This window comes from Quercus robur, chromosome 8, assembly GCF_932294415.1.
Source record: "Quercus robur chromosome 8, dhQueRobu3.1, whole genome shotgun sequence".
Classification (NCBI taxonomy): Eukaryota; Viridiplantae; Streptophyta; class Magnoliopsida; order Fagales; family Fagaceae; genus Quercus; species Quercus robur.
The window spans coordinates 52,323,164-52,467,342 of record NC_065541.1 but is presented as its reverse complement, the minus strand read 5'-3'; the positions used below and the strand labels follow the sequence as shown (position 1 = coordinate 52,467,342).

Sequence of the window (144,179 nt, the reverse complement as noted above, 5' to 3'; positions counted from 1 at the left end):
TCCTCCAAGCAAATGATGTCATTCGGATAACATCATCCAGCTGTAACAATTGTGATTAATAGCTGTTACAGCTATAACTTCAGCTTAAGGTCTCAAACTTTCTTCTTTTGGCCAAAAAACAAAAGACCACTTACTTTGTCAAAGATTTTTCCTGATTTGCTAAGTTTCCCTTCAACTAGTTCTAATCTAATTACATAGCCTGGCTCTATATAAAGAGGACCAAGCTACACACTAAAGGGCCTCTCTTTGATCTCTCTGATCCGATCCTTCTCTCTGATCTCCCTCTCTGATCCTCTCTCTCAGATTCATCCCTTTCTCACCTTCTTATGCAGAAATTTCACTCATTTTGCTGCAAAATACACATTTTCACACTTCCCCATTTCTATTACAAAGTCCCTCTTCATAGATAACAACACAACAGACATGTTACAACATACCATTATCCATTACCCATCTTTCCCACACCTAATTATTCTGAAACTTCGTCATTTTTGCTACCCAAAACACATCTCTATCTCATTCTTTATTTCTCATACAAAATCTTCCTTCTTAGAAAGCAACATAACCAATGTTATAATACAAAAAACAATCCCAGCAACAGCCTTTACTACATTTAACCTTCATTTATCTATCTCATACTTTCATTTATTTTACAAAACACATTCCTCACAAAATACGCATACATACTTCTCATATATCTCTAAATTCCATATCTCACAAAGTATACATATACAAGATCCATGTCCAACAAAGTGTCTAAAAATAATTCTCATACATATTACAAACACCATATCTCACAATATATATTTACCATCTCCACACATCTTAAAATATATCGAACACTCTTCCAAGAACTTATTACTAAAAGCCCTTTCTTATGAAGGCAAAAACTTATAAAATCAAAAGCCCTTCTTATGGAAGGCAATATCACTCATATTTGACTAAAAACTAAAAGAGTATTACATGGGGAAAGTCATTTAAGTGTATGATAAAAGAGGATAAACTTAACCAACCTATGTACACAGCTAGACTTACTCTCTCTCTCTCCAGTTGCACCCATTTTTCCCTTTTAGACTTGAAGTTACCTTGAAAGGATTCACTTCATCATGCTGCTGAAATGTTAAGCCCACTAATGTGATACGGCTGGAGCTGCAAAACATGAAGATAAGTCATCATAATTTTGTCTTCAAATTCATATTATTAAGTATATTTTATTCATCATTATTATACCACTCGACTAATATTATTATGCTGCTGGACTCCTTTTCTCATGTTGCTGAAATGTTAAGGCCCACTGATGTTGTACGGCTGGAGTTGCAAAGTCTAAAAGTTGCTGAAATGCTAAGTCCACTAATGTTACAGCTAGAGCTGCAAAATATGAAGATAAGCCATTATATTTTTTCTTCAAATTTATATTATTAAATATATTTTATTCATTATCATTTTACCATTGGATGCAAGCTATTTTAATATCATCTCACTATTTAATGAACATGATCTCACTAATACTTCATTAATGAACATACATATTAATAAATCAATCTACTACAGTTGCACACATATCATTTGGACATGAACCACCCTTGAACATATATTATTTGGACATGGACCATTGCCGGATATACCTTATTATGTTAAATATGAACCATGAACTGCAACTAAACATGGACTATTGGACTCATCCCATTGTTGGACATTGGACATCTAATTAAACACTTTCTAATATTGAACATAACTTAATAAACATAATAATAATGTATCAACTCACCATTTAATCAAAGCTATCATGCTAAGCATATTATTTATTTATTTCAACCCTTATCACGATTCTAAGACTTTGGGTTTTATCTATTTTGTAGGCTTAAAAATACACCGGAAGCCATTGGTCTATGCAGCCCAATGTCGAGTTCCGGGTTGACCTCCCTAAAACAAATCCGGGCCTAGCAAAGTCACACCTCCAAAGGCACATGGCTACGCGCAAAAAACCACCCCCGACACCAACCAAGGTTTCTTTTGGGAATATACTCTGCTGAGATAGTATCTTACCCAAAAGAAATGGTAGATGGCTAGGACCACCTGATGCATGCCATAGAGGTAGGTGATGAAGTAGCCAAATCCTTATCCATTCGAACCCAGAGGTAGAGGTTTGTAACAAAATCAAACAAAAGGGAATTTTGTAATGAAATGAGTAGTAACAAAGTGAGAATGTACTGAGCAATGGTAGTGGCTGGGCAACCAATGGATTGTTGGACAATCCTGAAGAGATGCCCATAACAAATCAAAAACAGTTGATAAAGCTCTAGGGGTAAAAGGGAGAAATCCCATGGAATCAATTCACTATAAAAAGGAGAAGTAGCCATAGATGAGAGGAGGAGCGACCCACAATAAGACAACAGTAAAAAGCTGAGAGAGAAAGGACTGCAAAAAAAGAAAAAAAAGTGGTAAAAGAAGAGAGAAAACATGGCAAAAAAAAAAAAAGGGCATGCATCAATAGACCATCTTTTCCCTCCCTCTTAGCAAACCCACTGTTTAGAATCACAAAAGTAGTAACAAGTAATCATTTAGGCCCATTCTCCAAAGCACTCAACTTTGATGGAAAAATCTTATGACAAGGTTGTTCAAGTTGAGATTCGAGTTCCTTCTTAGTTCACTTTCTGCAGAAAGATTCAACACTCGACTTTGATTGCAAATAAATATAATTTTACTCGTTAGAACTTATATTTGTTGTATTAGTTGTTCTACTATGACATCTTTTATCATATCTGTTGTATTAGTTGTTTTGTCGTGGCATCTTTTATCATATTTGCTGTATAAGTTGTTCGGTCGTGGTATCCCTTATCATATTTGATGTATTAGTTGTTCTACTATGGCATCTTTTATCATATTTGTCGTAATTGTTGTTCTACCATGACATCCTTTATTATATTTTCTATGTTAGGTGGTCTTGCGTGGCATCCTTTATCATATTTGATGTATTGGTTGTTTTGTCGTGTCAGCTATTTTTCCATTTTACTCCCTTCTATTGTAGCTGACCCACCTGACCACACTCTATGCTTAATGTGTTTCATCGTTTGCACCCCTAAAGTGCTTGGCTTGTGCACAAACTAGCCTGTAGCATGGTCTTGCTAAGGTACTAGGCTAGTCCAAACTTCCTGACCCACGATTCAAAAGGCCTAAACATGGCAAAACGAGCCCTAACCTATTAACACAAAAAAGGGACCCACAATCACTAAAGACTGAAAAGGTTGTTTGGTACTAGATTTTTAACAACAGTTTTCAGTGTTTAAATATTGAAAACTGTTGTTCCAGAAAAAAAAAAAACATGTTTAGTAGACAAGTTTTTTTTTAAGAGTGTTTGAGTTATGTTACTCAAAATATGGTGTTCAAACACTAATTTTAGAAAGCTCCTCATACCAATTTTCAAGTTGCAAAAACAGTCGTTCAGTGTCATTTTCATAAATAATTAGAAATACATGGGTCCCACTTTGATTAGACTACACCTTTATTAACTCTCTCTCCCACACCATGTCAGCCCTACCCTTTGAGCCGTCTTTACTCTCTCTACCATCTCCATCCTTCACACTGAGTAAGTTCTGCAAACCCCAGCCCTTGTTGCTGTCCCTCTTGTACAACAGCAGCCTCACACACCATCAGCGTTTAAGGCTCCATCATTAAGGAACAAAACATGAACATGAATCTAAACTTGAACCTGAACCAAAATTTTTGATGAGATCAAGAAAGAGAGATATATTACCTAATCAAGAGATGGGTTTTCTTGATTTGCCGCTAAAATCATCTATGACCTTTAGAGAAAAAAAAAATATTTAAAAAGATGGTCTCAGGTCTGAAGTGTCCGTTTGGGAACATTTTATTTAGCTAAAATTGAAAACTTTTTACTGAAACTTTTCTTTTCTTCCTGTGGCTGTGCGTGGAAACTGCAGGTAAGGTTTCTTCTGCTCTAAATTTAGGAAGTTTGAATATTCAATGGCTAGCATTTATCCCACACTTACAAGAAAGACATGAGTTTTTTATTTTAGTAGCTGTAGGCCTCAGTCTATTAACCTAATCTATCATTATATTAATGGAAAAAGGCTACTATAATTATTATTAGATTAGATTAGGAATGATGCAACGGCTGTATGTTAGGAAAAGGGTACTCCACAGGTTTTGAGAGTTGTATATGATAGAGTAATAGGCTTGGACTTTATCAATTTAAATTTGTCACCATGTGAAAGGGAAAAGATTGCTTTATGATTGATATTTATCTTCTTTATCGTCCTTCTAGTGACGTGTATTCAACTCTAATTTATTGTAGGAGGCAGTAATGCTTTTCAAGCCTAGAATATCTTTTAGCCCCTGTAACGTAGGAATAAAAAATTATATATTATCTAAGTTAACCGCCATCCACGCACTACCATTGGTCAAAAATTTGACCAACAATATTTTTAAGCTTTGCAGCATCAAGGGAATAATGTGTTAGTCATGCGATTGATAAATTAAGATATAATATTAGCTTCAACTATAAATTAGATTGATCAGATATCTATCATTCATTCATATTGAAGTTTCATGAATATCTATGATTATATTAATGGAAAAATTTGATTAGGTAGCAATATTTTTAAACCCAAAAAGCTGATCAAAGCTAAAAGTGAATGGGATAGTTAAGTGAATAGATGGAAAATTTTGGAAATATCAGTATTGTCCAAAATTATATTGTTTAAGTATGAAAATAGATTTTAGTTGGAAATTTGTGTATTGATGGACCTAGGTTTGGTGTTGCTATGTTCTAATTCTACTGATTTATTGTGACTCAAGGGTGGTTGATTTCATTTTTGCAACTAAGAATTAAGTGGTGTTTACTAATTTGGGGATTTTCCCAAAAACAATTTTGATTATGAAACTATTCTTAAATCAAAGAAATATGTTGATATTCTATAAATATATTGATATCCTATAAATGTTTGATGTGCACATTGTATGGAAACGTTGATTATTCATTATATGAAAAACTTGTGGGATAACCTAAACTTATTTAAACTTGTATGTGTGGATAAATCTTTGTATTTTTGATGAGTATTATGACTGGATTGTTTGTTGTGGGCATCTTGAAATTTGTTTTGAATCCTATGGCAAGTCGTGATTAAAAACTCAGTATTGTATTTAGTCTTTAGCAATGGACAATCATACTGTAGCTAGTCCTTAGCAAGGGACGGTCCCAGAAAAGAGGTCAGTGCACATTTGGTAGCTCCTTAGCAAGAGAGTATACCATTGAGGATCCAAAAAGGGAGCTTCTTAGCAAGGGAATGCACATTTAGATTCCAAAGGAACTACCCTTAAAAAAAGGGATGAAAACAGAATTCCAGTCCTAAAAGGAGACAGCACAGTCCCTGTCAATGGGGCGTAAACGTTGACCATGAGAAAAGTATAGGAAATTATTTGTATAATGGTGTTGGTAAATCATAATGGCTCACAATATAATGATATTTTTATATGAAATATTTGATGTTAAAATCACATATAGTTTTGCAAATTATAACTTTGTTGTATGGAATATTCATTTAAAAGGTTTGTTCCCACACCCCAGTATTAGTGAATTCCACTTATTGAGTTATCTCACTCCCCCCCCCCTCTTTTTCTCCTTTACAGATACATTAGAGGGATCATTGGAATAGAGATTCTTGGAAGACAACAGTTACGAATTATATTGTGAAACTAAGGATTTCATTATTATTCTTATGGTATTGAATATTGTACTGGAGAATTATTTTGAGAATATTTTATCATTGGTAGAATTAGAGCTCTGACAATTGTGATGAGATTTTAGGTTGTTGGTTGCTTTTATTTAATTTTTTTTATGGATTATTTAGATTGAATAGACTTTTATTATTTATGTTTTTGGGGCGTTACAATTGAAACTCTTCATCAAATACTTTCAACCATACACAATAAAAATTTTATCATTCATACTTTTTACTTTATCATTCTACATGAGTCTAGGTGCAATATTTAGCTTACTTAGTTTTTAATGAACACCCATTTTAGGCAAGGGAAAAAAAAAATTAATAACAAAAGGCATGTGTCATTAAATTTTCCATTAGATAAATTATAAGTTTCGAAAATTTAAACCTAGAAAATCAATGTTCTCTAGGTAATGAATAAAACATCTTATATCACAATTCAAACTTTCTAAGCATTATTACCATCTAAAACTCAAAATACGTGAAAAAAATTTTTGGGATATTAAAATTTAGTGGGAGTATTTTAAACATTACACAATTGATATATTTTAAGAATCATAAGCTTTTATTAGAGTTTAACCGAAAGAATAACAATATAACATATTTGCTATTTTCCAAAATATTAATGGTAAAATTGCTTGATTTTAAAGTTTAAGAAGGAATTGTGAACTACCCCAAACATGAAGGATGCAAAGTGTTTTAATCCTAAGTTTTTTTTTTTTTTTTTTTTTTTTTTTTTTTTTTTTTTTTTTTTTTTTTTTTTTTTTCCTTTGTATAAAACTATGTGTTTTCACATAAAATGGTGCATAAAGATAAAAATACAATAAAAAAATACAAAAAGTCTATTCAAGAAAACTATATGTAAAGCAATGAATTTTGGCTTAACAAAATTAGCTAAACCAAAAAAAAAAAAAAAAAAAAAAAAAATCTAGAAACACATTAGAATGGTATAATATTTTCATAATACCTTTATAATTTTGTTATATTTTATTTTAACTTGTATAGAATTGATACTCCAACCGTTGTGAATATATTATGACGACAACAAGTGTCTTAATATTTTCAAAAGAGAAATGCTATGTCTACAACATTTTTAAAATAAATCATAAGCAGTAGGTTGTTACGAGTTGTTATTGGTTAGTAAAAAAGTAATTTCATTAGTAAATTTATATTAGAACCAATAATAATTTACCACAAATGATTTGTTATGAAAGTGTTGTGAGAAATATTGTGGACGTAGACATAACATAATGAGATGAAAAAAAAATGTTGAAACTATAAAAAAATAAAATAAAATAAAATAAAATCGTCAATCTTAAATTTACCACAAATGTTGTGTTGTGAGAAATGTTTGAAACTGTAATTTTTTATGAAAAAATAAAATAAAATAAAAAATAAGATGACATTGATATTTCTTATTTCAGGTCCCAAAGTTTTGCGTGAGTTCAGGGAAGTAAGTGAAAAAAAAAAAAAAAAAAAAAAAAAAAAAAAAAAAAAAAAAAACCCTAAGGTGGTAGCTAAATGGCGAAGGATATTAAATAAAGTAATGAAAGAAACAAGATTCCCCAGATGAGGAGATAGCATTGATATTGATATTTCAGGTCCCAAAGTTTTGCGTGAGTGCAGGGTAGTAAGTGACAAAAAAAAAAAAAAAAAAAAAAAAAACCTAAGGTGGTAGCTAAATGGCGAAGGATATTAAATAAAGTAATGAAAGAAACAAGATTCGGATACCCTGAACAGATGGAGAGATGTATGGTGGGTGACGTGTGCCCCACTCTTCTAGTAATGTTTGCTTTTCGTATGGAAATCTCCCTCCCTCTCTAGACGTAATCAATGACGACAATAAAAGAAGAAGCACCCTATTAAATTATTATACAAAAGAAAAGTGGTTTTTATCTTCGAGCTCTGTTTAAATAGAACTTATTTTACTAAAATTAAAAATTAAAAATTAAAAACACTGTAACAAAATAATTTTTAAATATGTAAATAGTATCGTAGACCCATTTTTAATAAAAAAATTGCTAAAAAGTGAAGTTTGTGGGACATATAAATAGTGTACGGGTATATTGTTCACTGTTGACTTGGTCAACAACTGCGGTTAAAGCAAAAAAAAACAAAAAACAAAAAGGGAAAACGCAGACTTAAAATGTAGACTTGGATCCAAACCCACACCCATTCGTTTAATTTTCTTCTTCTCACTCTCGGTATGTTTAATTTTCTTCTTCTTTTTTTACAATATCTTTATTTTTAGTCATAGCGTGAGTTTAGATAGAGTTAAAACCCACTTTCAATTGCATTTGCATCAAAATTAGTGGATTTTGTGCACTATTTACAAGACTTACAAGTACTTTTTTTTAGTAAAATTTTCATTAAAACTAAGTCTCACGCATTATTCACACATTTAAAATTTATTTTGTTATAATATTTTCAGTTTTCAGCAATAAGCGGTATCCAAACAGACTCGTAGTTGGTTCCAATATGATATTTTATTTTGACCTATAAAAAATTAAAATTTTAACAATTATGAAAATATTGTGACAATTTATTGTATTAATATATTACTATTATATATATATATATATATATATATATAAACAGTGTCTCATATGTATATAAAAAAAAATTAGAAAAAAAAAAAAGTTGACTTGGCAGTATTACCAAAAAAAAATAAAAATAAAAAGCCAATAAATTATACATATTGAACAAACAAAAAAGTAATGTAGTTAGTACCGTATCTATGGAAAATGTTATGGATGAAACATTTCTTTTTTCATAATATTTTTATTTTTAGTTGTGATTGATTCTAATATAATATTTTATTTTAACCTACAAAAAATTAAAATTTTAAAAATTATAAAAATATTGTGACAATTTATTAATATAAACGGGTCCCATATGTATATAAAAAAAAAATTAGAAAAGAAAAAAGACCCGGCGATATTACCCAAAAAAAAAAAAAAAGAATAAAAAGAACGCCACTAAACGGTTATCTTGACAAAACCAAAAAGTAGTGTAGCTACTACCGTAGTAGATAGAAGAATTAAGCACAGCTTTCACTATTGCAAAAGTGTCCCAAGTTTCATCATCAATGGCAGAAGCTACAAAGAAGTACTTTGCTTCTTCTTTCATGGTGTTTTCGCAATAGTGCCATGACACAGTGTTTTATTTATACTTTTCTTTTTCTTTTTTTCTCAGGTACGCAGTTGTTACAGGGGCCAATAAGGGGATTGGCTTCGAAATATGCAGGAAGCTGGCCTCAAATGGGATCGTGGTGGTTCTAACTGCTAGAGATGAGAAAAAAGGCCTTGAAGCTGTTGAAAAGCTGAGAGAGTTTGGGCTGTCTGACCACGTTGTATTTCATCAGCTTGATGTGGCGGATCCTGCTAATATAGCTTCCTTTGCAGATTTCATTAAAACCAAATATGGGAGGCTCGATATATTGGTACTTTTGAAATGTTTCTGGTGGTTTAACTAGCCATTTGAATTACTGTTTGGAAACCGAGATTCTTCTTCTTCTTATTATTATTATTTTTTATGTATGTTATTAACATGCATGCTATATTTTGAGTCAACTGGATGTAATTTACTCTTTAATCTACAAAATTTTGTCTTTTATGCATAGTTTTAATACACAAAAACATGAAATTTAAGTATTTTATGGATGATATAGTCACTGGCCTTTTGAACCTTCTGAAATTTTGCAAGCATAAAGGGAATAAGAAGAAAATATAATCCGATGGTTATCTATGCATTTATTGTATTGTGTAACATTGCTTAAAAGTTACTCTTGAATCAACTCTTTGAATATCCATGACAGAGAAGAGGAAAGAGGGGCAGAAAATATTGGAAATTTTAATACGATAAAAGTGTAGACTGTACAGACTAAACAACAAACACAACCTTGCTTTAAATTGCATAAAAATCTGCACATCAACTCCATCGATGAATTTTCAACAAGAACTAAAGCTTTGTTGTAAATTGCTCTTGTTATAATCCCATCTTATTTACAAATTTTAAAATTTGATGTGATTGGTCAATTATCAATATAATAGAGACTCTCAATAATACTTGCTTCGGGTCATCTTGTTCATGATCCTGTTTTTGGTTTAATTTACAAAATAAAATAAATGATGACAAATCTTAAAATTCTATGCAGGTCAACAACGCCGGGATTGCTGGAACTATAATAGATGGAGATGCTTTAGCTGCTTCAGGTCTTGGTAAGGTAAGTTATGAAAGTATGATATTTTTTCATTGCCAAAAAATAAGAAAAGGGTGAGTGGACTTGGATGTAACTTTGAGAAAGAGTGACTTGATTGTAACTTCAGGATTAGACATTATCTTGTTATAACTCTTGTTGATCATTGTAGTTAATTAATTCCTAACAAAGTAAGAAGGAATCTTATGCCAAATCATTATTATTCAGCCAAAGCCCTCTTGCAAATTGAAAGTAAATAACCTATTAGGTTGTGGGTTCAAATCTAGAAATCAGTCTCTCTAATAAAAATTAGGACTAAGGTTATCTACCAATCACCTTTCTCGGACTCCACAAAAAGGGATTTTGTGCATTAGGTATGACTTTTTTATGATATTGGTCATGTTCTAGAAAGAAAACCCATATAAAACCACACTTGCATCAATTAACTTTGACTAAAGCGGCTTTAGTCAAAGTTACCGTATTTTGTCTGGTAGCTGATTAGCTTTTTCTAATTCCTTGTTGCGCTCCCTATGAAATCTTGCAATGTTTGGCCACAAAATTATGGATGCTTTTACCATAAGTATAGTGTGTTCGGGTCTTCAGACTGGGGTTGGGAAGCTAACTAAGTACTGTTGTTAAGCAACCTGTCTCTGCCTACCATTTTCTTTGTACAATTGGCTTGGAAGAGAATGAATTTTCTTCTCATTGATGCAGGAAGGTGTCAATGTGGATTGGAGTAAAATAGTGACAGACACTTATGAGTTAGCTGAAGAGTGCCTCAAAACAAACTACTATGGCGCCAAAGGAATGATTGAAGCACTTCTTCCAATCCTCCAGTTGTCCAATTCACCAAGGATTGTTAATGTTTCCTCTTCCATGGGACACTTAGAGGTATGAAACTGCAGATAAAATTTCTGGAACCCTTATTAGAACTTAGAATTAATTTTTATACAAGTTTTGATTTGGTTTTGAAATTTATTACAAGAAAAAGTTCTGGAACGAGCCAACACTAAATCCCAATCAAAAGTAGATGGTTCAACTTATAACTGGCTTAAGAATAGATCCATGTATCATTATTTGTTTCGGTGCCACTTGAAACTTCACCAATTTGAGTCCCATCTAAGTGTTATGTGCTTTTTTTTTTTAATGGACTGGATAGTGGATACTTATGTAGTTAAGCCATTTGTGGTTTGAGGCAGTTTCATTTCACGATCTAAAAAGTTGAACTTTGCCCTCCTGAGGTTATCTTCGTTGTGTTTCCATAACACATTTCCATCCCAACAGTTAAAAGGTTGAAATAAATCCCATTCTCTCTCTCTCTCTCTCTCTCTCTCTCTCTCTCTCTCTCTCTCTCTCTCTCTCTCAACACACACACACATTCTGCCATCAAACTCAAATGGCTGCCACTCTGGAACCCAATGGCTGCCACTCTGTTTCTTTGTTGCTAATTAATCACTATTACTGTTTTTTAAGGAAGTTACTTCCTTTCTTTCTTACAAATTGATGGGACTATAAGAAGCACTCCTCTTATTTACTTTCTAAAAGAGGTGTAGAGTCTCTTTTCTTCTTCTTCTTCTTCTTTTTTCAAATTAAACTATAATTCATTTTCCCATGAATCAAAAATTAAAGTGTCTCCTGCTGTTTCAGAAAATACCAAATGAATGGGCTAAAGAAGTGTTAGGTAATGCTGAAAGCCTAACAGAAGAAAGAGTAGATGAGGTATTGAATGAATATCTGAAAGATTTTAAAGAGGGTTCCTTGGAAACCAAAGGCTGGCCTAGATATTCGTCTTCTTATATGATTTCAAAAGCAGCTATGAATGCCTACACAAGGATTGTGGCCAAAAAGTACCCATCTTTTCGAGTCAATTGCGTCTGCCCTGGCTATGTCAAGACAGATATAAACTACAACAATGGCTATTTGACGACTGATGAAGGTGCTGAAAGTGTTGTAAAGTTAGCGCTCCTGCCCAACGATGGTCCTTCTGGCCTCTTCTTTTATCGGAATGAAGTGACAACTTTTGATTAAGATTTTTCATTTCTACCACTTCTCAAAAGATATAAATACTAATAAGTTTGTACTTTTCCTAGAATTGTTTACTTTCTATGTTTTGAATCTCTATTTGACAGGCTATTTCAAAGCCAATGTCTAACGTTGATGTCATAAAATGTATGCAAAGAATATGTTTTTTCACTTGGGGTATGTAATATCAATTATATGCTTTTTGTAATGAAAATTTTAAGAATCTTTTGTTTGTTGGTGTGGATGAGTGTGATTCAAACACTTTTGCTCTTTGTTGCTTGTTCCAAATTGGTTAGGAGTGAGTTCACTTATGTGTTTATAAGTAATTGCCCATGTTTTTTAATTTCTTGAAATAGTGGGCTTAGGGCATATACATATAACTCATGAGTGAGTGACAGAGTGAATGGCTTGTCACAATGCATGTGTATGATCCAACAAGTTTTGTTTTGAGCCTTAATTTTTTCTCTTTTTCATCCCGTTAGTGTTCATTGACTATTTGGATTAGCGCGTTTAATGTGCATAGTGACCATTGAACTTTAGCCTATTGGAAACCCACTAGTCTATTTTTTCATTGGCTAATATAACACACTTCTGGACCTCTTTTAGCCCGTTGAACATTTAATATACATAGTGACCGTTGGGCTTTGGCCCGTTGGAAATCCACTTGTCTATTTTTTTCCTTGTCTAATATTACACACTTTCAGGATTAAATCCTTTAGAATTTATTGGGTACTTTACCGCATCATCTTGACCCTTCATTTTGAATTAAATGGTTGGTAGTATGCCATATCATTAATTTATTAATGAAATCCTTAAAATAACAGTGCCACATTAGCAATTAAAAACCACATCTCTTTTATTATATTTTAATTTAGTATTTTACCTATGTTATCTTCTTATAATTTCGGAAGATATTATAAAAACTAACCAATTAAGCATTTAATATATTTAGTATATACTTGTTTTCAATATTTAGCTTTATTTCAAGAAAAATAACTAGTAAACAAAGGAGATGGTGATGAAAAAAAAAAAAAAAAAAAAGATCAGCTTATTGTTAGCCAACTTTAAGTCGGGTTCGTCGCCATCTCTTTTGATTAATGTTGAGAGTTAAAACTTCTAAACCTCACCTATATTGCTGTGCACACCAATCAGTCAGACAATATCTACTATAAAAATGTTGACAAAATTTGTGTCCTATGCTTACCAAAAACAAAAGCCAAAGTAAAATTTTGAACCAATCACTCAGATAATATTAACTATAAAAAAAAGATTGGTCAAATTTTGTGTCCTAGGCATACCGAAAACAAAAACAAAAATTACTTTTTGCTAACCAAGTCATTGTTTTTTATTTTTTGATAGGAACTCAGTCATTAGTATGGGGCACAATTCAACCCACACGTGAACATGTCTCACAGCTGAATTTCTTCTTATTTAAGCATTTTAGCACTGCTTTCACTTGTTACAAAAGTGTCCCAAGTTTTATCATCAATGGCAGAAGCAACAAAAAAGTACTTTGCTTCTTCTCTCATGTTGTTTTCGTAACAGTGCTATGACACAGCAATTTATTTATACTTTTCTTTTTATTTGTTTTAATTTTTATACTTATTTTTTCCTTTCAGGTTTGCAGTTGTTACAGGGGCCAATAAGGGGATTGGTTTTGGAATATGAAGGAAATTGGCCTCAAATGGGATCATGGTGATGCTAACTGCTAGAGATGAGAAAAAAGGCCCTGAAGCTGTTGAAAAGCTGATAGAGTCTGGGCTATCTGACCATGTGGTATTTCATCAGCTTGATGTGGCTGACCATGCTAGTATATCTTCCTTAGCAGATTTCATTAAAACCAAATATGGGAAGCTTGATATATTGGTAAGTTTGAAAATGTTCCTGGTGCTTAAACGAGCCATTTGAATTTTGTAACTATTTGAAAGCTGTGATATGTGTTTTTTATTTATTTATTTTGAATATGAATGACATAGAATAGGAAAGAGAGGGGTAGAAGGTATTGGAAATATTGATATGAGTGTAGACTGTAGAGTCTAAACAGTTAACACTATACCTTGCTTAAAAATGCATAAAAATTTGCACATTGATTCAATCAATGAATTTTCAACTAAAACTAAAGCTATGTTGTAGACTGCTCTTGTTATAATCCCATCTTGTTTAGTTCAAATTGAAATTTTTGATATGATTGGTCAATTATCAAAAGATTAGAGATTCTCGACAATACTTGCTATGAGTTATATCTTGTTCATAAGTCAAACTTACAATATAAAATAAATGATAACAAATCTTAAATTTCTATGCAGGTCAACAACGCGGGGATTCCTGGAGCTATAATTGATGGTGATGCTTTAGCTGATTCAGGTAATGATATGGTAAGTTCTGTAAGTATGATATTTTTTCTTTGCCAAAAAAAAACAGTGATTGGACTTGGATGTAACTTTGAGGAAGAGTGACTTGATTGTAACTTCAGGATTAGACATTATCTTGTTATATAGCTCTTGGTGATCATTGTTGTTAATTCCTAACAAAGTAAGAAAGAAACATAAGCCAAACCAGTTTTGTCCAGCCAAAAGCCCTCTTGTAGCCTGTAGGTTGAAAGTAAATATTCTATTTAAAACTCCCAAAGGAAGAATGTAATAAAAGTCTTATTATATTAGTCATATTCTAGAAAGAAAAAGGAAAAAAAAAAAAAAAAAAATCCATGTCGAATCATACAAGCATCAATTAATTTGCCTTTTAGACTTATTTGGTTATATGAAGACCTTAATGTCAAGTTTCCTAAAACCTATTTAGTCAAAGTTAACGTATTGTATCTGGTAGCAATTCACTTTTTGGCCACAAAATTATGGATAATTTTACTCTAAGTATGGTGTGTTTGTGTCTTCAGACTGGGGTTGGGAAACTAACTATTGCCGTGTTTGTGCACCGTAGGGTTTTGTAACCAAGGAGCTTCTCGATCTTCATCGTGTGATGAACTGAAGAACTTTGCAGCTAACAACCTTCTCTAGTTGGTGATTGAAGTCGCGTATTGGGATCCGCACAATTGGTTAGTCACATACTGGGAGCAGTGCATTAAAATGAGAGATTGTCACTACAGAACATGTCTAATTGGGTATTAGGATAAGGGTTTAACTATAGGTTGGTATAAGGTACTGAGATTCCTTTACTTATAACCGTTTGTTGTGATAATAGTGGATTCTCGGGAGTAGTGACCTTAAAATCACCCGGTGGAGTTTTTGCCGTGTTGGTTTTCCTCATTCGTAAAAAAATCACCTTGACGATTTAATTTCCACTGCAAACTTAGTTTAATTGGTGATTTGTTTGTGCTACCACATACATTGCATGTTAATTTGATTAATCAATAAACTTGGCTAATTAATCAATTAATTTATCACAAGGGGTTAATACGTTTTTGGACTATCACTTACTATTGGATGTTAGGATGATTCCAAGGAATTCTAGAAAGAAAATGAGATATAGAGAAAGGTATGGCATTGAAAGTCCCTAAGAATTTTCTTTCTTTAGTTATTTGTACATCTTTTCTTGGCAATTTCGCTAGAATATCCACTTTCAACCTCCAATTGCCTTTGGCCGAAGAAAGATAGATATTTAAGCATCCCCCATTTTAGTGCAATGATTTTTTCTTACTTTGTTAGAAATTACATTAATTATGGCACCAATAATTTAACAAAATGTATTGCAATCGAGTAATTGTGACCTACGGCTACAAGCAAGTTATGCATCCCCTAATTTGAATATAATTGAACTCAATAGGCTGGTTTAGTAGTTCGTAAGGCCTTATATTTGAACCCAACAGGTTGGTTTAGTAGTCCATAATCCCCTTATTGGCCTTTGTAACAACTGCATACCTGGAAAAAAAAAGAAAAAGAAAAAAAAGATAGTCCAAAATTAAAACAAATAAAAAGAAAAAGTATAAAAAAATTTCCGTGTCACAGCACTGTTGCGAAAACACTATTGTTAGGTTCTAAGTACTTAGGAACTAATGTATTAGAACTCTAATTTGTATTGTTGGCAAGCCATGATTAAAATAGGTTTTTACTCTTGTTTTAGACTTGCTCAAAGTATGTGTTTTATGTAAAGTTGGAATCGAGCTATTGCAGAATTCATTGTGCAATTCGGTCTGGCTCAATCGATCGAGAATTAGACTCGACCAATCGAAAGTCGGGCAGAATTTTTTTTCTGCAGAATTTCCAACTCAACCCTAAACCCATATGATGTGTAAGGTTTGATGTTTTGCCCTAGGTATAAAAGGAAAACCCTAACCACGTTTTTGAGGTTGCTCTATTTGCTGTGTGTGTGAATCTCTTGTGAGATCTGAGAGGTGGTTGCCTTCACACATGCTTAGGATTATCAAGAAGGAGATTTCATTGAGAGCTTGCTGATCATTCAGTTGTTGCAATAAAAGCTTAAAGATATACAAGTAGAAGTGCTTAAACTTGCTGGAGAATTCAAGAAAGAAGGAGTCTGTGGTCTTGGGTTGTGTTAGTAAGTTTTCTACTAGTGGGTAACAATAGGATGTTAGTGGTCTAAGTCGCTATTGTAAAACTTCAATTCTTTCATAATGGATTCTAGTTTACCTTGGGGATAGCTCGGTTAAATCCTCCCCAGGTTTTTACCGATGTGGTTTCCTAGGTCATCATATCTTTGTGTTCTTTATATTCTGCATTTTACATTGATATGATTATATGATTGTGTTAACCTAGATCTGAAATTTGGACTAAGTAATCACTTGGCTAATTAACTAGGTTAATCAAATTGTGTTTTAAGGGGTCTAAAAATGTACAAGTGGTATCAAAGCAAGTGGCTCTCTTGATGTAAATCTTTTGATCTCTAAGCTGATCCTTGACCCCTGTTGTCATGGAACACGGACACTCTCTAGTTATTCCTCCTCACTTTGATGAGAATAATTATGCTTATTGGAAAGTAAGGATGAAAGCATTCCTGAAATCTATTGATGAGAGAGTCTGGAACTCCGTTGAATACGGATGGGAGAAGCCCACTACTCCTGTTAGTGAATGACAAACTTCTCAAAAAAAAGTAGCTGCGTTCAATAGCAAAGCTATGAATGGTTTCTTTAATGCTGTTTCTATGGAGGAATTTAAGAGAATCTCTAATGTTGAGGTTGCTCATACTATTTGGAGTATCCTCCAAACTGTGTATGAAGGCACAAAAGCTATTAAAATCAATAAGTTACAGCAATTAACAACTAGATTTGAAAGTATTAGAATGTCTGATGATGAATCTTTTGATGAATTTTATGCTAAATTTAATGATATTGTTAATTCTGCATATAATCTGAGTGAAATCTATGATCAGCCTAAAATTGTTAGGAAGATTCTTAGATCTTTAACTAAAGATTTTAGACCTAAAGTGACTGCCATCACTGAGAGCAAGGATGTGGACTCCATCCCTGTTGATGAACTTGTAGGATCATTTCAGTCTTATGAGTTGGACCTACCCAAAACTAGCAAATCCAAATCAATAGCTCTTAAGTCAGTTGATGATGTTGATGTTAGTGGATTTGATGATGAGCTCTCTACTACAGAGATTGCTTACCTTGCCAAGAACTTTAGGAATTTCCTTAGAAACAACAACAGAAGGGTAAGAGGTACGAACACTGCTGAACCTAAAAACTTTAGGAAGAATGATCCCACTAAGGTTAACAACACTAAAAAACCTAGAGAGGAAGTAGGTCAATCTTCTAATAATTCTATGGGTCCTCAATGTTTTGGATGTCAAGGGTATGGTCATATGAAATCTGAATGTCCTACACACTTGAGGTCTAAGGGTAAGGCTATGGCTGTAACCCTTAGTGATGATGAAGTTTCTAATGATGAGTCTGGTTGTGACGAGGATGGAAACTTCATTACTTTCACTGCTATTGCTGTAGTCAATGAAAGCTTGTCTGTTGAAGAGAACCCTTCTGATGGGGAACTCTTTGAGGATGCAGATCTTCAAGAAGCCTACAATAAACTTTGCAAAGTTGCTACAAAGGATGCTATGAGTGTTGAATTAGGCTTGAAGAAAATTGCATCTCTTGAGCTTGATAAGAAAAATTTGTTTGATGTTATTGAACTTTTGAATAATGTGAAGTCTAAGAACATGCTTTTACTTGAAAAAATTAAAAATTTGGAACATGATCTATTTGTTGCTAGAGAACAAACTGATAGGTCTGCAAGCTCCAAACTTGATCACATACTGAGTGTTCAAAAGTCTCCCTCTGACAAAATTGGCTTAGGTTTTGTAGAAAGCATCTCTGTGCCTGCACCCCATTCCACAAACTTTGTTCCTTCTTCTTCTTCCGAACCCTATGTAAGTGAGGTTGTTAAACCCTTTGTGAGTGAGGCTAAATCTATAGAAGTTATACCTCCTAGGAAGATTAGGGTTGATCTTCATGAGTCTAAACCTAAGGCTCCTAACCCTCTTAAGGGCAAGACACATGATAAACCTGCATGGGTTTGTCATTTTTGTGGAAAGTCTGGGCACATTCGTCCAAACTGTTACAAGCTGTAAGCTACTAAGCGAGCAAACAAATCAAAAGCACCTGTGACTCAAGCACAAGATCCTATTGTACTTATTGGTGAATTGGTAAAGGCTTTAAACCTTTATTCCAATCCTGGAGTTGGTAATCATTCTCATGTGAATAAGAACTCCAATGCTCGAGGTGTATCTAAAAAGTTTTGGATGCAAAAGGCTCAATCAAATTGAGTCTTTCTGACATGGTCCTTGTGCTTCTTTGCTCTACTTTTTGTGACCATTGTTCTTTGGTTTTTTATTTTCTTTGTTTCTAGGATTTGCATTGCATATCATTCATGCATTTCATTCTAGGTTGTTTTTGTTTTATTTTTGTAAAAAGAAAAAAGAAAAAAAAAAGGAAGCAAATTGTGTTTTGCATTTGTTTTCTTGGCATTGAAAACAAGGTTGGTCAATTTATTTTCACATAACATGTGTTTGTACCTTGTTTAGCTTGGATGAGCTTATTTATTACACTTTACTAGTTGAAACTTTGTAGTGCATGTTGTGTGGGAAAGATGTTTATAGTTTTTGATCACTTTGTCTTGATCTTGAAGTCACATGTTTTTGACTGTCGGACTTGAACCTTTGGAGAAAGGCATAAATAACCATCTCACCACTGTTCACTAGCCAATTTTGAACACCTTAGTGCATATCGTAAGATTTTGTGCTCGAGAAAGTGTAACACATGCACAAAAAGAAAATAAGGTGTAGCCTTGGGTAAATTGCTTAAAATTGGTGTGTACATTATTGGACCTAAAGTTAAATCAATCAAATAAAATTGGTTTGTACATTATCCTGGCTAATTTAATAAGTTTCTGCTAAATTAAAATTTGTGTGTACAATATGAGGCAAATCAAGAAACTTACATGATTGTAAACTTATGATCTAGGAGACGTGGGAGTTATATGATGTAACTCTTTAGGTGATAGTCTTTTTCAAACACTATGTGATGAATTTTGTAGACTTTATGTTTGATTTCTATTCATATATCACCTCACATGTATCTCAAGTTTTTGCTAGTTGAACACACTACACAAGTTACTTTTTGCTAAACTTTGTACATGTTATTGTGTGTGTTTTTGGTTTGACCAACCAAGTTTGAAAATTTCTTGAGTTTTATGCAAAACACATTTGATGGTTGAGATTTTAAGAGACTGGATTGAAAATCTTAATTTTGGGAAAACTGGGTTCAAAACATGTGTTTTTAAAAAGCATTTCATCTCATACTCATGCATATGATTCATAAAATTCAATGCTTTGAGGAGTTTCTGCATTATTTTGCTTTGTTTTTCAAAAAAACTGTTTTTCTAGAATTTTGACCGATCGAAATTGTTTTTCAACCGATCGAAATTGCGATTAAAAATGTTTATGAGTCTTTGTCTGTTTCGATCGGTGCTCGATTGGTGGTGGATCAATCGAAGCATTTTCGACCGATCGAATCTGTTTTTCGATCGATCAAAAATCGTGTAGAGAATTTTTATAAAAACTGATTTTCACGTGTTCAGACTCACTTTTTCAAAAGTTTTTCAATTTTTTTTCTCTCTATACGATGCGGTCAAGGCTCCCATCAATTTTTTTGTCGTTTTCCTCCATTCTTTTTGCAAGGTTTTTCTCTCCCAAGGCCAATAAGACCTTTATACCCTTCCTTTTGCATTTATTTTCACTTTTCATGGATTATTAGGGAATTTTCGAACATATGAAATTTTTGGATTTGTGATGAATTAAGCCTTTTCTTTCACAATTGATCAATGGGTTTTTGTTGGGGGATGTTATAAACATGATCTTTGGTGTTTAATTTGATCAATTTTTTGTATTGTGAGAAATTGAAAATTCTAGGGCTTGAAACTACCCAATTTGGGGATTTTGTTCAAATTGAATTTAATTGATGAAATTGGCTTGTTGGATTGATTAATTTGATCATTATAAACTGTTTCCTAACTTGTGTGATGATCAATTGGTCAATTTAGTACAAATAAAATAAGTGATTTTTCAAAATTTTGGGGTTTTTGTTATAAACTCAATGCTCAAGCCAATTTTGTGATTCTAAACTTAAGTTGAACTTGTTATCACTGCATTAGAGCATGCATCATGACATTTTTCTGTTCATGCATCATATAGATTGTTATTTCTATATTTTTTTGTGCTAACTTGTAGTCTGTCCTTGGTTTTTTTTTTTTTTTTTTTTTTTTTGTTCTTTCTCTTGTGTCTCTGTCCTTACCCTAGCACCATGCCTAGAAAAACTAGAGCCCATAGGACATCTTCCTCTTCTTCTACTCCTTCCTCTATGGGCACTTTGTTTCGGAGTGAGAAAAGCCAAGAGTTGTATGAGACACTAAACCTTAAGAGAAAAATTTGGGCTGAGCGTAAGGTTTTGTTAGATGAGCTAGATCCTGCCATTAGAGCAAAATTTGAGCATCATGGCTGGTTGCCACTTTTAGATATTGATTATCCTCCTCCTGCTACCTTGATTAGAGAGTTCTACTCGAACCTCTCTATCCACGTCTATGATTCCAACACTTTAGTCAAGAGTTGGATACAAAGTGTAGAGTTCACCATTACTCCTCGTGTAGTGGCTGATGCTTTTGGGGTACCTGTGGTCCCGAACCTTGTTTATCCTTATGATGAGTCTCCTCCCCTAGACGACATCATGTCTTACGTCACTGGTACTTCTATCCGGTGGGGTTCTAATCCTTGGATCACTTCTACTGAGCTCAATGAGACTACCTATCTTTTCTTTAGGATAGCGCGTCATTCCTTGTGGCCTATCTCTCATCTGCCCACCATTTCTTTGGAGTGATGTGCATTTTTGTATGCTCTTGTTACGAATGCTCCTATTAGCTTTCCTCATTTGTTTCTTCGTTCTTTGAATGAAGTTCATAGGAGTTCCTCTACCGCTCATGCTTTTTTTCATCCTGTTCATAGGATTTTGTTGTTTTTAGGTTTAGATGACTTCCCTGCTTCTGAGCCTATACACATTATTGCTCCCATAGGTGCCACTTTTCTTAGGTAGAGGGCTGCTCAGATGAGAGAGAGCTTTAAACGCCCTCGAGTTGACCCTTTTGGTACTGCACCCCCTTCTTCTTCTATAGGTACTACTTCTGGTGAGGCGTCTGTTGATCCTGTTGGTGGTGGTGCTGCTGCCATTCGTCCACCACCTACTTTAGATGACTTTGACATTTGTCGTACATTGGAGACTATCATGACCGTTCAGGCGGCTCATGGTCAGATTTTGGTGGACGTGCTTAATGAGCTCCGTGCTTTGCGAACAGATTTAACGCATCTTCGACGTTCTCCTTTGCCACCTCCTTTTGATGATGGATTCTGATTGTCCTTTGGCATTCCGTCACAAAAAAGGGGGAGTACTTTTGGACACTTGTAGAGTTTTTTTTTTTGTAGTTAGGGGAAAGTTTTTGTTTGTTGGAAGGAAAACCCTAACCACGTTTTTGAGGTTGCTCTATTTGCTGTGTATGTGAATCTCTTGTGAGATCTGAGAGGTGGTTGCCTTCACACATGCTTAGGATTATCAAAAAGGAGATTTCATTGAGAGCTTGATGATTATTCAGTTGTTGCAATAAAAGCTTAAAGATACACAAGCAGGAGTGCTTGTACTTGCTGGAGAATTCAAGAAAGAAGGAGTCCGTGGTCTTGGAGCTATCACGTGGTCGTGTCAGTAAGTTTTCTACTAGTGGGTAGCAATAGGATGTTAGTGGTCTAAGTCGCTATTGTAAAACTTCAATTCTTTCATAGTGGATTCAAATTTACCTTGAGGATAGCTAAGTTAAATCCTCCCCAGATTTTTACCGGTGTGGTTTCCTGGGTCATCATATCTTTGTATTCTTTATATTCCGCACTTTACATTGATATGATTATATGATTGTGTTAACCTACATCTGAAATTTGGACTAAGTAATTACTTGGCTAATTAACTAGGTTAATCCAATTGTGTTTTAAGGGGTCTAAAAACGTACAACCATGAAAGAAGAAGCAAAGTAAATTTTTATTGCTTCTGCCATTGATGATAAAACTTTGGACAGTTTTGTAATAAGAGAAAGCAATGCTAAACTGCTTAAATAAGAAGAAATTCAACTGTGAGACATGTTCACATGTGGGTTGAATTGTGCCTTATACTAATGACTGGGTTCCCATCAAAAAATAAAAAATAATGACTTTGTTAGCAAAAAGTAACTTTTGTTTTTGTTTTCGGTAAGCCTAGGACACAAAATTTGACCAAAATCTTTTATTTTTTATTTTTATAGTTGATATTATCTGAGTGATTGGTGCAAAATTTTACTTTGGCTTTTGTTTTTGGTAAGAGAAATTCTATATATACAATATTTTCATAACAAATCCTAAACTATAAGTTGTTACTAGTTGTTATTGATGGGGCATGAAAATAATTCAAGAAATAGGTTTAAATTAGAACCAATAACAACTAACTACTTATAATTTGTTATGAAAGTATTGTGAAAATATTATGAATATAGTATTTTTCTTTTAGTAAGTATAGGGCACAAATTTTGACAACATTTTTATAGTTGATATTATCTGACTAATTGGTGCATAGTGGCAAAGGTGAGGTTTAAAAGTTCAACTTCCAACATTAATCAAAATTGATGGCAACGAAGCTGACATAAAGTTGGCTAATAAGCACTTTTTTTTCCCCATCACATCTCCTTTGTTAACTTGTTATTTTGCTTGAAATAAAGCTAAAAATTGAAAATAGGTATATACTAAATATATTAAATGTTTAATTGTGATAGGCCAAAAACGTATTGACCCTTTGTGATAAATTAACCAATTAATTTAGCTAAGTGAATTAATTAAGTTAATTACATGCAAAGCGTGCGGTAGCACAAACAAATTACCAAATAACTAAATATGCAGCAGAAAATAAATTTGACACGGTGATTTGTTTACGAATATGAAAAACCTATACGGCAAAAACCCCACAGAGTGATTTTAAGGTCACCACTCCCGAGAATCCACTATTATCACAACAAGCGGTTACAAGTAAAGGAATCTCAGTACCTTATACCAACCTACAGTTGAACCCTTACCCCAATACCCAATTGGACTTATTTTGTAGTGACAATCTCTCCTTGTAATGCATGGCTCCCAATACGTGATTAACCAATTGCACGAATCCCAGTACGTGATTTCAATCACCAACTAGAGAAGGTTGTTACCTGCATAGTTTTTCTGTTCATCACAATATGAAGATCGAGAAGATCCATGGTCACAAAACCCCACAGTGTACAAAGACAGCTGCTTCTTCACAAGAAATATGAACTAGGACAAATTCTGTCTCTGGTTACAATTTGCTTGAACAAATTTTGCTCAACACTTATGCAACTTGTGCAACTTGTGTCACCTTTGATGGCCCTTAAAATAATCCTTTTATATGTCTAAGGTTGTGAGAAAAGAAAGCCCAAACATACAATCACGGATTGAATGAAAAACTGAATTTCATAAGCCTCGATAGATACTCTATCTGTCAAGCTGTTGTTGAGTCACAGGGTTCTACAGCTCTACAGGCCTCGATAGATAGCTAGCTGTCGAGCTTTAATGAACATCACTTTTCACACTTGAATCTTGGATAGACTTGCATGCCTTCAACACTTGAACTTGAAATAAGGTTTCTTGAAGTAATAAACACATCCTAGACCTACCCAAATACAAGTAAAGTGTGTTTTGTCAAAGGATTAGCCAATTACATAAAATAGTGACATATGTTCCTAACAAGTGAATCAAATATGTCCTAACAAATTGGTTGGTTTTTATAATATCTTCCGAAATTATATGAAGATAATATATGTAAAATACTAAATTAGAATATAATAAAAAAGATGTGGTTTTTAATTGTTAATGTCGCACTGTTATTTTAAGGATTTTATTAATGAATTAATGATATGGCATAATAGCAACCATTTAATTCAAAATGAATGGTCATGATGAAGAAAACTTTATGCAGTAAGTACCTTAGGAACTCTATTGGATTTGATCCCTGAAAGTGTATTATATTAGACAAGGAAAAAATGGACAAGTGGGCGTTCAACTGCCTAAAAGAGGTCTAAAAATATGTTATATTAAATAGACTAGTGGGTTCCTAATGGGCCAAAGTCCAACAGTCACCATGCACATTAAATGCCCAACTCACTAATCCAAACAGTCAATGAACACTAACAAGCTGAAAAAGAGAGAGAAAAATTAACGCCCAAAACAAAACTTGTTGGATCTTACACACAGGCATCATGACAAGCCGCTCATGAGTTATATGTATAAGCCCTAAGTCCAATATTTCAAGAAATTAAAAATGATACAAACACCTAAGCGAACTCAATTCTAATCAATTCTAACGATATAGACATTGGTTTTCAAATAGCCTATCAAATTGAGATTCAAAATACAAAAAGTAAACAATTCCAGGAAAAGTACAAACTTATTAGTATTTATATCTTTGAGAAGCGGTAGAAATGAATAATCTCAATCAAAAGTTGTCACTTCATTCCGAGAAAAGAAGAGGCCAGAAGGACCATCGTTGGGCAGGAGCGCTAACTTTACAACACTTTCAGCACCTTCATCAGTTGTCAAGTAGCCGGTGTTGTGGTTGAAATCTGACTTGACATAGCCAGGGCAGACGCAATTGACTCGGAAAGACGGGAACTTTTTAGCCACAATCCTTGTGTAGGCATTGAGAGTTGCTTTTGAAAGCACATAGGCAGACGAATATCTTGGCCAGCCTTTGGTTTCCAAGGAACCCTCTTTAAAATCTTTTAGATATTCATTCAATACCTCATCTACTCTTTCTTCTGTTAGGCTTTCAGCATTACCTAACACTTCTTTAGCCCATTCACTTGGTATTTCCTGAAACAAAAGAAGAAGAAAAGTAGAAAAGTCACTTTAATTTGATTATTGGGAAAATGAATCATAGTTTAATTTTTTTTTAATTAAAAAGCAGAAGAAGAAAAAGACTTTGCATCTCTTAGGGCCCGTTCGGATTGAGGGAGGAGGGAGGGGGAGTAAAGGGAAGTAGAGTAGAGTTGGCTGAAAATAAGCTAATTAATAGCTTGTTTGGATGGAGGGAGAGTAGAGGGGAATAGAGTAGAGAGAGGGAGAATAAGTTAAATTACCTTATTTGGATTTTTTTTTTTTTTTTTTTTAAGGGAGGAGGGAGAGAGATTTGGAAGAGTTCTAATTACTTTGAACTTTTCATTTTTAATTCCCCCAAATTAGAGAGATTTGGAGGGAGAGTAGGAGAAATTATTAGGTCCATTAGGAGGATTAATGACGTGGTCCTTCCAACCAATAAAATGATGTTATTTATTCAAATGTGACATCATCTAGTAATTTTTATTTTTAATTCCTTGTGCTCGTTAGGAAGTTCACACATACATTTGCATAGATGACATCACATCACTGGTCAGGGAGAATCACATCAGCAGTCCTCCCGGTGTAAATAATTTCTCAAAGAGTAGAACATAGAAATACCTGACCAAATGAATTTCTTAATTTACCCTTACCATATTAACAAAATTACAAACTATGAAAATGCTAATTATTCCCATCCCCCTTAATTAATTTTAAAAACATTCAAACAAGATGGAGAATAACTATTCCCTTTTACTCTCCTCCCCTCTACTCTCCTCTACCTCCAAACTTCCAAACATAGCATAATTTTGGACCAATTTCATTCTACTCTACTCTACTCCCCCTCATTTCCCCTGAATCTAGATGAACCAAGTAAATGAGATAGGATTGCTTCGTATAATCCCATCAATTTGTCAAGAAAGAAAGATAGTAATTTCCTTTAAAAACCATGATAATGATTAATTAGCCATTTTAAGCCAGTTATAAGTTGAACCATCTACTTTTGATTGGGATTTAGTTTTGGCTCTTCCCATGACATTTGCTTGTAATGAATTTCAAAACCAAATAAAAAACTTGTATAAAACTTAATTCAAAGTTCTAATATGGGTTCGGGAAATTTTATCTGTAGTTTCATACCTTTAAGTGCCCAAGGGAAGAGGAAACATTAACAATCCTTGGTGAATTGGACAACTGGAGGATTGGAAGAAGTGCTTCAATCATTCCTTTGGCGCCATTGTAGTTTATTTTCAGGCACTCTTCAGCTAACTCGTAAGTGTCGGTCAATATTTTTCTCCAATCAACATCTACATTGGCACCTTCCTCATCCTGCATCAATAAGAAGCAACTTCATTCTCTGCAAAGCCAATTGTACAAAGAAAATGATTGGCAGAGACAGTTTGCTTAACAACAGTACTTAGTTAGCTTCCCAACCCCAGTCTGAAGACCCAAACACACTATTCTTATGGTAAAATTTTCCATAATTTTGTGGCCAAACATTGCAAGATTTCATAGGAAGCGCAACAAGGAATCCTAAATAGCTAATCAACAACTAGACACAATACGCTAGCTTTGACTAAAGCCGCTTTAGTCAAAGTTAATTGATGCTAGTGTGGTTCTATATGGGTTTTCTTTCTAGAACATGACCAATATCATAAAAAAGGTCATACTCAGCGCACAAAATCCCTTTTGTGCAGAGTCTGGGAGAGGTGATTGGTAGATAACCCTCCCTAGTCCTAATTTTTATTAGAGGGACTGATTTCTAGACTCAACCCCGCAACCTAATTTCAACCTGCAAGAGGACTTTGGCTGAATAATAATGATTTGGCTTAATATTCCTTCTTACTTTGTTAGGAATTAACTACAATGATCAACAAGAGTTATAACAATATAATGTCTAATCCTGAAGTTACAGTCAAGTCACTCTTTCTCAAAGTTACATCCAAGTCCACTCACCCTTTTCTTATTTTTTGGCAATGAAAAAATATCATACTTTCATAACTTACCTTACCAAGACCTGAAGCGGCTAAAGCATCTCCATCTAATATAGTTCCATAGATCCCAGCGTTGTTGACCTGCATAGAATTTTAAGATTAGTCATCATTTATTTTATTTTGTAAATTAAACCAAAAACAGGATCATGAACAAGATGACCCGAAGCAAGTATTATTGAGAGTCTCTATTATATTGATAATTGACAAATCACATAAAATTTTAAAATTTGTACATAAGATGGGATTATAACAAGAGCAATTTACGACAAAGCTTTAGTTCATGTTGAAAATTCATCGATGGAGTTGATGTGCAGATTTTTATGCAATTTAAAGCAAGGTTGTGTTTGCTGTTTAGTCTCTACAGTCTACACTTTTATCATATTAAAATTTCCAATATCTTCTGCCCCTCTTTCCTCTTCTCTGTCGTACATACTCAAAAAGTTGATTCAAGAGTAACTTTAAGCCAACGCAATATATGTATAGATAACCATCAAATTATATTTTCTTCTTATTCTCTTCATGTTTATAAATTTTCAGAAGGATCAAAACGTCAGTGACTATATCATCTATAAAATACTTAAAATTTCATTTTTTTATATTAAAACTATGCATAAGAGACAAAACTTTATAGATTAAATAGTAAATAATATTAATTAACTCAAAATATAGCACGCATGTTAATAACATACATAAAAAATAATAATAATAATAAGAAGAAGAAGAAGAATCTCGGTTTCCAAACGGTAATTCAAATGGCTAGTTAAACCACCAGAAACATTTCAAAAGTACCAATATATCGAGCTTCCCATATTTGGTTTTAATGAAATCTGCAAAGGAAGCTATACTAGCAGGATCCGCCACATCAAGCTGATGATATACATCTTCTCATGCTTCTTTGAGATCTTGTATAACTTTGCATAGGCTATGTGGATGTCATCTTGTTCATCCATCTTCTCAAACTTGGACTCTACCAATTCCTCTTCTTCATCCGCATCTTCAACAATCCCTTTAGTAGGATTGACAGTGGCAGTGAAGGCATTTAGTATTTCGTCATCCTTATTGTTGAAATCATCCTCAGGCTCGGTGTTGCTCAAAGTAGCAGCAAGAGCCTTGCTCTTTCCAATGGTCTTGAGATATGTGGGGCACTTTTGTTTCATGTGACCGAAGCCTTGACACCCGAAGCACTTCGATCCTGAGGGAACAGTATACTGACCGCTATCCCTAGCATCCTTCTTCCCTTTATCTTGGCTTTTGAATTGAGAGGAACTAGATTGCTTACAATCCTTGTCGAAGCCCTTCCCATTGGCATTCTTCATAAACTTCTTGAATTGCCTTGTAATATAGGACTTCATCTTAGAATCTTCATCGTTTGAAGACTCATCAGTATCACTACTCTTGGCCTTCAATGCCATGCTCTTACCCTTACCCGACTTGCCAATTCTTGTTAAACCTAACTCATAGGTCTGCAGATTACCAACCAACTCTGTCACGGAATCTTGTCGATGTCCTTTGAATCCTCAATCGCAGTGATCTTGGAATGGAATCTCTCATGTAGAGATCTAAGCACCTTTCTTACAATCTTGGGTTCAGGAATGGATTCCCCAAGATTGAAAGTTGAGTTCACTATGTCCTTTAGCTTGGCACAGAACTCATCAAATGAATTATCCTCCTCCATCTTAATCTCTTCGAAGCTTGTAGTGAGCCTCTGAAACTTTGAATATTTGACAGCCTTAGTTCCTTCATAGGTTGTCTAGAGGATGGTCCATGCTTCTTTTGTAGTTTCAGTGGAGGATATCTTCTTGAATTTCTCATTAATGACTACACTGTACAAAACATTCAATGCCCTGCTGTTGAAGTTTGCCGCCTTGATCTTGGCATCATCTCAATCAGTCGGCACTTCCTTTGGCTTGGTCCAGCCTATCTCCACAGCTTGCCACACTTTCTCATCTAGAGACTGCAAGAAAACTCTCATGCGTACTTTCCAGTATGCATAGTTAGTGTCATCAAATAAAGGAGGTATAATGAGAGACTGTCCTCTATCCATGCAATGTATGTGGTAGCACAAACAAATCACCCATTAAACTAAGTATGCAGTGGAAATTAAATTGTCAAGGTGATTTGTTTACGAATGGGGAAAACCTACACAGCAAAAACCCCAACGGGTGATTTTAAGGTCATCATTCTTGAGAATTCACTATTATCACAACAAGCGGTTACAAGTAAAGGAATCCTAGTACCTTATACCAACCTACAGTTGAACCCTTACCCCAATACCCAATTGGACTTGTTTTGTAATGACAATCTCTCCTTTTAATGCACAGCTCCCAGTACGTGACTAACCAATTGCGCGAATCCCAATACACGACTTCAATCACCAACTAGAGAAGGTTGTTGGCTACAAAGTTTTTCAGTTCATTACACAATGAAGATTGAGAAGCTCCTTGGTTACAAAACCCTATAGTGCACAAACACAGCAGCTTTTTCACAAGAAAGATGAACTAGGGCAAATTTTGTCTTCGGTCACAATTTGCTTGAACAAACTTTGCTCAACACTTGTGCAACTTGTGTCACCTTTGATGGCCCTTAAAATAATCCTTTTATATGTTTAGGGTTGTGAAAAAAGAAAGCCCAAACATACAATCACGAATTGGATGAAAAACAAACCAGAAATTCTGAGTTTCATAAATCTCGACAGATACTCTATCTATCGAGCTGCTATCAAGCCACGGGCCGGAACAGCTCTTCATGGCTCGATAGATGCTAGCTGTCAAGCTAGCTATTGAGCTTTAATGAACAACACTTTCTACACTTGAATCTTGGACAGACTTGCATGGCTTTAACACTTGAACTTGAAACCTTGTTCCTTGAAGTATTAAACACATCCTAGATCTACCCAAATACAAGTAAAATACATTTTGTCAAAGGATTAGTCAATTACATAAAATAGTGACATATGTTCCTAACAAGTGAATCATATATGTCCTAACAAGTGAGTCACAGATGTCCTAACAGTAAGTTGCTTCAAGGACTATTTTAGTTTAATCTAATTATTTAATTCCAAAGGCTCTTAACCAAATTAGATGCAATTGTTTAGCTTCACAGCTTTACCAAATTCCTTGTGCCTCTGATAAGATCTTGCTATATTTAGCCATTAATTGGTGAACTATTTAAAAATATGACATGCCTATAGCATTTTGCAGGTAAAATTTTGTTAAAAGGATTTTATTCTTGTTAGTGGGGGTTGTGGAGTTGGGCATTACAAGGAAAATAGTCAATCTACAGGGTCCTATCTAGTATAGGCTTTGAATTTGAAGTATGGCATGTTAACTTCTAGAAGGACTAAGTTTTTTCTTATCAATGCAGGAAGAAGTAGAAGTTGATTGGAGTGCAATGCTAACTCAAACGTATGAGTTAGCTGAAGAATGTCTACAAACAAACTACTATGGCGCCAAATGAATGGTTGAAGCGCTTATTACCCTCCTCCAGTTATCTCATTCACCAAAGATTGTCAATGTTTCTAAAAACTCACTTAGTGTATAAAACACTTGTGAATGTTTAGACTCCCAAATTCAAATTTTCCAATACAAGCTTATATTCAAATAATGTATGTGCGGAATATGAACTATACACAATACCCAAAAAAGAAAACTACTCTAAGCCATTAATTAATCACAACCAAAAAAGATTAAAAGCAAAGAGTAAGGGAAAGAGAGATGCAAACACAAGATAACACCGGCACGTGTTATCGAAGAAGAAATCGAAGAACTCGACGAAAAACCTCTTTGTCACCCTCCAAGCGGTAAATGATCCATTAGAAAATCAGTTGAGATACATAAATAGCAATAGACTCAAGCCTAATCTACCTAATACACCTAAGCCCTCCAAACTTCTTGCTTCAACAAGGTTACGCTGAGCCGTGTCTTCTCTAGCTTTCCAAATCCTGCAATTAGCCTATTGCATCAATCAATATGAATTGGTTCTCTTTTGAACTGCTTCCTAAACACCAAGAGCCTTCTCACTACTCTAAATTTGGTGAGGTAAGGATTTGGTTTATGATCCTCTCATGGGTGTGACAATGGAGAGGGTGAGAGTAAAGAAATTTGGAGAATCAAGTGTATAAGATTGTGGATGAATCAATCTTGTTTTTCTCTAGGGTTTCTCTCTCAAAATTATTTCTTCCCTTTCTCTACATTTCGTGGGTATTAAGGTATTTATAGTAGGGTATGAGATGGAATGTGAAAAGTCATTTTTTAGCAAAACAGAGTGCACTGGCAAGTCACTTCACAACTGGGATGAGTCGCGAGTTCCAATCACTAGTTACTAGACTAGGTTAGACTGTACTTTTTGTCCTGTAGTGATCCAGTTGTCTTGACTCTTCATCTTCCTGCATGCTTCACAAGTGTGCTTCATTTTGGCAAGCCACCACTCGCGAGTCAGTCGCGAGTCACCTTTTTGTTGCACACTCTTGATCAAATCGTCACACTCTTGATCACACAACTCTTACATTATTCCCACCTAAATACAAGGTTTCTAAATGCTAAATTACAAGAAATTTTGGCACGGAATGAAGCCAACACATAGTTGAATAAATTCAACTTTACAGTTTCATCATTCATGGGGAAGCTAAAGGTATTAGAAAGCATCATTTGCGTATTTATGGCACCCTGATGAAAAGATCAATCAAGTCTTGTACAAGTTATAAATTTGGTTTGAATACAACTATGCTGAATTGAAAGCAAGTGATTCTGCTTGAGATTGGCTTAAATTGAGTCTTATTGTTTCACCTTGGTCTACTCCAACGATAAGAGTGATACTTCGAATACCAATGATCAACACTTTCGGTTAGGAGTGGTCCTATTATTAATTGCATAAAAAAAAGTTATTACTGATTTACATTGTTGCTAATGTTGATTAAATATTGTTGTTAATTTGGTGGATACTGGATACTTTGAGATGAAAGCTACACATAACTAGATATAATATGTTTCTATACGAATATGAGTATATTCCCTTGGAAAATTGAGGGGAACGTTTTCCTTCCATTTTTTCTTATTAACTGTTAAATTTATTAGCAACGGTGGTTTTATGTTATACCATGTCGTATATGCTAGAGTGGATGCAAAAGGGAAAGTATAGAATAGGAATACTGAGAACAAGAGGGTTACGTGGTTCAGTCTTGTCGGCTTACGTCCACAGAGGAATCCCTTAAGGGCTACATCTTTATTATGTAAGAGTATAATACAATAACCTATGTTACAATGAATCCTTACATGAGTTTATATTGGCAACTAAACCCTAGACTACTAGTACAAGCAAGAGTGAGCTTAGGCCTATTACATTAGGCTAATATGTCTAATATATTTCTAACACCCTCCCTTAAACCCAAGGCAGAAGTTCGATGAAGGCTTAAAGTTGGATAAGTATGAGAAGATCCCTTGGAGATGTCTTGAAGAATGCCTTTGAAGAAATCACAATGAAGAATGTGCCAATTGATCGATTTTGAAGTTTCAAATGAAGAAATGGAGTCCAAAATCAGAATCTACGTGAAAAACTAAGCAAGATAAGCCATTTCGGAAATTTTAACTTTTGGTCAAAGGTTAACGCAAAGGTCAAAGTCAAACCAAATCAAAGTCAACGGTCAAGACGGACAGTGGTCAATTGTCTACACGGTCTAAGTTAGTTTCGGGTTTTATGGGTTGGGTCACAAATCGGACAGTAAAGCTGCTGACATCATCCTGATGATGTGTCTCTAACGTGGACTAGGGTTGATGTGGCTATGGCTTGCATGGAATTGGCGTGGTTAGATGATATCATCGGATGACGTCAATCATAATGTTAGAAAGTTTTCTAGCAGTGTATGGCGCGTGCATTACCACTAACACGTGGAAACAAGGCCAAAAACCTAGGAAGTGCGTGAGGGCACGTGTGATGTTAGATGAGAGCCAGATTCTCGAGTTCCATTAAGCGTCGAACGACAAGGCCTACATAGTGGCGCATGTGTCCAAAAGCTAATCTAGGAGTGAAGAATTTGTGGTGGCACGTGGAGTAAGTGCTGGAATTCTTTTTGGAGCGTGGTGGTGCGTAAAGATTCTAGTGGAGACCAACTTCCTGGGTTTTGGTCGTGAGAGGCCGCGGAGCATGTTTGTGTGGTTGGTTTTATTAGTCGAAACCTCAATTTGCAGAAATTTGAAAGGGAAGGCACGGATTGCTTGGGCTATGATTTGAGACACAATGGCAAGATAGTGACAATGATCCGTGGAAGCTGTGTGATGCCATGGGGTTTAGATCTGAAAACAAGCAGGGGTACTATGGATCTGTGCTATGCATGTATGAATCTTCTTAAATGTGTAGAGATGTTTTTTTGATGCCAAGAAGAAAGTTTGGCTCTGATACCAAGTTAAATATATTAGCAACGATGGTTCTGTGTTATATTATGTTGTATATGCTAGAGTGGATGTGAAACGGAAAGCATAGAATATGAATACTGAGAACACGAGGGTTACGTGGTTCAGCCTTTGGTATCAAAGCTCCAGATGGTCGGGTGTGTTGTGGCTCATATCATGTTGTATATGCTCTAAAACTGGTGTTCTTTCAAAATGGTATTCATGGAATCATATGAAACACTCCCTATAGATATGGAGTTTTTGTTTTGACATTAAATTGTGAATAATTCCCCCATTAAAAATTAAAAATTAAATTATCTTCCAATTTTTTTCCAGGAGATACCAAATCAATGGGCTAAAGGAGTGTTAATTGATGTTAAAAGCCATACAGAAGTGGAGGTCCTTCTAGCCTCTTCTTCTCTAATAATGAAGTGACACCATTTTAATTGAAGACAATCTGTTTCTTTAGACTATCAAAATACATGGCCCTCTAATGGCTATACACTTCCCATTGGGCTTATGTTCTCTGTCTATGATTTGTGATGCAATAATAAGGCTATACCTCTATTAAGTCCCTTATCAATATGGGTTCTTTCATGAAGAATCAATATGTTTTTTGTGCTTCTTGGAAGCCAATGTTAGTTCTTGGTGATGATATGTTTCAAGAGAAATGTTATTGGTTTGCAAGGGATTGTCACAAACATTTGAGGGACCTTCCTCAATTACACTAGCTAAGAGAGAGAGAGAGAGAGAGAGAGAGAGAGAGAGAGAGATAATCATTGCAATTGTCAAACTTAGTTATCCAATCTCTCACATTATCATACACCAAAATCCGATATACTCTCTCTCTCTCTACCAAAAATCAAAATTGGAAATTAAGTTTTTGTTTTCCTTCATCATGCCATGCATCGCCTTGCCAAAGTTAAATTAAAAATTATATTTAAAACATAAATAAATTATCATAAAGAGCCAGTCCAGACACAAACCCAATTAATAACCAAAAAGCTCCCTTAGTTAGTAAGAAACCATAGCAAAGAAATTGTCCAATAAAATCATAGGTTTCTTGTGGTGCTAAATAGAATCGATCATTTTAAATTGAGAGACTTAAGCTCATACCCCATGTCATGGTAAATTGATCAAGTACATATTTAGATAGATTTTTTATTTTTTTAAGAGGAAAATACTTATTTAGATTGATCACGGTTAATGCCCATTTTTGACAAAAAGGGCCCAACAGCAGAAAAACCCAACATCAAAAGAAAATGAAGAAGGAAAAGATTGAGGAACAAGATAAAAGAAAATAGGTCATGAGAGCCCAAAGAAAGAAGTAAAAGCCCAACAGGCCAGCATGCCCACGGGTGTAGTAAGAGGTAGAAGCAAGGCAAATGGGCCATGAGAACCCAAGAAAAGAGGTAAAAGCCCAATGGGCCAACATGGCAGGAAGTGACAGCCAGCAGACCCATGGGCACAACGAGAGGTAAAAGTAAAGACCATGAGGGCCCAAGGAAAGAGGTAAAAGCCCAATGGGTCAACATGGTAGGAAATGATAGCCAACGAGCCCATAGGCACATAAGAGGTAAAAGTAAAGTAAATGGGCTATGAGAGTCCAAAGGAAGAAGTAAAGCCCAATAGGCTAGCAAGTCCATGAACAAAGCAAGTGGTGGAAAAAAAGGGAATAATGTGCAAGCTAGTAGGTTATGGAGGCCCAAGGAAATAAGAAAGAAGAAGAGCAAAAGCCCAACGAATTGGTCTGGCAAGAACTTATGCCAAGTGAACACACAAGCCTGGGAAGGGATGAAAAGAAATAAGGCAGCAAAAGCCCATGCCCTCTTCTGTAGAGGATAAATACGAGTAGAGACATGCAGCCAAATGAAACAAGGCTAGTCTGCTATAGTAGAAACAACGTTAGAACGAAAGAAAACAAAAACAAAGGATAGTGGAGCAAGCACATAATGACCTAAGCACCACCAATTTGTACCCAGCCAATACAAGAGAGATGGACCCACGGTCAAAGGGTTTAGAGGGTGTGGTTTGGTGGTGGGGGGAAAATGATTTATCGTTGGTTTCCAACCAAGGTTTCTTTTGGGAATATACTCTGCTAGGATGGTATCTTACCCAAAAGAAATGGTATCTTACCCAAAAGCCCATGCCCTTTTCTGTAGAGGATAAATACGAGTAGAGACATGCAGCCAAATGAAACAAGGCTAGTCTGCTATAGTAGAAACAACGTTAGAACGAAAGAAAACAAAAACAAAGGATAGTGGAGCAAGCACATAATGACCTAAGCACCACCAATTTGTACCCAGCCAATACAAGAGAGATGGACCCACGGTCAAAGGGTTTAGAGGGTGTGGTTTGGTGGTGGGGGGAAAATGATTTATCGTTGGTTTCCAACCAAGGTTTCTTTTGGGAATATACTCTGCTAGGATGGTATCTTACCCAAAAGAAATGGTAGATGGCTAGGACCACCTGATGCATGCCATAGAGGTAGGTGATGAAGTAGCCAAATCCTTATCCATTCGAACCCAGAGGTAGAGGTTTGTAGCAAAATCAAACAAAAGGGAATTTTTTCATGAAATAAGTAGTAACAAAGTGAGAATGTACTGAGCAATGGTAGTGGCTGGGCAACCAATGGATTGTTGGACAATCCTGAATAGATGCCCATAACAAATCAAAAACAATTGATAAAGCCCTAGGGGTAAAAGGGAGAAATCCCATGGAATCAATTCACTATAAAAAGGAGAAGTAGCCATAAATGAGAGGAGGAGCGACCCACAATAAGACAATAGTAAAAAACTGAGAGATAAAGGACTGCGAAAAAAGAAAAAAAAAAGTGGTAAAAGAAGAGAAAAAACATGGCAGAAAAAAAAAGCATGCATCAATAGACCATCTTTTCCCTCCCTCTTAGCAAACCCACTCTTTAGAATCACAAAAGTAGTAACAAGTAATCATTTAGGCCCATTCTCCAAAGTGCTCAACTTTGATTGAAAAATCTTATGACAAGGTTGTTCAAGTTGAGATTTGAGTTCCTTCTTAGTTCACTTTCTATGGAAAGATTCAACACTCGACTTTGATTGCAAATACATATAATTTTACTCGTTAGAACTTATATTTGTTGTATTAGTTGTTCTACTATGGCATCTTTTATCATATTTGCTGTATTAGTTGTTTTGTCGTGGCATCTTTTATCATATTTGCTGTATTAGTTTTTCGGTTGTGGTATCTTTTATCATAATTGCTGTATTAGTTGTTCTACTATGACATCTTTTATCATATTTGTTGTAATTGTTGTTCTACCATGACATCCTTTATTATATTTTCTGTGTTAGGTGGTCTTGCGTGGCATCCTTTATCATATTTGATGTATTGGTTGTTTTGTTGTGTCAGCTATTTTGCCATTTTACTCCCTTCTATTGTAGCTGACCCACCTGACCACACTCTTTGCTTAATGTGTTTCATCGTTCGCACCCTTAGAGTGCTTGGCTTGTGCACAAACTGGCTTGTAGCATGGTCCTGCTAAGGTACTAGGCTAGTCCTAACTTCCTGACCCACGATTCAAAAGGCCTAAACATAGCAAAATGAGCCCCAACCTATTAACACAAAAAATGCACCCACAATCACTAAAGACTAAAAAGGTTGTTTGGTACTAGATTTTTAACAACAGTTTTCAGTGTTTAAACAATGAAAACTGTTGTTCCAGAAAAAAAAAAACATGTTTAGTAGACAAGTTTTTTTTTAAGAGTGTTTGAATTATGTTACTCAAAATATGGTGTTTAAGCACTAATTTTAGAAAGCTCCTTATACCAGTTTTCAAGATGCAAAAACAGTTGTTCAGTGTCATTTTCATAAATAATTAGAAATACATGGGTCCCACTTTGATTAGACTACACCTTTATTAACTCTCTCTCCCACACCATGTCAGCCCTACCTTTTGAGTCGTCTTTACTCTCTCTACCATCTCCATCCTTCACACTGAGTAAGTTCTGCAAACCCCAACCCTTGTTGCTATCCCTCTTGCACAACAGCAGCCTCACACACCATCAGCATTTAAGGCTCCATCATTAAGGAACAAAACATGAACATGAACCTAAACTTGAACCTGAACCAAAATTTTTGATGAGATCGAGAAAGAGAGATATATTACCTTATCAAGAGATGGGTTTTATTAATTTGCTGCTAAAATCATCTATGACCTTTGGAGATAAAATTTAAAAAAAAAAAGATGGTCTCAGAAGTGTCCGTTTGGGAACATTTTATTTAGCTAAAACTAAAAACTTTTTACTGAAACTTTTCTTTTCTTCCTGTGGCTGTGCATGGAAACTGCAGGTAAGGTTTCTCCTGCTCTAAATTTAGGAAGTTTGAATATTCAATGGCTAGCAATTGTCCCACACTTACAAGAAAGACATGAGTTGTTATTTTAGTACCTGTAGGCCTCAGTCTGTGAACCTAATCTATCATTATATTAATAGAAAAAGGCTACTATAATTATTATTATATTAGATTAGGAATGATGCAACGGCTGTATGTTAGGAAAAGGGTACTCCATAGGCTTTGAGAGTTGTATCTGATAGAGTAATAAGTTTGGACTTTATCAATTTAAGTTTGTCACCATGTGAAAGGGAAAAGATTGCTTTATGGTTGATATTTATCTTCTTTATCATCCTTCTAGTGACGTGTATTCAACTCTAATTTATTGTAGGAGGCAGTAATGCTTTTCAAGCCTAGAATATCTTTTAGCCCCTATAATGTAGGAATAAAAAATTATATATTATCTAAGTTAACTGTCATCCACGCACTACCATTGTTCAAAAATTTGACCAGCAATATTTTTAAGCTTTGCGGCATCAAGGGAATAATGGTTTAGTTGTGGGATTGATAAATTAAGATATAATATTAGCTTCAACTATAAATTAGATTGATCAGATATCTATCATTCAGTCATATTGAAGTTTCATGAATATCAATGATTATATTAATGGAAAAATCTTATTAGGTAGCAATATTTTTAAACCCAAAAATCTTATCAAAGCTAAAAATGAATGAGATAGTTAAGTGAATAGATGGAAAATTTTGGAAATATCAGTGTTGTCCAAAATTATATTGTTTAAGTATGAAAACAGATTTTAGTTGGAAATTTGTGTATTGATGGACCTATGTTTGGTGTTGCTAGGCTCTAATTCTACTGATTTATTGTGACTCAAGGGTGGTTGATTTCATTTTTGCAACTAAGAATTAAGTGGTATTTACTAATTTGGGGATTTTCCCAAAAACAATTTTGATTATGAAACTATTCTTAAATCAAAGAAATATGTTGATATTCTATAAATATATTGATATCCTATAAATGTTTGATGTGCACATTGTATGGAAATGTTGACTATTCGTTATATGAAAAATTTGTGGGATAACCTAAACTTATTTAAACTTGTATGTGTGGATAAATCTTTGTATTTTTTATGAGTATTATGACTGGATTGTTTGTTGTGGGCATCTTGAAATTTTTTTTGAATCCTATGGCAAGTCGTGATTAAAAACGCAATATTGTATTTAGTTCTTAGCAATGGACAATCATACTGTTGCTAGTCCTTAGCAAGGGACAGTACCAGAAAAGGGGCCAGTGCACATTTGGTAGCTCCTTAGCAAGAGAGTATACCATTGAGGATCCGAAAAGGGAGCTTCTTAGCAAGGGAATGCACATTTAGATTCCAAAGGAACTACCCTTAAGAAAAGGGATGAAAACAGAATTCCAGTCCTAAAAGGAGACAGCACAGTCCCTGTCAATGGGGTGTAAACGTTGACCACAAGAAAAGTATAGGAAATTGTTTGTATAATGGTGTTGGTAAATCATAATAGCTCACAATATAATGATATTTTTATATGAAATATTTGATGTTAAAATTACATATAGTTTTGCAAGTTATAACTTTGTTGTATGGAATATTCATTTAAAAGGTTTGTTCCCACACCCCAGTATTAGTGAATTTCACTTATTGAGTTATCTCACCCCCCCCCCCTCTCTCTTATTCCCCCTTATAGATACATTAGAGGGATCATTAGAGTAGAGATTCTTGGAAGACAACAGTTACAAATTATATTGTGAAACTGAGGATTTCATTATTATTTTTATGGTATTGAATATTGTACTGGAGAATTATTTTGAGAATATTTTAGCATTGGTGGAATTAGAGCTCTGATAATTGTAATGAGATTTTAGGTTGTTGGTTGCTTTTATTTAATATTTTTTTTATGGATTATTTAGATTGAATAGACTTTTATTATTTATGTTTTTGGGGTGTTACAATTGAAACTCTTCATCAAATACCTTCAACCATACACAATAAAAATTTTATCATTCATACTTTTTACTTTATCATTCTACATGAGTCTAGGTGCAATATTTAGCTTACTTAGTTTTTAATGAACACCCATTTTAGGCAAGGGAAAAAAAAATAAAAATAACAAAAGGCATGTGTCATTGAATTTTCCATTAGATAAATTATAAGTTTCGAAGATTTAAACGTAGAAAATCAATGTTCTCTAGGTAATAAATAAAACATCTTATATCACAATTCAAACTTTCTAAGCATTATTTGTCTCAAAAAAAAAAAAAAAAAAAAACTTTCTAAACATTATTACCATCTAAAACTCAAAATACGTGAAGAAAATTTTTGGGATATTAAAATTTAGTGGGAGTATTTTAGACATTACACATTTGATATATTTTAAGAATCATAAGCTTTTATTAGGGTTTAACCGAGAGAATAACAATATGATATATTTGCTATTTTCCAAAATATTAATGGTAAAATTGCTTGATTTTAAAGTTTAAGAAGGAATTGTGAACTTCCCCAAACGTGAAGGATGCAAAGTGTTTTAATCCTAAGTGTTTTTTTTTTTTTTTTTTTTTCCTTTTCCTTTGTATAAAACTATGTGTTTTTACATAAAATGGTGCATAAAGATAAAAATACAAAAAGTCTATTCAAGAAAACTGTATGTAAAGCAATGAATTTTGGCTTAACAAAATTAACTAAACCAAAAAAAAAAATAAAAAAAATCTAGAAACACGACAGAATGGTATAATATTTTCATAATACCTTTATAATTTTGTTATATTTTATTTTGACTTGTATAGAATTGATACTTCAACCGTTGTGAGTATATTATAACGACAACAAGATGTCTTAACATTTTCACAAGAGAAATGCTATGTCTACAATATTTTTAAAATAAATCATAAGTAATAGATTGTTACGAATTGTTATTGGTGGGTAAAAAAGTAATTTCATTGGTAAGTTTTTTTTTTTTTTTTTGGAAACTATTTCATTGGTAAGTTTATATTAGGACCAATAATAATTTACCACAAATAATTTGTTATGAAAGTGTTGTGAGAAATGTTGTGGACGTAGACATAGCATGATGAGATTAAAAAAAAAAAAAATTGAAACTGTTAAAAAAAAAACATCAAACTTAAATTCACCACAAATGTTGTGTTGTGAGAAATGTTTGAAACTGTAATTTTTTATGCATGCGGTAGTTATTATAGCATGATGAAAAAAAAAAAAAACAGACGACATTGATATTTCAGGTCCCAAAGTTTTGCGTGAGTGCAGGGAAGTAAGTGACAAAAAAAAAAAAAAAAAAAAAAAAACCAGTGGTTGCTAAAAATGGCGAAGGATATTAAATAAAGTAATGAAAGAAACAAGACTCGGATACCCTGAACAGATGGGGAGATGTATGGTGGGTGACGTGTGTCCCCACTCTTCTATAATGTTTGCTTTTCGTATGGAAATCTCCATCCCTCTCTAGACGTAATCAATGACAACAATAAAAGAAGAAGCACCCTATTAAATTATTATACAAAAGAAAAGTGATTTTTATCTTCAAGATCTGTTTGGATACAACTTATTTTGTTGAAATTAAAAATTAAAAACTGAAAACACTGTAACAAAATAATTTTTAAATGTATAAATAGTACCATGAGGCCCATTTTTAATAAAAAAGTTACTGAAAAGTGAAGTTTGTGGGACCCATAAATAGTGCACGGGTACATTGTTCACTGCTGACTTGGTCAACAACTGCAGCTGAAGCAAAAAAAAAAAAAAAAAAAAAAAAGGAAAACGCAGACTTAAAACATAAACTTGGATCCAAACCCACACCATTCGGTTTAATTTTCTTCTTCTCACTCTCGGTATGTTTAATTTTCTTCTTCATTTTTTACAATATCTTTATTTTTAGTCATAGTGTGAGTTTGGATAGAGCTAAAACTCACTTTCAGTTGCATTTGCATCAAAATTAGTGGATTTTGTGCACTGTTTACAAGACCTACAAGTACTTTTTTTTAGTAAAATTTTCATTAAAAGTAAGTCTCACGGCATTATTCATACATTTAAAAATTATTTTGTTACAGTATTTTCTATTTTTAGTAATAAACGGTATCCAAACAGAACCTTAGTTGGTTCCAATATGATATTTTATTTTGACCTATAAAAAATTAAAATTTTAACAATTATGAAAATATTGTGACAATTTGTTGTATTAATATATATATATATATATATATATATATATATAAACAGGGTCTCATATGTATATAAAAAAAAATTGACTTGGCAGTATTACCAAAAAAAATAAAAATAAAAAGCCAATGAACTATACATATTGAAAAACAAAAAAGTAATGTAGTTAGTACTGTATGTATGGGAAATGTTATGGATGTAATATTTCTTTTTTTACAATATTTTTATTTTTAATTGTGATTGATTTTAATATAATATTTTATTTTAACCTATAAAGAATTAAAATTATAAAAATACTGTGACGATTTATTAATATAAACGGGTCCCATATGTATATAAAAAAAAAAAAATTAGAAGAGAAAAAAGACCCGGCGATGTTACCGAAAAAAAAAAGGAAAAAAAGAACGCCACTATCTTGACAAAACCAAAAAGTAGTGTAGCTACTACCGTAGTAGATATATAGAAGAATTAAGCACAGCTTTCACTATTGCAAAAGTGTCCCAAGTTTCATCATCAATGGCAGAAGCTACAAAGAAGTACTTTGCTTCTTCTTTCATGGTGTTTTCGCAGTAGTGCCATGACACAGTGTTTTATTTATACTTTTCTTTTTCTTTTTTTCTCAGGTACGCAGTTGTTACAGGGGCCAATAAGGGGATTGGCTTCGAAATATGCAGGAAGCTGGCCTCAAATGGGATCGTGGTGGTTCTAACTGCTAGAGATGAGAAAAAAGGCCTTGAAGCTGTTGAAAAGCTGAGAGAGTTTGGGCTGTCTGACCACGTTGTATTTTATCAGCTTGATGTGGCGGATCCTGCTAATATAGCTTCCTTTGCAGATTTCATTAAAACCAAATATGGGAGGCTCGATATATTGGTACTTTTGAAATGTTTCTGGTGGTTTAACTAGCCATTTGAATTACTGTTTGGAAACCGAGATTCTTCTTCTTATTATTATTATTTTTTATGTATGTTATTAACATGCATGCTATATTTTGAGTCAACTGGATGTAATTTACTCTTTAATCTACAAAATTTTGTCTTTTATGCATAGTTTTTGAAAGTTCAAAAACGTGTACAAAAATACTTTTGAACGTTTAGACCCTCAAATTCCAACTAAACCAACACAAGCAATATGTCAAACAACTAGTGTGCGGAAACTTAACATATGCTATAATATGAAATTGGTTATAAACTATCTAAGCCATAACAAAATAAAATCCACAGCAGATAATATAAAGGCAAAGATAGAGAGGAAGGAAGATGCAAACACAAAGACAACACGCGATGTGTTATCGAAGAGGAAACCGAAGTCCTCGGCGAAAAACCTCTCCGCCGCCCTCCAAGCGGTAATCAATCCACTAGAAAATACAGTTAAGATACAAGGACAGCAATAGACCCTCCAAGCCTAATCTACCCAGTGCACCTAAGCCCTCCAAGCTTCTTACTCCAACGAGGTTGCGCCGAACCTTTTTCTTTTCTAGCTTTCCGGATTCCGCTACTAGACCGTAGCATCAACCAATGAATATTGGCTCCTTCCTAACTGCTTCCCAGAACTCCAAACGACCGTCTCACAGAGATGATGATGGTGAGAACCAGGTTTGGTATAATGCCTCTCAAGGATTTAACAATGGAGAGGAAGAGAGTTGAGGAATATGATGAGACTCTAAGGTAGGGATTGTGTGTGAAACAATCTTGTTTTTCTTTAGGGTTTGTCTCTCAAAATTCTCTCTGGAAGCTCTCTTTCAATCGTGGGTTAAAGGGGTATTTATACTGGAGTGGAGAGGAATGTGAAACTTCAGGTTTTAGCAAAACAGGGGTGGCTCGCGACTTGACCTCGCGGCTTGACCAAGTCGCGAGATCCAGTCGCGAGTTAACCGTATGGCCAGTTGTCCTGTTTTGTCCTGTAGTGCTCCAGCTAGCATGACTGTTCATCTTCCAGCATGCTTGGCACGTGTGCATCTTCTGGCGGCTTGCAGCCGCGAGTCCACCCGCGAGTCCCAGCCGCGACTCTTTGTTTTCTTGCACACTCTTGAGCAATCTTCACTCTATCTCACTCACTACCCTTACAACAAACCCACCTAGATACAGGGTTACTAAATGCTGAATTACAAGCAAATTTGGCACGGAATAAAGCCAATTAGATGGTTGAATAAATTCAACCTTACAATCTCCCCCTTTGGCTATTCCGTGACAAAACCCTAAAACAGACTCTAGACTTAACATGTGAGTTGGGAACAGTTGAACAAAACTCACTCACACCTAACTCTAGAAGCTATGAAGCACTTGAATCATATGAACACAATACTCCTGAAACACAACAATACACCATGATCATTGTAAGCAGAAAATTATAAATGCATATGAAACAGGCAAAATGTGATCAAGCAAAGATGGAGTTAATAAACAAACCATGGCTTGATCAACCAAGAGAACACCACAAGGTAGTGATCACAGTGCTCATTCACACTTGGAATGAACACATGGACATACAAGTTAACAAGCACAAGGCAAGACACTTGTATGCTCAACACTCAACCAATGCATAGCACACAAGGCATATGCATCTAGGAACAATCCTACAAGGGCACAAGAGTGACAGTACATTTAGATCAAAGTACTGATTTCAACATAGCATAAAGGCTGCACTTAAGCAAGGTACATACCATAAAGCCTACAAACTATGCATAAAACAATAACCCTAAAAGCTTACAAAAGCACATTGGTACAAACACATTATATTGAATAAAAACTTAAACAATATAAACTAAAAGTGCTTAAAATTTCTCCCCTTCAAAGTGATGAGAAGCTGTGATGCACTTGGAACATATATACTTGTAACCTGAAACACTTGCACAAAACACATTAGACCCTCAAGGTAAAGCAAGTAATAAAAGGACAAGTATAATGTAACAAGTAAATTACAATCAAGTAAACATGATGTGAAACATGTGAGCAACTTGATCATACACCAAAACAGTCATATAGAAATGACTACAATGATCACATAGCAAAGCAAATGATCATACGAACATGCATTCAAAGAAGCACAATAGCATAGGGATATATGCATGTCCAAAGCACAAACATGATGTAATGAGAACAACAAAGCATAACTCAAAGCACCATAAAGCCAACAAGAAAACAAACAGAACAAAGTTTTCTAGATAACACAATGTCTTCTCCCCCTTGATATATGCATCTCCACTATGGAAAAACTCTCCCCCTACAAATGTGCACGAGAAATAGAATTTCTCCCCCTAAGGATGTGCACAAGAGTCATAACAAGAGTCATATAGAAATGACAAAACACTCCGGTATACTCTCTAGAGTCTCTAGAGTATACTCTCCCCCTTTTTGTCAGGAATAGACAAAGGGTCAAGAAGAAAAAAAAGGCAAGAGATGAATGAACAAACAATGATAATGATGCATGAGGGGTGCAAGATGAATGAGAAAATGAAGCTCAAACTTAAGACAAAGTAGCATGCTACAAAGCATACGGTAAACATGACATGCTAGGATGAAGAAATAAGGTAAAGTCCAATGCATGATAAGGGTAGCAAAGGTGTGTGCAAGAGGTGGCCAAGTGCATGCATGACCAATGCATGAAAAATGCACATGTGGGGCAAAGTGTGTTAAAATACACAACCAATGAACCAAACATGTTCCTAATGAGGAAACATGAGAAACCCCAAAGTTTGGTACTCATCGGAGTCCAAACAAGCAAGAAAATGTTTAAGAGGCATTTTATCAAACACCTGGCATGCACACTATGAACAATAATGTGAAACAATGCATGAACATCATGAAATCAACCCTTAATACATGTTCTTTCTGCCACAAGGAGCCAACATCCAATGCATATCAACAAAAGAAACCAATCCCATAAAGAAATTTGACAAAAATTAAGTTTTCCCAACCCCAATGATAAAAATCCCAACCAAGAGTACAAAACTCTCCAAAACATAATCCAAGGATCAAAAATAATGAAAAGAATTTATAATTACCTTAGAAATGTTAATGGAATGAAAAACCATTCAAATTGGTTGGATTTTGATGTAAAAATATTGAAAGAGGGGTTTTAGAGAGGATGGGAGAGGTTTAAAACAAGTTTCCCACAAAAAGCCCTTTAAAAAGCTGTTTCTGGGCGTTTCGCGACTGGGCGAGTCGCGAGGTTCAGTCGCGAGCAAGCCACGAGCCACGAGTTTCAGCCTCGAAAATTTTCGCGAGTCGCGAGTGAGCCGCGAGCAAGCCGCGAGTAAGTCGCCAAAAGCTTCTGGGTGAGCTCACGACTGGGGTTTCGCGACTGGCGAGTCGCCAGCTGAGCCGCGAAAAACTCTGACACCTGTTTTTCGAAACAAAACATGTTTAAACAATGAAAAACAAAGTAAACACTAAACATGAACTCTAAGAGTGATAAAAATCACTTCCAAAAACATATAAAATGATCAAAAATCTTTTTGGATTGAACCATATATGATTGAGCACACACACATCACATTTAGACAAGTACAATCTAACAAATGAATAAGACATTCATTGAACATTAGGCATGTGTATTGTGTGTGTGTATCAAATGTGGAATAGTCCTTAGTCTAGAGTGAAGTTTCAATGATCAATTCAATCAAGTCATACACAACTAGTGCTAAGTCAAGTGGTCTATCTCAATTATAGAAATGAACATATATGACCTCCCACAAGAAAATGATTACATATGATGAAGCTTTTCATTTAGCTTCTTTATAATTCATAACATTTGATCATTTTGAATCTAAACATCTCATTTTGAGATCGATGCCTGAAATTTGTGATATTTCAATTTGACGAACAAGCCTTTGGCTTTTTGGGCATCATACAATTTCATTTAAGTTGCTTTCCCTTTTTCCTTGTCGAATACTAGTATTTGCGACGGCTTTTGCAGCTCATTATCTCTTTTCATTTTGAGATTTACATTTATTGAGCTCTTTAAGCAATAAAAATAAAAGAGTGGGAAGAGATATAAGCACAAATCTACGCAAGTATCAAAACCAACATGACTATTGACTAATCATTCATGACAAGCTTGAAGATCGATTTACAACAATCACACAAAGATGTCAAGATTTTTCCCACAAAGATATGTAAGGTTGAATTTATTCAACCATCTAATTGGCTTTATTCCGTGCCAAATTTGCTTGTAATTCAGCATTTAGTAACCCTGTATTTAGGTGGGATTGTTGTAAGGGTAGTGAGTGAGATAGAGTGAAGATTGCTCAAGAGTGTGCAAGAAAACAGAGTGTCGCGGCTGGGACTCGCGGGTGGACTCGCGGCTGCAAGTCGCCAGAAGCTGCACACGTGCCAAGCATGCTGGAAGATGAACAGTCATGCTAGCTAGAGCACTACAGGACAAAACAGGACAACTGGCCATACGGTTAACTCGCGACTGGATCTCGCGACTTGGTCAAGCCGCGAGCCACCCCTGTTTTGGAAAAACCTGACATTTCACATTCCTCTTCACTCCAGTATAAATACCCTTTTAACCCACGATTGAAAGAGAGCTTCCAGAGAGAATTTTGAGAGAGAAATCCTAAAGAAAAACAAGATTGTTTCACACACAATCCCTACCTTAGAGTCTCATCAAATTCCCTCACTCTCTTCCTCTCCATTGTTAAATCCTTCAGAGGCATTATACCAAACCTGGTTCTCACCATTATCATTTCTGTGAGACAGTCGTTTGGAGTTCTGGGAAGCAGTTAGGAAGGAGTCAATCTACATTGGTTGATGCTACGGTCTAGTAGCGGAATCCGGAAAGCTAGAAAAGAAAAAGGTTCGGCGCAACCTCGTTGGAGCAAGAAGCTTGGAGGGCTTAGGTGCACTGGGTAGATTAGGCTTGGAGGGTCTATTGCTGTCCTTGTATCCCAACTGTATTTTCTAGTGGATTGATTACCGCTTGGAGGGCGGCGGAGAGGTTTTTCGCCGAAGTCTTCGGTTTCCTCTTCGATAACACATCGGGTGTTATCTTTGTGTTTGCATCTTCCTTCCTCTCTATCTCTGCCTTTACATTATCTGCTGTGGTTTATTTTGTTATGGCTTAGATAGTTGTTTAACCAATTTCATATTATAGCATATGTTAAGTTTCCGCACACTTGTTGTTTGACATATTGCTTGTGTTGGTTAAGTTGGTTTTTGGGGGTCTAAACGTTCAAAAGTGTTTTTGTACACGTTTTTAAACTTTCAATTGGTATCAGAGCGGGTACACTGCTGTTGGTTTTATCACCTCAGTGTGATCCTAGACCCCTGAGTTGTGGTTGTTGTTTTCGTTTATACCATGCTGAATTGTAGCTCAAGTGTTTGTGAAAATGTCTCTATGCATATGTCTGAAAGGTGTCTTACTGATGATCTTGTAGAGTTATTAATAACTAAGAAACATGCTAGAGTTTTTGTTCACATGCTGAAATATCTTGAGAATCAGAATCTTGTCTTACACAGTAGCATATCTGAATCAAAATCATTGATTAAGAAATATAAAAGAAAGAATAGAATGTTGTGTGAGATGATTGAGAATCTGAAAATGAAAAATCAATCTAAAAGTAGCATGAAACCTGATGATGAGTTTGTGTTTGAAGGTCAAGATTGTCTGTCACATGTGAACCTATTTGTGCATACCTCATTAAAGGTGTTTAATGCATGTTTGTGGTATCTTGATAGTGGGTGTTCTCGCCATATGACAGGGGATAAGTCACTGTTTAAGTCACTCAAAGAAAAGGTGGGTGACTATGTGACCTTTGGGGATGGAAGCCATGCTCAAGTCCTAGGCAAAGGAACCATTGAGATACCCGGTTTGCCTCTGTTGAAAGATGTGCTGTTCATAAAAGGGCTGAAGGCAAATTTGCTGAGCATCACTCAAATTTGTGATGACGACTTCCTGGTACAATTCTCCAAGAAAGGATGTTTGATCATCAATAAAGAGGGGATTCAGGTTTTGGAAGGAAATCAGACTACGGATAATTGTTATGGAATAGTTCCCACGGCACCAATATCGTGTAGAAGTGCTCGGGTGGATATGTTGGAGCTGTGGCATCACAGATTTGGGCATGCCAACTTCAAACAAGTAGCAAAAGTCTCCAAACTTGAAGCAGTCGAGGGACTTCCTAAGTTTGGAAAAGTAAAGAAGACCATTTGTGGTGCATGTCAAATGGGGAAGCAAACTAAGGCAAGTCATCACAAGGTAAATGTGATAGCCACCTCTCGTTGTTTGGAGTTACTTCATGTTGATCTGATGGGGCCCACCAGAACTGAAAGCCTAGGGGGAAAAAGATATATTATGGTCATTGTGGACGACTACTCAAGATACACTTGGGTTGAATTCCTTAGAGAAAAATCAGAAGCTTGTGAGAGGCTGGAGATTCTGTGCAAGAAATTACAAAATGAAAAGGGGATTCCAATAGCCAAAGTTAGAAGTGATCATGGGAGAGAATTTGAGAATGCAAGATTCGAGTCCTTCTGTGAGAAGAATGGTATTAAAAGAGAGTTTTCAGCTCCCAAAACTCCACAACAAAATGGAGTGGTAGAGAGAAAAAATCGTGTGATTCAGGAGATGGCAAGAGTCATGTTGCTTAACAAGCAAATACCTCAAAAATTTTGGGGAGAAGCTGTCAACACCTCGTGTCACATTGGCAATAGGATTTTCTTTCGAGTTGGTACAAAGAAGACTGCATATGAGATATGGAATGAGAAGAAGCCTAAAGTGAAGTATTTCCGGGTATTTTGAAGTAAATGTTATATCTTAAATGATCGAGAGAATCTTGGGAAGTTTGATGCAAGAAGTGATGAGGGTATTTTTCTTGGCTACTCTACTACAAGTCGAGCATATAGAGTGTTTAACAAGAGAACAAAGACTGTGATGGAATCCATAAATGTCAAGATTGATGATGCCTTACCTAAGGTGGAAATGGTTGATGATGTAGAAGGGCCGAGCACCGAAGAGCCTGATGTTGAGGTAGAAGCTTTGGATATAGAAGGTGAAGAACCTATACCAGAAGTAGAATCGACTCCCATCAACCCAAGAAGGGAAACGAGATCGATGTCTAGAACTTCAAGCCCTCTTACTCCTCCAGAAGTTCATCCTCCTATCTCTCGTAGTGATGAAGTTTCCACTTCAAAAAGGCCATCCTCAAGAATTATCAAGAATCATCCGGAAAGTAATATCATAGGATCACTTGATGACGGTCTTCGCCTCAGGAAAGGAAATATTCTGCTAGCCAATCATGTAACATATCACTGTTATCTTGCACAGTTTGAACCAAAAAGGGTTGAAGAGGCTCTTCAAGATGAGAATTGGGTTGAGTCAATGCATGAAGAGCTGAATCAATTTGTGAGGAATGACGTGTGGGAACTTGCTCCACGGCCTGAGAACGTTCATGTTATAGGCACAAAGTGGATTTTTAAAAACAAAACTGATGAAGATGGAGAGATAATTCGAAACAAGTCTCAGTTGGTGGCTCAAGGATACACACAAGTAGAAGGGGTGGATTTTGATGAATCATTTGCTCCGGTGGCAAGACTCAAATCCATTCGAATCCTCATGTCCATTGCGTGCACTTTGAAGTTCAAACTTTACCAAATGGATGTTAAGTGTGCTTTTCTGAATGGATATCTAAATGAAGAGGTTTTTGTTGAGCAACCAAAAGGATTTGAGGATCCTCATTTTCCAGATCATGTATTAAGATTGAAGAAAGCACTATATGGTTTAAAACAAGCGCCTAGAGCCTGGTACGATCGTCTTACACATTATCTTCTGGATAGAGGTTTCAAGAGAGGGTACGCCGATCAAACTCTATTTGTCAAAAATGATGAAGATTATCTCCTTGTGGCACAAGTCTATGTTGATGACATAGTGTTTGGAGCAACTATCGAAGATCGTGCTACTGAATTTTCTGAGGAGATGAAGAAGGAGTTTGAGATGAGCATGGTGGGGGAGCTCACATTCTTTTTGGGTCTTCAAGTCAAACAACAGAAGGAGGGTATATTTGTATCTCAAGAGAAGTATGCCAGAAATATTGTCAAGAAGTTTGGCCTAAACTCCAAAAAACATGCCTCCACTCCCATGAGCTCTTCCACTAAACTGAATGTGGATTCATCAGGAGTTGAAGTAAGTCCTACATTGTATAGGAGCATCATAGGAAGTTTGCTTTACCTTACAGCAAGTAGACCGGACATTGCTTTCAGTGTGGGCGTTTGTGCCAGGTACCAAGCTAATCCGAAGGAATCTCATCTGACTGCTGCTAAGCGAATCATTCGATATGTGAATGGTACTGCAAACTATGGTCTGTGGTATTCAAAAGACTCAAATGCGTGTCTTGCTGGGTATTCGGATGCTGACTGGGCTGGCAGTGTAGACGATCGGAAAAGCACTTCAGGCGGCTGTTTTTATCTTGGTAACAATCTTGTTTCGTGGATGAGCAAGAAGCAGAATTCAGTGTCTCTATCTACTGCAGAAGCAGAATACATCGCTGCTGGAAGTTGCTGCACTCAGCTTCTTTGGATGAAGAAATTACTTCATGACTATGGAATTCCTCAAGAAACGATGTGTGTCTTCTGTGACAACACCAGTGCCATCAATCTTTCCAAAAATCCTGTTCAGCATTCAAAATCCAAACACATAGAGATACATTACCATTTCATTCGGGATTTGGTAGAGGAAAGAGTTGTGTGTCTTGAGTTCATACACACCGACAATCAAAAGGCGGATATCTTCACCAAGCCTCTCGATGGTCCACGGTTTGAATCACTCCGTAAGACCATTGGTGTCGGTACAATTCCTTGACTCTCTTATGTGTTGTGTGCTTCACTTTTTTATAATTTGATAAATCTGTCTGTGTTGGGGCACACATTTTTTTTTTTGCAACATGTTTCTTGTTTGTTTGTTCTTTTCTGTATACTGCTGGTTATTTTTGTGTTTATTCAATCATTTTTGTTTCTTGTGTCAAAAATCCAAAAATCACATAAAAATTAGAAAATCAAAAAGCTTGATTGACTTTGTTGAGTTTTGTCTCAAAACTTGTTTTGCCTTGTACCTTTGTGCTAATGGCTTTGTGCATTTTCGAGCATTGCTTGTTTTCATGCACTCATATCACTGTGGGAAAAATCTTGAAATCTATGTGATTGTTGTAAATAAATCTTCAACCTTGTCATGAATGATTAGTGAATGGTTATGTTGATCTTGAGACATGCATAGACTTGTGTCTATATATCTTCCCACTTTTTATTTATGTTTTGCTAAAAAGAGCTCACCAAATGTAAATCTCCAAATGAAAAGAGATATTGAGCTGCAAAAGTCTGTCGCACATTCTAGTATTTGACTAGGAAAAAGGGTAAGCGACCTTATATTAAAAGTGAAATTTCATTCAAAAAGGCCAAAGGCCTGTTCTTCAAAGAAAAATGTTATCTATCCCTCTCACAATGAGAGATGATTGCCTCAATAGATCAAAAATATCAAATGTTATGATTGCTAGTGGAGTCAAATGAAAAGCTCCAAGTTATGTTATCAAGATGTGTGGGAGGTCATATATTCACATTTCTATAATTGAGATTGGTCACATGATCTAGTGCTAATTGTGTATGCCTTGGTTGAATTGATCATTGAAGCTTCACATTAGACAAAGGACTATCTCATTGATGATATCCACACACAACACACAAGTTTATGTTCAATAAATGCCATATTCATTTGTGTGATTGTACTTGATAAAATGTGTTTTCACATGCTCAATCTTTGTTAATTCAAGCACAAAAAGATTTTTGAGTGTTTTAGGTGTTTTTGGAAAGTATTTTTATTTGAAAATTCTGAAAATTTCAAAAATACAGTTTTGCCCTGTTTTGGCGGCTCAGTCGCGGGTATATCAAGTCGCGAGCCTCAGTCGCATCTTCGCTGGTCAGTTTTGGCGACTTGTTCGCGAGTGGAAGGTCCAGTCGCGAGATTCACTCAGAGATTTTCGCGGCTCAGCTCGCGACTCACTCACGGGTAGACCTTCCAGTCGCAAAAAACACTTAGAAAATTTTTCAACTTTTTGTTCTTTAGTGTTTTGGCGGCTTACTCTGGCGACTTTTGGGCGACTCGTTCCAGTCGCGAAAATCGCGTGTTTTGGATAAACAGGGGCAGTTTTTAAACTTTTCATTTTTCCCTCGATCTTTTTGTGACTGTTCATTGTCTTTCTCATTTGCTCTTACCCTGTATCACCGTGCCTCCATTTTTGATCTCCCTTACTTGTCTCTTTTCAGCTCAAAGTCGTCGCCTAACAGGTATGGTTTTCTGTCCCGCACTCTATTTTACTTGTTCTTTTGGTTTTCCCTCTGGCTATTTCACATTTGTTTGTGATTTTGTGATGGGTTTTTAGCTCAACTATTATTCTTTGTTCTAGCTTCGCTTGAGTGCTTATGTTTCTGTGTTTGAGCTTATTCATGTTGGCGGTTGTGCTCTTTATCCTGTGCTTAGCTAGGGTTAGCTATTTTTGTCTGATCTGCTGTTGTTATCATGTTTCACTTTGATCCTGTGTGGTATCTTGTTGATGTGATGTTGATTTTGGTCCTTTTTCAGTTGATTATGTGGTTATATTTGATCTCTCTATACTGTGTAGTTCTAATTTGGGCCTTTGGTGTCCCTCATTGCTACTTTCTGACCATACTCATCCAGCTGTTAGGGTTTCTTCATTGTTCCTAAATTTTCACTAACCCACTGCTGATATAGTCTGTTGGATTGTGTTCTGTCATTTCCCTTGTTTATAATACAGACTGGTCATGTCTCCATTCAAAAAGGCTGCTGTGAAAGGAGGTTCTTCCAAAGGGAAGGAACCCGTAATTGATGTTGATGAAGACACACCTCTCCCAAAAGTGACTCGCTCTTCATCACAGCGATTCGATCCCAATAAGTTCAGATCATATTCAGCCTATCAGTCATATGAGAATTTTTTTCTTCATGCCACACCATTACTAGAGAGAGCTGTGGATCTGCCCTCACTTCATAACACTGACATTCCGATATGTTTTGCTCACAAGGATTGGAATTACCTTCTCTCTGATCCGGATATCGTGTATGAAGAGTTGGTTAAAGAATTTTATGCTAACGCAATTGTGGAAGGAGATGAACTTAAGTGCTGGGTTCGGCAAAGGAGCTTTTCTGTCTCTCCTACATACCTAGCGGAAATTCTTCACATCAACAGACCCATTTTTCGTCATTCACCAGTCTATGATGATCTATGTCCTGATGAGGAGTTTCTCAAACAAAGTCTTGGTCAAGACTTGGAGTTCTCACCAAATGGCAAATCCATCAGTGTTTCCTCCCTTTCTCCGAAACTGCGAGTGCTTACAATTGTGATGTTTCACAATTTGTACCCTTTATCAAGTACTGGGTATATGAATCTCAGACGTGCTTTGTTCCTTCATGATCTAATCTCTGATGAAGAAATCGACATTTGTGCTCATATCTTTCATGTTCTGCGCAAAACGGTTCTTCGAAGTGAGTCTCGGATATGCATTCCTTTCTGCAGTCTCATTTCACGGATCTTGAAGCTCAAGGGAATTTATCCAACGGCTGATGAGTCTCCTATTCCCAAACCAAGTCCAATCAATATGCGTACATACAATACAAGTGTTGGACATAGTCGGAAGAGAGCCAAACCAGAATCTTCTGCATCTCACAATGACTCTCAGTTCAGCACTCTCTCCCTCGATGAGAAACTTGATCGCATTGTCTCCTCTGTCTACGAATTGAATACCAAGATGTCTGGACTCACTGCTTCTCTACACCATCAAAGCAACCGCTGGGATATGAAGTTTACTTCTCTTCAAACTCAATTGGATCAAATTCAGAGGAAGCTAGAAGAGGATGACTAGCCTATTCCATGACAAAAAGGGGGAGTGATAGGCATAATCAGAGGGGGAGGATATTACCCTAAGGGGGAGTGTCACTATCTAAGGGGGAGTGTCTTTAATTTTTTTTGTTTCTTTCTTCTCTTTAAGTTGATATATTGTGTTTTGTAAAACTGTTATTCAGGTATTTTGTTGGTTTGTACCCATGTGCTTTTGTAAGCTTTTAGGGTTATTGTTTTATGCATAGTTTGTAGGCTTTATGGTATGTACCTTGCTTAAGTGCAGCCTTTATGCTATGTTGAAATCAGTACTTTAATCTAAATGTTCTGCATTTTGGTTTATGTACTGTCACTCTTGTGCCCTTGTAGGATTGTTCCTAGATGCATATGCCATGTGTGCTATGCATTGGTTGAGTGTTGAGCATACAAGTGTCTTGCCTTGTGCTTGTTAACTTGTATGTCCTTGTGTTCATTCCAAGTGTGAATGAGCACTGTGATCACTACCTTGTGGTGTTCACTTGGTTGATCAAGCCATGATTTGTTTATTAACTCCATCTTTGCTTGATCTCATATTGCCTGTTTCATATGCATTTATAATTTTCTGCTTACAATGATCATGGTGTATTGTTGTGTTTCAGGAGTTTATGTTCATATGATTCAAGTGCTTCTCAGCTTCTAGAGTTAGGTGTGAGTGAGTTTTGTTCAACTGTTCCCAACTCACATGTTAAGTCTAGAGTCTGTTTTAGGGTTTTGTCACGGAATAGCCAAAGGGGGAGATTGTAAGGTTGAATTTATTCAACCATCTAATTGGCTTTATTTCGTGCCAAATTTGCTTGTAATTCAGCATTTAGTAACCCTGTATTTAGGTGGGATTGTTGTAAGGGTAGTGAGTGAGATAGAGTGAAGATTGCTCAAGAGTGTGCAAGAAAACAGAGTGTCGCGGCTGGGACTCGCGGGTGAACTCGCGGCTGCAAGTCGCCAGAAGCTGCACACGTGCCAAGCATGCTGGAAGATGAACAGTCATGCTAGCTGGAGCACTACAGGACAAAACAGGACAACTGGCCATACGGTTAACTCGCGACTGGATCTCGCGACTTGGTCAAGCCGCGAGGTCAAGCCGCGAGCCACCCCTGTTTTGGAAAAACCTGACGTTTCACATTCCTCTTCACTCCAGTATAAATACCCTTTTAACCCACGATTGAAAGAGAGCTTCCAGAGAGAATTTTGAGAGAGAAACCCTAAAGAAAAACAAGATTGTTTCACACACAATCCCTACCTTAGAGTCTCATCAAATTCCCTCACTCTTTTCCTCTCCATTGTTAAATCCTTAAGAGGCATTATACCAAACCTGGTTCTCACCATTATCATCTCTGTGAGACAGTCGTTTGGAGTTCTGGGAAGCAGTTAGGAAGGAGCCAATCTACATTGGTTGATACTACGGTCTAGTAGCGGAATCCGGAAAGCTAGAAAAGAAAAAGGTTCGGCGCAACCTCGTTGGAGCAAGAAGCTTGGAGGGCTTAGGTGCACTGGGTAGATTAGGCTTGGAGGGTCTATTGCTGTCCTTGTATCCCTACTGTATTTTCTAGTGGATTGATTACCGCTTGGAGGGCGGCGGAGAGGTTTTTCGCCGAGGTCTTCGGTTTCCTCTTCGATAACACATCGGGTGTTATCTTTGTGTTTGCATCTTCCTTCCTCTCTATCTCTGCCTTTACATTATCTGCTGTGGTTTATTTTGTTATGGCTTAGATAGTTGTTTAACCAATTTCATATTATAGCATATGTTAAGTTTCCGTACACTTGTTGTTTGACATATTGCTTGTGTTGGTTAAGTTGGTTTTTGGGGGTCTAAACGTTCAAAAGTGTTTTTGTACACGTTTTTGAACTTTCAAGATACAAGTGCAAAAATAACAAGCTAAGCTCGAAAATGCACAAAGCCTTTTGTACAAAGGTACAAGGCCAAACTCACATGTGATATGTGCTCAAACAAATACGATCAAACTTTTTGAATTTTTCACTTTTTATGTGGTTTTGGATTTTTACTCACACAAAATAGAAACATAAAAGTAAGATCAAAAACGAAACAATGCATACAAATAAATGCAAGATGCACAAAATGCATGAAGATATGACATTTAATGCATGAAGGGTCCTACAAAGATCGAAAGAATTAGATCAAGGACCAAAAGAGCAAAAGCTCAACCATAGGAACCCTTCCTCATCCAAACGGAACGATTGTTTGGAATGAGTGTCTCAAGAGAAGCGAGACGAGAGTTGGAAGAATGAGAACCGGAGATGCACATAGTCAAGGAGTTAAGAGCATTAAACATTTTCTTTAACAACATGCTATTTTCACTCAAATCCAGTTTACTCTTTTTAGCACAACTTCCAAAAAGCTCAAGTTTCTCTTTTCTTTTGATTCTCTTAAGAGCTTGAAACTTAGAGCAATGAGGTCTTAGATGACCAAAGGCACCACAATGGTGACAAACAATGCGTTTAGGTCCACTAGGCTTTTTGGGAATGGATCTAGCAACATGGTTTTGTTCCCTCTTCAACTTATGACATTGAGGTCTTATATGACCAATCACACCACAATGGTGGCAAGTTGGAACAAACTTAGATCCATCCAAAGCCTTAGGTTGAGACCTAAACGAAGGTTTTGACTTAACAGCCTTTCTCTCCACCTTTTGATTTCTTTTATGTGGAGGAATGTACACCGATTCGTCCTTTAAGGTAGAACACACACTAGGCACAAAATCGGGTACCACAACATGATTGCAACAAATATTATCATCCATTTTATCAATGGGTTCAGCAATCAAACACTTGGCATGCATCTTAAGAGATTCATTTTCACATTTAAGATCATCAACAAGTTTGTTAGACAAAACAAATTTAGCATCCAAGTCCATATTCAAACATTCAAACTCTTTCAACTTTTCAAGAGAAATTTCAGCAAGTTTTTTATATTTCTCAACCAATTCGTTGGATTCATTGAGCTTAGCAATCAAATCATCCTTTTCACAAAATAACTTGCTCGAATTCTTTTGAAACTTCTTAGCATTTTTCTTCAAGAGTTTGTCAACAACACCCATGGATTCAAATAACATGTCATCACACTTATGAGGATTAACACTCATAGAGGCATTTTCACAAACATGTGGCATGTTACATTCATCACCAACCAAATCATGCAAAGAAGCATACAAAGCACAACCCATGGCAAATAAACACAAGGGGTCAAGGATCACACTTAGGTATTTAAACCACAACAAGTGTACCCGCTCTGATACCAATTGAAAGTTCAAAAACGTGTACAAAAACACTTTTGAACGTTTAGACCCCCAAATTCCAACTAAACCAACACAAGCAATATGTCAAACAACTAGTGTGCGGAAACTTAACATATGCTATAATATGAAATTGGTTATAAACTATCTAAGCTATAACAAAATAAAATCCACAGCAGATAATATAAAGACAAAGATAGAGAGGAAGGAAGATGCAAACACAAAGACAACACGCGATGTGTTATCGAAGAGGAAACCGAAGTCCTCGGCGAAAAACCTCTCCGCCGCCCTCCAAGCGGTAATCAATCCACTAGAAAATACAGTTGGGATACAAGGACAGCAATAGACCCTCCAAGCCTAATCTACCCAGTGCACCTAAGCCCTCCAAGCTTCTTGCTCCAACGAGGTTGCGCCGAACCTTTTTCTTTTCTAGCTTCCCGGATTCCGCTACTAGACCGTAGCATCAACCAATGAATATTGGCTCCTTCCTAACTGCTTCCCAGAACTCCAAACGACTGTCTCACAGAGATGATGATGGTGAGAACCAGGTTTGGTATAATGCCTCTCAAGGATTTAACAATGGAGAGGAAGAGAGTTGAGGAATATGATGAGACTCTAAGGTAGGGATTGTATGTGAAACAATCTTGTTTTTCTTTAGGGTTTGTCTCTCAAAATTCTCTCTGGAAGCTCTCTTTCAATCGTGGGTTAAAGGGGTATTTATATTGGAGTGGAGAGGAATGTGAAACGTCAGGTTTTAGCAAAACAGGGGTGGCTCGCGGCTTGACCTCGCGGCTTGACCAAGTCGCGAGATCCAGTCGCGAGTTAACCGTATGGCCAGTTGTCCTGTTTTGTCCTGTAGTGCTCCAGCTAGCATGACTGTTCATCTTCCAGCATGCTTGGCACGTGTGCATCTTCTGGCGGCTTGCAGCCGCGAGTCCACCCGCGAGTCCCAGCCGCGACTCTCTGTTTTCTTGCACACTCTTGAGCAATCTTCACTCTATCTCACTCACTACCCTTACAACAAACCCACCTAGATACAGGGTCACTAAATGCTGAATTACAAGCAAATTTGGCACGGAATAAAGCCAATTAGATGGTTGAATAAATTCAACCTTACAGTTTTAATATACAAAAACATGAAATTTAAGTATTTTATAGATGATATAGTCACTGGCCTTTTGAATCTTCTGAAATTTTGCAAGCATAAAGGGAATAAGAAGAAAATATAATCCGATGGTTATCTATGCATTTATTGTATTGTGTAACATTGCTTAAAGTTACTCTTGAATCAACTCTTTGAATATCCATGACAGAGAAGAGGAAAGAGGGGCAGAAAATATTGGAAATTTTAATACGATAAAAGTGTAGACTGTACAGACTAAACAACAAACACAACCTTGCTTTAAATTGCATAAAAATCTGCACATCAACTCCATCGATGAATTTTCAACAAGAACTAAAGCTTTGTTGTAAATTGCTCTTGTTATAATCCCATCTTATGTACAAATTTTAAAATTTGATGTGATTGGTCAATTATCAATATAATAGAGACTCTCAATAATACTTGCTTCGGGTCATCTTGTTCATGATCCTGTTTTTGGTTTAATTTACAAAATAAAATAAATGATGACAAATCTTAAAATTCTATGCAGGTCAACAACGCCGGGATCGCTGGATCTATAATAGATGGAGATGCTTTAGCTGCTTCAGGTCTTGGTAAGGTAAGTTATGAAAGTATGATATTTTTTCATTGCCAAAAAATAAGAAAAGGGTGAGTGGACTTGGATGTAACTTTGAGAAAGAGTGACTTGATTGTAACTTCAAGATTAGACATTATCTTGTTATAACTCTTGTTGATCATTGTAGTTAATTAATTCCTAACAAAGTAAGAAGGAATCTTATGCCAAATCATTATTATTCAGCCAAAGCCCTCTTGCAAATTGAAAGTAAATAACCTATTAGGTTGTGGGTTCAAATCTAGAAATCAGTCTCTCCAATAAAAATTAGGACTAAAGTTATCTACCAATCACCTTTCTCAAACTCCACAAAAAGGGATTTTGTGCATTAGGTATGACTTTTTTATGATATTGGTCATGTTCTAGAAAGAAAACCCATATAAAACCACACTTGCATCAATTAACTTTGACTAAAGCGGCTTTAGTCAAAGTTACCGTATTTTGTCTGGTAGCTGATTAGCTTTTTCTAATTCCTTGTTGCGCTCCCTATGAAATCTTGCAATGTTTGGCCACAAAATTATGGATGCTTTTACCATAAGTATAGTGTGTTCGGGTCTTCAGACTGGGGTTGGGAAGCTAACTAAGTACTGTTGTTAAGCAACCTGTATCTGCCTACCATTTTCTTTGTACAATTGGCTTGGAAGAGAATGAATTTTCTTCTCATTGATGCAGGAAGGTGTCAATGTGGATTGGAGTAAAATAGCGACAGACACTTATGAGTTAGCTGAAGAGTGCCTCAAAACAAACTACTATGGCGCCAATGGAATGATTGAAGCACTTCTTCCAATCCTCCAGTTGTCCAATTCACCAAGGATTGTTAATGTTTCCGCTTCCATGGGACACTTAGAGGTATGAAACTGCAGATAAAATTTCTGGAACCCTTATTAGAACTTAGAATTAAATTTTATACAAGTTTTGATTTGGTTTTGAAATTTATTACAAGAAAAAGTTCTGGAACGAGCCAACACTAAATCCCAATCAAAAGTAGATGGTTCAACTTATAACTGGCTTAAGAATAGATCCATGTATCATTATTTGTTTCGGTGCCACTTGAAACTTCACCAATTTGAGTCCCATCTAAGTGTTATGTGCTTTTTTTTTTTTAATGGACTGGATAGTGGATACTTATGTAGTTAAGCCATTTGTGGTTTGAGGCAGTTTCATTTCACGATCTAAAAAGTTGAACTTTGCCGTCTTGAGGTTATCTTCGTTGTGCTTCCATAACACATTTCCATCCCAACAGTTAAAAGGTCAAAATAAATCCCATTCTCTCTCTCTCTCTCTCTCTCTCTCTCTCTCTCTCTCTCTCTCTCTCTCTCTCTCTCTCTCTCTCTCTCTCTCTCTCTCTCTCTCTCTCAACACACACACACATTCTGCCATCAAACTCAAATGGCTGCCACTCTGGAACCCAATGGCTGCCACTCTGTTTCTTTGTTGCTAATTAATCACTATTACTGTTTTTTAAGGAAGTTACTTCCTTTCTTTCTTACAAATTGATGGGACTATAAGAAGCACTCCTCTTATTTACTTTCTAAAAGAGGTATAGAGTCTCTTTTCTTCTTCTTCTTCTTCTTCTTTTTTCAAATTAAACTATAATTCATTTTCCCATGAATCAAAAATTAAAGTGTCTCCTGCTGTTTCAGAAAATACCAAATGAATGGGCTAAAGAAGTGTTAGGTAATGCTGAAAGCCTAACAGAAGAAAGAGTAGATGAGGTATTGAATGAATATCTGAAAGATTTTAAAGAGGGTTCCTTGGAAACCAAAGGCTGGCCTAGATATTCGTCTTCTTATATGATTTCAAAAGCAGCTATGAATGCCTACACAAGGATTGTGGCCAAAAAGTACCCATCTTTTCGAGTCAATTGCGTCTGCCCTGGCTATGTCAAGACAGATATAAACTACAACAATGGCTATTTGACGACTGATGAAGGTGCTGAAAGTGTTGTAAAGTTAGCGCTCCTGCCCAACGATGGTCCTTCTGGCCTCTTCTTTTATCGGAATGAAGTGACAACTTTTGATTAAGATTTTTCATTTCTACCACTTCTCAAAAGATATAAATACTAATAAGTCTGTACTTTTCCTAGAATTGTTTACTTTCTATGTTTTGAATCTCTATTTGACAGGCTATTTGAAAGCCAATGTCTAACGTTGATGTCATAAAATGTACGCAAAGAATATGTTTTTTCACTTGGGGTATGTAATATCAATTATATGCTTTTTGTAATGAAAATTTTAAGAATCTTTTGTTTGTTGGTGTGGATGAGTGTGATTCAAACACTTTTGCTCTTTGTTGCTTGTTCCAAATTGGTTAGGAGTGAGTTCACTTATGTGTTTATAAGTAATTGCCCATGTTTTTTAATTTCTTGAAATAGTGGGCTTAGGGCATATACATATAACTCATGAGTGAGTGACAGAGTGAATGGCTTGTCACAATGCATGTGTATGATCCAACAAGTTTTGTTTTGAGCCTTAATTTTTTCTCTTTTTCATCCCGTTAGTGTTCATTGACTATTTGGATTAGCGCGTTTAATGTGCATAGTGACCATTGAACTTTAGCCTATTGGAAACCCACTAGTCTATTTTTTCATTGGCTAATATAACACACTTCTGGACCTCTTTTAGCCCGTTGAACATTTAATATGCATAGTGACCGTTGGGCTTTGGCCCGTTGGAAATCCACTTGTCTATTTTTTTCCTTGTCTAATATTACACACTTTCAGGATTAAATCCTTTAGAATTTATTGGGTACTTTACCACATCATCTTGACCCTTCATTTTGAATTAAATGGTTGGTAGTATGCCATATCATTAATTTATTAATGAAATCCTTAAAATAACAGTGCCACATTAGCAATTAAAAACCACATCTCTTTTATTATATTTTAATTTAGTATTTTACCTATGTTATCTTCTTATAATTTCGGAAGATATTATAAAAACTAACCAATTAAGCATTTAATATATTTAGTATATACTTGTTTTCAATATTTAGCTTTATTTCAAGAAAAATAACTAGTAAACAAAGGAGATGGTGATGAAAAAAAAAAAAAAAAAAAAAGATCAGCTTATTGTTAGCCAACTTTAAGTCGGGTTCGTCGCCATCTCTTTTGATTAATGTTGAGAGTTAAAACTTCTAAACCTCACCTATATTGCTGTGCACACCAATCAGTCAGACAATATCTACTATAAAAATGTTGTCAAAATTTGTGTCCTATGCTTACCAAAAGCAAAAGCCAAAGTAAAATTTTGAACCAATCACTCAGATAATATTAACTATAAAAAAAAGATTGGTCAAATTTTGTGTCCTAGGCATACCGAAAACAAAAACAAAAATTACTTTTTGCTAACCAAGTCATTATTTTTTATTTTTTGATAGGAACTCAGTCATTAGTATGGGGCACAATTCAACCCACACGTGAACATGTCTCACAGCTGAATTTCTTCTTATTCAAGCAGTTTAGCACTGCTTTCACTTGTTACAAAAGTGTCCCAAGTTTTATCATCAATGGCAGAAGCAACAAAAAAGTACTTTGCTTCTTCTCTCATTTTGTTTTCGTAACAGTGCTATGACACTGCAATTTATTTATACTTTTCTTTTTATTTGTTTTAATTTTTTTACTTACTTTTTCCTTTCAGGTATGCAGTTGTTACAGGGGCCAATAAGGGGATTGGTTTTGGAATATGCAGGAAATTGGCCTCAAATGGGATCATGGTGGTGCTAACTGCTAGAGATGAGAAAAAAGGCCTTGAAGCTGTTGAAAAGCTGAGAGAGTCTGGGCTATCTGACCATGTGGTATTTCATCAGCTTGATGTGGCTGACCATGCTAGTATATCTTCCTTAGCAGATTTCATTAAAACCAAATATGGGAAGCTTGATATATTGGTAAGTTTGAAAATGTTCCTGGTGCTTAAACGAGCCATTTGAATTTTGTATATTTATTTATTTTGAATATGAATGACATAGAATAGGAAAGAGAGGGGTAGAAGGTATTGGAAATATTGATATGAGTGTAGACTGTAGAGTCTAAGCAGTTAACACTATACCTTGCTTAAAAATTTGTTGTAGACTGCTCTTGTTATAATCGCATCTTATTTACTGCAAATTGAAAATTTTGATATGATTGGTCAATTATCAAAAGATTAGAGATTCTCGACAATACTTGCTATGAGTTATATCTTGTTCATAAGTTGAACTTACAATATAAAATAAATGATAACAAATCTTAAATTTCTATGCAGGTCAACAACGCGGGGATTCCTGGAGCTATAATTGATGGTGATGCTTTAGCTGATTCAGGTAATGATATGGTAAGTTCTGTAAGTATGATATTTTTTCTTTGCCAAAAAAGAACAGTGATTGTACTTGGATGTAACTTTGAGGAAGAGTTACTTGATTGTAACTTCAGGATTAGACATTATCTTGTTATATAGCTCTTTTTGATCATTGTTTAATTCCTAACAAAGTAAGAAAGAAACATAAGCCAAACCAGTTTTGTCCAGCCAAAAGCCCTCTTGTAGCCTGTAGGTTGAAAGTAAATAATCTATTTAAAACTCCCAAAGGAAGAATGTAATAAAAGTCTTATTATATTAGTCATCATTTCCCAATAATGAATATCCTCATTTCCCAATAATAAGGGGCCGTTTGGTCACCATGTTTAAACACTAGTGTTCAGTGTTTAAACACTGAACACTAGTGTCCAAAAACAAAAAAAATGTGTTTGGTGTATCAGTTCTGTCCCTGTTGTTTGGAAAACATTGTTCAAAAACCAATGTTATAAAACCCACTTTTGAAATCAGTTCCGGATAGCTTTTAAACAATAAACACTAGTGCTTAGTGGCAATTCCGTAATTATCTCAAACAACAAACACTAGTGCTTCGATCAGCTTTTTCATACTTTCGTCAGTTTTTTTTTAAAATGTTTTGGCTCTCTCCTGATTTATGGGCCCACCATGTTCTCTCTCCTAATTTGAAATATATTTATTTTGTACTTTGGTTAGCTTTTTTTATCATTCAAAACACACATACTAAACACATTTTATATTTTTTGAACATTGAAAAATGTTATTTAAACCATGATACCAAACACATTTTTTTGTTTTATTCATACTAAAAATACATTTTTCAACAACACTTTTTAAACCACAATTTCCACATCTTTTTAAACAACAATTTTTGAAAACTATGACCAAACGGGCCCTAAGCAACTGATTTTTGCTAAGACATTATCACAGTATTTAAATTTTTGTAATAAATGATTTTATATGCTACAATTGAAACTCTTCATCAAATATCTTCAACCATACACAATAAAAATTTTGTCATTCATACTTTTTTCTTTATCATTCTACATGAGTCTAGGTGCAATGTTTAGCTTACTTAGTTTTTAATGAACACCCATTTTAGGCAAAAAAGAAAAAGAAAAAAAAGAAGAAGAAGATAACAAAAGGCATGTGTCATTGAATTTTCCATTAGATAAATTATAAGTTTCGAAGATTTAAACCTAGAAAATCAATGTCCTCTAAGTAATAAATAAAACATCTTATATCACAATTCAAACTTTCTAAGCATTATTACCATCTAAAACTCAAAATACGAGAAATTTTTTTTTGAGATGTTAAAATTTAGTGGGAGTATTTTAGACATTACACAATTGATATATTTTAAGATTCATAAGCTTTCATTAGGATTTAACCGAGAAAATAACAATATGACAAATTTGCTATTTTTCAAAATATTAATGGAAAAATTGCTTGATTTTAAAGTTTAAGAAGGAATTGTGAACTACCCCAAACAAAAAGGATGAAAAGTGTTTTAATCTTAAGTATTTTTTTTCTTTCGTATAAAACTATGTGTTTTCACGTAAAATGGTGCATAAATATAAAAATACAATAAAAAATACAAAAAGTCTACTCAAGAAAACTGTATGTAAAGCAATGAATTTTGGCTCAAAAAAATTAACTAAACCAAAAAAAAAAAAAAAAAAATCTAGAAACACAACAGAATGGTACAATATTTTCATAATACCTTTATAATTTTGTTATATTTTATTTTGACTTGTAAAGAATTGATGCTTCAGCAGTTGTAAATATATTAAGACAACAACAAGATGTCTTAACATTTTCACAAGAGAAATGCTATGTCTACAACATTTCACAACAAATCATAAGTAGTAGGTTGTTACGAGTTATTATTGTTAGGTAAAAAAGTAATTTCATTAGTAAGTTTAAATTAGAACCAATAATAATTTACCACAAATTATTTTTTATTAAAGTGTTGTGAGAAATGTTGTGGATGTAGACATAGCATGATGAGATGAAAAAAAAAAATGTTGAAACTGTAAAAAAAAAAAAAAAAAAAAAAAAAAAAAAAAAAAATCATCAAATTTAAATTTACCACAAATGTTGTGTTGTGAGAAATGTTTGAAACTGTAATTTTTTATGCATGTGGTAGTTATTATGGCATGATGTAGGGGTATGCATGTGTCGGGTTAAGGGGATTTTTGACCCAACCCACCATGGTAGGTAAAAAAAAATTCAACCCAACCTACATGGGTCGGGTTGAACCCATGGGTTAGACAAATTTATAATAATAATTATTATTAATAAATTGAATAGAAAAAAAAATATAAATATAAATATAAATATATTTAAAAAAAAACCCAAAAATTAGTATCAATGTAACTCCTTAAAAGCAAACAACACTAATTTATTGGGGTTTGTGTGAACTAATTGGCTTTTATATAGGATAAGAAGAGCTAGTTATTTTAAAAAATTTATTAATTATATAATATATTTTAAATATATATATTAAATATATGGGTGGGTCGGGTTGGATTTGGCGGGTTTGGAATTTTATGACCTAAACCCAACCTGACCCGCTATCAAAAAAAAATTTTGTAACCCAACCTAACCCACGAAGCCCTAAAAACCGATCCAACCTGACGGGTTGGGTTGGGTCGGGTTGGTTTTAGTGGGTTGGCGGGTTGGTTGCACACCCCTAGCATGATGAGATGAGAAAAAAAAAAAAAAAAAAAAAAACAGGATGACATTGATATTTCTGGTCCCAAAGTTTTGCATGAGTGCAAGGAAGTAAGTGAAAAAAAAAAAAAAACCCTAAGATGGTAGATAAATGGCAAAGGATATTAAATAAAGTAATGAAAGTGGTTGTTTTGGGTTTAATTGGGAGCTCTCCAGTTCAAGTCCGGGCACCAGCACTTTGAAAAAACTCCCTAGGCCAGTGATTTACCCTGTTATGGGCCCACCCGTCGCGAATAGTGATTAATCTCTGGTTGAAACTTTTGAGAAAACACTGTGGGAAACCAACCAAAATATATATATATATATATATATATATATATACACACACAAAGAAACAAGATTTGTATACCCTAAACAGATGGAAAGATGTATGGTGTGTGACGTGTTTCACCACTCTTCTAGTAATGTTTGCTTTTCATATGTAAATCTCCCTCCCTCTCTAGAGGCTGTATGCAAGGGAGATTCCCCTGGTTGTTCTGGTCCGTAGCTTTAATAGAACTGCAGTTTAAAAATATATATATATATGTATATCTCTCTCTCTCTCTCTCTCTCTCTCCCTATTTCTATTTATATTTCTATCTATTAATTATATAAAAAGAGTGAATAAGACCCTGTTTTCATCACTCATCACTCCTCACTCAATTTTTGTCACTCATCACTCACCACTTAAAATACCCTAACTCCCTACATGAAGTCTGTTTGGCACCATTACTCAACTTGTCATCACTCAAATATTTCTACTATTTTGTAAGACCCATGCCTAATTCACTCATAGCCCCTAAAAACTCTCTCTCTCTCTCTCTCTCTCTCTCTCTCTCTCTCTCATCTCTCTCTTTTTGGTCTTTTCTGCATTGGGTTGTATGGAGACCTCCCTCCACCCTTTTCGGCTGACGAAGACAAGCCCAGCAACACCACCGTCTGGTCCAGCAATGCCAAGATGGCTCCGTTGCCTCTCCGCAAGTCCTCTTTGGTCTTCGCTCCGCTGCAAACCATTCTCAAATCTCAAATCAAGGCCAAAACCCCCATCCGACACTGGCGGTGCAGCCGAAGAGCATGACGTCGTTTGCAGCTTTAGCAATGCCATCACCGATGCAGGAAGACTCAGGGCAACTGACATTGGTTGGGGTGATGTTGTCGATGATCAAGGAGTACGATCCGGTGAGGAGCTCAAACCCAGTGAAAAAAAAAAAAAAAAAACCCAACCCAGTGAAAGAAGAAGAAGAAGAGTGTGAAAGGAAAAAGAAAAAAAAAAAAAAAAAGATGATGAAGAAACCAAACTCACCAAACCCAGTGAAGAAAAAAAAAAAGAAAAGAGGGTCAAAAGTTGCGGCTGACTCTGACCGTGGGACCCATATGTAGTTTTAATTACGAAAATGCCATTGAAAATAGAGTTATGGAAATTGAAAACACCTAAAATGTGTTTTCAGTTTCCATAACTCGTCACTCAAAAATCAGAGAATTGAGTGATGGAAACAGAATTATGAGTTATGGAAACATGAAATCAAAACAAGCCTCTTAGTAATGGGTTCCACCATTTTTGAGTTATGGGTGATGGAAACAGAGTTATGAGTTATGGAAACATGAAATCCAAACACTCCCTGAGCTTCTCTACAATATTTTTTTGGTTTAGTCAAGTTTTGTCTTCTTGTGAAGTTAAAACGGTGCATTTGAAGAGAACAACAATTCAGTCAAAATTTAAAGATAAACTCAAACAACAGGGACTCACCATTTACTGCCTCTTATCTTCTTCATCTTCTCTCTACATGAATTTTTTTCTTCTTTCTTTTCCTCCCAAACCACCAATCTGTACTGTGATTCAACTCCTTCACAACCCAGCCTCAGAACCGATCTCTCTCTACTAATCCAGATCAACAAAAAAATTTGAAACCCAAGAACATTTGCAGTCGATCTGCATGAGAGAAAAGCTAGGAAAAATGGTGCTTAAAGCCTCAAACGCTGTTTGTGATCTCTGTTGGTTGGTGGATGTGCAAGAGATAGACGATTACAGGTTTGAAACTTTGTTTTATTTACTTATTTGGCACTACAAAATTATTGTTGCTCTGAAAATTGGGGAAAAATGGAAAGAAAGGGAAGGAAATTGAGGATTTTTGGTGTTCGCTTTCAGTATCAAAAATTCGGAGCTCAATTCTCCCAAAATACTAAGTTTTGAGTTTTTGTGCGTATGTTTGTGTGAAAGTTTGGTAAACTCAGATGGGCCAGAATATTTAGTGTTATATTTAGACTATATGAATGAAAGTTTGGATTTTTACTCAGGTTGAATTTGTGTTGTGTTTGCTATTTGTAGGTGTTCTTCTTTGCAATTATCTCTGCGTGTGAGATTGAAAGTTTGGATTTTTACTCAGATTAGATCATTTTTGTATGTTAATATTTGCTATTAGGTGTTCTTTTGTCATATCATGTATGTAATTATGTATATATGTATATGAATAAAAGTTTGGGGTTATTTTTATTTCTTACTAATATCCTATGAATTTGGTGTATGCTGCGATGTAGGATTGGCTTTTCATAGATGAATCAATCTAATTTGTAATCCTCAGTAGAATGCCATTTTGGTTGTTGGAGGTAAAGAGATTAGAGGCTCTATCTCTGATCTGAAGGGACCCTATGGTTTAGCCCAAGCCTCGATGAGTTGTGGTTTTGGCTAACAATCCATTGAGGTCCTTGAGATGGCACAAGGTAAAAAAAAAAAAAAAATTGTGGCCTATTCTTTATATTTTCATGGTTCTGTTGAATGTTATAGGCTTTTGAGGATTTTAGATTTATAGGTATTTTGTTTTTGTTCACACAGACAGTCATCAAGCAGAGGATTGTGATTCCAAGGCTGCAGCAGAGCAAGGGTGAGTTGTGTTTTTTTGTGTTTGCTTTGATTTCAAGTTTAAATGCTTAAAAATTTTAATATATGAAGAAGGGGCTTGGTTTTTCTTGTATATACCAGCATGGGGAACAACTCCAAACTCATGGTGGAGCTTTCTCACGGATGCACCAGTGATATCAGAGGCAGTTGCTTAGGAGTTGAACTTGCTAAGATGTCCATTGGTGCAGCCTCACTTGGACGAATTCAGATGGCTTGTTCAGGAAAGGAAGGTGATAGACTTCAGAGGCTCGGTGACATCCCATCTAGGGAATTTTCCAACCATGAAGCTATTTCAAACAGTCCAACACATGGAGAGATGCGATCTTCTTCTATGCTGCAGGGAGGAAATACAAGGGATATTGAGTTACATGATGATGTGGAAACCAGATTGGATGGCTTCCAAGGATCTACTGAGGAGGTTGGGATGGAGCATGATTGCCTCAGCTAGGATGGGGACTAATCCACTAGAAATTCCTAACAATCATTGTGCAAAAATGAATATCATAATGTGGAATTGTAGAGGTTCCCTAAACCTGGATTTTAAGAGACGTGTTATGGAGATTATGGTAAATCATTTTCCCTCCATATTGATCCTTACTGAGACTAGAGTTGGTGGTGTTAGAGCTGCCAAGATCATTGAGGAACTTCCCTTTGATGGCCTTTTCGTTACTGAAACTGTTGGTTATGCTGGTGGTCTCTGGCTCTTATAGAAGAAAGAGGATGTTGAAGTTTTTGTGCTGTCAACCACGGAGCAAGAGATCCATGCAACTGTCAAGGTATGTCATTCAAACCTTACTTGGCTTATTACTCCTATTTATGCTAGCCCTCGTATAAATGAAAGAAAAATTTTATGGTCTAATTTAATGCAAGTAGCTAAACTGCATAAGCTTCCCTGGTTGCTCCTTGGAGATTTCAATGAGGTTCTGTGTGGGGAGGATAAACTTGGGGGTAGATAGATTAATCTTAGCCGAGCACTTGATTTCAAAGAGTGTTTGGACAATTGTAATCTGCTTGATCTTGGGTTTTCTGGGTCTAAATTCATCTGGACTAATTCAAGACAAGTTTCAGACCTAATTTTGGAACACATAGATCGCTGCTTTGCTAATCCGGATTGGAGATTACTTTTTCCAGAGGCTTCAGTGACCCATTTGCCAAGAATTTTCTCTGATCACTGTCCTGTGCTTCTTAAACTTTCTCACCCCCCCCCCCTCCCCGGTTGATGAAGAGAGGCCATTTAGATTCCATAAATGTGGATTCATCATCCTGATTTTCCTAATGTTGTCAAGAAAGCTTGGGAGTTGGAAGTGAATTTGGGCTCAGCCATAAGGAAATTCACAGAGAATGCTAAGCAATGGAACATATCAGTTTTTGGAAATATTTTTACCCGAAAAAAAAAAAAAAAAAAAAAAAAAAAAAAAAAAAAAAAAAAAAAAAAGTACTTGCCAGGTTGTATGGTGTTCAAAAAGCCCTTGCAAATAGACCCAGCCATTTTCTCATTTAGCTTGAAAAAGACTTGACTGGGGAGTATTCAGCAATCATGCAACAGGAAGAGGAGTATTGGGCGCTCAAATCTCGTCTTAATTGGGCTGCTTATGGGGATCGAAACACTTCATTTTTCCATGTTTGCACCCTTGTGAGGAGACACAGGAATAAAATCAAGAGTATTAAGAATTTAGTGGGTGAATGGATTACTAATGAAGCTGGGGTTAAAAAATTCTTTTTGTCAGAATATAAGAAGTTGTTTAAGACCGAGATGGCCTTCTCTACTCTTTCCTCTGATATGGAAAATTTTGCTTGCTGCTTTTTGTCTAAGGAAGATGGGGATTACCTAAGTGATCCTGTTATGGAAGAGGAAATAAGGCAAGGCCTGTGGGCATTGAAGCCTTTTCAAGCGCCTGGTGGTGATGGCCTGCATGCTGGTTTTTTCCAGTACTTTTGGGAAGATGTTAAACACTCTGTGTGTAATGAAGTCATTTCCATTTTTGATACGAGAAGGGTGCCAGAATACTTGAATGAAACACAGATTACCCTTATTCCGAAGTGCCTTAACCCGGAAAGCTTTAGCAATTATAGGCCAATCAGCATATGTAATACCATTTATAAAGTGGTCACTAAGATTATTGTGGGGCATATCAGACCTTTTCTTGACAAGTTGGTGTCTCCTAACCAGGCCGCCTTTGTGCCAGGAAGAAGGGGCTTGGATAATGTAGTCATAGCACAGGAGTTGATTCATACACTGGATAATAAGAAAGGAAAGTTGGGGTTTATGGCAATCAAAATTGACCTTGCCAAGGCATATGATCGTCTTGAGTGGTCATTTATACGTAAAGTGCTTAGAGCATTTCATTTTCCTCATGTTCTCATAAACTTGATCATGAGCTGTGTATCATCTACTAGCACCTCTATATTATTCAATGGAGGCAAACTTGAGACTTTTATGCCTTCTAGAGGGATTCGCCAAGGTGATCCTCTTTCTCCATACCTATTCATTCTTTGTATGGAGTATCTTGGTTTCTTAATAAATAAGAGTTGCATGGAAAAGAAGTGGACCCCTTTGAAAGCTTCCAAAGATAATGTGGAGATATCTCATTTGTTTTTTGCCGACGACCTCTTGCTCTTTCCTAAAGCTAATCTTGCTAGAGCTAAGGCTATCAAGGAGGTGTTGGAAAATTTTGTGCAGAATCGAGGCAACTTGTGAACCTAGATAAATCTAGAATTTATTTTTCCCCGAATTCTCAGGATGGGGTTAAGGAGAACATCAGTGCCATTCTAAACATTCAAGCTACTTCTTGTCTGGGTAAGTACTTGGGCTTTCCATTAAGACACAAAGGTGTTGGCAGATCCTAATACAATTTCATTGCTGAAAAGATTATTTCTAAACTCTCCGGGTGGAAGGCTAAATTTTTATCTTTTGCTGGGAGGACTGTGTTGGTCAAATCTGTAATGACAACTATCCCTAATTATGTGATGCGGGGGGCTGCACTTCCTATACATCTCTGTGAAAAAATTGATAAAATTAACAGGGATTTCCTATGGGGCTCCACCATGGAAAAGAAAAAATTACACCTAGTTGGTTGGAACAAAATCATCAAATCTAAAAATGAGGGTGGGTTAGGCATACAAGCAACTAGGGCAAGGAATATTGCTCTTCTTGCCAAACTAAATTGGCGGCTCTATCAGGAAAAGGATGCATTATGGGCCAAAGTTGTGCTTAATAAATATTGCTCTCAATCTAGAAGACGATCTAAGGATCCGGATAAACTGACATGCTCCCTCATTTGGACTGTTGTCAAGGCGGGTTTCAATGTGTTTGAAAAAGGTGTATGTTGGTATGTGGGAACTAACTCTAAGCTTAATTTTTGGGAGAGTAAATGGGTTAAAGGAGGCACGGTTAGGGAGCTAATTGAGCTTATGAGACATGAGGCTAATTTCACCATTACTGATATGTTCCAGGTGGGAAGATGGTGTTTTGAAAAAATATCTTTTAATCTTCCTTTTGAAGTTCGGGGAAAAATTATTGCCAACCTGATGCAGATGTATGGGGAAAAAGAAGATACCCTAGCTTGGAAGTATTCTAAAGATGGTGATTTTAGTGCTGCTTCAGCTTATGATTTGGCGAGTGCAGAGGACAAGGGTTTGCAATCTTTTTCGGGTAAATGGCTATGGAAGTTGGATACACTTCCAAAAATTAAGCATTTTATATGGCTGTGTTTCCACCACAGTGTTCCAGTTAGGCAGATTCTTAATACCAGGGGTATCTCATGTAATACTTGCTGCCCACTGTGTCAATGCCAAGATGAATCTATTATCCACCTATTGAGGGACTGTCCTTTTGCCTTGAGCTTTTGGAATAAAATTGGAACACCTCAGGCTTGCGCTAATTTTATATAGCTTGACTTGACGGAATAGATTGCATAGAACTGCCTTTGTAATAACCAAATTCAAGCTAACGGGATTCCGTGGATTACTCTTTTTCCATTCAAGCTACTAGTTGGTAGCATTAGGAAGTCAAGCGGGGGTGCTTGTAAGTCCTTTTGTATGAACTTCGATTCTTTCAAGATAGTGGATTCAAGTTTACCTTGAGGATAGCTAGGTCAAATCCTCCCCAGGTTTTTACCGGTTTGGTTTCCTGAGTGATCATATCTTGTGTTATTTATTTTCCGCTGCTTTCCATGATTTGATCTTTATTATTATGATAACCTTGACTTGTTTAATTGGACTAAGTAACAACTTGGCTAATTACCTAGGTTTAATCAATTGTTTAAGGGGTCTAAAAACTGTCAATCTTCTTCTTCTGACAGTCTCAACAGAGAGATAAGCTTGAGTTGAGTACGTGTGTGGTGCCGGTGCAATCCGTACATATTTGGTGAGATAAGGCACAGACACAAAGGGCTGTAGGTTTGTATGGGGAGAGAATTGTGTGGTTTAAAGGATGGGAAGAGACTTTGGTGGAGATTGTGGGTGGGTGTGGCCTGTGGGTTTCCTGAAAGTTAAGAGAGAGAAGTAGAGGACCAAATAAAACTTTTTACTGGTTTGTGGTTTAACATTCTCACCTCATCACAATACAAGTATCACTCTCTAATCACAATCAAAAACTCTCGAACTCAGAGAGAGAGAGCCCCAAAACAACGCACATTCCATTCAAGATTCAACACTCATGGAAGACCAAGCCCAGGTAATGGTAAGTTGGTAACTACCACCACCGCCGATTATACAACATTGTTGTTTTCCTTAATTTTTTAAACTTTGATTTTTATCTTGTTGTTTTGTTTTGTTTTTGTTTTTGTTTTTTTGTTTTTTGTCTTTTCTTTTATAAAATATAAGTGAAGATTTGAAATTGAAAAAAAAAAAAAATTGTGCGTGTTTGTGTTGGGTTGCAGAAAATGGATGCATTGAAGAAAGCTTATGCGGCGGCGTGTGTAATGCAATCGGAGAGGATAGCGCTTCACTTTCAACATAATCTTTAGGTTTAAGAAAAATAAAGGGATTCGTTTGCTCACATAATAAAATGCACAGTTTTGGAAAGAAAAATGGAGAGAGATGGGATAGCACAGGGAGATATGAGATGGAAAGCTTATGTGGTGCCGCGAGTATGTCTCTCACTCTCTCACTTTTCTGCAGGGGCGGCTTGATATATTTGGGGGCCTAAGGCGAAAATTGATCATCTTGTTTTGAATGCAAAATTACTACTAATTAACATAAACTATGTAGATTTTTTTTTTTATAGAAATTTTATAAACAGAAAAAATGTGACAAAATTTTTCATACTTATTGATATGGTAGATTGATAATAGTAAATAAAAGAGTGGTGTTAGTGGTGGACTTAGACGAGAACTAGTAAAAGTTTGCTAACTAAACTCTTATTATTATTCTTATTTTTTTTTAGAAGTACAACATTCAAAATATTTTTTTACAACAAATCCTAGGTTTTAAGTTTTTTCTCTTTCTTTTTCTTTTCTCTCTCTTTGAAAATATCACTATAATTAGTTTTTTTCCATCAATAACAGGTTGTAACAACTTGCTACTTAGCATAATTGTAAAAGTGTTGTAAAAAATATTGTGGACGTTGCATTTTTCTATATTTTTTATTTGTTTTTCATCTGGTAAAAAAAATTATTTTATTTATTGATTATAAATAACCCTATTGGTTAAAATTTGGGGGTCTTTTTTTTTACTTGGGGCCTTAGGCGATCGCCTCTCTTGCTCCAATATTCAGCCGGCACTGCTTTTTTGATTTTGCCCTCTCTTGAAATGCCCAAATGGGCAAATCCTCTTCTCATTCTCTTATTTTCCTCCTAAAATCCTCAAGTGTCTCTTTGTTTCTGTGCAGTAGATTTACACAGTTTTACATGATTAGAAGTTCAGGGTAGTTCAAACTTTGGAGAATAGAACAATTTTTAGCGCTACTGAGTGATTTGATATATATTCCCCCCCCCACCCCCCCTCCCTCCTTTTTTTTTTTTTTGGAAACAGCTATTCACAATAGATTCTGAATACACAAGGAGGAAATAAAAGCTGAAACGGGAGCAACAAAAGGTATGTGAATTCACATATGTGTGGCCTTTTTGTTTGACATCACGAATATATAGTTATTCATTTTACTTTTTTAGTTTATCTTTGCTCCTAAAGTGGGCCCCATTCTATTGTCAAGTGAGTCTCATTACTCCAAAAGTCAATTTTTTTTTTTTTTTTCTATTTACTTTTAACAAAAAAATTTCAGTTTCAGCTTTTATCTCCTTTATTTTTCCCACACAAAAAAAAAAACTTTATCACTTGTATGTGCTAGGATTATGCCCTTTCATTCTTTCATGAAATTTAATTACATAAAAATTTGATATTATGAGGTTTCATTATTCTAAACGACCTTTCCAATGTGATAGAACTGTTCATCATTTCCATGTTAAAGAGTATGCAAGATTGAGCTATTTTCTTTACCTGTAACTATCCAATTTCATCTGAAGGTTGTAATGATGGTTGGAGCAGGGAAGTTGGTGAGAAAGGTTAGCGGAAATGATGGGAGTAGACACTTATGTATAGATGTGCAATCAGAAGTTTTTTATTTATTTAATATATATATATATATATATATATATATAAAGTTTTTGTTTGAAAGGTTTTTCCAAATTTTTTGTTGTTTGCAAATTTAGGCTCAATTGACTATGGGTGTTGTATTTATATGATTTTGTTATGAGTTAGCTATGTTTGGATTAAAAAATTGAGACTCCATCTTGATTTTGGAAATCAATTCTTTAAGGTATTTGTGTTGCATGCAAAATGTTTTATGAAAGCTTCCTATGTAGAAGTATTTGAGTAGTTAAAAAAGAGGCATGGACTGATACTCTAATACTCCATTATGTTATTGTAGAGTAAATGTTTAGGCCATTTTCTCAATTTAGGCTCTACAACACTGAAAACACTACAGCCTTAAAATTATGCTTTTTTTTTAAAATAGGGAATTGGTTTAGACTTCCTTTTGAAGTATTGCAAGTTCTTTAGAAATATACTTTTACTATCAACAATTTAGTTTCATTGCAAGGATTGCCTCTAACTTTGCCAAGAGTTTCAGTTCATTGTTCAAAAATAAATATTTTGTTCAGATTTTTATTGTTCAATCAAATTCTCTAAAGTCTCATTGTACGTAGTGTAAACTGGACAATGACAGTAAGAATCCTAAAATCATGAAAATGTTGTTGTTTGTTGTAATCGCTTTGAATACTTGTGATAGATTCTAATGGGTGCTTACTAATTAGGAACCTCATGATCTCTTGGTCATTGTTTGTAGCTTGGTCCAAGGGATTCTATTTTTCAGTTCTTTATAAAAAAGATTTGGTCCAGCTATACATGTTATATTTTCCTCATTTTGATTAATGGTGAGCATTATCATGTATCTTGAACAAGAGTGTCATATCATTTCAGACTTTTATTTAAAACTAGCCGTGAACCTGCACGTTGTGCGTGATAATTATTTTTATGGTGGTTTTATTAAAAAAAAATTTACAATTTAAACTAATCTAATAATGAGTAATGTATTTCGTAATTATATTTTTATTTATTATAGGAACAATCATAAATGTAATATAGGAACAATCCAAAACACCAAAAAAACGTAAACTAAAAAAAATTAATAAAACTTAACAATGATTAATTGAACCAATATAAGGATAAAATTTTGTTTTTGATAATCTATTAAGGTTATTTTCTTTGTAGAAATTATAATTTCGGCCGCTCAAAACATATTATCAAATAAACAATTATTACCAAAATCTAAGAATTAAATTTCTATACATGCATTGTTATAAAATAATAATAATAAAAATAAAATTGCAAAAGTTAAAATTTATCACCTATCCGATTATTTTCGTTTGGCTAACATTTGCTTTTCTTTAAATAAATGGCATTATAGAGTACTTCTAATACAACTATTAAGAGTACTTTGTCCACCACAAAGGATTAGAAAATAAACAAAAATTAGTAAAGTCTCATAGTTTAACATCTAAATTGAGCACTATAAAAAATCATGCTACGTAACAAAATAAATACCAAATTATCCAAATCATGCTATGTAATAGAATAATATTATATTTTTATATGCTATATTTAATTCTTTAGAGTGCAATAGGATAACATTTAACAATCAAAGAGAGAGAGAGAAACCAACAACAACAACAACAATTTAAAAAACAAAACTAAGTCACAATTTAAAAAACAAAACTAAATCGCATTAACCTAAAATAGAGTTTTAAAGAATATAAAAAATTATCAACCTAAAGTAGAGATGCAAGAAAAATAAAAAAAATCCATCAAAAAATTTAGAGACAGAGAGAGAGAGGGAACCTTTTTTTTTTTGTGAGGGAAAACTATGCATAGAATAGAAGAGATAATAACAAATTTATAGTAAGAGGGTGTGAATAAGAAGAGACAAAAATAAAGGAAGATGAATGGAAAGAGGAGTAATGATATTAATGTAGAGGATAGTGGGGAAATGAAAAGGTAAGGGAGGGAGAAAGATTGAAGAAGTAGTGGAGAGATGAAATGGTAAGGAAGAGAGAGGTTGGAGAAGTATAAATATTAAAAAAATAGATGTTAAAAACAATTATAAGAAAATTTTTTTAAAAAAAAAAAAAAAAAAAAAAAAACCCCGAAAGCTTGAAAGGCTTCAACGTTTTGTTTTTTTTTTTTTTTGTGTTTTTTGTTTTTTGTTTTTTTTTTTCCCTTTAAGCTTAAAATGCTCACACAAAACCCTAAAATTGAACTGAAAAGGCTTTGGGTTGGGTTTGATAGTGGAACTAAATAAATAAGAGGTAGGTTGGATTAATTATACAGATTTATTATAGGGTGATACTGGAAATAAATAAATAAGTAGTGGGCTGAATTTATTATAAGGTGATAGTGGAAGTAAATAAATAAGTAGTGGACTGCATTTATAGGGCTGAAAATTGTAAAAACAATTTTAAAATTGAAGGACAAATTATATTTTAAAAAAGAATGACGTGGCAGCTGATGTGGCGTAACGTGAGACGTGAGAGCAGCAGCATTAAACGCTACGCTTCAACTTTTAGTAATATATAGGTTTGCGAATAGATGTTATTACATTACTTTTCAAAAAATTTGCTATACACTAACATTGATCTGATTCTATTTTAGCAATTTGTCTTGCTAGATAGTAGATACAACTGATTACTTGATTTTGTTCTTTCCTATGTTACATAAAAGAATTTTGTTTGTTAGTTTGTATTGTATGTATGGTGCAGTAAACAACATTCATTCCTAAATAGGTGGTCACCTTGTGTGATATGGCGATGTCAACTTATGAAGGTTTTATGACTTAAGACAACGGATACTTGAGAGCCTAAACCTTTGGAAGAGTAAGAAGTGTGGACCAGAAACAAAATTAGAAGTATAAGAAGTGAAGAAAAAAATCAATTTTTATGACATATAATAATATTCCTAAACCTTTGGAAGAGTAAGAAATGTGGACCAGAAACAGAATTAGAAGTATAAGAAGTGAAGAAAAATATCAATTTTTATGACATATAATAATATTTTTTTCATTATTTCATGAAATATAATATATGTGTCTTCTTCAATTGGAATTTATTGTAGATGTGGGATTTATATTATGGGTGTGAAAGCTATGGTAGGTTCTACACTTGATCTTATATCACTATTTAACATACTGGCTAGCACGTGCCTTGCACATGTAGCTGAAACTAGTATATATATGAAGTGTTTGGGTGTGTATAGATTTTGAATTATGCTAGGGACACAATTTTTGGCACAACTTTGTGCCATAACTCGCCACATGACGAGTTGTAATTGGTAAGAGTATGTTAATGGGCACACTCTTACCAATCACAACTTGCCATGTGGCGAGTTGTGACACAAAGTTGTGCCAAAAGTTGTGTCCTTAGCATAATTCATAGATGTTGCACAACATATGGTATCAGTGCAAGGATAGCGTTTTGATATCTTTGTTACCGTAAAAGATGATGAGCACCAAGTTCATATATAAGGACAACCAGTGTAATTCATCTCAACTTAGGTGATAAGAGGCCATTCACAAATCATTTAAGTATAGACAACATGGTAGATTTCAAAGAACTTAGAAGGCCTCCGTATGAGTTTTGACAAATAAATAGTACGTGTTTGCTTGGAAATGAAGGGTGTTGGTTTTTGAGTTTGCTAAATTGCTAAATATGTACTAGTATTTTTTTTTTTTAAGATCTCATCCATTATAACTTCTCTTTGTTCTGTTTTGCCTGCTGTGCTCCACTCCACTCTTTTACAACACCCATAGGGCTCCCAACTCTGTGGCCGATTAACAAATATGAGCCACCTCCAACAATTTTGTTGTTTTCATTTGGGGCGTAAGTAATTCAATTCTATTTACTGTGATCTTTTAGTTAGACTCCCTTAGTCTTATAAAAAAAAAAAGTCAAAATTCTTTAATTCTAGATTTAGCTATCGCAGAAATTATTATCAAGGAAACTCCTTGAACACTTTCTTCTTTTGAATTGTCAAACTTGCACAGCCACACTCATCATTGTATCACACTATCACACTGATTTTTCAGACCAGCACAATTGGAAAAAAAAATCAACTATTTGTCTGATCCCGGAATAAATACGTTGAAAAGAACTTATATCTAGAAGATCATGATCCCAAAAATATGTGATGCATTCCAAGTTGAGAAGCCAAAGGTACAATGCCTTGTATTCCAAGCTACCAGTCATTTTTGATTCCTTCTAGCATATTGACTATTGGATATGGTCATATGAAAGACAATTCAACAGAAACACAACAAAAGCCAAAGAAAAGCGTAACAAAAAAATCAAAATAAATGTAAGAGAGAATAGAGGTGAAGACAACTAAAATATTACTAGACATGTCCTCATAGCCACCTTGCAGCTAGCATTTGAACCGTAGTCAAATTTTTAGGATTACTAGCACTAGGTGCAATCAATGACGACAATAAATGAAGAAGCACCCTATTAAATTATTATACAAAAGAAAAGTGGTTTTCATATTCGTTCTTTTAATTTTCTTCTTCTCTTTTCCTCGGTAAGTTTAATTTTCTTTTTCTTTTTTCACAAGATCTTTATTTATAGTTGTGGTTTGTTTCAATATGATATTTTATTTTGATCTATAAAAAATTAAAATTTCAACAATTATAAAAATATTAAGATGTATTAATAAATATATATATATATATATATATATATATATAAACAGGATCTCATATGTAAATAAAAAAAATATTAGAAAAAAAAAAAAGTTGACCTGGCGGTATTACCAAAAAAAAAAAAAAAAAAAGGAAAAAGAAGGCTGATGAACTGTATGTATTGAATAAACAAAAAAAAAAAAAAAATGTAGCTATTATTGTATTTGTGGAAAATGTTGTGGATGTAACAATTTTTTTTTTCACAATATCTTTTCTTTTAGGTGTAGTTGGTATATTTTATTTTCACCTATAAAGAATTAAAATTTCAAAAATTATGAAAATATTGTAACAATTTATTAATATAAACGGGTCTCATATATATATATATATATATATATATATATAAAAAGAAAGGACCCGGGGATATTACCGAAAAAAAGACTCCCAATAAACGGTATATCTTGACCAAACCAAAAAGTAGTGTAGTTACTACTGTAGTTTTACACAGTCACGCTTTTTATATATAGAAGAATTAAGCGTAGCTTTCACCATTGCAAAAGTGTCCCAAGTTTCGTCATCAATGGTAGAAGCTACAAAGAAGTACTTTGCTTCTTCTTTCATGGTGTTTTCGCAATAGTGCAATGACACTGTGTTTTATTTGTACTTTTCTTTTTCTTTTTTTCTCAGGTATGCAGTTGTTACAGGGGCCAATAAGGGGATTGGCTTCGAAATATGCAGGAAGTTGGCCTCAAATGGGATCGTGGTGGTGCTAACTGCTAGAGATGAGAAAAAAGGCCTTGAAGCTGTTGAAAAGCTGAGAGAGTTTGGGCTGTCTGACCACGTTGTATTTCATCAGCTTGATGTGGCGGATCCTGCTAGTATAGCTTCCTTTGCAGATTTCATTAAAACCAAATATGGGAAGCTCGATATATTGGTACTTTTGAAATGTTTCTGGTGTTTTAACTAGCCATTTGAATTACTGTTTGGAAACCGAGATTCTTCTTCTTCTTATTATTATTATTTATGTATGTTATTAGCATGCATGCTATATTTTGATTTAATTGGATGTTATTTACTATTTAATCCAGTGACGAAACTAGGATCAAAATTTAAGAGGGGCCAAAACCTCAATAAAAAAAATTCTTTAAAATACAAACTAGCATATATTTAATGTTAAGAAAATATCAACAAAAGAGAAGAGAAACAAAATAACCGTTTATTAATACATTTTAAATTAATAATTTAAAAATAGAATTCAACATTCTTTTAAATAACAAAAATCATCTATAGTTGATTTTGTACTAAACTTTGCAACTATCTCTCTTTCAATTCTAATTTTCTTTAGATTAATGATACATGAATATATAAAATTTATATAATAAAATTTGTAATACTAATGACTGTACACCACACATTAGCACCAATTTATTAACACAACTATTCAATTCTATAATACCCCACATAAAATTAAACTAATTTACTAATAAACAACCAACTAGTAAGTAGTAAGTTAAAAAAAAAATTAAATATTTTAAGTTAAAAATTAATAGCCAAACACACCTACCATCCCACCCCACACACTAATTAATGGCCACCCACACACCCCACTCTCACTCACTACAAGTACATTAACTTGGTTTGTAATTTGTATTCATCTATCTTTCTTCTTTTTTTCTTTTCAGCAAAAGTAGTCATATGTTTTTCATGAAAATTCAAATAATCAATCTTAACACTCATAAAAAAAAAAAAATAGCTTGAATCTAAGAAGAAAGAGTAAGAAACAGCCAACACAGTAACACAAATGTTGTAGTATAGTTGTTTGCCAGTTGGGTTTTATCATTTTCATGGGCCAATTTGTAACTTATTGGGAGGAGGGGGGCCAAAAATAATTATTTTTGGGCTCAATTGTTAAACTATTCGTTAAATGTGTATACTATTACTATTTTTTTTTTTAATTTTGTTTTTTGGGGGGGGGGGGGGGGCAATGGCCCCCCTCTGCCCCTTACTAGTTCCGTCTCTGATTTAATCTATAAAGTTTTGTCTTTCATGCATAGTTTTAATATACAAAAACATGAAATTTAAGTATTTTATAGATGATATAGTCACTGACCTTTTGATCAAATCTATAAAGTTATGTCTTTCATGCATAGTTTTAATATACAAAAACATGAAATTTAAGTATTTTATAGATGATATAGTCACTGACCTTTTGATCATTCTGAAATTCTGCTAGCATGAAGGGAATAAGAAAAAAATACAATGTGATGGTTATCTTTGCATATATTGTGTTGTGTAACATTGCTTAAAATTACTCTTGAATCAACTCTTTGAAAATGCATGACAGAGAAGAGGAAAGAGGGGCAGAAAATATTGGAAATTTTAATATGATAAAAGTGTAGACTGTAGAGACTAAACAGGAAGCACGACCTTGCTTTAAATTGCATAAAAATCTGCACATCAACTCCATCGATGAATTTTGAACAAGAACTAAAGCTTTGTTGTAAATTGCTCTTGTTATAATCCCATCTTATGTACAAATCTTAAAATTTGATGTGATTGGTCAATTATCAATATAATAGAGACTCTCAATAATACTTGCTTCAGGTCATCTTGTTCATGATCCTGCTTTTGGTTTAATTCACAAAATAAAATAAATGATGACAAATCTTAAAATTCTATGCAGGTCAACAATGCCGGGATCTTTGGAACTATATTAGATGGAGATGCTTTAGCCGCTTCAGGTCTTGGTAAGGTAAGTTATGAAAGTAAGATATTTTTTCATTGCCAAAAAATAAGAAAAGGGTGAGTGGACTTGGATGTAACTTTGAGAAAGAGTGACTTAACTGTAACTTCAGGAGATTAGACATTATCTTGTTATAACTCTCGTTGATCATTGTAGTTAATTCCTAACAAACTTAACAAAGTAAGAAGGAATCTTAAGCCAAATCATTATTATTCAGCCAAAGCCCTCTTGCAGAATTAAAGTAAATAACCTATTAGGTTGCAGGTTCAAGTCTAGAAATCAATCTCTCCAATAAAAATTAGGACTAAGGTTATCTACCAATCACCTCTCTCAGACTCTAGAAAAAGGGATTTTGTGCATTAGGTATGACTTTTTTATGATATTGGTCATGTTCTAGAAAGAAAACCCATATAGAACCACACTAGCATCAACTAACTTTGACTAAAGTGGCTTTAGTCAAAGTTAGTGTATTGTGTCTGGTAGCTGATTAGCTTTTTCGAATTCCTTGTTGCACTCCCTATGAAATCTTGCAATGTTTGGCCACAAAATTACGGATGCTTTTTCCATAAGTATAGTGTGTTTGAATCTTCAGACTGGGGTTGGGAAGCTAAGTACTGTTGTTAAGCAACCTATCTCTGCCTACCATTTTCTTTGTACAATTGGCTTGGAAGAGAATGAATTTTCTTCTCATTGATGCAGGAAGGTGCCAATGTGGATTAGAGTAAAATAGTGACCGACACTTATGTGTTAGCTGAAGAGTGCCTGAAAACAAACTACTATGGCGCCAAAGGAATGATTGAAGCACTTCTTCCAATCCTCTAGTTGTCCAATTCACCAAGGATTGTTACTGTTTTCTCTTCCATGGGTCGCCTAAAGGTATAAAAATGCAGATAAAATTTCTGGAACCCTTATTAGAACTTAGAATTAATTTTTATACAAGTTTTGATTTGGTTTTGAAATTTGTTACAAGCAAATGTCCTGGAACGAGTCAACACTAAATCCCAATCAAAAGTAGATGGTTCAACTTAGAACTGGCTTAAGAAATAGATCCATGTATCATTATTTGTTTCAGTGCCACTTGAAACTTCACCAATTTGATTCCCATCTAAGTGTTATGTACTTTTTTTTTTAATGGACTGGATACTTATGTACTTATGCCATTGTGGTTTGAGGTAGTTTCATTTCACGATCTAAAAAGTAGAACTTTGCCCTCTTGAGGTTATCTTCGTTGTGCTTCCAAAACACATTTCCATCCCAACAGTTAAAAAGTCGAAATAAACGCCATTCTCTCTCTCTCTCTCTCTCTCTCTCTCTCTCTCAACACACGCACACATTCTGCCATCAAACTCAAATGGCTGCCACTCTGTTTCTTTGTTGCTAATTAATCACTATTACTGTTTTTTAAGGAGGTTACTATCTTTCTTTCTTACAAATTGATGGGACTATAAGAAGCACTCCTCTTATTTACTTTCTAAAAGAGGTGTAGAGTCTCTTTTCTTCTTCTTCTTCTTCTTCTTTTTTCAAATGAAACTATAATTCATTTTCCCATTAATCAAAAATTAAAGTGAGTTTTCTTTTTCTGCTGTTTCAGCATATACCAAATGAATGGGCTAAAGAAGTGTTAGGTAATGCTGAAAGCCTTACAAAAGAAAGAGTTGATGAGGTATTGAATGAACATCTGAAAGATTTTAAAGAGGGTTCCTTGGAAACCAAAGGCTGGCCTAGATATTCGTCTGCCTATATAATTTCAAAAGCAGCTATGAATGCCTACACAAGGATTGTGGCCAAAAAGTTCCCATCTTTCCGAGTCAATTGCGTCTGCCCTGGCTATGTCAAGACAGATATAAACTACAACAATGGCTACTTGACAACTGATGAAGGTGCTGAAAGTGTTGTAAAGTTAGCGCTCCTGCCCAACGATGGTCCTTCTGGCCTCTTCTTTTTTCGGAATGAAGTGACAACTTTTGATTAAGAATTTTCATTTCTACCACTTCTCAAAGATATAAATACTAATAAATTTGTACTTTTCCTGGAATTGTTTACTTTCTATGCTTTGAATCTCTATTTGATAGGCTATTTGAAAGCCAATGTCTAACGTTGATGTAATAAAATGTATGCAAAGAATATGTTTTTTCACTTGGGGTATGTAATGTCAATTCTATGCATTTTGTAACGAAACTTTTAAGAATCTTTTGTTTTTTGGTGTGGATAAGTGTGATTCAAACACTTTTGCTCTTTTGTTGCTTGTTCCAAATTGGTTAGGAGTGAGTTCACTTATGTGTTTATAAGTAATTGCCCATGTTTTTTGATTTCTTGAAATGGTGGGCTTAGGGCTTATACATATAACTCATATGAGGGAATGACTTGTCACAATGCATGTGTGTAAGATCCAACAAGTTTTGTTTTGGGCCTTAATTTTTCTCTCTTTTTCATTCGGTTAGTGTTCATTGACTATTTGGATTACACATTTAAAGTGCATAGTGACCGTTGAGTTTTGGCCCATTGGAAACGTACTAGTCTATTTTTTAATTGGCTAATATAACACACTTTTAGGCCTCTTTTTGCTCGTTGAACATTTAATATGCATAGTGACTGTTGGGCTTTGGCCCGTTGGAAACCCACTTATTTATTTTTTCCTTGTCTAATATAACACACTTTCATGATCAAATCTTTTAGTTTTTCAAGGGTACTTTACCACATCATCTTGACCCTTCATTTTGAATTAAATGGTTGGTAGTATGCTATTTCATTAATTCATTAATAAAATCCTTAAAATAACAGTGCCACATTAGCAATTAAAAACCACATCTCTTTTATTATATTCTAATTTAGTATTTTGCATATGTTATTTTTGTATAATTTTGGAAGATATTATAAAAAAACCAACCAATTAAGCATTTAATATATTTAGTAAATACTTGTTTTCAATATTTAGCTTTATTTCAAGCAAAATAGCAAGTAAACAAAGGAGATGGTGATGAAAAAAAAAAGATCTGCATATTGTTAGCCAACTTTAAGTCGGGTTCGTCGCCATCTGTTTTGATTAATGCTGAAAGTTGAACTTTTAAACCTCATCTATGTTGCTATGCACCAATCAGTCAAACAATATCAACTATAAAAATGTCGTCGAAATTTGTGTCCTATGCTTACCAAAACAAAAGCCAAAGTAAAATTTTGCACCAATCACTCGGATAATATCAACTATAAAAAAAAAAGATTGGTCAAATTTTGTGTCCTAGGCTTATCTTTGAATTCCCTTATTTCAAGAGAAAAAAAAAAGTGTCAAATATATTCACAAGAGTAACTAAATGCAAGAGAAGTTATTATCATGTTTCTAAGAGAAAATGTAGGGTTTAATTATTTTTTGGAAAATAAATAATGCTTCAAAGAAAGTATAGAATCAAGTACATTGTTTGGAAAATATGTACATTGAATTTATATAATTATGCACATTCTTTGAAAATTTGTGTACGTTAAATGTACATAATTGTATACGATTTTGGAAAATCTATATGTGTGAAGAGTACTACTAGAAAATTGAAACCTAGAGTTGTTTGCGACTATAATTTGAGCATTATGGCAAACAAGGAACCAAGCACGTTTGCGCCAAATACTGAGTCCATTAGAGCAAGTGGCTCTGATAGCATAAGAGAACCTTCATAAGTTTCATTCTCATCGGATGCACCACCCTGTTTCGTCTCTCAGTACTATTCGTGCTTGTTAGAAACCACCAAATAAGGGGTATTTCAAAATCAATTTCGATGGAGCTCTATTCAAGGAAGAAGGAAGAGTAGGCTTGGGTGTTGTAATAGGAATTGACAAGGGTTTGGTAAATGCTACCAGGGTTAAAAAATTACACTCCCACACATTGGAGAGGAAGTTGAAGCGCTGGTGTGGCTGGACACGCACTTTAATTATAGAGATTGGTGTGGATAAAGGCTGTGTTGGAAGGAGACTCAAAGTAGATTATCAAGGCTCTTCCGGTGAAGAACAATCATTTTCCCAATATGGTCTGGTCATATTATTCAGGATGCAAAGTCTCTTGCATGCTCACTCAAGTGGTTACTAATTTACAATAAGTACTTCCATCCCATATTTGATGTTGTAGCTCATATCTTTGCAAGACAAAGAAATTCTCTTCTAGTTTAACAATCTAGATGGACAAATTAATTTCCACCAGACATTGAGAGTGTAATTCATGCTGATTCAGCAGCTTAATCATTGATAATATCTGAATTTGTCTTCTAAATTTAATGATTTTCATTCTATAACATATAAGCAATTTAAGGACTTAAGGAAATTTAATTCTAAATAAAAAAGGACTTTAGAAAATTTAATTACCGAGTAATTGATAATTATTTTTATAGGAATTGATAAATTTTTAAAATGATACTAATCGATATAGTACAATATATAAAAGCTTTAATTTGAGTAGAAAAATCTTAAGAATACCTTAAAATAAATAAATAAATACTTTCTTTAAGTAAAAAACAAATAAATACATTTTTTAGAAGGAAAAAAAATAAAGACTTCGCCGGTGCCTCCCAAATACCATTGACCAATAAATTCAATTAAAAAAAAATAGGTGTTTGGTGTGACATTCAATTTTTCTAGAACAAACCACCAAAACTAGTGCCTCCCAAATACCATCGACCACCAAACCATTGGCCCAGTCCATAGGACTAGTGACCTAGCCATTAGATGGAGAAGGAGAGTCATTGTGTGTTTTTGTAAAATATTTTACGAAGTTTTTTATTGGTAAAATGTTTTATAAAGAATTTTACAGTTAACAGAAAACATTTTCAAGTTTGACAAAATTTTATAATGAAAAAAACATGGTAAAATGCTCCCATAATAATAATTGATCATGTCTCCTTGCAATAAAATTAGGAATACGATAAAAATTCACAACATTCATAAATTAGTCTATTACTTCATTTTCTTTTTTTTTTGAGAAGTATTACTTCATATATAGATCCATTACAATCTGTAATTTAAATTTTTTTAAGAAACAATTTATAATTTAATTTTTTTTAATGACATAACATGCTAACTTGGAAATATTATAAAATCATTGTGAATTTTTGTTATTTGCATGACTCATCTCGTCATACATCAGTCATGATCCCAAACTTACACACTCTTGCAAGGGAGGATGCTTCTAGGCAAATCTCATGGTTGTCTCTCCACCCCTATATCCTTTATCACTTGGCGGTCATTTAGGGATTGAAATTTTAACATTTGTCTCATTGCTTAATGCTTTACGTTAATACATATGGCCTACTTAAAAGGGGAAAAAAAATCTTATGGTCCATTTGTAAGGTTGAATTTATTCAACCATCTAATTGGCTTTATTCCGTGCCAAATTTGCCTGTAATTCAGCTTTTAGTAACCCTGTATTTAGGTGGGTTTGATGTAAGGGTAGTGAGTGAGATAGAGTGAAGTTTGCTCAAGAGTGTGCAAGAAAACAGAGACTCGCGGCTTGGCCTTGCGGGTGACTCGCGGCTACAAGCCGCCAAACGCAGCACACGTGCCAAGCATGCCAGAAGGTGAACAGTCATGCTAGCTGGAGCACTACAGGACAAAACAGGACAACTGGCCATACAGTTATCTCGCGACTGGATCTCGCGACTTAGTCAAGCCGCGAGGTCAAGCCGCGAGCTACCCCTGTTTTGTAAAACCTGACGTTTCACATTCCACTCCCACTCCAGTATAAATACCCCTTTTACCCACGATTGTAAGAGAGCTTTCAGAGAGAATTTTGAGAGAGAAACCCTAAAGAAAAACAAGATTGATTCACCAACAATCTATACATTAGAGTCTCTTCAAATTCCTCAACTCTCTTCCTCTCCATTGTCAAATCCTTGAGAGGCATTATACCAAACCTGGTTCTCACCATTATCATTACTGTGGGAGAGCTGTTTGGATTTCTGGGAAGCAGTTAGGAAGGAACCAATTTTCATTAGTTGATGCTACGGTCTAGTAGCGGAATCCGGGAAGCTAGAAAAGAAAAAGGTTCGGCGCAACCTCGTTGGAGCAAGAAGCTTGGAGGGCTTAGGTGCACTGGGTAGATTAGGCTTGGAGGGTCTATTGCTGTCCATGTATCCCAACTGTATTTTCTAGTGGATTGTTTACCGCTTGGAGGGTGGCGGAGAGGTTTTACGCCGAGGGCTTCGGTTTCCTCTTCGATAACACATCGCGTGTTGTCTTTGTGTTTGCATCTTCCTTTCTCTCTATCTTTTCCTTTTTATTATCTGCTGTGGATTATGTTTTAATTTGGCTTAGATAGTTTTTACCAATTCCATATTATAGCTTATGTTAATTTTCCGCACACTAGTTGTTTGACATAATACTTGAATTGGTTAAGTTGTAATTTGGGGGTCTAAACGTTCAAGGGTGTTTATACACAAAATTGAACTTTCATTTGGTATCAGAACAGGTACACTGTTATTGGTTTCATTACCATTGTGTGATCCTTGACTCCCTTTTGAGATGGATCGGTCTCAATCCCTAAATGCACCTCCATATTTTGATGGTAGTAATTATGCTTTTTGGAAGGTTTGCATGAGAGCTTTTCTGTGTTCCATTGATGAATCTGTTTGGGACGCTGTTGAGATTGGTTGGACCAGACCTGAGGCAGCCAAATCCACATGGGATAAGGCAGCACTTGCTGCATCTAACGCTAACAGTAAAGCACTCAATGCTATTTTCTGTGGTGTGTCTCCAGATGAATTTCACAGGATTTCTCATATTACCGTTGCCAAAGAAGCATGGGAGATATTGGAAACCACCTATGAAGGCACAAAGAAAGTGAAAGACACCAAGTTGCAAATGCTGACCACTCGGTTTGAGGAGCTCAAAATGAGTGAGGATGAGTCTTTTGACTCTTTCTATGGGAAGCTAAATGAGGTGGTTGTCAGCAAGTTCAACTTGGGAGAGAAAACGGAGGATTCAAAAATTGTAAGGAAGATCCTTCGATCATTGCTGGAAAGTTTTCGTGCTAAAGTGACGGCGATTGAAGAGAGCAAGGACCTTGATGACATCAAAGTCCAGGGGCTGGTTGGTTCTTTTCAGACTTATGAGATGTCGCTGCCCAATCAACGGAAGAGTAAATCTCTTACTCTTAAGACCATTAATGAGAAGGTGGAAGATCAAGACTCATCGGGAGAAGATGTGGTTGACAAAAATGTTGCATACCTTGTCAAAAATTTCAGAAAGTTCTTGAAATTCAAAAATAATGGCAAATTTGATGATAAAAGAAAATTCCAAAGTTCTGGAAGGGAGAAAAGGGAATTCAAAAAGAAAGATGGAAAAGAATCCCAACCTACACAAGGTGTTACTTGTTTTGAATGTAACGGGCATGGACACTTTAAGAAGGAATGTCCGAATTATTTGAAATTGAAAGGCAAAGTGTATGCCACGACATTGAGTGACTCGGATTCATCAGACTCAGAATCTGAAGAAAGTTGTGATGGAGAGGGGAACTATTCAGCTTTTATGACTATTGCTCATGTTGAGTCTTCAGATGAGTTGAATCTGCTTGTACGAGACCTTGGAGAACATAGTGATGATGAATCACTGGGAATTGTTGAAGAATCAGATGCTGAAGAAGATGAAAGCACAGCAAATCTTCAAGAGAATTATAACTCACTCCTGGAGATGTCGGGTGAGTACACAAGGGTGGCCAAGGCTGCTGTGAGAAAAATGAAGAAGGCAGAGGAGGACTACAAAAGTCTCCTAATCCGATATAGGGAGGCCAAATGTGAGATAGAAACACTGAATGGTGAGCTGTCCGAAACTTACACAAAAGTGAGATTTCTTGAGCAAGAGGTTGTGCAAGCAAATGCTAAAATAGAGAGGGTCACCACCAAGAAGCTAGATGATGTTATTTCATCTCAAAAGAGCTTTTCAGACAAATCCAAATTGGGATATACCGGAGGAAGTAGCTCATCTGGAAATGTCACTAAAGAAGTGAAGTTTGTAAAGCCCAAAGATCCAGTTGTAGTTGACCTTACTAATGAGAAGCTCAAGATGGAGGAGAAGAAGAATGTGGTGAACCAATGATTGGTGAATCCCCGTAATCAATCTGTGGGCAGGTCTGAATCTCGTGCAAAGTCTCGCCCACGACCACAAAGAGGTCCTAGAGCAACTTATGTGTGTCATTATTGCGGACTTCAAGGGCATACTTGACCAAATTGCCAAAAGCTGAGAGCAAAGAATAGTGCAACTCCTCAAAGGTCAGGAGGACCTAGAAATGATAGAAGAAATTGGGCAGGTGATCAATCTAGAGATCAGAATGGTGATCCCGGAATGATGAACGTGATGAAGATGATTGGTGCATTCACCAATTGCTTGGAAAGCTTCTCACGAAAGTTTGAAAGCCCTAACTCCCGTACCCAATCCTATAAGGAAATCACCCCAAACGCAAGTGACGTGTGGGTGAAAAAGGGTACTCATGCATAAGCATTACAACATGTCCATGCATTAATACTTCCTATGCTTTGTGACGATGTTTGTTTGTTTGCTTGGTGTTTTTGCTGTTGGTTGTTTGTTTGTCTACTTGTGCATACTTTTAATTTATTTCGTTTTTTATCAATCTTTTTTTTTTCTTCTAGTGTCAAAAATCCAAAAATCACATAAAAAATTAGAAAATCAAAAAGTTTGATTGACATTGTTGAGCTTTTGTCTCAAAACCTATTTTGCCTTGTACCTTTGTGCTAATGGCTTTGTGCATTTTCGAGCATTGCTTGTTTCTTTGCACTTATATCTCTGTGGGAGAAATCTTAAAATCTATGTGATTGTTGTAAATAAATCTTCAAACTTGTCATGAATGATTAGTGAATGGTTATGTTGATCTTGAGACATGCATAGACTTGTGTCTATATATCTTCCCACTCTTTATTTTTGTTTTTGCTAAAAAGAGCTCACCAAATGTAAATCTCCAAATGAAAAGAGATATTGAGCTGCAAAAGCCTGTCGCACATTCTAGTATTCGACTAGGAAAAAGGGTAAGCGACCTTATATTAAAGAAAATGTTTATTCAAAAAGCCAAAGGCTTGTTCATTAAAGTGAAATATCAAATATCACTCTCACAATGAGAGGTGATTGCCTCAAAAGATCAAAAAGATCAAATGTTATGATTAAAAGTGGAGTCAAATGTAAAGGTCCAAGTTATGTTATCAAGTTTTGTGGGAGGTCATATATACATATTTCTATAATTGAGATGGGTCACATGATCTAGTGCTAATTGTGTATGTCTTGGTTGAATTGATCATTGAAACTTCACATTAGACTAAGGACTATCTCATTGTTGATATCCACATACAACACACAAGTTTATGTTCAATAAATGTCATATTCATTTGTGTGATTGTACTTGATGAAATGTGTTTTCACATGCTCAATCTTTGTTTATTCAAGCACAAAAAGATTTTTGAGTGTTTTAGGTGTTTTTGGAAAGTATTTTTTTTGAAAAATCTGCAAATTTCAAAAATTCAGTTTTGCCCTATTTTTGCGGCTCAGTCGTGGGTATGTCAAGTCGCGAGCCTCAGTCGCGTCTTCGCGGGTCATTTTTGGCGACTTGTTCGCGAGTGGAAGGTCCAGTCGCGAGATTTACTCAGAGATTTTCGCGGCTCAGCTCGCGACTCACTCGTGGGTAGACCTTCCAGTCGCGAAAAACACTTAGAAAAGTTTTTCAAACTTTTGTCTTTGTGTGTTTTGGCGGCTTGAACTGGCGACTTTGTGGCGACTCAATCAAGTCGAGAAAAACGCATGTTTGGCAAAAATAGGGGCAGTTTTTAAATATTTTTCAGTTTTTCCCTCGAACTTTTGTGACTGTTCATCTTCTTCCTCAACTGTCTCCTTCCCACACACTCCGTGTACCCATTTTCAAACCTCATTGGTGCTTCATTTCATATCCAAATCATCAAGAAAAGGTATGGGTCTTGTTTTTCCTCATCTCATTTTCCCTATTTCATAGATGTTTTGCTTACCATTTGGATTGATATTGTGTTCCAATCATTCCTCTCTTTGTGTAATGGGTATGACTTGTTATGTTTGTTGTTGATATCATCCGTTTTCATGTTGAGTGGTCACAATGTTCCTTTTCATTGTTCTGTGTTTTGCTTGTTGTTGATTCTGAAAATCTTTTGTTAAATGGGTTTGGTATTTATATGACTTGCTCATTTCACTTGCTTGAGTGTTGATGTTGGTTTTCGGCATTGGTTTACTGTGCTTTTATGTTAACATAATGTGTGTCTCTCAACCATGTGCTCTAGTTTGGGTGCTCTGTTACTTCATTTTGAAATTTTTTTCCCATGTTCATATCTTTTGTGGCATGTTTTATGATATCTGTTCTTAATATTCGAATGATGTATTTGTTTGCATATCATGGTCATGGTAAACTGTCTCATTGACAGTTCTGTTAGTTTTTGTCTCTCTATGCCTTTGTGCACTATCACCATTTTGTTGCACCTGTCATTTTGTGTTCCTTAGTATTGTTGGAAGTTTGGTTGGGTCTGCACTATCTTTAGTTTGTATTCATGTATTGAAATTTTTTTTACTTCTATTAGCACTGAATCATGTTGACATTTATCATGTGTGGTACTGTTGTTGGTTCTTTGCTGTGGGCCTATTCTCTTGCAGATGTCTCGTCGATCTTCCAGGGGTAAAGACATTGTTGCTGACGATCCAGCAACACCAGTTGCTAAAAGGACTCGACTATCATCACAGGCATATCAAGACCCCAATGAGGATAGGTTCAGAACTCCGCTTACCTCACACGTCTACTCAAACATCTTTGACAAGTCAACCCCTATAGTGGAACGGGTGGTGGAGTTTAATACCTTAGGAACCACTTTTATCCCTCGAATCTTTGAGAAACGAGATTGGGCAAACTTGTTCGGGAACTTTGATGATCCAATAGATGAGCTGGTCAAAGAATGCTTCTCCAATGCAACTGATCTTGGAGTTGAACTCATTTTTTGGGTCAGAGGAAAAGAGTTTGGCATTTCCCCAAACTCCATCGCAGATCTTCTCAGCATCACCAGACCTCAGAATGTGGATCTAACTCCTTACGATGATCGAACTCCAGAGGTTGAAGAAATTCTACAGATCCTAGGATCCGATCATGAAGTATCCAATACAGGAACATCCATCAGCACCGCAAAGTTTGCACCAAAGCTGACCACACTGAAGTTGATCATGTTCACCAATCTCTACCCACTGTCCAACACTACATTCATCAATCTTGGGAGAGCTCTATTCCTTTGTGATCTTATTACAGGAGCCCCCATTGATATATGTGCTCACATCTATTACAACTTGAGGAAGACCGCGGTTCGAACTGCAGCTTGAGGAATCATTCCATTTTGCAGTCTCATCATGAAGCTCATTCTTCGTGAAGGCATTGTTCCTCCTACAGATGGAAAAATGTTGACCCGTCAGCATCCTATTTCCATGTTCACTCTTCAAGCTAGCAGAAGTCACTCCTCTAAAACACCAAGGAGTGCTCACATCTCTCCGGTTACTCCATCTGCCCTTAAGTCAGAGACACTTGCACATACCACATCTACTTCGCGTGCTGTTCCTGAAGCTTCACAAGCTAGTATTCCGCAAGCACAGACTGCTCCTCATACTGATAGAATGGGCAGTTTACTTGAGCATATTCAGAAACGCATTGATGAGATTGTGACAATTCTCTACTCCACAAACAACCATGTCCAAATGCGTCTCGAGACTATGGAGAATCAGCTAGACGCTATTCAACGAAAGTTGGATGACAGCCTTTAGCTATTCGTGCCAAAAAGGGGGAGAGTATTCAGTAAGGGGGAGAAAGTTCAAAGGGAAGTGTGCATAGTGATAGGGGGAGTACACACATACTTTTGACATACTTTTGTTTTAAGTCTTATCCTCTAAACTTATAAGTTTACTTTTGTTGGACTTTTAGTGTTTATATGGGTTAGATACACTGTGGTTTTGGTGTATAGTTATTTTTAACTCATAACTTATACTCTTGGTTTAATCTTTTATATATTTTGATGATGTTATTCAGGATGTATTGTGTTTTGTACCCATGTGCTTTTGTAAGCTTTTAGGGTTAATGTTTTATGCATAGTTTGTAGGCTTTATGGTATGTACCTTGCTTAATGCAGCATTTATGCTATGTTGAAATCAGTACTTTAATTTAAATGTCTTGCATTTTGATTTATGTACTGTCACTCTTGTGCCATTGTAGGATTGTTCCTAGATGCATATACCTTGTGTATTATGCATTGGTTGAGTGTTGAACATACAAGTATCTTGCCTTGTACTTGTTAACTTGTATGTCCTTGTGTTCATTCCAAGTGTGAATGAGCACTGTCATCACTACCTTGTGGTGTTCACTTGGTTGATCAAGCCATGGTTTGTTTCTTAACTCCATCTTTGCTTGATCACATATTGCCTGTGTCATATGCATTTTATGATTTTCTGCTTACAATGATCATGGTGTATTGTTGTGTTTCAGGAGTATTATGTTCATATGATTCAAGTGCTTCACAGCTTCTAGAGTTAGGTGTGAGTGAGTTTTGTTCAACTGTTCCCAACTCACATGTTAAGTCTAGAGTCTGTTTTAGGGTTTTGTCACAGAATAGCCAAAGGGGGAGATTGTAAGGTTGAATTTATTCAACCATCTAATTGGCTTTATTCTGTGCCAAATTTGCTAGTAATTCAGCTTTTAGTAACCCTGTATTTAGGTGGGTTTGATGTAAGGGTAGTGAGTGAGATAGAGTGAAGTTTGCTCAAGAGTGTGCAAAAAAACAGAGACTCGCGGCTTGGCCTCGCGGGTGACTCGCGGCTGCAAGCCGCCAAACGCAGCACACGTGTCAAGCATGCCAGAAGGTGAACAGTCATGCTAGCTGGAGCACTACAGGACAAAACAAGACAACTGGCCATACAGTTATCTCGCGATTGGATCTCGCAACTTAGTCAAGCCGTGAGGTCAGACCGCGAGCCACCCCTGTTTTGTAAAACCTGACGTTTCACATTCCTCTCCCACTCCAGTATAAATACCCCTTTTACCCACGATTGTAAGAGAGCTTCCAGAGAGAACTTTGAGAGAGAAACCCTAAAGAAAAACAAGATTGATTCACCAACAATCTATACATTAGAGTCTCTTCAAATTCCTCAACTCTCTTCCTCTCCATTGTCAAATCCTTGAGAGGCATTATACCAAACCTGGTTCTCACCATTATCATTACTGTGGGAGAGCTGTTTGGATTTCTGGGAAGCAGTTAGGAAGAAACCAATCTTCATTGGTTGATGCTACAGTCTAGTAGCGAAATCCGGGAAGCTAGAAAAGAAAAATGTTCGGCGCAACCTCGTTGGAGCAAGAAGCTTGGAGGGCTTAGGTGCACTGGGTAGATTAGGCTTGGAGGGTCTATTGCTGTCCATGTATCCCAACTGTATTTTCTAGTGGATTGTTTACCGCTTGGAGGGTGGCGGAGAGGTTTTACGCCGAGAGCTTCGGTTTCCTCTTCGATAACACATCGCGTGTTGTCTTTGTGTTTGCATCTTCCTTTCTCTCTATCTTTGCCTTTTTATTATCTGCTGTGGATTGTGTTTTAATTTGGCTTAGATAGTTTTTACCAATTCCATATTATAGCTTATGTTAAGTTTCCGCACACTAATTGTTTGACATAATGCTTGAATTGGTTAAGTTGTAATTTGAGGGTCTAAACGTTCAAGGGTGTTTATAGACAAAATTGAACTTTCACCATTTATACTGGATATTGTCAAACAATGAATTAATGCACAAAATTGTCTCCAATCTTAATGTCTTTCTCATTGCTAATCGCATAACATTACTTCATATGGGCTATGGCCCGACCATATATACAGGATATTATCATGCAATGAATGCCCGAAATACTGTGTCCATCCATTCCATACAGATACATTACAGACAAAAAAAAATTTTTCTTTTTTTGACAAAAAATTGGAGGGAAAAAAAATGTAAAGAAGATCTGAAGATGTTCAAAAAAGGGTTGTAGTTATTAATTACAAGGAAATTAATTACCCACTCCACTAGTGGATAGATTAAAATATACTATAAAATAAGAAAGTAACGACAAAACATATTCTCCAAGTCCCAAACGGACACACATTACTTACTCATACCGTCTCATTCTCATACCAAGTCCCAGCCTCAGACATCATCAATGGCTGAAGAAACAAAGAGGTAGTCCTTAGGTCCTTCCATGGTGTCTCTATAGTCTATATACTAAATTTCCATCACATCTTCTAACCACAAACATAACACCCATCTCTCTCTTTTTTTGCATGTGATCATGTTGTTGTTGTTTTCAGGTTTGCAGTAGTTACAGGAGCAAATAAGGGGATTGGATTTGAAACAGTTAGACAGTTGGCTTCAAATGGGTTCGTAGTGGTGCTAACAGGAAGAGATGAGAAGAAGGGTCTTGAAGCTCTTGGGAAACTGAAAGACTCTGCTCTCTCTGATAATGTGCTTTTTCATCAGCTTGATGTGGCTGACCCTGCCTCCATTACTTCTTTGGCAGATTTCATCAAAACCCAGTTCGGGAAACTTGATATCTTGGTATGATTCTAAGCTAATTTCTTTATAGATTTCTATCTCTTTAATTTGAATATCATTCATCTTGAAATTAATTCTCTTTGAACTTAAACTTCCCACGTTATTGTGAAACAAAATTACTTAAATTCCTTATAATGAAAAAATCAACTATAGTCTATTACCTCATATCTACTAGATATGATAGAGCTTGTGAGATTCATCATATTTTAATTCAGTGGATAATGTACAGAAGGGATAAGATTTGAGGACAAGTTTGCCGTTAATGAAATTCACTGATGTGATAACCTGACAGATTTAATAATGTTCCCTGTGTTCAAATCCAATTCTTGTTCGATGTAAACAAAATTAGTCATGTAGTGTTGAAACTATGTGCAGGTGAACAATGCAGGGATTGGTGGAGTCAAATTCGATTCTGATGGTGGGGTAAGTATTTTATGGATGATTCGTCTTTGAAGCAGAATACAGGTGGGCTTGAAATTCATATATGCGCCTTTGGCAAAAAGTTTAATTTACAACAGTTGCAAGTGTCTTGTGCAGTTTGTTTTCACTTTTGACGTCATAGTTGGACTTCTTCATGTAATTTACTTTGAGATCATTGTTAATTTAGAAATTAGAACTTACATAGGGAATATTTCTATGAGTCTGTTTGAATACCGTTTATTGCTGAAAACTGAAAACTTATTGCTGAAAACATTGTAGTAAAATAATTTTTAAAGGTATGAATAGTGCTGTGAGATCCAAATTTACCTAAAAATCTATATTTTGCTGAATTTGGTGGTCCATGAACAGTGTCATGAGACCTCAAAAAAACGCAAAACACAGCTTAACAATAATTTCAGTGCTGGGTAAAAGCACACTATATCTTTCATGCGATGCCAAAGACCATTGGGGAGGTTCAAAGAGAATAATCTTTCATACCCGTACTGTTCCTTGGAAATATTAGTATCTATAAGTGCTCTGTTTTATAGCTTAACATGATGCCTATTTAGGACAATAATCAGGATTATATTTGTTTGCCACTTAGGCTTTTTGAATTTAGAGTTACTTCTCTTTTATGATCAAGGGGTAGGATATTAACGTTAAAGCTATGGTATTTTTGTTCTGTTTTGTATATTAAAGTTCAGTAGATTGTATCATTCTACCTTGGGCTTGGAAGTATTTGGTGATAGTTACCTAGTGGATTGAGTTCTTTTTACTGCTGCAGGAAGGAGATGGAATTGTTCAGCCTAAACTGATTCAAACTTATGAATTAGCAGAAGAATGCTTGAAAACTAACTACTATGGAGCTAAAAGAACGGCTGAAGCACTCATTCCTCTCCTCCAATTGTCAAATTCACCACGGATTGTTAATGTTTCATCCTCCATGGGTCAGCTAAAGGTATGGAAGTAACAAAATCCTTCTATAGAAATACATTGTCAGCGCGCCCTTTGGTAAGAAACTTGGTTGAGTTTGACACTAGTTTGGTAGGCTTGAAACTCACGCAAGTTAGCCATAGAGCAGATGACTCAATTTGAAGGTTAGATTGGCTTAAAATGAGTGAGATACGAACCAAATTTAAATTAACTCCTCTCATTAGTTGATCAAGCTGAGCCAACCAAGCCAAATCGTTGCTAATGAATTCATTTTAGAACAATAACAGAGATGACACATTTTTCCACTTTCTATCACTCTTTGGCTTGGACAAATTTCCTTGAGAAACAAGAGAGAGAGAGAGAGGTGTATACCATAATATCAGCAGAAAATGCCCTTCCCATTAAACATTGGATGACCCTGCTTGTTTTCCTTAGTTGATTATGGAACACTTTTCCAACAATTTATTGTGATTCAGGTCTTCTTCTAAAATGGTTAGGAATCTTATTATACATTATTTTTCCCATCTTGTTCACTCCATCAGAGATTAAGATCTTATATCCATATTGAATTTGTAATTGTATTTCAAGAAAGAATTTACCTTAGTTTTTATTGTCAACAACATTTATAAATATTTCTTGTCATGTTTCAGAACATCCCAAATGAATGGGCTAAAAGAGTGCTATGTGATGATGAAAACCTTACAGAAGAGAAAGTGGATGAAGTATTAGAGGAATTTCTTAAGCATTACAAAGAAGGTTCACTGGAAGCCAAAGGCTGGCCTACTTTTCTTTCTGCCTATACAGTCTCAAAAGCAGCCATGAATGCCTACACAAGAATTATAGCCAAAAAGTACCCTAGCTTCTGCATCAATTGTGTCTGCCCTGGCTTTGTCAAAACAGATATAAATCGCAACACTGGCATCTTACCCGTTGAAGAAGGTGCTGCAAGTCCTGTGAGGTTAGCACTGCTGCCTGATGGCAGTCCTTCTGGCCTTTTTTTTGTTCGGCAAGAAGTGTCTCCTTTTTGATCGAAGACAACCCATTTATTTGGATGGATTATAAAACCACACGGATTGTAAGTTTTGAATTTAAGTCTGTTTTCTCTAATTTACGGAAGACCTTGATGGTGAACTTAATAACACCAATTTGGGATTTTGATGCCATAGTATAAGCTAGTAACTTTTTATGTCATGTGAAATATATGGTTTGCACAATGCAATCTAACTAATGGTCAACTTTCCTGTAGTACTAATAATTTTGCAAATATAGTGAGGGAAAAAAATGAAGAAACAAACTTAGCATTTGAGTATACTTAGAAAAGGGAGATCTCAAGATAATTTCTTGCATACCATTGTTCTTTTTTTTAGAGAAGCATCCTGTTGTTTTCAATGGTGTTTACACTCAACAAAAATAAATATTAAATAAAAAGGAAGAAAAAGAAAAAGAAAGAAAGAGGTTTCCTGTTTCATGGTGAAAGGGAGCTGATATTATCTTTTAGAGAGAGAGAGAGAGAGAGAGAGAGAGAGAGAGAGAGAGAGAGAGATGAATTAGTAATGTCTTTTGTGTCCATTTGGCATTCATGTAGAAAATAGAGTTATAACTATTAGTGTTTTTGCAATATAGAGCTTCAATGGTAAAGTTCTTAACTATTTTTAGTGTTGGGCCTGTTGGCAAATTATAGTGAATAATGAATAATGTTTACATTCTTGGCATTGGCATGTGCTCCTGTAAAGTTGTGATTTACAAATATGTATTCTATTGGCTTTTATTCCGTACCAAATTTGATTGTAATTTTATTCAATCTTTTGTACCCTGTATTTATTGTGGGATTTGATTGTAAGGGTTGTGTGTTAGAGAGAGAGAGAGTGTGAAGACTCAAGCAATTGAAGCCAGAAGATTTCTCGCGGGTAACTCGCGACTAAGCATCCCGCGAAGTGAAGCACGTGCCTTGCACATGACTGGAATACGAAGTGTCAATACAAATGGAGACAGCTGTGTTTCGTGAGTAGCTCGCGGGTAAGACCTTCCCGCAGGACACCCGCGAAACATTCTGTTATGCCAGATTGTACTATCTGATACACACTTTCTGTACCCACATTATATATACCCACATTACCCACAAATGTTGAGGAGTGCTTCTGAGAGAAAACCCTAGCCAAACACCTTGAGCATTAGAGATTATCATACCCATATATTTCTACACATAAGCTTGTGGATTTCAACTCCCACCTCTCCATTTCCATACCATTGAGAGGTTGATAGCTCAAACACTTACCACACCCTTTCAGAGTGTCAAGTGAGGTTTTGGTGCTGCTGGGAAGTATTAGAAGAAGCCAAGGATTGTAGATGTAACATGGAGTTTGTTGCGGGATCCGGAGAGCTAAACAAGACACGGTTCCGAGAAGCCTTGTTGGAGTAGGAGTTTGGAAGGCTTAAGTACAACGGGTAGATTAGGCTTGGAGGGTCTCTTACTAACCCATGTATCCCAACTGATTGTCTAGTGGATCGATTACCGCTTGGAGGGCGGCAGAGAGGTTTTTTGCCAAATTCTTCGGTTTCCTCTTCGATAATACATTGGCGTGTTATCTGTGTTTGCTTTCTTCTTCTTTACTCTTTTGCATTTCATTTTACTGCTGTGATTATATGAATATGTGTTAGAATAGCTTGTTTGTTTATCCGCTAGCATTTACATTATTCCGCACTCAGAATTAAGTTAGTGTAAAATCTATCAAGTCATAACTTTTATTTGGGAGTCTAAACAGCTCTTATGTTTTTAACACATTTTGAAGCTTTCAGCTCCAAAATTTTCAACTAAACTTAAAGTTGTTTTTTAGTGTTAAAAGAGTTCAAAAGAGTCCTTAAAGCACCTTTTTAGTGGGTCAAAGCACTTTATAGTTGCAAAACACACCAACACTTTGTATTGCTAGCCATACCTGCCTATGAAAGGCAGCTTATAGTGGCAAAGTCTTTGTATGATTGTGTATCACTAACCATAGTTGCAAAGAAAATCTAAGAAATTTGTAGCTCAACGGACGCTTTCTAATGTTTCCAACAAATTTAACTAAGGTTCAAATGCTAGCTGCAAGGTGGCTATGAGGACATGTCTATTAACATTTTGGTTGTCTTCACCCCTATTCTCTCTTACATTTATTTTGATATTTTTTTCTATGCTTTTCTTTGGCTTTTGTTGTGTTTCTCTTGAATTGTCTCTCATATGACCATATCCAATAGTCAATCCGCTAGAAGGAATCAAAAATGACTAGTAGCTTGGAATACAAGGCAATGTACCTTTGGCTTCTCAACTTGGAATGCATCCGATATTTTTGGGATCATGATCTTCTAGATATAAGTTCTTTTCAACGTATTTATTCCGGGATCAGACAAATAGTTGATTTTTTTCCCAATTGTGCTAGTCTGAAAAATCAGTGTGATACAGTGATGAGTGTGACTGTGCAAATTTGACAATTCAAAAGAAGAAAGTGTTCAAGGAGTTCCCTTGATAATAATTTCGGCGATAGCTAAATCTAGAATAAAGAAATCTGACTTTTTTTTTTTTTTTTTTAAGACTAAGGGAGTCTAACTAAAAGATCACAGTAAATAGAATTGAATTACTTACCCCCCTAAATGAAAACAACAAAATTGTTAGAGGTGGCTCATATTTGTTAATCGGCCATAGAGTTGGAAGCCCTATGGGTGTTGCAAAAGAGTGGAGTGGCATGAGTGGAGTGGAGCACAGCAAGAAAAACAGAACAAAGCGAAGTTATAATGGATGAGATCTTAAAAAAAATACTAATATATATTTAGTTTATATCAATTTAGCAAACTCAAAAACCAACACCCTTCATTTCTAAGGAAACACGTACTATTTATTTGTCAAAACTCATACGAAGGCTTTCTAAGTTCTTCGAAATCTACCATGTTGTATATACTTGAATGATTTGTGAATAGCCTCTTATCACCTAAGTTGAGATGAATTGCACTGGTTGTCCTCATATATGGACTTGGTGCTCATCATCTTTTACTGTAACAAAGATATCAAAACACTAACCTTGCACTGATACCATATGTTGTGCAACAGTAGAAACAAAAATAAATCAACAAATGCAAATAGTAAATATAAGAATTTATGTGATTTCATAAATTGCCAGCATCTGCAAGCAACGACAATGATAAAAAGTCTTACTAAGTGTTGGGTTCTAAGACTTTAGGTTTAAATGTATTAGAACTTCATTATGCAACATTGGCAAACCAAGATCAAAATGTTTATTCTTGTTTTAGACTTGCTCAAAGTATGTTTATATGTAAAGTTGGAATCGAATAATTGTAGAAAATTACTATTCAATTTCTACAAGGCTTGATTGATCGAAAATTAGACTATATCGATCGAACCTCATGCAAAATGTTTTTTCTGCAAAATTTCCAACTCAGCCCAAGCTCGTTTAACGTATAGGATTTTATGTTTTTCCTTAAGTATAAAAGGAAAAATTCTAGCCACGTTTTAGGTTGTTGCTTATGCTGTGTATGTGAATCTCTTGTGAGATCTAGAGATGTTTGTCTTCACATATACTTAGGGTTATCAAGAATCAAGATTGATGTCAAGAGCTTGATGATTAGTTCGGTTGCTGCATAAAGAGCTTAAAGATATACAAGCGAAAGTACTTGTGCTTGCTGTGAATTTAAGAAAGAAGTAGTCCGTGGACTCGGAGCTATCACGTGGTCGTGGTAGTAAGTTTCCTCCTCGAGGTAGTAATAGGATGTTAGTGGTCTAAGTCACTATTGTGTAAACTTCAATTCTTTCATAGTGGATCTGTTTTACCTTGAGGTTACCTAGGTTAAATCCTTCCGAAGATTTTTACCTGTTTAGTTTTCTTGGGTCATCATATCTTTGTGTTATTTATTTTCCGCACTTTACAATGATAAGATATATTTGTGTTAACCTAGATTTGAATAATTTGACTAAGTAATCACTTGGCTAATTAACTAAGTTAATCTGATTGTGTTTTAAGGGGTATCAGAACAGGTTAGCTCTAGTGTTTAGATCCTTTGGATTTGATCCTTGACCCCTGTTGTCATGGAATATGGTCATTCTCTTGTGATCCCACCTCACTTTGATGGGGAACAACTATGCTTATTGGAAAGTAAGGATGAAAGCATTCTTGAAATCTATTGATGAAAGAGTTTGGAACTCCGTTAAATACAGATGGGAGAAGCCCACTACTCCAGCCGCTTTTAATAGCATAGCCATGAACACTATTATTAATTCTGTTTCTATAGAGGAATTTAAGAGAATCTCAAATGTTGAGGTTGTTTACACTGTATGGAATATTCTCCAAACTGTGCATGAAGGCACAAAGGTAGTTAAGATCAATAAGTTGCAGCAATTAACAACTAGATTTGAAAGCATTAGGATGTCTGATGATGAAAGTTTTGATGAATTCTATGCTAAGCTTAATGATATTGTTAATTCTGCTTATAATCTGGGTGAAATCTATGATCAACCTAAAATTGTTAATAAGATTCTTAGATCCTTGACTGAGGACTTTTGACTCAAAGTGACTGTCATCACTGAAAGCAAGAATGTGGACTTTATCCCTATTGATGAACTTGTAAGATCTCTTTAGTCCTATGAGTTGGACCTACCTAAGATAAGCAAATCCAAATCAATGGCTCTTAAGTTTGTTGATGATGTTGATGTGAATGGATTTGATGATGAGCTTTCTGCTACAAAGATTGCTTACCTTGCCTAGAACTTTAGAAATTTTCTTAGGAACAATAACAGAAAGGCAAGAGGTAAAAACAATATTGAACCTAGAAATTTTAGGAGGAATGATCCCATTAAGGTAAATAATACTGAAAAACCTAGAGAGAAAGTAGGTCAAACCCCTAATAATTCTATGGGTCAACAATGTTTTGGATGTCAAATGTATGGTCATGTGAAATCAGAATGTCCTACATTCTTGAAGTCTAAGGGTAAAGCTATGGCTGTAACCCTTAATGACGAAGAAGTTTCTAACAATGAGTCTGGTAGTGATGAGGATGGAAACTTCATTACTTTCATAGCTACTGCTGAAGTTGATGAAAGTGTTGTTGTTGAAGAGAACCCTTCTGATGGGAAACTCTCTGAGGATGTAGATTTGCAAGAAGCCTACAATAAACTTTGTAAAGTTGCTACAAAGGATGTTATGAGTGTTGATTTAGACTTAAAGAAAATTGCATCTCTTGAACTTGATAAGAAAATTTTTCTTTTGAAACTGTTTGATGCTAATGAATTGTTAAATAATGTGAAGACCGAAAACATGATTTTGCTTGATAAAGTTAAGAATTTGAAACTTGAATTATTTGTTGCTAGAGAACAAACAAATAGGTCTGCTAGTTCTAAACTTGATCACATGCTGAATGTTCAAAAGTCTCCTTCAAACAAAGCTAGTTTAGGTTTTGTAGAAAGCATCTCTGTGCCTGAAACTCATTCCACAAATTTTGTTCCTTCTTCTGAGCTCCCCGTGAGTGAGATTGTCAAACCTGTAGAAGTTACACCTTCTAGGAAAATTAGGGTTGATCTTAAAGAGTCTAAACCTAAGACTCCTAACCCTCCTAACGACATGGTGCATGATAGACCTGCTTGGGTTTGTCATTGTTGTGAAAAGTCTGGGCATATTCGTCCAAACTGTTTCAAGATGCTGAGTGTTCAAAAGTCTCCTTCAAACAAAACTGGTTTAGGTTTTGTAGAAAGCATCTCTGTGCCAAAAACTCATTCCACAAACTTTGTTCCTTCTTTTGAGCTCCCCGTGAGTGAGATTGTCAAACCTGTAGAAGTTACACCTCCTAGGAAGATTAAGGTTGATCTTAAAGAGTCTAAATCTAAGACTCCTAACCCTCCTAAGGACATGGTGCATGATAGACCTGCTTGGGTTTGTCATTTTTGTTAAAATTCTGGGCATAGTCGTCCAAACTGTTTCAAGTTGCAAGCTGCTAAGAGAGCAAATAAACCAAAAGTACCTGTGCCTCAAGCACAAGATCCTATGGTACTTATTGGTGACTTGGTAGAGGCTTTAAACCTTTATTCCAATCCTGGAGTTGGTCGTCATTCTAATGTGAATAATAACTCCAATGCTAGAGTTGCATTTAAAAGGTTTTGGATGCAAAAGGCTCAATCTAAGTGAGTCTTTCTGACATGGTCCTTGTGTTTCATTGCTCTACTCTTTGTGACCATTTTTTTTTCTTTACTTTTCTAGGATTTGCATTGCATAACATTCATGCATTTCATTCTAGATTGTTTTTTGTTATTTCTTTTCAAAATAATTTTTTTTTTCAAAAAAAGGAAAAGGGAAGCAAAATGTGTTTTTGCATTATTTCTTGGATTTGAAATCAAGGTTGGCCAATTTATCTTTACATAACATGTCTTTGTACCTTGTTTAGGTTGGATGAGCTTATTTATTGTACTTTACTAGTTTGAGATTTGTAGTACATATTGTGTGGGAAGATGTTTATAGTTTTTGATTATTTTTAATTGATCTTGAAGTCACATGCCTTTGATTGTTGGAATTGAACTTAATGAAAAAGGCATAAATAACCATCTCACCACTGTTTACTAGCCAATCATGAACACCTTAGTGCATATCATAAGATTTTGTGCTCGAGAAAGTGTAGCACATGCACAAAAAGAACATGAGGTGTAGCCTCGGTTTAAATGCTAAAATTGGTGTGTACATTATTGGACTATAATTAAATCAATCAAATAAAATTGGTGTGTACATTATCCTGGCTATTTTTAATAAGTTTCTGATCAAATAAAATTGGTGTGTACAATATGAGGCAAATCAAGAAACTTACATGATTGCAAACTTGTTTTCTAGGAGATGTGGGAGTTATATGATGTAACTCTTTAGCTGATAGTCTCTTTCAAATTTATAGGATGAATTTTGTAGAAATTGTGCTTGATTACTCTTCACATATCACCTCACATGTATCTCAAACTTTTGCTAGTTGCACAAACTACACAAGTTACTTTTTGCTAAACTTTGTACATGTTATTGTGTGTGATCTTGTTTTGGCCATTCAAGATTGAAAATTCCTTGATTATAATGCAAAATGAGTTTGAAGTTTGAGAATTTAAGGAAAATTGATTGAAGATCTTATTTTTGGGAGATCTAGGTTCAATACAAGTGTTTTTGAAAAGTATTTCATTTCATACTCATGCATTCTATTCATAAAATACTATATTTTGAGGAGTTTCTGCATAAAATTGCTCTGTTTTTCAAAAAAAAAAAATTCCAGAATTTCAATCAAAATTGCGATTAAAAATTTATTTTGAATCTGCCTGGCTTGATTGGTTCTGGATCAATCGAATGTAATTTTCGATTGACCGAATCTGTTTCTCGATCAATCGAAAATCGTTTAGAGAGTTTTTAAAAACATAAGTTTTTCATGTGTTTGTCACTATTCAAACTTTTTCAAAAAGTTCTTTCTCTCTTTCTTTGATCGGTCAAGGTTCAAAGCAAATTTTTTGTCATTTTCCCACAAAATTCTTCAAGGGTTTTTTACTTCTAAGGCCGATAATACCTTTTTGCCCTTCATTTTTCATTTATTTTCATGTTTCATGCATTTTGGGAAATTTCGAACCTATGGAGAATTGGGGTTTTTGTTGATTTCAATCAATTCTTTCAAAATTGATCATTGGGTTTTTGTTATGGGATTTTATTAAACTGTTCCTTGGTGTTTAATTTGATCAATTGTTGATTTGAGAAAAAATTGAATTTATCTAGGGCTTGAAACTACCCGAATTGGGGATTTTGTTTAATTGAGCTTAATTTGATGAAATTGGCTTGTTAGATTGATTGATTGATTTGATCATTAAAATCTGTTCTCTATCTTGTGTAATGATCAATTGGTCAGTTTGTTGAAATTTGTGAAAGTGGGTTTTCAAAATTTGGGGTTTTTGGATATAAACTTTATGCTCAAGCCAATTTTGTGATTTTATAATGAAATTGAACTTATTCTCACTACATTAGAGCATGCATCATGGGTTGATATTGTTCATGCATCATATAAATTGTTATTTTCTATATTATTTCTGTTCTAACTTGCAGTCCGCCCTTGGGTTTTCTTGTTTTTGTCTTTTGTCTCTTTTCTGACTGTCCTTTTTGCTCTTTAGCATCATGGTTAGGAAGACTAGCGCCCATAGGACATCATCTTCTTCTTCTACTCCATCATTTGATAATGAGAGGTTTCTAAGTGAGAAAAACCAAGAGACGTATAAGAAGCTGAACATTCTTAGGAATGTGTGGGTTGAGCAAAAAGTAGTTTTAGATGAGCTTGACCTGGAAATTTGAAGAAACTTTGAGCACAGGGGCTGGTTGCCTTTGTTGGATGTTGACCATCCTCCTCCTGCTACCTTGATCAGATAGTTCTACTTGAACCTCTTTGTCCACTCCTATGATTCCAACACTCAGGTGAAGAGTTGAATACGGGCTGAAGAGTACACCATTACTCATACGATAGTGGCCTCTGCTCTTGGGGTGCCTATGGTCCAACATCCTGTTTATCCTTACAATGAGTCTCCTCCCCTGGATGACATCATGTCATATCTTATTGGATCTTCTATCCAATGGGGTTCTGATCCTCGAATCACCTCTCACAAGTTGACCGAGATTCATTATCTATTTTTCCAGATTTCTTACCAATCGATCTAGCCCATCTCTCATTTGCACACTATTCCTATAGAGAGATGTGCATTTTTGTATGCTCTTGTCACAGACGCTCCTATGAGTTTTCCCCATCTTTTCATTCATTCTTTGGTTGAGGTTCATAGGAGTTCTGCTCATGCTCTTTTCTTTCCTATTTTTATTTATAGGATTTTATTACATTTAGGGTTAGAGCATTTTTTGGCGTCTGAGCCCGTTCATATCATAGCTCCCATAGGTGTCACTTTCCTTTGACAAAGAGTTGTTCAGATGCGAGCTAGCTCTAAACGCCCTAGGGTCGAGTCTTCCTCTAATGCACCTCCTCCTCCTCCTTCTTCAGGTGATCCAACTGCTTAGTTTATCGATCCGACTGCTGCTGATGCTCCTCCACCGTCTGCTTCGGATGTTTCTAGCATTTGTCGTACTCTGGACACTGTCATGACCGTTCAGGCGGCTCATGGTCAACTTCTGGTGGATGTTCTCACGAAGCTTCAGGCTTGGCGTGCAGACTTGGCTAGTTTAAGATGATTACCTCCACCACCTCCTTTTGATGATGTGTGATTGCCCTTTGGCAACTCGTCACAAAAAGGAGGAGTACATTTGGATAGGAGATTTTGTTGATAGGGAGATATTTTTGTTGTTTTGGAGCTTTAGAGCTTTTAGATTGTATCTAGGTGCTTCATCTTGTATTTATATTTTTTGGCTTTTGATGTATTTTGTTTTAGTTAAGTTGTCTATGATAGGGGGAGATACTATGATGTATTTATATTTGTTTCTTGTTTCACATTGTGCTACATTGATAATTGATTTATATTTATGAGGTTATTCATGATATATGTCTTGTAGTTTATGCTTATGTGAAATCAAGAATTTATTTATTTTTACTTGTATTTTCCGCATATGCGTTTATGTGTTTGTTAAGTGTTACAGGAATATACAAGTTAATTCAGTCGTGCTACTGTCTACACTTGCAACTGATAGATAGTAGTTAGGCTGAATTTGTTTTTGTTGGGCAATGTTATTGTAATGGGCTGTTTTTGTAAACTTTGAGCATTTTGTTTATTTTGTGTTTTGTCACAGATTGCCAAAGGAGAAGTTTGTTGGGTTCTAAGACTTTAGGTTTAAATGTATTAGAACTTCATTATGTAATGTTGGCAAACCATGATCAAAACGTTTAGTCTTATTTTAGACTTGCTCAAAGTATGTTTATGTGTAAAGTTGGAATCGAGTAATTGCAGAAAATTATTGTTCAATTTCTGCAAGGCTCGATCGATCGAAAATTAGACTCGATTGATCGAACCTCGTGTAGAATGTTTTTTCTGCAGAATTTCCAACTCGGCCCAAGCTCGTTTGATGTGTAGAGTTTTATGTTTTTCCTTAAGTATAAAAGGAAAAACTCTAGCCACATTTTAGGTTGTTGTTTATGCTGTGTATGTGAATCTCTTGTGAGATCTAAAGGAGTTTGCCTTCACATATACTTAGGGTTATCAAGAATCAAGATTGATGTCAAGAGCTTGATGATCAGTTCGGTTGCTGCATAAAGAGCTTAAAGATATACAAGCGAGAGTGCTTGTGCTTGCTGTGAATCCAAGAAAAAAGTAGTCCGTGGACTCAAAGCTGTCACGTGGTCGTGGTAGTAAGTTTCCTACTCGAGGTAGCCATAGGATGTTAGTGGTCTAAGTCATTATTGTGTAAACTTCAATTTTTTCATAATGGATCTGTTTTACCTTAAGGATAGTTAGGTTAAATCCGCCCCAGGTTTTTTACCGGTTTGGTTTTCCTGAGTCATCATATCTTTGTGTTATTTATTTTCCGCACTTTACAATGATATGATATATTTGTGTTAACCTAGATTTGAATAATTTGACTAAGTAATCACTTGGCTAATTAAATAGGTTAATCTGGTTGTATTTTAAGAGGTCTAAAAGCGTACACTAAGTGTGAGTTTGGATAGCGTTTTTTCTCTAGCATTTGTGTCTACGTTTGCGTTTTCCTGGGTCCTATGCACTGTTTACGGGACCCGCAAGTACAAAATCTAGCAAATTTTGCTTTAAAACTGATCCTACGACACTATTTTCACATTTAAAAATTATATTACTATAGTATTTTTAGTAATAAATGATATTTAGGGCCGGCTGAATGGTCGAGCAAGAAATGCAGTTGCCTAAGGCCCCAAGTAAAAAAAAAAAACCCCCCAAATTTTTATCAATAGGGTTATTTATAATCAATAAATAAAATAATTTTTTTTTTCACCAGATGAAAAACAAATAAAAAAATAGAGAAAAATGTAATGTTCATAATATTTTTCACAACACTTTTACAACTAATGCTAAGTAGCAGGTTGTTACAGCCTATTGTTGATGGCAAAAAAATAATTATAATGATATTTTCAAATAGAAAACAAAAAGCAGTTTAAAATCTAGGATTTGTTGTAAAAAATATTGTGAATGTTGCACTTCTAAAATAAAATAAAATAAAGAATAATAATAAGGGTTTAAATAGCAAACTTTTACTAGTTTTCATCTAAGTCTACCACTAACACCACTGTTTTACTTACTACTATCAATCTACCACATCAACAAGTATGAAAAATTTTATCAAATTTTTTCTGTCAATAAAATTTCTAAAAAAAGAAAAATTTTACGTAGTTCATTTTAATTTGTAGTAATTTTGTATCTAAAACAAGATGATCAATTTTCGTCTTAGACCCCCAAATACAACAAGCCATCCCTAATGATATCTAAATAAACCTTAAGATAAAGACGCAACCGACTAAAAGTAGTCGGCTAATTGTTTAATTTGTGGTCCAAAACCACGTAGAAGAAGCAGTCTTTTTTATATTATTTTTTGAGGTAGAACGTTGAAGAAGCATTTTTTTTTTTTTTTTTTTTTGATGACCGTTGAAGAAGCATTTTTTTTTTTTTTTTTTGATGACCGTTGAAGAAGCATTTAAGTGCACATCATACCTCACCAGTGATGTCAACATTTATGTCCTCTAGCATAATTCATAGATTTTTGGATTACTAGGCGTAATCAACGAAGACAATAAGAGAAGAAGCACTCTATTAAATATTATACAAAAGAAAACTGGTTTTCATATTCATTCGTTTAATTTTCTTCTTATCGTGCACATCATACCTCACCAGTGATGTCAACATTTATGTCCTCTAGCATAATTCATAGATTTTTGGATTACTAGGCGTAATCAACGAAGACAATAAGAGAAGAAGCACTCTATTAAATATTATACAAAAGAAAACTGGTTTTCATATTCATTCGTTTAATTTTCTTCTTATCTCTCTGTCGGTAAGTTTAATTTTCTTCTTCTTTTTTTACATGATCTTTATTTTTAGTTATGATTGGTTCTAATATGATATTTTATTTTGACCTATATAAAATTAAAATTTCAACAATTATAAAAATATTACGACAGTTTGTTGTATTAATATACATATATATATATATATATATATAAAGTTCTCATATGTATTAAAAAAATTAGAAAAAAAGAAAGTTGACCCGGCGGTTAAAAAAAAAGAAAAAGAAGAAAGAAAAAGAAGGCCAGGTATTGAACATACAAAAAAGTAATGTAACTATTATAGTATTTGTGGAAAATGTTGTGGACGTCATTTCTTTTTTCACAATATTTTTTTTTCTTAATTGTGATTGATTCTAATATGATATTTTATTTTGATTTATAAAGAATTAAAATTTCAAAAATTATGAAAATATTGTAACTATTTATTAATATAAACAGGTCTCATATGTATATAAAAAAATTAGAAAAAAAAAAAAACCCGGCAATATTACCCAAAAAAAGGAAAAAAAGAATGCCAATAAACGGTAAATCATTTTTTTTGCTGAATAATATACGGTAAATCTTGAACAAACCAAAAGCAGGTCTCATATGTATGAATGCTACTACTGTAGTTTTACACAGTCACGCTTTTATATATAGAAGAATTAAGCACAGCTTTCACTACAGCAAAAGTGTCCCAAGTTTCATCATCAATGGCAGAAGCTACAAAGAAGTACTTTGCTTCTTCTTTCATGGTGTTTTCGCAATAGTGCCGTGACAAAGTGTTTTATTTATACTTTTCTTTTTCTTTTTTCTCAGGTATGCAGTTGTTACAGGGGCCAATAAGGGGATTGGCTTCGAAATATGCAGGAAGTTGGCCTCAAATGGGATCGTGGTGGTGCTAACTGCTAGAGATGAGAAAAAAGGCCTTGAAGCAGTTGAAAAGCTGAGAGAGTTTGGGCTATCTGACCACGTTATATATCATCAGCTTGATGTGGCGGATCCTGCTAGTATAGCTTCCTTTGCAAATTTCATTAAAACCAAATATGGGAAGCTCGATATATTGGTACTTTTGAAATGTTTCTGGTGGTTTAACTAGCCATTTGAATTACTGTTTGGAAACCGAGATTCTTCTTCTTATTATTATTATTTTTTATGTATGTTATTAGCATGCATGCTATATTTTGAGTCAATTGGATGTTATTTACTATTTTATCTATAAAGTTTTGTCTTTCATGCATAGTTTTAATATACAAAAACATGAAATTTAAGTATTTTATAGATGATATAGTTGCTGACCTTTTGATCATTCTGAAATTCTGCTAGCATGAAGGGAATAAGAAAAAAATACAATGTGATGGCTATCTTTGCATATATTGTGTTGTGTAACATTGCTTAAAGTTACTCTTGAATCAACTCTTTGAAAATGCATGACAGAGAAGAGGAAAGAGGGGCAGAAAATATTGGAAATTTTAATATGATAAAAGTGTATACTGTAGAGACTAAACAGGAAGCACGACCTTGCTTTAAATTGCATAAAAATCTGCACATCAACTCCATCGATGAATTTTCAACATGAACTAAAGCTTTGTCGTAAATTGCTCTTGTTATAATCCCATCTTATGTACAAATTTTAAAATTTTATGTGATTGGTCAATTATCAATATAATAGACTCTCAATAATACTTGCTTCGGGTCATCTTGTTCATGATCCTGTTTTTGGTTTAATTTACAAAATAAAATAAATGATGACAAATCTTAAAATTCTATGCAGGTCAACAACGCTGGGATCTATGGAACTATATTAGATGGAGATGCTTTAGCCGCTTCAGGTCTTGGTAAGGTAAGTTATGAAAGTATGATATTTTTTCATTGCCAAAAAATAAGAAAAGGGTGAGTGGACTTGGATGTAACATTGAGAAAGAGTGACTTGACTGTAACTTCAGGATTAGACATTATGTTGTTATAACTCTTGTTGATCATTGTAGTTAATTCCTAACAAAGTAAGAAGGAATATTAAGCCAAATCATTATTATTCAGCCAAAGCCCTCTTGCAGGTTGAAATTAGGTTGCAGGGTTCTAGTCTAGAAATCAATCTCTCCAATAAAAATTAGGACTAAGGTTATCTACCAATCACCTCTCTAGACTCCAGAAAAAATGGATTTTGTGTATTAAGTATGACTTTTTTATGATATTGGTCATGTTCTAGAAAGAAAACCCATATAGAACCACACTAGCATCAATTAACTTTGACTAAAGCGGCTTTAGTCAAAGTTAGTGTATTGTGTCTGGTAGCTGATTAGCTTTTTCGAATTCCTTGTTGCACTCCCTATGAAATCTTGCAATGTTTGGCCACAAAATTATGGATGCTTTTTCCATAAGTATAGTGTGTTTGGGTCTTCAGACTGGGGTTGGGAGGCTAACTAAGTACTGTTGTTAAGCAACCTGTCTCTGCCTACCATTTTCTTTGTACAATTGGCTTGGAAGAGAATGAACTTTCTTCTCATTGATGCAGGAAGGTGCCAATGTGGATTGGAGTAAAATAGTGACCGACACTTACGAGTTAGCTGAAGAGTGCCTAAAAACAAACTACTATGGCGCCAAAGGAATGATTGAAGCACTTCTTCCAATCCTCCAGTTGTCCAATTCACCAAGGATTGTTAATGTTTCCTCTTCCTTTGGGCACTTAAAGGTATGAAACTGCAGATAAAATTTCCCGAACCCATATTAGAACTTTGAATTAAGTTTTATACAAGTTTTTTATTTGGTTTTGAAATTCATTACAAGCAAATGTCATGGGAAGAGCCAAAACTAAATCCCAATCAAAAGTAGATGGTTCAACTTATAACTGGCTTAAAATGGCTAATTAATCATTATCATAGTTTTTTAAGGAAATTACTATCTTTCTTTCTTGACAAATTGATGGGATTATACGAAGCAATCCTATCTCATTTACTTGGTTAATCTGGATTGAGGGGAAATGAGGGGGAATAGAGTAGAGTAGAATGGAATTGGTCCAAAATTATGCTATGTTTGGAAGTTTGGAGGTAGAGGAGAGTAGAGGGGAGGAGAGTAAAAGGGAATAGTTATTCTCCATCTTGTTTGAATGTTTTTAAAATTAATTAAGGGGGAGGGGAATAATTAGCATTTTCATAGTTTGTAATTTTGTTAATATGGTAAGGGTAAATTAAGTAATTCATTTGGTTAGATATTTCTATGTTCTACTCTCTGAGAAATTATTTACACCGAGAGGACTGCTAATGTGATTCTCCCTGACCAGTGATGTGATGTCATCTATGCAAATGTATGTGTGAGCTTCCTAACGAGCACAAGGAATTAAAAATAAAAATTACCAGATGATGTCACATTTGAATAAATAACATCATTTTATTGGTTGGAAGGACCACGTCATTAATCCTCCTAATGGACCTAATAATTTCTCCTACTCTCCCTTCAAATCTCTCTAATTTGGGGGAATTAAAAATAAAGGGTTAAAAGTAATTAGAACCCCTCCAAATCCCTCTCCCTCCTCCCTTTAAAAAAAATAAAAAATAAAAATCCAAATAAGGTAATTTAACTTATTCTCCTTCCCTCTACTCTACTCCCCTCTACTCTCCCTCAATCCAAACAAGCTATTAATTAGCTTATTTTCAGCCAACTCTACTCTATTTCCCTTTACTCCCCCTCCCTCCTCCCTCAATCCAAATGGGCCCTAAGAGATGCAAAGTCTTTTTCTTCTTCTGCTTTTTAATTTTTTTTTTAAATTAAACTATGATTCATTTTCCCAATAATCAAATTAAAGTGACTTTTCTACTTTTCTTCTTCTTCTGTTTCAGGAAATACCAAGTGAATGGGCTAAAGAAGTGTTAGGTAATGCTGAAAGCCTAACAGAAGAAAGAGTAGATGAGGTATTGAATGAATATCTAAAAGATTTTAAAGAGGGCTCCTTGGAAACCAAAGGCTGGCCAAGATATTCGTCTGCCTATGTGCTTTCAAAAGCAACTCTCAATGCCTACACAAGGATTGTGGCTCAAAAGTTCCCGTCTTTCCGAGTCAATTGCGTCTGCCCTGGTTATGTCAAGTCAGATTTTAACCACAACACTGGCTACTTGACAACTGATGAAGGTGCTGAAAGTGTTGTAAAGTTAGCGCTCTTGCCCAACGATGGTCCTTCTGGCCTCTTCTTTTCTCGGAATGAAGTGACAACTTTTGATTGAGATTATTCATTTCTATCGCTTCTCAAAGATATAAATACTAATAAGTTTGTACTTTTCCTGGAATTGTTTACTTTTTGTATTTTGAATCTCAATTTGATAGGCTAATTGAAAACCAATGTCTATATCGTTAGAATTGGTTAGAATTGAGTTCACTTAGGTGTTTATATCGTTTTTAATTTCTTGAAATATTGGACTTAGGGCTTATACATATAACTCATGAGCAGCTTGTCATGATGCCTGTGTGTAAGATCCAACAAGTTTTGTTTTGGGCCTTAATTTTTCTCTCTTTTTCAGCTTGTTAGTGTTCATTGATTGTTTAGATTAGCGAGTTGGGCATTTAATGTGCATGGTGACTGTTGGACTTTGGCCCATTAGGAACCCACTAGTCTATTTAATATAACATATTTTTAGACCTCTTTTAGGCAGTTGAACACCCACTTGTCCATTTTTTCCTTGTCTAATATAATACACTTTCAGAAATCAAATCCAATAGAGTTCCTAAGGTACTTACTGCATAAAGTTCTCTTCATCATGACCATTCATTTTGAATTAAATGGTTTGTATTATGCCATATCATTAATTTATTAATAAAATCCTTAAAATAACAGTGCGACATTAACAATTAAAAACCACATCTTTTTTATTATATTCTAATTTAGTATTTTACATATATTATCTTCATATAATTTCGGAAGATATTATAAAAACCAACCAATTTGTTAGGACACATGTGATTCACTTGTTAGGAACATATGTCACTATTTTATGTAATTGGCTAATCCTTTGACAAAACGCACTTTACTTATATTTGGGTAGGTCTAGGATGTGTTTATTACTTCAAGAAACCTTATTTCAAGTTCAAGTGTTGAAGGCATGCAAGTCTGTCTAAGATTCAAGTGTGAAAAGTGATGTTTATTAAAGCTCAACAGCTAGCTATCTATCGAGACTTGTAGAGCTGTTGAAGCCTGTGGCTCGACAACAGCTTGACAGATAGGGTATCTATCGAGGTTTATGAAATTCAGTTTTTCAAGACTGTTTTTCATTCAATTCGTGATTGTATGTTTGGGCTTTCTTTTCTCGCAACCCTAGACATATAAAAGGATTATTTTAAGGGCCATCAAAGGTGACACAAGTTGCATAAGTGTTGAGCAAAGTTTGTTCAAGCAAATTGTAACCGGAGACAGAATTTGTCCTAGTTCATCTTTCTTGTGAAAAAACAGCTGTCTTTGTACACTATGGGGTTTTGTGACCAAGCATCTTCTCAATCTTCATATTGTGATGAACTGAAGAATTTTGCAACCAACAACCTTCTCTAATTGGTGATTGAAGCCACATATTGGGATTCGCGCAATTGGTTAGTCACGTATTGGGAGCCATGCATTACAAGGAGAGATTGTCACTACAAAATAAGTCCAATTGGATATTAGGATAAGGGTTCAACTGTAGGTTGGTATAAGGTACTAGGATTCCTATACTTGTAACCGCTTGTTGTGATAATAGTGGATTCTCGGAAGTGGTGACCTTAAAATCACCCGGTGGGGTTTTTGCCGTATAGATTTTTCATATTCATAAACAAATCACTGTGTCAAATTTATTTTCTACTAAATATTTAGTTATTTGTGTAAGGTTGAATTTAATCAACCATGTGTTGGCTTTATTCCATGACAAATTTGCTTGTAATACAGCACTTAGAAACCTTGTATTTAGGTGGGAATCATGTAAGGGTAGTGTGTGAGAGAGTGTGAAGAAATGCTCAAGACAATGCAGTGAAGCAGAGACTCGCGGCTAGGACTCGCGGGTGGCTCGCGGCTTGCAAGCCGCCAAAAGTTGCTCACGTGCAGAGCATGCAGGGGAGCTGAACAGTCATGCCACCTGGAGCACTACATGACAAAAATCCAGACTGGCCATTAAGTTAGCTCGCGACTTGAACTCGCGACTCAGTCAAGTCGCGAGGTCAAGTCGCCAGCCAGCCCTGTTTTTGGAAAAACTGACTCTTCACATTCCATTCTCACACCAGTATAAATACCCCTCATTCCCACAAGATATGTGTGGCTATTCAGAAAGAAAAACCCTAAGAGAGGTTTCTTCAAAACACCCACCCAATTAGAGAGAGCTACTCATTCTTAGAGAGAAATCTTTGTAGTCTCTTCTCATTCCCTCTCTCATTGTCATACCAATTGAGAGGAGATTTCTATCCAAACACTACCCACACCCATTCAGAGTGTTGAGTGTTTTTGGAGCTTTGGGAAGCATTGGAAGATGCCAAGGATGGCGGATGCTACGGTCTAGTAGCGGAATCCGGTAAGCTAGAAAAGAAAAAGGTTCGACGCAACCTCGTTGGAGCAAGAAGCTTGGAGGGCTTAGGTACATCGGGTAGATTAGGCTTGGAGGGTCTATTGCTGTTCATGTATCCCAACTACATTTTCTAGTGGATTATTGACCGCTTGGAGGGCGGCGGAGAGGTTTTACGCCGAGGGCTTCGGTTTCCTCTTCGATAACACATCGTGTGTTGTCCTTGTGTTTGCATCTCTCTTCCCTTTATCTTTGCCTTTTATTTTCTGCTGTGGATGTGATTTATAATTGGCTTAGATTGATTTCCAATTCTGTCTATAGCTTATGTTCATTTTCCGCACACTAGTTGTTTGTCATAAAGCTTGAATTGGTTATTTTGTATTTGGGGGTCTAAACGTTCAAGGGTGTTTATACACGTTTTTGAACTTTCAATTTGGTAATTTGTTTGTGCTACCACACGCTTTGCATGTAATTAACTTAATTAATTCACTTAGCTAAATTAATTGGTTAATTTATCACAAGGGGTCAATACGTTTTTGGCCTATCACAATTAAACATTTAATATATTTAGTATATACCTATTTTCAATTTTTAGCTTTATTTCAAGCAAAATAACAAGTTAACAAAGGAGATGTGATGGGAAAAAAAAGTGCTTATTAGCCAACTTTATGTCAGGTTCGTTGCCATCAATTTTGATTAATGTTGGAAGTTGAACTTTTAAACCTCACCTTTGCTACTGTGCACCAATTAGTCAGACAATATCAATTATAAAAATGTTGTCAAAATTTGTGCCCTATACTTACTAAAAGAAATTTACTATATTCATAACATTTTCACAATACTTTCACAACAAATCATAAGTAGTTAGTTGTTATTGGTTCTAATTTAAACCTATTTCTCGAATTATTTTCATGCCCCATCAATAACAACTAGTAACAACCTATAGTTTAGGATTTGTTATGAAAATGTTGTATATATAGAATTTCTCTTACCAAAAACAAAAACCAAAGTAAAATTTTGCACCAATCACTCAGCTAATATCAACTATAAAAAAAAAATAAAAAAAAAAAGAAAAAGTTTGGTCAAATTTTGTGTCCTAGGCTTACTGAAAACAAAAACAAAAGTTACTTTTTGCTAACGAAGTCGTTATTTTTTATTTTTTGATGGGAACCCAGTCATTAGTATAAGGCACAATTCAACCCACACGTGAACATGTCTCACAACTGAATTTCTTCTTATTTAAGCAGTTTAGCACTATTTTCTCTTGTTACAAAACTGCCCTAAGTTTTATCATCAATGGCAGAGCAACAAAAATGTACTTTGCTTCTTCTTTCATGGTTGTACGTTTTTAGACCCCTTAAAACACAATTGGATTAACCTAGTTAATTAGCCAAGTAATTACTTAGTCCAAATTTCAGATCTAGGTTAACACAATCATATAATCATATCAATGTAAAGTGCGAATTATAAAGAACACAAAGATATGATGACCCAGGAAATCACACCGGTAAAAACCTGGGGAGGATTTAACCTAGTTATTCTCAATGTAAACTTGAATCCACTATGAAAGAATTGAAGTTTTACAATAGCGACTTAGACCACTAACATCCTATTGCTACCCACTAGTAGAAAACTTACTGACACGACCACGTGACAGCTCCAAGACCACGGACTCCTTCTTTCTTGAATTCTCCAGCAAGTACAAGCACTCCTGCTTGTGTATCTTTAAGCTTTTATTGCAGCAACTGAATGATCATCAAGCTCTCAATGAAATCTCCTTCTTGATAATCCTAAGTATGTGTGAAGGCAACCACCTCTCAGATCTCACAAGAGATTCACACACACAGCAAATAGAGCAACCTCAAAAATGTGGTTAGGGTTTCCCTTTTATACCTAAGGAAAAATATAAAACCCTACACGTCATATGGGCTTAAGGCTGAGTTGGAAATTCTGCAGAAAAAATATTATACCTGACTTTCGATAGGTCGAGTCTAATTCTCGATCGATCGAACCAGACCGAATTGCAAATTGAATTCTGCAACAACTTAATTCCAACTTTACATTAGACACATACTTTGAGCAAGTCTAAAACAAGACTAAAAACCTAATTTAATCATGGTTTGCCAACAATACAAATTAGAGTTCTAATACATTAGTTTCTAAGTACTTAGAACCTAACAAACTCCCTCTTTGGTAATCCGTGACAAAACACAAACACAATGCTCAAAGTTACAAGAGAAATCCCTTTACAAAAACAATGCCCATTCCAAAATAATCCAATCTAACTACTATCCATCAGTTGCAAGTGTAGACAGCAGCACGACTGAATCAACCTGTATATTTCCTGAAATACTTAACAAACGTATAAACGCATGTGTGGAAAATACAAGTAAAAAAAAAAAATTCTTGACTTCACAAAACACAAAACAAAGACATATATGACGAATAACTCATAAATATAAATCAATGAGTAGTGAAACAAGAAACATAAATAACAATGTATCTCCCCCTAACATGAATAGCCCAAAAATAATACATCAAGAGCCAAAAAGATACATACACAGTGAAGTACCTAGATACAATTTAAACTCCACAAGCTCCAACAAACAAAAACTCCCCCCTAACTACAAAAAAAAAAAAAAAAAAAAAAAAAAAAACTCTACAAGTGTCCAAAAGTACTCCCCCTTTTTTGTGACGAAATGCCAAAGGGCAATCAGAATCCATCATCAAAAGGAGGTGGCGAAGGCGAACGTCAAAGATGCGCCAAATCTGCTCGCAAAGCACGGAGCTCATCAAGCACATCCACCAAAATCTGATCATGCCGCCTGAACGGTCATGACAGTCTCCAATGTACGACGAATGTCAAAGTCATCTGAAGTAGGTGGTGGAGGAACAACACCACCACTACCACCAATAGGATCAGCAGACGCCTCACCAGAAGTAGTACCTGTAGAAGAAGAAGGGGGTGCGGTACCAAAAGGGTCAACTCGAGGGCGTTTAGAGCTCTCTCTTATCTGAGCAGCCCTCTGCCTAAGAAAAGTGGCACCTATGAGAGCAATAATTTGTACGGGCTCAGAAGCGGGGAAGTCAACTAAACCTAAAAACAACAAAAACCTATGAACAAGATGAAAAAAAGCATGAGCGGTAGAGGAACTCCTATGAACTTCGTTCAAAGAACGAAGAAACAAATGAGGAAAGCTAATAGGAGCATCCGTAACAAGAGCATACAAAAATGCACATTGCTCCAAAGGAATGGTGTGCAGATGAGAGATAGGCCACAAGAAATGACACGCTATCCTAAAGAAAAGATAGGTAGTCTCAGTGAGCTTAGCAGAAGTGATCCAATGATCAGAACCCCACCGGATAGAAGTACCAGTGACGTAAGACATGATGTCGTCTAAGGGAGGAGACTCATCATAAGGATAAACAAGGTTCGGGACCACGAGTACCCTAAGAGCATCAGCCACTACACTAGGAGTGAACTCTACACCTCGTATCCAACTCTTGACTAAAGTGTTGAAATCATAGACGTGGATAGAGAGGTTCGAGTAGAACTCTCTAATCAAGGTAACAGGAGGAGGATAATCAATATCCAAAAGTGGCAACCAGCCACGACGCTCAAAGTTTGCCCTAATGGTAGGATCTAGCTCATCTAACAAAACCTTACGCTTAGCCCAAATTTTTCTCTTAAGGTTTAGTGTCTCATACAACTCTTGGCTTTTCTCACTCCGAAACAAAGTGTCCATAGAGGAAGGAGCAGAAGAAGAGGAAGATGTCCTATGGGCTCTAGTTTTCCTAAGCATGGTGCTAGGGTAAGGACAAAGACACAAGAGAAAGAACAAAACAACAACAACAACAACAACAACAACAACAAAAAAAAACCCAAGGACAGACTACAAGTTAGCACAAAAAAATATAGAAATAACAATCTATATGATGCATGAACAGAAAAATGTCATGATGCATGCTCTAATGCAATGATAACAAGTTCAACTTAAGTTTAGAATCACAAAATTGGCTTAAGCATAGAGTTTATAACAAAAAACCCAAAATTTTGAAAAATCACTTGTTTAATTTGAACTAAATTGACCAATTGATCATCACAGAAGTTAGGAAATGGTTTATAATTATCAAATTAATCAATTGGATTAACCTAGTTAATTAGCCAAGTAATTACTTAGTCCAAATTTCATATCTAGGTTAACACAATCATATAATCATATCAATGTAAAGTGCGGAATATAAAGAATACAAAGATATGATGACCTAGGAAACCACACTGGTAAAAACTTGGGGAAGATTTAACCTAACTATCCTCAAGGTAAACTTGAATCCACTATAAAAGAATCGAAATTTTACAATAGCGACTTAGACCACTAACATCCTATTGCTACCCACTAGTAGAAAACTTACTGACACGACCCGAGACCACGGACTCCTTCTTTCTTGAATTCTCCAGCAAGTACAACCACTCCTACTTGTGTATCTTTAAGCTTTTATTGTAGCAACTAAATTATCATCAAGCTCTCAATGAAATCTCCTTCTTGATAATCCTAAGCATATGTGAAGGCAACCACCTCTCAGATCTCACAAGAGATTCACACACACAGCAAATAAAGCAACCTCAAAAACGTGGTTAGGGTTTTCCTTTTATACCTAGAGCAAAACATAAAACCCTACACATCATATGGGTTTAGGGCTAAGTTGGAAATTCTGCAGAAAAAAAAATTCTGCCCGACTTTCGATTGGTTGAGTCTAATTCTTAATCGATTGAGCCAGACAGAATTGCACAATGAATTCTGCAATAACTCGATTCCAACTTTACATAAAACACATATTTGAGCAAGTCTAAAACAAGACTAAAAACCTGTTTTGATCATGGTTTGCCAACAATACAAATTAGAGTTCTAATACATTAGTTCCTAAGTACTTAGAACCTAACAATGGTGTTTTCGCAACAATGCTATGACACGGCAATTTTTTTTAACTTTTTCTTTTTATTTGTTTTAATTTTGGACCATCTTTTTTTTTTTTTTTTTTTTTTAGGTATGCAGTTGTTACAAAGGCCAATAAGGGGATTATGGACTACTAAACCAACCTGTTGGGTTCAAATATAAGGCCTTACGAACTGCTAAACCAGCTTGTTGGGTTCAATTATATTCAAATTAAGGGATGCATAACTTGCTTGTAGCCGTAGGTCACAATTACTCGATTGCAATACATTTTGTTAAATTATTGGTGCCATAATTAATGTAATTTCTAACAAAGTAAGAAAAAATCATTGCACTAAAATAGGGGATGCTTAAATATCTATCTTTCTTCAACCAAAGGCAATTGGAGGTTGAAAGTGGATATTCTAGCGAAATTGCCAAGAAAAGATGTACAAATAACTAAAGAAAGAAAATTCTTAAGGACTTTCAATGCCATACCTTTCTCTATATCTCATTTTCTTACTAGAATTCCTTGGAATCATCCTAACATCCAATAGTAAGTGATAGGCCAAAAACGTATTAACCCCTTGTGATAAATTAATTGATTAATTAGCCAAGTTTATTGATTAATCAAATTAACATGCAATGTACGTGGTAGAACAAACAAATTACCAATTAAACTAAGTATGCAGCGGAAATTAAATTGTCAAGTTGATTTGTTTACGAATGAGGAAAACCAATACGGCAAAAACCACCACCGGGTGATTTTAAGGTCACCACTCCCGAGAATCCACTATTATCACAACAAGCGGTTACAAGTAAAGGAATCCCAGTACCTTATACCAACCTATAGTTAAACCCTTACCTCAATACCCAATTAGACCTGTTCTATAGTGACAATCTCTCATTTTAATGCACTGCTCCCAGTACGTGACTAACTAATTGCGCGGATCCCAATATGCGACTTCAATCACCAACTAGAGAAGATTGTTAGCTGCAAAGTTCTTCAGTTCATCACACAATGAAGATCGAGAAGCTCCTTGGTTACAAAACCGTACGGTGCACAAACACAGCAACTTCTTCACATGAAAGATGAACTAAGGCAAATTCTGTCTCCTGTCACAATTTGCTGGAACAAACTTTGCTCAACACTTGTGCAACTTGTGTCACCTTTGACAACCCTTAAAATAATCATTTTATATGTTTAGGGTTGTGAGAAAAGAAAGCCTAGACATACAATCATGGATTGGATGAAAAACAGGCCAGAAATTCTGAGTTTCATAAATCTCGACAGATACCCTATTTGTCGAGCTGCTGTCGAGCCACAGGCTGGAACAACTCTTCAAGGCTCAATAGATGCTAGTTATCAAGCTTTAATGAATAGCACTTTTCACACTTGAATCTTGGACAGACTTGCATGGTTTTAACACTTGAACTTGAAACCTTATTTCTTTAAGTATTAAACACATCCTAGATCTACTCAAATACAAGTAAAGTGTGTTTTGTCAAAAGATTAGCCAATTACATAAAATAGTAACATATTTCCTAACAAGTGAATCACATATGTCCTAAAAATCTCCTCCTTTGGCAATCCATGATTAAACCATAACTAACAAATGAGATATGAGAGAAGTCATAAATCACTCAACTCATATTCACTTGTTGAATAGAATAAAATCTATCCTAACACAAACTCTTGAAAACCTTTGCAAGAAGAGAGTCTATGGCAAGAAAGACTTTGACAACCTGTATTTCTGAAACACTTTAAACAAAACTCATCAAGGTATCTTTGTGTGAAACAGAAATAATAGATTACATACATAATATAAGAAACATGTGTATAAAGAAAGAAAAGAGACAACACATGGAGAGATAAGTGAAAAGAAAAAAAACATATATCACTATATAAGGAATATAAGAACAATGTATGTCAATTATGGTCACAAGATCCATGTACAAGAATAATGTATCTCAAATAAAAAGAAAAGAAAAAAATACATCAAGTCCTCACTACATCCCTCAATGTGCACTCTCCCCCAAACAAAAATCTCCTATACTAACTCTCCCCTTAACTATGACTACTCTTATAACCAAAACTACTCCCCCTTTTTGTCACAAGTGACAAAGGGTAAGAGTGTTAAGTAGACATCTCGTTAGTGCCGGAAAAGCTAGCATCTCTATCCTCATCATCATCGTTGTCGTCGGAGTCGTCATCGTCCTCGGATGTCTCAGATGCCTCGGGAGGAGGAGAGGGAGACTCCACAAAGCCACCAAGGCAAGCTTGTCGTCTAGCAATACGGTTGACACGGGTGTTCACCTGATAAAACTCAGTAGAAAGTGTATCAAGGCGAGCATCCATGCGCTAAAGTTGCGCCATGATAGCATCCAGAGTCACACCTCCCGCTAAAGTAGAGGGAGCGGAGGTGGATGAAGCTAAAGGAGTAGGAGGAGCTACCGTACCGAACCTCCTTGAACGAAACTGCACCTCACTCTGTTTAACGATAGCGGCATCAATGGCACACATAACGTGAAAGTGGTCGGAAACGGGAAAGGGAACAGAAAAATGGCTTAAGATCCTCATAATAGCCGAAGGGAAGATGAGCTTATCACGGGATGCCGAATCCCTATAAACATCTATGATAGAAAGAATGAAATGAGAGGGAAAATCTATAATGAGATGCTTTAACAAAGAAAGCAAAAATTGAGCACGTGACTCGGTATTAGAGTTATAATGAGAAAGGGGATGAAGAACAAAAGTCATAACCATGTTCAAAAACCGAGGGCCTTTAGCAAAGGCCAAACAGTAAGTGAACCGACACTCACCCCAATCAGAAGGGCGCTCACAGAAAGTAGAAATAAGCTCATCTTTGGACACAATCCTCAGACGCTCACGACCGGGGTAGTTAGGATGCTCTACCCTCAGGACATGGAGCACATCAGATACAATATCCGATGTGACAACTATGCGTGTACCTCGAACACGAGTAACAAAAAGAGTTACTGAATAATCAAATCCATGCATGTTAGAGTAAAACTCTTGGATCAGCACGAATGAACAGGTGACCGGGACGTCACACAGTGACTCCCAACCCCGACTGTTAATGACAATGGATAGGTCAGTGTCAGAGAAGTTCGACAAAATAACTTGGCATTCTGAATGAACGCCTCGTCTAGAAAAGTTTTCCGAGAAGTCCTTTCAGGCATGCTCATCACGAAACCGAACAGAAGAGGGGGTGGGATTAGAAGAAGAAGAAGATGCCCCGGAACAAAAAGGGTTCTGTGACGGAGTAGACTTATGTTTTGGTGCCATAACGCACTAACGTAAACTAAAGAGTGAGGGGGGGGGGGAGAAAAAAACACTCAGAAAAGTCCCAAACCAGTTCAAATATATAAAAATATATATTGATAAGAGAGTACGTATGCATGGGAATGCATGAACATGTGACATGCAAAGGAAAATTGCATCATGGGCTCAGCCCAATCCAATCCTACCAGCACACAATCAGATAACATATATAACACACATCTAAATGCATGAAAATATAGTTATAATGCTCATGAGATGCAATGTATGAAGTTTTTAAGATCAAATCTTCGAAACCCATCCCAAAAATTTTGCAAAAACCTCTTTGATTTTGAAAAACCCCATAATTTTCAAAAATCCCAAAAACTTAGGTTAAAAATCATGAAATGCATGAATATGAGGGATTTAGGACCCTTACCAAGTGAGGAATAACTTGATCTAGGCTGAAAACACCTTGAGGATGAGGTTTTGAGTGAGTGAGAGAGGTTTGGGAGGTGAAAGGACATGGATAGATCGAGAGAGATCGAGGAAAATGAAGACCGGATCGCGTTGACCCTATATATAGGTGTTCAGTAATTCTTGACAGATAGCAGGTGTCGAGAGGTGTCAACCATTAAAAGGTTTCGATAGATCCAGCTATCGAGCAGGTGTCTAGAGGTGTCCACAGTAAAACAAGCTCGATGGATCGAGGTAGCCGTCGAAGAGCTATCGAGAGGATAGAAACTTTCTCAATCGATCCACCTAGCTATCGAGAGGTGTCGAGATGCTGTCGAGGTTGCTTTAAAACAGTTTTTCAAGAAGAGAAAAAACACAGATATGAATGCAATCAAACATGCAACTCAACCAAAGATCCAAACAACATTTTAACCTCTCAAAAACATCTCTCAACAAAAAAAAAAATTTAAGCATTTTGATCCCAAAACACACACGCACACACTAAACAAGTCTAACCAATTTTATATTACAAAAACAAGTCAAGACAGTTTAGTGAGTATACATTAACACATGTAAACCTTGTGATGGCCAAATCACATTGTACCTGCACATGTATCAAAAGTAGCAAAGAATATTGCTTGTTGTGTGTGAAAAACTTCGTAAGATTGCATAAATGTCTACATGTTATGGTGATTTGAGATATGAAAAAATCACTTTAACTCACACACAATCATAACTGTTTGATGGGGACTATCACCTTTGAGGTACATCCTATAACTCTCACATCTCCTAGAAGACACACTTGCAATCATATATAAAACATTTTGATCTCTTTTCTTTTTATTTTTCTTTGCATATTTTTCTTTTAAGCAAATCATGCATGGGCATATAAGAGATAGAAAAGAAATATCCACTGATGTTAAGCTTTTAACATTACACTTTTGTTATGCCGAGGCATACAGATGTCATTTTATGCTTAGCGGGCAACAGTGGTGAGATAGTTATTTATGCATTTCTTTTAGGATTTTCTAGTCTTTCCCATCAAAAAGAGTGATACGAGTGTTAAGTACAAGAGATTACTTAACCTTACTCATCACAAACACGAGCCACAAAGCTCACTTGCTTAGTTGTGCATAGAGATGCTCATCTAAGTTACCAAAGATACAAAGTTTAGAAAAATTTATTTCAATGGTCATTCAAAGTACACAAGTACCAATGTACACAAACACACACTGTTTTTGTATTTTTCAAATTTTCAATTTTTTTTTTTTTATGAAAAATGAGATAAGCCAAAACTGAAAAGAAAACAAACAAAAACAAATTAAATAAAGCAATGCATAAAACTAGATTGACATAAAACAATAAAGCAAAACACACAAGTAATACAAACAAAAACAAGAAGAGGAGAGAGAGAAAGTGACAGAATCACTTAGAACCCTTTTCCTTCCACACCTTAGAAGAACCTTTCCGTTTGGCAAACCCTTGATCCGGTGGTGAGGGGGAAGAATTGAAATCGTTCAAGTTCGAAAGGAACATGAGGGCTTTGAGAAGATCTCCAAGGGGAGCAAAAGAGGATAGAAACTAATTCTGGTTTCCCGATGCAATCATGTCGTTGCTCTGTTAAGAGGCTAACCACTTATAGCAATTAGGTTGAGTATGACCGGCTGCTCCACAATGATGATAGAGATGTTGCTTCTTCTGTTTAGGCTTTTAAGAGTTAGCCTTCTTAGCCTTAGTGTTTTTAACTTCTTTCTTTTCCTACTTAGGGGGTGCTCCTAAGATAGATTTACTATTGTCTATGTTCTCACTAGCTAAGTCATTTTTAACAACGTTGTTATTAGTTTCAATATTATTAGCAGGAGGAACAAAAACTGTAGTACTAGTAGAAGAAATACTAGGAAAAGAGAAATCATACCCTAAACTTGTTCGATCAGAAGCAGATTTCTGAAGACCGAGCATCTCATCAAGTTTTTCACTTGAAGTCCTCTCCAATTGAGCTCTAACTTAAAACAGCTTTGCTTCAAGTTTCTTGGTCTTCTCGGCCAAGAAATTATTCTCAAATCTCAGTGCCCCAATAGTCTAATTGGCTTCATCAAATTTTGTGGAAAGCTCTTCTAGTTCCAGCTCTACATCACTAAACTTTTTGGTGGTCAACCTATACATCTTCTCATGCTTCTTTGAGATCTTGTATAACTTTGCGTAGGCTATGTGGATGTCATCTTGTTCATCCATCTTTTCAAACTTGGACTCCACCAATTCCTCTTCTTCATCCGCATCTTCAACAATCCCTTCAGTAGGATTGACAATGGCAGTGAAGGCATTTAGGATTCCGTCATCCTTATTGTCGAAATCATCCTCAGGCTTGGTGTCGCTCAAAGTAGCAACAAGTGCCTTGCTCTTCCCAATGGTCTTGAGATATGTGGGGCACTCTTATTTCATGTGACCGAAGCCTTGACACCCAAAGCACTTTGGTCCTAAGGGAACAGTATACTGACCGCCATCCCTATCATCCTTCTTCCCTTTGTCTTGACTTTTTAACTGAGAGGAACTAGATTGCTTACAATCCTTGTCAAAGCCTTTCCCATTGGCATTCTTTATGAATTTCTTGAATTATCTTCTAATATAGGACTTCATCTTAGAATCTTCATCGTTTGAAGACTCAACAGTATCACTGCTCTTGGCCTTCAATGCCATGCTCTTGCCCTTACCCGACTTGCCAATTCTTGTTAAACCTAACTCATAGGTCTGTAGATTACCAACCAGCTCTGTCAAGGAATCTTGTCGATGTCCTTTGAATTCTCAATCGCAGTGATCTTGGCATGGATCTCTCAGGTAGAGATCTAAGCACCTTTCTCACAATCTTGGGTTCAGGAATGGATTCCCCAAGATTGAAAGTTGAGTTCACTATGTCCTTTAGCTTGGCACATAACTCATCGAATGACTCATCCTCCTCCATCTTAATCTCTTCGAAGCTTGTAGTGAGCCTCTGAAATTTTGAATCCTTGACAGCCTTAGTTCCTTCATAGGTTGTCTAGAGGATGGTCCATGCTTCCTTTATAGTTTCAGTGAAGGATATCTTCTTGAATTTCTCATTAGTGACTACACTGAACAAAACATTCAATGCCCTACTGTTGAAGTTTGCCGCCTTAATCTTGGCATCATCTTAATCGGCGGCGCTTCCTTTGGCTTGGTTTAGCCTATCTCCACAGCTTGCCACACTTTCTCATCTAGAGACTGCAAGAAAGCTCTCATACGTACTTTCCAGTATGCATAGTTAGTGTCATCAAATAAAGGAGGTATAATGAGAGACTGTCCTCTATCCATGCAATGTACGTGGTAGTACAAATAAATCACCCATTAAACTAAGTATGCAGCGGAAATTAAATTGTCAAGGTGATTTGTTTACAAATGGGGAAAACCTACACGGCAAAAACCCCAGTGGGTGATTTTAAGGTCACCACTCCTGAGAATTCACTATTATCACAACAAGCGGTTACAAGTAAAGGAATCCCAGTACCTTATACCAACCTACAGTTGAACCCTTACCCCAATACCTATTTGGACTTGTTCTGTAATGATAATCTCTCCTTTTAATGCATGGCTCCCAGTACGTGACTAACCAATTGTGCAAATCCCAATACACGACTTCAATCACCAACTAGAGAAGGTTGTTGGCTGCAAAGTTCTTTAGTTCATTACACGATGAAGATTGAGAAGCTCTTTGGTTACAAAACCCTACAGTGCACAAACATAGCAGCTTCTTCACAAGAAAGATGAACTAGGGCAAATTCTGTCTCCAGTCACAATTTGCTTGAACAAACTTTGCTCAACACTTGTGCAACTTGTGTCACCTTTGACGGCCCTTAAAATAATCATTTTATATGTTTAGGGTTGTGAAAAAAGAAAGCTCAAACATACAATCACGGATTGGATGAAAAACAAACCAGAAATTCTGAGTTTCATAAATCTCGACAGATACTCTATCTGTCAAGTTGCTGTCAAGCCACAAGCTGGAACAGCTCTTCAAGGCTCGATAGATGCTAGCTGTCAAGCTAGCTATCGAGCTTTAATGAACAACACTTTTTACACTTGAATCTTGGACAGACTTGCATGGTTTTAATACTTGAACTTGAAACCTTGTTCCTTGAAGTATTAAACACATCCTAGATCTACCCAAATACAAGTAAAGTGTATTTTGTCAAAGGATTAGTCAATTACATAAAATAGTGACATATATTCCTAACAAGTGAATCATATATGTCATAACAAGTGAATCACAGATGTCCTAACAGTAAGTTGCTTCAAGGACTATTTTAGTTTAATCTAATTATTTAATTCCAAAGGCTCTTAACCAAATTAGATGCAGTTGTTTAGCTTCACAGCTTTACCAAATTCCTTGTGCCTCTGATAAGATCTTGCTCTATTTAGCCATTAATTGATGAACTATTTAAAAATATGACATGCCTGTAGCATTTTGCAGGTAAAATTTTGTTAGAAGGATTTTATTCTTGTTAGTGGGGGTTGTGGAGTTGGGCATTACAAGGAAAATAGTCAATCTACAAGGTCCTATCTAGTATAGGCCTTGAATTTGAAGTATGGCGTGTTAACTTCTAGAAGGACTAAGTTTTTTCTTATCAATGCAGGAAGAAGTAGAAGTTAATTGGAGTGCAATGCTGACTCAAACATATGAGTTAGCTGAAGAATGTCTACAAACAAACTACTATGGCGCCAAAAGAATGGTTGAAGCACTTATTACCCTCCTCTAGTTATCTCATTCACCAACGATTTTCAATGTTTCTAAAAACTCAGTATATAAAACACTAGTGAATGTTTAGACTCCCAAATTCAAATTTTCCAATACAAGCTTATATTCAAACAATGTATGTGTGGAATATGAACTATAAGCAATACCCAAAAATGCAAACTACTCTAAGCCATTAATTAATCACAACCAACAAAGATTAAAAGCAAAGAGTAAGGGAAAGAGAGATGCAAACACAAGATAACACCGGCACGTGTTATCAAAGAAGAAATCGAAGAACTCGGCAAAAAACCTCTCTGCCACCCTCCAAGCGGTAAATGATCCATTAGAAAATCAGTTGGGATACATAAATAGCAATAGACCCAATCCTAATCTACCTAATGCACCTAAGCCCTCCAAGCTTCTTGCTCCAACAAGGTTACGCTGAACCGTGTCTTCTCTAACTTTCCAGATCCTGCAATTAGCCCATTGCATCAACCAATATGAATTGGTTCTCTTTTGAACTACTTCCTAAACACCAAGAACCTTCTCACTACTCTAAATTTGGTGAGGTAAGGATTTGATTTATGATCCTCTCATGGGTATGACAATGGAGAGGGTGAGAGTAGAGGAATTTGGAGAATCAAGTGTATAAGATTGTGGATGAATCAATCTTGTTTTTCTCTAAGGTTTCTCTCTCAAAATTATTTCTTCCCCTTCTCTACATTTCATGGGTATAAAGGTATTTATAGTAGGATATGAGATGGAATGTGAAAAGTCATTTTTTAGCAAAACAGAGTGCACCGGAGAGTCATTTCGCAACTGGGATGAGACGTGAGTTCCAATCACTAGTTACTAGACTAGGCCAGACTATACTTTTTGTCCTGTAGTGATCCAGTTGTCCTGACTCTTCATCTTCCTACATGCTTCACACATGTGCTTCATTTTGGCAAGTCACCACTCGCGAGTCAATTGCGAGTCTCCTTTTTGTTGCACACTCTTGATCAAATCTTCACACTCTCTCACACACAACCCTTACATTATTCCCACCTAAATACAGGGTTTCTAAATGCTAAATTACAAGAAATTTTGGCACAGAATAAAGCCAACACATAGTTGAATAAATTCAACTTTACAGTTTCATCATTCATGGGGAAGCTAAAGGTATTAGAAAGCATCATTTGCGTATTTATGGCACCCTGATGAAAAGCTCAATCAAGTCTTGTACAAGTTATAAATTTGGTTTGAATACAACTATGCTGAATTGAAAGCAAATGATTCTGCTTGATATTGGCTTAAATTGAGTCTTAGACACACATGATTAAATTTGATGCCACTGAAAATTTGGCCAACTTGAGTCTCTCCGATGATTTTGTTTATAACTGGAGAACTAACATAGACTCATTGTTTCACCTTGGTCTACTCCAACGATAAGAGTGATACTTTGAATACCAATGATCAACACTTTCGGTTAGGAGTGGTCCTATTATTAATTGCATAAAAAAAAGTTATTACTGATTTACGTTGTTGCTAATGTTGATTAAATACTGTTGTTAATTTAGTGGATACTGGATACTTTGAGATGAAAGCTACACATAACTAGATATAATCTGTTTCTATACGAATATGAGTATATTCCCTTGGAAAATTGAGGGGAACGTTTTCCTTCCATTTTTTCTTATTAACTGTTAAATTTATTAGCAATGGTGGTTCCGTGTTATACCATGTCGTATATGCTAGAGTGGATGCAAAAAGGAAAGTATAGAATAGGAATACTGAGAACAAGAGGGTTACGTGGTTCAACCTTGTCGGCCTACGTCCACAAAGAAATCCCTTAAGGGCTACATCTTTATTATGTAAGAGTATAGTACAATAACCTATGTTACAATGAACCCTAACATGAGTTTATATAGGCAACTAAACCCTAGACTACTAGTACAAGCAAGAGTGAGCTTAGGCCTATTACATTGGGCTAATATGTGTAATATATTTCTAACACCCTCCCTTAAACTCAAGGCGGAAGTTCGATGAAGGCTTGAAGTTAGATAAGTATGAAAAGATCCCTTGGAAATGTCTTGAAGAATGCCTTTGAAGAAATCACAATGAAGAATGTGCCAATTGATCGATTTTGAAGTTTCAAATGAAGAAATGGAGTCCAAAATCAGAATCTACGTGAAAAACTAAACAAGATAAGCCATTTCGGAAATTTTAACTTTTGGTCAAAGGTCAAAGTCAAACCAAGTCAAAGTCAATGGTTAAGACGGACAGTGGTCAATGGTCTACATGGTCCGAGTTAGTTTTGGGTTTTACGAGTTGGGTCACAGATCGGATAGTAGAGTTGCTGACATCATCCTGATGATGTGTCTCTAACGTGGACTAGGGTTGACATGGCTATGGCTTGCATGGAATTGGCGTGGCTAGATGACGTCATCGAATGACGTCAATCATAATGTTAGAAAGTTTTCCAGCAGTGTATGGTGCGTGCATTACCACTGACGCGTGGAAGCGAGGCCAGAAACCTAGGAAGTGCATGAGGGCACGTGTGATGTTAAATGAGAGCCAGATTCTCGAGTTCCGTTAAGCGGCGAACGACAAGGCCTACATAGAGACGCATGTGTCCAAAAGTTGATCTAGGAGTGAAGAATTTGTGGTGGCACATGGAGTAAGTGCTGGAATTCTTTTTGGAGCATGGTGTTGCGTAGAGATTCTAATGGAGACCAGCTTCCTAGGTTTTGGTCGTGAGAGGCCGTGGAGCATGTATGTGTGGTTGGTTTTATCAGTCGAAACCTCAATTTGCACAAATCTAAAAGGGGAGGCATGGATTGCTTGGGCTATGATTTGAGACACAATGGCAAGATAGTGACAGTGATCCGTGGAAGCTGTGTGTTGCCATGGGGTTTAGATCTGAAAACAGGCAGGGGTACTGTGGATCTGTGCTATGCATGTATGAATCTTCTTAAATGTGTAGAGATGTTTTTTTGATGCCAAGAAGAAAGTTTGGTTCTGATACCAAGTTAAATATATTAGCAACGGTGGTTCTGTGTTATACTATGTCGTATATGCTAGAGTGGATATGAAACGGAAAGCATAGAATATGAATACTGAGAACACGAGGGTTACGTGGTTCAGCCTTTGGTATCAAAGCTCCAGATGGTCAGGTGTGTTGTGGCTCATATCATGTTGTATATGCTCTAAAACTAGTGTTCTTTCAAAATGGTATTCATGGAATCATATGAAACACTCCCTATAGGTATGGAGTTTTTGTTTTGACATTAAATTGTGAATAATTCTCCCATTAAAAATTAAAAATTAAATTATCTTCCAATGTTTTTCCAGGAGATACCAAATGAATGGGCTAAAGGAGTGTTAATTGATGCTGAAAGCCTTACAGAAGTGGAGGTCCTTCTAGCCTCTTCTTCTCTAATAATGAAGTGACACCATTTTAATTGAAGACAATCTGTTTCTACAGACAATCAAAATACATGGCCCTCTAATGGCTATACACTTCCCCTTGGGCTTATGTTCTCTGTCTATGATTTGTGATGCAATAATAAGGCTATACCTCTGTTAAATCTCTTATCAATACGGGTTCTTTCATGAAGAATCAATATGTTTTTTGTGCTTCTTGGAAGCCAATGTTAGTTCTTGGTGATGATATGTTTCAAGAGAAATGTTATTGGTTTGCAAGGGATTGTCACAAACATTTGAGGGACCTTCCTCAATTACACTAGTTAAGAGAGAGAGAGAGAGAGAGAGAGAGAGAGAGAGAATCATTGCAATTGTCAAACTTAATTATCCAATCTCTCACATTATCATACACCAAAATCCAATATACTCTCTCTCTCTCTACCAAAAATCAAAATTGGAAATTAAGTTTCTGTTTTCCTTCATCATGCCATGCATCGCCTTGCCAAAGTTAAATTAAAAATTATATTAAAAACATAAATAAATTATCATAAAGAGCCAATCCAGACACAAACCCAATTAATAACCAAATAGTTCCCTTAGTTAGTAAGAAACCATAGCAAAGAAATTGTTCAATAAAATCATAGGTTTCTTGTGGTGCTAAATAGAATTGATCATTTTAAATTGAGAGACTTAAGCTCATACACCATGTCATGGTAAATTGATCAAGTACATATTTAGATAGATTTTTTTTTTTTAAGAGGAAAATACTTATTTAGATTGATCACGATTAATACCCGTTTTTGACAAAAATGGCCCAACAGCAGAAAAACCCAACATCAAAAGAAAATGAAGAAGGAAAAGATTGAGGAACAAGATAAAAGAAAATAGGTCATGAGAGCCCAAAGAAAGAACTAAAAGCCCAACAAGCCAGCATGCCCACGGGTGTAGTAAGAGGTAGAAGCAAGGCAAATGGGCCATGAGAACCCAAGGAAAGAGGTAAAAGCCCAATGGGCCAACATGACAGGAAGTGACAGCCAGCAAACCCATGGGCACAACGAGGGGTAAAAGTAAAGACCATGAGGGCCCAAGGAAAGAGGTAAAAGCCCAATGGGTCAACATGGCAGGAAATGATAGCCAACGGGCCCGTAGGCACATAAGAGGTAAAAGTAAAGTAAATGGGCTATGAGAGTCCAAAGAAAGAAGTAAAGCCTAATAGCCTAGCAAGTCCATGAACACAGCAAGTGGTGGAAAAAAAGGGAATAATGTGCAAGCTAGTAGGTTATGGAGGCCCAAGGAAATAAGAAAGAAGAAGAGCAAAAGCCCAACGAATTGGTCTGGCAAGAACTTATGCCAAGTGAACACACAAGCCCGGGAAGGGATGAAAAGAAATAAGGCAGCAAAAGCCCATGCCCTCTTCCGTAGAGGATAAATACGAGTAGAGACATGCAGCAGAATGAAACAAGGCTAGTCTGCTACAGTAAAAACAACGTTAGAACGAAAGAAAACAAAAACAAAGGATAGTGGAGCAAGCACATAATGACCTGAGCACCACCAATCTGTACCCAGCCAATACAAGAGAGGTGGACCCACGGTCAAAGGGTTCAGAGGGTATGGCTTGGTGGTGGGGGGAAAATGATTTATCTTTGGTTTCCAACCAAGGTTTCTTTTGGGAATATACTTTGCTAGGATGGTATCTTACCCAAAAGAAATGGTAGATGGCTAGGACCACCTGATGCATGCCATAGAGATAGGTGATGAAGTAGCCAAATCCTTATCCATTCGAACCCAAAGGTAGAGGTTTGTAGCAAAATCAAACAAAAGGGAATTTTGTCATGAAATGAGTAGTAACAAAGTGAGAATGTACTGAGCAATGGTAGTGGCTGGGCAACCAATGGATTGTTGGACAGTCCTAAAGAGATGCCCATAACAAACCAAAAACAGTTGATAAAGCCCTAGGGGTAAAAGGGAGAAATCCCATGGAATCAATTCACTATAAAAAGGAGAAGTAGCCATAAATGAGAGGAGGAGCAACCCACAATAAGACAATAGTAAAAAGCTGAGAGAGAAAGGACTACGAAAAAAGGAAAAAAAAAGTGGTAAAAGAAGAGAAAAAACATGGCAGAAAAAAAAGGCATGCATCAATAGACCATCTTTTCCCTCCCTCTTAGCAAACCCACTCTTTAGAATCACAAAAGTAGTAACAAGTAATCATTTAGGCCCATTCTCCAAAGTGCTCAACTTTGATGGAAAAATCTTATGACAAGGTTGTTCAAGTTGAGATTTGAGTTCCTTCTTAGTTCACTTTCCGCGGAAAGATTCAACACTCGACTTTGATTGCAAATACATAAAATTTTACTCGTTAGAACTTATATTTGTTGTATTAGTTGTTCTACTATGGCATCTTTTATCATATTTGCTATATTAGTTGTTTTGTCGTGGCATCTTTTATCATATTTGCTGTATTAGTTGTTCGGTCGTGGTATCCTTTATCATATTTGCTGTATTACTTGTTCTACTATGACATCTTTTATCATATTTGTTGTAATTGTTGTTCTACCATGACATCCTTTATTATATTTTCTGTGTTAGGTGGTCTTGCGTGGCATCCTTTATCATATTTGATGTATTGGTTGTTTTGTTGTGTCAGCTATTTTGCCATTTTACTCCCTTCTATTGTAGCTGACCCACCTGACCACACTCTCTGCTTAATGTGTTTCATCGTTTGCACCCTTAGAATGCTTGGCTTGTGCAAAAACTGGCCTGTAGCATGGTCCTGCTAAGGTAGGCTAGTCCTAACTTCCTGACCCACAATTCAAAAGGCCTAAACATAGCAAAACGAGCCCAAACCTATTAACACAAAAAAGGCACCCACAATCACTAAAGACTAAAAAGGTTGTTTGGTACTAGATTTTTAACAATAGTTTTCAGTGTTTAAATACTGAAAACTGTTGTTCTAGAAAAAAAAAAAAAAAAAAAAAAACATGTTTAATAGACAAGTTTTTTTTTAAGAGTGTTTGAGTTATGTTACTCAAAATATGGTGTTCAAACACTAATTTTAGAAAGCTCCTCATACCAGTTTTCAAGATGCAAAAACAGTTGTTCAGTGTCATTTTCATAAATAATTAGAAATACATGGGTCCCACTTTGATTAGACTACACCTTTATTAACTCTCTCTCCCACACCATGTCAGCCCTACCCTTTGACCCGTCTTTACTCTCTCTACCATCTCCATCCTTCACGCTGAGTAAGTTCTACAAACCCCAGCCCTTGTTGCTATCCCTCTTGCACAACAGCAGCCTCACACACCATCAGCATTTAAGGCTCCATCATTAAGGAACAAAACATGAACATGAACCTAAACTTGAACCTGAACCAAAAATTTTGATGATATCAAGAAAGAGAGATATATTACCTTATCAAGAGATGGGTTTTCTTAATTTGCTGCTAAAATCATCTATGACCTTTGGAGATAAAAAAAAAAAAAAAATTTAAAAAGATGGTCTCAGGTCTGAAGTGTCCGTTTGGGAACATTTTATTTTGCTAAAACTGAAAACTTTTACTGAAACTTTTCTTTTCTTCCTGTGGTTGTGCATGGAAACTGCAGGTAAGGTTTCTCCTGCTCTAAATTTAGGAAGTTTGAATATTCAATGGCTAGCAATTGTCCCACACTTACAAGAAAGACATGAGTTTGTTATTTTAGTACCTGTAGGCCTCAATCTGTGAACCTAATCTATCATTATATTAATGGAAACGGCTACTATAATTATTATTATATTAAATTAGGAATGATGCAATGGTTGTATGTTAGGAAAAGGGTACTCCACAGGCTTTGAGAGTTGTATCTGATAAAGTAATAGGCTTGGACTTTATCAATTTAAGTTTGTCACCATGTGAAAGGGAAAAGATTACTTTATGGTTGATATTTATCTTCTTTATCATCCTTCTAGTGACATGTATTCAACTCTAATTTATTGTAGGAGGCAGTAATGCTTTTCAAGCCTAGAATATCTTTTAGCCCCTATAACGTAGGAATAAAAAATTATATATTATCTAAGTTAACTGTCATCCATGCACTACCATTGTTCAAAAATTTGACCAGCAATATTTTTAAGCTTTACGGCATCAAGGGAATAATGGGTTAGTCATGGGATTGATAAATTAAGATATAATATTAGCTTCAACTATAAATTAGATTGATCAGATATCTATCATTCAGTCATATTGAAGTTTCATGAATATCTATGATTATATTAATGGAAAAATCTGATTAGGCAGCAATATTTTTTAACCCAAAAATCTGATCAAAGCTAAAAGTGAATGGGATAGTTAAGTGAGTAGATGGAAAATTTTGGAAATATCAGTGTTGTCCAAAATTATATTGTTTAAGTATGAAAACAGATTTTAGTTGGAAATTTGTGTATTGATGGGCCTATGTTTGGTGTTGCTAGGTTCTAATTCTACTAATTTATTGTGACTCAAGGGTGGTTGATTTCATTTTTGCAACTAAGAATTAAGTGGTGTTTACTAATTTGGGGATTTTCCCAAAAACAATTTTTATTATGAAACTATTCTTAAATCAAAAAAATATGTTGACATTCGATAAATATATTGATATCCTATAAATGTTTGATGTGCACATTGCATGGAAACGTTGACTATTCGTTATATGAAAAATTTGTGGGATAACCTAAACTTATTTAAACTTGTATGTGTGGATAAATCTTTGTATTTTTTATGAGTATTATGATTGGATTGTTTGTTGTGGGCATCTTGAAATTTGTTTTGAATCCTATGGCAAGTCGTGATTAAAAACTCAATATTGTATTTAGTCCTTAGCAATGGACAGTCATACTATAGCTAGTCCTTAGCAAGGGACAGTACCAGAAAAGGGGCTAGTGCACATTTGGTAGCTCCTTAGCAAGAGAGTATACCAATGAGGATCCGAAAAGGGAGCTTCTTAGCAAGGGAATGCACATTTAGATTCCAAAGGAACTACCCTTAAGAAAAGGGATGAAAATAGAATTCCAGTCCTAAAAGGAGACAGCACAGTCCCTGTCAATGGGGCGTAAACGTTGACCAGAAGAAAAGTATAGGAAATTGTTTGTATAATGGTGTTGGTAAATCATAATGGCTCACAATATAATGATATTTTTATATGAAATATTTGATGTTAAAATTACATATAGTTTTGCAAGTTATAACTTTGTTGTATGGAATATTCATTTAAAAGGTTTGTTCCCACACCCCAGTATTAGTGAATCCCACTTATTGAGTTATCTCACCCCCCCCCCCCCTCTTATTCCCCCTTACAAATACATTAGAGGGATCATTAAAGTAAAGATTCTTGGAAGACAACAGTTACAAATTATATTGTAAAACTGAGGATTTCATTATTATTTTTATGGTATTGAATATTGTACTGGAGAATTATTTTGAGAATATTTTATCATTGGTGGAATTAGAACTCTAACAATTGTGATGAGATTTTAGGTTGTTAGTTGCTTTTATTTAATATTTTTTTATGGATTATTTAGATTGAATAGACTTTTATTATTTATGTTTTTGGGGCGTTACAATTGAAACTCTTCATCAAATACCTTCAACCATACACAATAAAAATTTTATCATTCATACTTTTTACTTTATCATTCTACATGAGTCTAGGTGCAATATTTAGCTTACTTAGTTTTTAATGAACACCCATTTTAGGCAAGGGAAAAAAAATAAAAATAACAAAAGGCATGTGTCATTGAATTTTCCATTAGATAAATTATAAGTTTCGAAGATTTAAACCTAGAAAATCAATGTTCTCTAGGTAATAAATAAAACATCTTATATCACAATTCAAACTTTCTAAGCATTATTTGTCTCCAAAAAAAAAAAAAACTTTCTAAGTATTATTACCATCTAAAACTCAAAATACATGAAGAAAATTTTTGGGATATTAAAATTTAGTGGGAGTATTTTAAACATTACACAATTGATATATTTTAAGAATCATAAGCTTTTATTAGGGTTTAACCGAGAGGATAACAATATGATATATTTGCTATTTTCCAAAATATTAATGGTAAAATTGCTTGATTTTAAAGTTTAAGAAGGAATTGTGAGCTACCCCAAACATGAAGGATGCAAAGTGTTTTAATCCTAAGTGTTTTTTTTTTTTTTTTTCCTTTGTATAAAACTATGTGTTTTCACATAAAATGGTGCATAAAGATAAAAATACAATAAAAAATACAAAAAGTCTATTCAAGAAAACTGTATGTAAAGCAATGAATTTTGGCTTAACAAAATTAACTAAACCAAAAAAAAAAAATCTAGAAACACAACATAATGGTATAATATTTTCATAATACCTTTATAATTTTGTTATATTTTATTTTGACTTGTATAGAATTGATACTTCAACCGTTGTGAATATATTATGATGACAACAAGATGTCTTAACATTTTCACAAGAGAAATGCTATGTTTACAACATTTTTAAAATAAATCATAAGCAGTAGATTGTTACGAGTTGTTATTGGTAGGTAAAAAAGTAATTTCATTGGTAAGTTTATATTAGAACCAATAATAATTTACCACAAATGATTTATTATGAAAATGTTGTGGATGTAGACATAGCATAATGGGATGAAAAAAAAATATTGAAACTGTTAAAAAAAAAATCGTCAAACTGTAATTTTTTATGCATGTGGTAGTTATTATGACATGAAAAAAAAAAAAAAAAAATAGACGACATTGATATTTCAGGTCCCAGAGTTTTGCGTGAGTGCAGGGAAGTAAGTGACAAAAAAAAAAAAAAAAAAAAAACACTAAGGAGGCTGTTTGGATTGAGTTTTTTGATAACTCAATTCTCTGTTTCCATAACTCATAACTTAAAAATGGTGGGACCCATAGTAAAAAGGTTGTTTGGCCAAACGATAACTCTGTTTCCATCACTCAATTCTCTGATTTTTGAGTTATGAGTTATGGAAACTGAAAACAGCCTTTTGCTGTTTTCAGTTTCCATAACTCATAACTCAATGGCATTTCCGTAAATAAACACACATGAGGGACCCACAGCCGCAAACTTTTGACCACCTTTTTTTTTTTTTTTTTTTTCTGGGTTGGCATTGGCTGTTTGTTTTTTTTTTTTTTTTTTTTTTTTTTCTTGGGTTGGCATTGTTTTTTTTTTCTTTTTCTTTTTCTTTTTCTTTTCCTGGGTTGGCTGTTCGGTTTTTTTTTTTTTTCCTGGGTTGGCGTTGTTCTTTTTTTTTTTTTCTTTTTTTTCTTTTCCTGGGGTTGGCTGTTTGGTTTTTTTTTTTTTTTTTTTTTTTTTTTTTTTTTTTTTCTGGGTTGGCGTTGTTCTCTTTTTTTTTTTCTTTTTCTTTTTCTTTTCCTAGGTTGGCTGTTCGGTTTGGTTTTTTTTTTTTTTTTTTTTTTTTATATATATATATTAGCTTCGGTGAGTTGGGTGCTAAAAAAAAAAAAAAAAAAAAAACTGTGCTGGCTGACAGGTGTGGGACCCATGAATAGTGTGAAAAAATTGAGTGATGAAAATAAAAGTGATGTTGCCAAATGAGTGTGAAAAAATGAGTGATGAGTGATGAGTGATGAGTGATGAGTGACGAAAATTGAGTGATGAAAAATCCTTACCCAAACAGGCCCTAAAAATGGCGAAGGATATTAAATAAAGTAATGAAAGAAACAAGATTCGGATACCCTGAACAGATGGGGAGATGTATGGTGGGTGACGTGTGTCCCCACTCTTCTATAATGTTTGCTTTTCGTATGGAAATCTCCCTCCCTCTCTAGACGTAATCAATGACGACAATAAAAGAAGCACCCTATTAAATTATTATACAAAAGAAAAGTGGTTTTTATCTTCAAGTTTGTTTGAATAAAACTTATTTTGTTGAAATTGAAAACTGAAAATACTGTAATAAAATAATTTTTAAATGTGTAAATAGTATCGTGGGGCCCATTTTTAATAAAAAAGTTGCTGAAAA

At 35.4% G+C, this 144,179-nt stretch overlaps 7 protein-coding genes and 1 pseudogene across 9 annotated transcripts; 7 read left to right on the top strand and 1 right to left on the bottom strand.

The window, feature by feature from the left end:
• Positions 1–8,693: 8,693 nt before the first annotated feature.
• On the top strand, positions 8,694–12,197 carry LOC126696967 ((+)-neomenthol dehydrogenase-like). Its single transcript, XM_050393748.1, has 5 exons — positions 8,694–8,849; positions 8,937–9,183; positions 9,898–9,966; positions 10,654–10,830; positions 11,587–12,197. The coding sequence occupies exons 1-5, from the start codon at positions 8,830–8,832 to the stop codon at positions 11,965–11,967; spliced, it is 894 nt and encodes a 297-aa protein (XP_050249705.1). The 5' UTR covers positions 8,694–8,829; the 3' UTR covers positions 11,968–12,197.
• A 155-nt stretch (positions 12,198–12,352) lies between these two features.
• LOC126696974 ((+)-neomenthol dehydrogenase-like) lies at positions 12,353–15,254 on the top strand. 2 transcript variants are annotated; one of them, XM_050393756.1, is made up of 4 exons: positions 12,353–13,469; positions 13,581–13,827; positions 14,268–14,325; positions 14,896–15,254. In XM_050393756.1, exons 2-4 carry the CDS (start codon positions 13,654–13,656, stop codon positions 14,970–14,972), a joined length of 309 nt encoding a protein of 102 aa, XP_050249713.1. In that variant the 5' UTR covers positions 12,353–13,469; positions 13,581–13,653; the 3' UTR covers positions 14,973–15,254. The 2 variants fall into 2 exon arrangements, with proteins under 2 accessions (XP_050249713.1, XP_050249714.1); XM_050393757.1 differs by having other exon boundaries at positions 14,268–14,336.
• Positions 15,255–24,833: 9,579 nt separating this feature from the next.
• On the bottom strand, positions 24,834–28,910 carry LOC126696464 ((+)-neomenthol dehydrogenase-like). Its single transcript, XM_050393201.1, has 5 exons — positions 28,838–28,910; positions 28,149–28,240; positions 27,372–27,440; positions 26,506–26,694; positions 24,834–25,365 (listed from the first exon to the last, which is right to left on the bottom strand). The coding sequence occupies exons 1-5, from the start codon at positions 28,908–28,910 to the stop codon at positions 24,985–24,987; spliced, it is 804 nt and encodes a 267-aa protein (XP_050249158.1). The 3' UTR covers positions 24,834–24,984.
• A 13,759-nt stretch (positions 28,911–42,669) lies between these two features.
• On the top strand, positions 42,670–62,369 carry LOC126696968 ((+)-neomenthol dehydrogenase-like). Its single transcript, XM_050393749.1, has 5 exons — positions 42,670–42,794; positions 42,882–43,128; positions 60,036–60,104; positions 60,792–60,968; positions 61,763–62,369. The coding sequence occupies exons 1-5, from the start codon at positions 42,775–42,777 to the stop codon at positions 62,141–62,143; spliced, it is 894 nt and encodes a 297-aa protein (XP_050249706.1). The 5' UTR covers positions 42,670–42,774; the 3' UTR covers positions 62,144–62,369.
• A 1,257-nt stretch (positions 62,370–63,626) lies between these two features.
• LOC126696463 ((+)-neomenthol dehydrogenase-like) lies at positions 63,627–69,527 on the top strand. Its single transcript, XM_050393200.1, has 4 exons — positions 63,627–63,646; positions 63,758–64,004; positions 64,361–64,429; positions 69,465–69,527. Exons 1-4 carry the CDS (start codon positions 63,627–63,629, stop codon positions 69,525–69,527), a joined length of 399 nt encoding a protein of 132 aa, XP_050249157.1.
• A 12,113-nt stretch (positions 69,528–81,640) lies between these two features.
• LOC126696969 ((+)-neomenthol dehydrogenase-like) lies at positions 81,641–86,074 on the top strand (annotated as a pseudogene).
• Positions 86,075–98,034: 11,960 nt separating this feature from the next.
• On the top strand, positions 98,035–101,072 carry LOC126696972 ((+)-neomenthol dehydrogenase-like). 2 transcript variants are annotated; one of them, XM_050393751.1, is made up of 5 exons: positions 98,035–98,156; positions 98,285–98,531; positions 98,904–98,951; positions 99,733–99,906; positions 100,532–101,072. In XM_050393751.1, exons 1-5 carry the CDS (start codon positions 98,137–98,139, stop codon positions 100,907–100,909), a joined length of 867 nt encoding a protein of 288 aa, XP_050249708.1. In that variant the 5' UTR covers positions 98,035–98,136; the 3' UTR covers positions 100,910–101,072. The 2 variants fall into 2 exon arrangements, with proteins under 2 accessions (XP_050249708.1, XP_050249709.1); XM_050393752.1 differs by lacking the exon at positions 98,904–98,951.
• Positions 101,073–113,424: 12,352 nt separating this feature from the next.
• Positions 113,425–117,228, top strand: LOC126696966 ((+)-neomenthol dehydrogenase-like). The gene is made up of 5 exons (XM_050393747.1): positions 113,425–113,592; positions 113,679–113,925; positions 114,634–114,702; positions 115,375–115,551; positions 116,696–117,228. Exons 1-5 carry the CDS (start codon positions 113,573–113,575, stop codon positions 117,074–117,076), a joined length of 894 nt encoding a protein of 297 aa, XP_050249704.1. The 5' UTR covers positions 113,425–113,572; the 3' UTR covers positions 117,077–117,228.
• The last annotated feature ends 26,951 nt before the right edge of the window (positions 117,229–144,179 follow it).

Excerpts from the sequence above, each read along its gene's own strand:
- LOC126696464 (XM_050393201.1), bottom strand. The coding sequence starts at position 28,910 with ATGAGAGATTCCATTCCAAGATCACTGCGATTGAGGATTCAAAGGACA. Across the intron at positions 26,695-27,371 it reads CCGCTTCAGGTCTTGGTAAG|GATGAGGAAGGTGCCAATGT; the intron begins GTAAGTTATGAA and ends TTATTGATGCAG. Across the intron at positions 25,366-26,505 it reads CTTCCCTTGGGCACTTAAAG|GAAATACCAAGTGAATGGGC; the intron begins GTATGAAACTAC and ends CTTTTGTTTCAG.
- LOC126696974 (XM_050393756.1), top strand. The coding sequence starts at position 13,654 with ATGGTGATGCTAACTGCTAGAGATGAGAAAAAAGGCCCTGAAGCTGTT. Across the intron at positions 13,828-14,267 it reads ATGGGAAGCTTGATATATTG|GTCAACAACGCGGGGATTCC; the intron begins GTAAGTTTGAAA and ends ATTTCTATGCAG. Across the intron at positions 14,326-14,895 it reads TGATGCTTTAGCTGATTCAG|GGTTTTGTAACCAAGGAGCT; the intron begins GTAATGATATGG and ends TGTGCACCGTAG.
- LOC126696968 (XM_050393749.1), top strand. The coding sequence starts at position 42,775 with ATGGCAGAAGCTACAAAGAA. Across the intron at positions 43,129-60,035 it reads ATGGGAGGCTCGATATATTG|GTCAACAACGCCGGGATCGC; the intron begins GTACTTTTGAAA and ends AATTCTATGCAG. Across the intron at positions 60,969-61,762 it reads CTTCCATGGGACACTTAGAG|AAAATACCAAATGAATGGGC; the intron begins GTATGAAACTGC and ends CTGCTGTTTCAG.
- LOC126696972 (XM_050393751.1), top strand. The coding sequence starts at position 98,137 with ATGGCTGAAGAAACAAAGAG. Across the intron at positions 98,157-98,284 it reads ATGGCTGAAGAAACAAAGAG|GTTTGCAGTAGTTACAGGAG; the intron begins GTAGTCCTTAGG and ends TGTTGTTTTCAG. Across the intron at positions 99,907-100,531 it reads CCTCCATGGGTCAGCTAAAG|AACATCCCAAATGAATGGGC; the intron begins GTATGGAAGTAA and ends GTCATGTTTCAG.
- LOC126696966 (XM_050393747.1), top strand. The coding sequence starts at position 113,573 with ATGGCAGAAGCTACAAAGAA. Across the intron at positions 114,703-115,374 it reads CCGCTTCAGGTCTTGGTAAG|GAAGGTGCCAATGTGGATTG; the intron begins GTAAGTTATGAA and ends TCATTGATGCAG. Across the intron at positions 115,552-116,695 it reads CTTCCTTTGGGCACTTAAAG|GAAATACCAAGTGAATGGGC; the intron begins GTATGAAACTGC and ends CTTCTGTTTCAG.
- LOC126696967 (XM_050393748.1), top strand. The coding sequence starts at position 8,830 with ATGGCAGAAGCTACAAAGAA. Across the intron at positions 8,850-8,936 it reads ATGGCAGAAGCTACAAAGAA|GTACGCAGTTGTTACAGGGG; the intron begins GTACTTTGCTTC and ends TTTTTTTCTCAG. Across the intron at positions 10,831-11,586 it reads CTTCCATGGGACACTTAGAG|AAAATACCAAATGAATGGGC; the intron begins GTATGAAACTGC and ends CTGCTGTTTCAG.
- LOC126696463 (XM_050393200.1), top strand. The coding sequence starts at position 63,627 with ATGGCAGAAGCAACAAAAAA. Across the intron at positions 64,005-64,360 it reads ATGGGAAGCTTGATATATTG|GTCAACAACGCGGGGATTCC; the intron begins GTAAGTTTGAAA and ends ATTTCTATGCAG. Across the intron at positions 64,430-69,464 it reads CTGATTCAGGTAATGATATG|GTGTTCTTCTTTGCAATTAT; the intron begins GTAAGTTCTGTA and ends TGCTATTTGTAG.